Source organism: Pelodiscus sinensis, chromosome 28 (assembly GCF_052426305.1).
Source record: "Pelodiscus sinensis isolate ZL-2025 chromosome 28, ASM5242630v1, whole genome shotgun sequence".
NCBI lineage: Eukaryota > Metazoa > Chordata > Testudines > Trionychidae > Pelodiscus > Pelodiscus sinensis.
In genome coordinates, this window is record NC_143079.1 from 12738197 (window position 1) to 12850329 (window position 112133).

The window sequence follows — 112133 nt, forward strand, 5'->3', positions numbered from 1 at the left end:
GAGGGGGATATGTGACATAGAGGGGACGTGCGGCACGGGGGGACATGTGACACAGAGGGGACGTGCGACATGCGGGGGACGTGACATGGAGGGGACGTGCGACACGGCACCTTCATATTTGTGCACATAAGACAAGGCATGTGCTGCAGGCGGGGCGGAGGGGCTCTGAGTGTGTGAGGGGACTCAGGCCTGGGGAGAGGGTTTGGGTACAGGCTCTGGGGTGGGGTTGGGGGATGAGGGGGGTCCCAGGGCCAGGCCAGTGCATGGGGGCTCTGGGGCCAGGCCACTCCAGCTGCATCGGGGGAGGGGTTGTCCCAGGCTGCGCTGTCTGGGCTGTGGCTGCCTTGGGGCTGGGGAGAGGCGCCTGATTCAGGCTGGTCCCTTGGCTGGGGGCGGGACGACCTCCTCCCTGCCCTGCAGCGCAGACCACCTAGCCAGCTCCCCGGGGCTGCATGTGATTCCCCCTTCTCAGTCGGGTTCTGTGCACCCGGCTTTGGCGAATTGCACCTGGCCGGCTGCAGAGCCCGTCCCCGCTGTCCCGAGCAGTTGTGCAGGGCGAGGCCTCTTCCAAGATGCTCGCAAGCCCCCGCTTGGCCTCACGGGCACGTTACAGGCCCAGGCTGGGCGCCCGTGGGCGCGTCACTAATGGAACCGCCTAGTGCCGGGACTGGCCCCGGTGGGACGCCGCGGGGCTTAGGAGCGGGTTGCTGAACCTTTCCAGGGACAAAATGAGGCTGCCTGGTCTGTAATTGCTTGAGCCCTTTCAAGGCCGATGCTGTTTGCCCGTCCCCCACTCTGACACCTCCTTCCTCCTCCCGCAGCTCCCCACGGCCCTTGCGACGGCTCGGCAGCGGCTGCAGCCCGGGAGCCTTCTGAGCAGAATGGGTCTGGCTTGCCGGCACAGGGGGCGTGTGCACAGCGCCGCGGAGCTCGAAACGGGAGATTGCTTTTTGAATTTAAATGCAATCCAAGATCTACCCCCAACCCAAACACCCTGGCCCCGCCTCCTTCGTGCCTGAGGGGCAGCTCCAAGGCGAAGGGCAGGAGATGCACAGTAGCGGGGGGGGGGGGGGGGGGACCGGCACTTGACAGCCGCTTGGCCAAACCAGTCGGGATCCCCTGCCAGAGGCGCCGAGATCCACCAGCAGCTCCCGACCTCCAGCCTGGTGACCACGGGCCTGGCTTCTTTGGAGAGAGACGCTGTGCCGCCAGGCCCTGCATCCCTGCGGATTACCGAGGGTCGCCGGGACGTTGGACTAGCGAGCCCGTTACTCTGGATATACCTGGAAATAACGGGCTTGTTGCTAAGACGCGGAGAACGCTGTTTCGGGGTGCGGGGCGTATCCCCCGATAGCGCCGCTGTCTAGACGTACCCAGAGTCTTTGACCCGCTTCCCCCCCTTAGGGCTTGTGGTCCTTCCCCGTGTTAACGTGAGCGGGGCTGTGTCTGTTCTGTGACGCCCTAGAAAGTCGGCAGTCCCGCCTTTCGGACGTCCTCTGCTCCCAGCTCTCCTTCCCTGCCGAGCAGAGGGCCCGCGCGCTCCTCTGTCTTCCTCTTGCTGCCAGTGTCTTTCCAGAGGCTCCTGTCCCTTGCTGGGTGTGAGCCCTTCTGGGCCTTTCTCATTTCCTCCCTGCCTGCTTGCCCTGGGCTTTTGCGCCCCTCCCTGCTGGCACGTTCTGGGGGCCTCTCTTGGATTTCCAGGGATCAGAGCGCTCCTGCTGGAGCCATCCGGACCCCTTGCCAGCCTCCCTCGCAGCAGGCCTCTGCCCTAACCCGGGCTGTCGCTGCGACAAGCTCGGCCATCGTCTGCCGCCCCGACAGGCACCCCGGGCGGGTTTGCTATTGACTTTGCCGGGAGCCGGACTGAGCTGACCCCGGAGTTGGCAGATTTGCACCCGCTGCGGAGCACGGGGCAGGGAGCATTCGGAAGGAAGCTGGGGCGGGGATCCCCCGTGTAGACCCACCGAAGGGATTGCATCAGCGGGGCTCCATGAGGCTCCAAACACCCCCATTCGGACGGGCCCGAGAGGGGAGGGGAAAAGCGCATTTAACTGTGTCGGGACCCAGGCCCCCTTCAGCAAGGGGCCATGGGGCCTCCATCTCAGCAGAGGAAAGGGGCCTTGTGTCTCTCTGCCCGTCCATGTGCCAGGGTAGGGCAGATCCCCAGGCTCCGGGGGAGGTTGTAGCTGTGGTCACACACTGTGACTTCACTCGCAGAACAGGGAAGCGCTCGCCGGGCACAATGGCTTGTGGGTTTGCAGCTCGCCAGCGAGCTCAGGAAGCAGGCGGCTGGGGGAGTCTTTGCAGGAAGTGCTTGGTTTGGAACCTGAGCTGGGCCTGAGCCATGACGCATGGGAACCTGGGGGCCCGGTATCACTGGGGGCAGGATACGCGGGCATCCGAGGGTGAATGTAGCCCCAGCTCTCTGGACCCGCAAGCCACAGGTTGCACACTGGCCCGCAGCACGTCCTGCGTGACTCACCGACCGAAACCCACCGTGCAAGTGCCCCGAGCTAGAGAGCAAGAGCAACACCCGCGCCACCGGTCAAGCCGCTCCAGTGACCTACTTATCTCAAGCTCCGCGGGGAGCCGAGTGAGTCTGTAACGGGAAAAACTTCAAAACCAATGGCTGGTCCTGCCGCACCTTAGAGACTGGCACAACATGTGGGTGGGTCATGAGCTGCCTCTTCAGATGACTGGAGCATTAAAAGTCCAGACCCAAGAAGGAAGGGCGGGGGAAGGAAGGGAAGAAAGCGAATTAGAATGTTCAAGGTACAGGGAGCTGATAAGAACCATTTGCACCTTCTCTAAGTGCCCATTGTTTAGTTGGTTAAGTTATCTCAAGCAAAATGCAGGACAATGTAGCACTTTAAAGACTAACAAGATGGTTTATTAGATGATGAGCTTTCGTGGGGCCAGACCCACTTCCTCAGATCAAATAATGGAAGAAAACAGTCACAGCCATATATACCAAAGGATACAATTAAAAAAATGAACACACATGAAAAGGACAAATCACATTACAGAACAGAAGGGGGATGTGGGGGGGGGGGGGGGGGAAGGAAGGTGAATGCCAGTGAGTTAATGATATTAGAGGTGGGGAAGGGGAGATGTCTGTGAGTTAATAGTATTAGAGGTGATAATTGGGGAAGCTATCTTTGTAATGGGTTAGATAGTTGGGGTCTTTGTTAAGTCCGGTGCGGAGGGTGTCGAATTTTAGCATGAATGCCAGTTCAGAGGATTCCCTTTCAAGTGCAGATTTGAATGTCTTCTGAAGTAGGATGCAGGTTAGCAGGTCATTGAGACTGTGTCCTTTCTGGTTGAAATGACAAGAAACTGTTTTCTCTTTGTGATCTTGTCTGATATCTGTTTTGTGGGCATTGATCCTTTGGCGAAGTGTCTGAGATGTTTGTCCAATGTACATAGCAGACGGACATTTTCGGCACATGATAGCATAGATTATATTTCTGGATGCGCAGGAATATGTGTTCTTGATCTTATAACTCACTTGGTTAGGTCCATAGTCGCTCTAACCCCTAGGCATGCTGCCAGGCCTGTTCTGCTGGGGGATCTGCCCCCATCGCGCCCTCCTCATCCCTGCTCACCGCACGGGCCCTGCATCGGAGGCCACGTTCCCTGGCCGGCAACCCCTTCGCTCTGCCGGGAGGTTGCAAAGCTGCTGTAAGTTCGCCAGGCGCCCGGCTCGGTGCTGAAAAGTCCAGCTGGTGGAGCGACGCTGGGGGAGGGGGAAGGGGTTGTGCTGGCCCTGAGGCAGGGCTGGTTACACCACCGCAGCGCCTGGCCCTGCGTTCGAGGAGCTGGGATCAGCTGGATGGGCCCGAGGGCTTTGGGGCTGCTCCGAGCTGCATCCTCGCCTGGAGGATTTAGAGGCAAGAGCGGGGAGCACTGGACAGCTCTGCCCGGTTAATCCCGCCTGCGCGTCACAGCTCGCCTAGTGCCCTGTGTGGCCCTCCCTAGAGCCACTGCCTGCACGGGGCGCCCTTGGGCATGGCAGCCGCAGGGCAGGCCTGGCACCCTTGCGCAGCCTTTACTGCTGCTCCTTCACCCTGTTCCCGTCCTCCTGGAGCTCAGCCATGGAGGCTGGCGAGACCACGCGCCCCAGGCCACGGCCTCAGCCGCGGGAGGCTGCATGCTGAGCGCGGCTGCCCCAGGCTTGGGCACACCCAGGCTGGCTCTCGCTGGCGCCAGCAACTCAGCGCCCCCAGCCGTATACCAGCTCTGAACGAGCGCTCCCCTGCCAGCACGTACAGAACTGGGGAGGGGGAGGCTGCGGGAGCAGACTGCATTTGCATAGACACGCCTACTTTGCCTACCTGATCAGCCGCCCAACTTGCTGTGCCCAAGTGACCGGTTTGGGCGGGTTGTGCACGTGAGTCCTGGAGGCTGGGGAACAAAATGTTTTCTCGTTGTCTGACTGACAGGCGGTGGAGCTGCACTTAGCAGTAGGGGTTTTGCTCCCTTTGAGGACAGGTCACCCTAACTGCAAACAACCTGGCTAAGCTTCAGGTGGGGCTGTAAAAAGCCAGTAAATTGGGGGTGGGGTCTGGCCCTTGGTGTCTCCAGGCCTTAAAGCCAGAGCTGTTCAGATTCCACTGGAATCATCAGGGCTCTGACAGGCTAGGCCAGGGGCTGCGCCCTAGACCTGGTGTGGGGGGAAGTGCAGCCCTGAGGTTCCCCGTACCCAGTGGAATCACTAAGAACTGGGCTAGTGGGGGAACCTCAGAAGGCAGCAGCCACATTGTCTGAGCACACGGCTGGTGGCAAACCCACTGGAGTTGGGGGCGTTGCTGGCTGAAAGACATGCCCAAGATCACACTGGGACTAGAAGCCAAGTCTCCAAAGCCCTAGGCACACACCCTAACCATTAGGTAATCCTGCCACCCTAGTCACTGTGAGTCAATAGTGTTGCACCAAGTTCCGGGTGGATCGCAGGCCTGGCCCTTGTGAATAGATACTGGGCATGGGGGCATGGCAGGTTCGTTCCTTAGAGGCAATCGGAGGCTCCCTGCCCACTTTCCCGATGCCTGTGAATTCCCCGGGCAGAGAAATGCCTGCCTTGCTCCTTGGCTAGATTGCTCAAGGGACGGCGCTTCCGTCATGGCCTCACTTCCTTCCCGGTGGGGATTTTCACTCCCTTCCTTCCTGCGTGTGTGTCACGCCAGGGCAGCTCCAGGCTTTCCACACAAGGGGAGCAGAGGGCAAACAAGGGATGCTCCAGGGCAGGGGTTGTCGGAGGCCTGATGGGAGGGAAACCGAGGCAGCGACTGGGCTGCAAGTCAGCCCTGCTATGGGGTTTAAAGCAAGGGGGAGCGCGCGGTGTTGATCTGCGCGGGAGCCTGGGGGTGTAAGAAACTCCCCAATTCCTTGGCCGCCTCCCTGTGCCACAGGTGCTGGCTCACGGCGTGTGAAAGTTGGGGGAGCCAGCAGAACCCGTCGGATGCAGTTGCTGGGCAACGAAAGTCCCCCCCCCCCCCCCGCACAGTGACTCCCCTGTAGTCACTCGCCGGCGCGCGAGGAAAGGGGCAGGGTGGGAAGGCCAGCAAGGGCACCATTTCGGGGTGGGGACCTGTGCATGCTGCAACAGCAGGGGGGGGAGAGTGAAGCCAGGGATCTGGCAGTGTTACTGAGCATGCTCAATACAAGACAAGCAGCAAATCGGGGGGGGGGGCCTTTTCCACCCTCCCCCCCACACACATCACCTCTTCCCAAGGGCTACTAAGGCACTTGCCAAGCCTAGCTAGGAGCCCTGTGACCGCTCCCTACATAAAAGAAAGACAATTCCGTCAATATTCGAGCCATTGGTCTCTGCTCCTAACATGTTCTGACATCTCAGTCAAGGACGCTGGTCGGTCAGATTGCAAAGAACGGTTTGACTTTGTTACTAGCTCTGTGGGGAGAGAGACTGCGGGACTCCCGGGAGGCCGTGAGGTCTAGTGCGTTACCGCGGGGGGCAGCTGGGTTCTATCGAAGAGCATCAGACATGCCATACTGGGTCCCTCCAGCCCAGGGGCCAGTAGTGGCCACCGCTGGGTGTCCCAGAGGAGGTGAACAGAACAGGGAACCATCCCGTGTCGCCCAGTCCCCGACAGACAGAGCAAGGGACACCTCCCTGCCCAGACTGGCTCATAGCCATCCATGGTGTGACGTAGTGGGGGTACCTGGCTGGTTTCTATGCTGCTGGCTCTGGGGTAACCCCCACTGGCTGCAGTTGGTACCACGGCCCAGCAAAACAGGATGAGTCACTATGCAAAGGGACCTCTCAACCGGTATGGCCAGACACCCCCCATGGAGAGGAACAAAGGAAGGTGGATGCTGCTCTGGCTGGGGGGGCAGGGCTGGAAGAGGGTTGGATAGTGGCTGTCTGGGAGCATGGAGGAGACAACCTAGGGAAAGGGGCTGGAGTTTAGGGGCCCAGTCTCCCCCATCTCAAGGGGGCCTGAGGCATCCTAGCCCAGCTCTGTGACCAGATTACATCGGTGCTGTGCTGTATCCTGGAGAGGCAATAAACTTCCTCTACTCCACCGGCTGGTGCAGTCTGTTCGTGCCATTTCGGGGGTGCAGGAGACGGGGGACCCCCAACGCGCCGTCACACATGGACCTGTCCTCCTTGAACTTACTTCAGTCTTATTGGAACTCTCTTAGGCTACGTCTACACTGCAGGCTTCTTGTGCAAGAGTTCTTGTGCAAACGGTCTTGCACAAGAGAGCGTCCACACTGCCATGTGCTTTAATGCAAGAGCGTCCATGGCAGTGTGGACACTCTCTTGTGCAAGAAAGCTCTGATGGCCATTTTAGCCATCGGGGTTTCTTGCACGAGAAATTCATGTTGCCTGTCTACACTGCCTTCTTGTGGAAGAGCTCTTGTGCAAGAGGGCTTATTCCTCATGGGGAGAGGAATAACTCTTCTGGAAGAAGCCCTGTTTTGCGACACTGGACTGTAAATTTACTTGTGCAAAGTGTTGACACTCTGCAAGTTTTTGCACAAGGACAGCTGTTCCTGCGTAACAAGCCTGACGTGCAGACGTAGCCTTACAGTTTGGGCCTTTCCACCACCCCCTGGCAAAGAGTTCCACAGGTTGATGATGATGATGAATTAATTTCTTGTGTTTGTTTTAAATCTGCTGCCTATAAATGTCATTGGGTGACCTTGTGTTACATTAGTGATGGAGTAAATAACACTGGGAGAAAAATCGTTCTCCTTGGCCTCTGAGGATAGGACAAGAAGCAATGGGCTTGGATTGCAGCAAGAGAGAGTTGGGTTGGACATTAGGAAAAACTTCCAATCAGGGGGTTTAAACACTGGAATCAATTGCCTAGGAGGGTTGTGGAATCTCCAGCACTGGGGATATTTAAGAGCAGGTTAGACAGACACCTGTCAGGGATGGTCTAGATTGCACTTGCTCCTGCTGGGAGGGCGGGGGACTGGACTCGATGACTTCTCGAGGGCCCGTCCAGTTCTAGAGTTCTCTGATTTCCTTACTCTATTTTTCCACACCAGTCCTGATTTTCTAGACCTCTTACAACCCCCCCCCCCCCTAGCCATTTCTGTGCCAAGCTGGAAAGTCCCAGTCGTCTTAATCTCTCCTCCTAGGGAAGCTGTTCCTCACCCCTCCTGCCCTTTCTGTGCCTTTGCCAAACCCAAGATCGTTTTTAGACGGGGAGTCCAGCTCTGCGCGCAGTGTTCAAGACGTGGGCGAGCCCTGACTTTCCCTAGAGGCCCTGCGATCTCTTCTCTGTATCTGTTCCTTTCCTAAGGATCCCAGGATGCTGCTACGGCCGGGCGAGCAGATGTTCTCAGGGAACTATCCTCAGCGATTCCTTGATCTTTCTTGAGCGGAAACAGCTAATTCAGGCCCCGGCGGTTTGGGGGGATCCGGGGTTGTATTTCCCATGCGCCTGACTCTGCCTTTAGCAACGCTGAATCCCACCGGCCCTTGTGTTGCCCAGTCAGCCAGCGCGGTGAGACCCCTTTGCAACACTCTGCGGTCAGCTTGGGACATCGCGGGTTTGAATCGCTTCGTATCAGCTGCAGACGCTGCCACTCACTGGTCACCTCTTTTGCAAAGTCATTTATGAACCAGTTGCACGGCCCTGGTCTCAGTGCAGACGCTGGCGCGCCGCCGTTCCCTCCTGTGGAAGCGGAGGACCTGACCATGTTTTCGTGCTCATCAAAGGACCCTTCCGTCACCTGAACAACAAGCCTTTCGGTATCTCAGTGCGGCCTGGGGGGGGGGGGGGGCTGCCTGCTCTGTGACCCGGGTCCCCCTGCGCTGCGATGGGAGAGTCTCACTGACTCTCCCACATGTGGATTAACCAGACACCCAGGCTCAACCCCCAGGGAGACACAAAGGGAGGGGGGCGGAGACCAGCACCTGGCTGGGGGCAGGGCTGGAGGAGAGTTTTAGTTGCTGTCTGGGAGCATGGAGCAGGCAGCCTAAGCAAGGGGCTGGGATTTAGGGGCCCAGTCTCCCCCAGCTCAAGGGGGGCTGAGGCATCCTAGGCCTGCCTGGAACCAGATTCCATCTGTGCTCTGCTGCATCCTGGAGAAGCAATAAACTCCCTCTGTTCTACTGGCTGGTGGAGTCTGTTCGTGCCATTATGGGGGTGCAGGAGGTGGGGGAACCCCAACGCGCCGTCACACTTAGTCACCCGCTGCCCTCTGGTTATAAATAAACTGCAGATCTCAGCGTTGGTTCCCCCCACCCCCGCTCCCGCCCGGGGAGGAGACACGCCAGCCGCCCCTCCATCTGCACAGGGCTCCTTGCCCTGCACCCCGCAGGTGTCACTTACACCCGTCCTTGCTGCTCTCTGGGGCATGGACCGGCCCGGGGGAGGTCACCACCCTCACACCAATTGCCTCATCCTTAGGCAAGTTAGCAGTTCCAGGCACCTGGCGTCAGCACTTCCTCCTGGCCAGGGGACGTGGCTGGGCTATCACGGCTAGCAGAGTTCCTCTGCCGGGGTGTCACTGCCGGCAGCTGTTCAGCCCCCTCTGGAGAGCCTGCAAGGGGAAGCAGCCACCCCTTCAGCACTTTCGCAAGGTCAGCGGCTCCTGCTCGGCCCAGCCTCCTCCACAGCCAGAGAGCAGAAGATGGGGCAGACCGGGGCAGACCAAAGGTCCCAGCCCAGCATCCTGGCTTCCGACGGTGCCAATGCCAGGTCGTGCAGGGTGGGGCTTCCTCTGACACAGCAGCCAGGGGCTCGTGGCCTGTTGTTCCCCACAGTTCCTAGCCTCAGCGGGGGCCAGCACGGGCGTTCGGCTGAGCCGGTCTGTGCCTGGCTCTCACGATGGGGAGGGGGCCGGAGCTGCATCCAGCCCCTATCTGCTGGTTGAGTTGCAGTGGCTCTCCCAGACAGAGGCATCCCATCCGGAGGCAGAGGCTCCAAGTGATGGAGAATCCACCAAGGCCAGCTGCTTCCTGGTTACAACGGGTGCCTCTTTCCCAGTGTGTGTGTGTGGGGGGGTGTCCCGGAGAGAAGCCACCCCCCAGCGCAGCCTGTCAGTGGAGGAGGAGGCGGAAAGCAGGCCATGGAGCCACGGACACCCCCCTTTGCTGTCCCCTGCCTCTCCCCAGCAGAGGGGAGCCCAGGGTTGGCGCTGAGCTCTGCCTCCCCCCTTCAGCGCACTCACCCACATGCCTGCCGAGTGGCAGGGGGCATTGGTGTGCTCACCAGTGGGAGCTCACAGCCCAGAGCTGCAGCGGGGGGGCTGGCTTTCAGCTGTAGCTACAACTGGGGAGTGGAATACAGCCGAGTCTAGTGGTTAGAGCCAGGGCCTGGAGGCTGCTCCCTGCTCTGCCGTGGCGTGACGCTGCTGCCTCTTTCTGTGCCTCAGTTTCCCCATGCGTAGGGCAGAGGGAAGGAGCTGCGAGGCCCTGGTGGGGATGCTGGCGGAGCTGGGGAACGTTAGCGTCTAGCGCCCCCTAGTGGGGGAAGTGCGATGGCACCACCTCCATGGACGAACGAGTCCCATGTGGACCCACTATCGGTACCAGCATCCCTGCGGGATCCAGAGCTGTAGGGATTCAAGCTCTCTGCCGGGCCTGACACAGCCAGAGCCCCATCTGGCACATCCTGAACGAAGGCCAAGCTCCGTGGGGCGTGAACAATGCTGGGCCAGCTCCACCCCACTGCAGACAAGGGCATTGCCTGCTATGGGGTCAGTGGGGCAGTTGGTGACCCCACCCTGACTTTGTTCCCCCCGCCCCACACATGTTCCGTTGCATCTCCCAGGCTGCCCCTCGCCAGACACTGCAGGATATAATGGAAGTATCTTGGCTCCCTTGAATCTCCAGGAGGGCAGGGACAGTCAGGGGTGGGCCCCCAGTGCAGAACAGGGCGACCCCCTTGTGTCCCTGCTACAGCTTCTAGGGGCCATTGCGGGGCACAGGGTCTGCCCCAGCCATGACCGCTGCCCTGGCAAAGTGACCTGCCCCTTAGGGAAGGCCCAGAGGACTCTGAGACTGGCTCACCACCAGTAACCCTGGGCTGTTCCCTTCTCCTTGTCAACCTCCAATCCCTTGGCCTCCCTGAGCTCTTGTGGCAGTGAGTTCCACAGGTTCCTTATGAAGGCTAGGACTATAAGGGTATGTCTACACTACAAAGTTAGTTCGAACTAACAGACATTAGTTCGAACTAACTTTCATAGGCGCTACACTAGCGCTCCGTTAGTTCGAATTTAATTCGAACTAACGGAGCGCTTAGTTCGAACTAGGTAATCCTCATTCCACGAGGATTAAGCCTAGTTCGAACTTACTAGTTCGAATTAAGGGCTGTGTAGCCCCTTCATTCGAACTAGTGGGCTGTCTCTGTCCAGGCCCTGGCTGGTTCTCTGGGGCACAGACGACTCGTCTCTTGGGCTCGCCTCGTTGATGACTCTCTCCATCGCTCAGCCGAGATCCGGTCTCTGCGCGATTCCCTTTCTCTCCGGGACTCCCGTTCACACCCGGACCGGCTCTCCGTGAACTCATCCGCCAGTCTCCCGGCCTCCTGGGGGGTCTCTGGTCTTCGGTCCTTGAGCCACAGCCTCAGTTTGGGTGGGCATGCTTCATAGAACTGCTCCATCATGAACAGCCTGAGCAGCTCCTCTGCGGTCTGGGCTCTGACTCCAGACACCCACTTGCGGCAGTATTGCGCCAGGCGGGAGGCCAGGTCCACATAGGTCTCCCGTGGCTCCTTCTGTACCCCCCGGAACTTCTTCCTGTACATCTCGGGGGTCAGCCCGAACTTGTGCAGCAGGGCCTCCTTGACTCAGTTGTAGGTCCTCCAGCTGACTGAGCACTCCGGCCACCTCCTGGTTCAGCGCGGGGATGAGCTCCTGCAGCCAGTCAGCTGGGGGGACCCGTTGCAGTCCACAGGCCCTCTCAAAGGAGCTGAGGAACCCGTCTATGTTGCCCATGTCCTTCAATCGGGCCACCATGAGCCTCTCCAAGCGTCTGGCAGTCCCGGGACCCTGGGGCCCATCCACTCTTGGCACAGCCGGTGCCCCGCCGGTTCTCCGCTCTGCCATGGCCAACTCATGCTGTCGCTGCTTCTCTCGGTCCTCTACTTCCAATTCCTTCATCCGCAGCTGGATCTCCAGCCGCCACAGCTCCGCTGGGCTGGCTCCTGCCCTAGACGGCCTATGGCTTGCAGGCCTCCCGTGGGAAGCTGTCCCATCTCTCCGGCAGGCTCCAGTGCTCTGCCTCCTTTCAGAGCCTGACACGCTCCCAAGGGAGGTCTGGCTGCTTCCCCTGGGGACAGATTCCTGGCCCTGTGGCTGGTCATTCTCTTCCAGCTGGGCAATCAGCTGGGCCTTGGTTGCTTTCTGTGCAGGCAAGCCCCTCTCTCTGCACAACTTCCCCAGCTCTGCCTTCAAGAGTCGGGCATAGGCCATCTGCCCGCTAGTCCCCTCGGTGCAGACTCACCAGTCTAGTGCTGCAGCGCCCCACGATTTCCAGGAACCGCTTTGCTCTGTCCCCAGCATGCCTGGCTACCAGGCTCTTGCTTCTACTGCGCCTTGTCACTCGCCGTTGGAAGCTCCATCCACGGGGTGCAGTGCATCCCACCCCTAACACCAGTGTGACGGCGCGTTGGGGTCCCCCGCCTCCTGCACCCCCGAAATGGCACGAACAGACTGCACCAGCCGGTAGAACAGAGGGAGTTTAGTGCCTCTCCAGAGGGGCTGACTCCCACTCCCGCTCCCGCAGCGCAGAGAAACCCCTGCGCCCAACTCACCCCTCCGGCGCAGGAAAGCCTCCGCACTCCTCCTCTAGGGCCAACGGCCCCTCCCCCAGCACGCAACAGAGCTGTGGGAGGGGGAGCAGCCCACGCACTTCCGGAACCCCTGGAAGTGACGCGGGCTTCAGATAGGACTTCTGTCCACCCCGCGGGAAGCCAGCACTACACTAGAGGTAGGTTGTGGGGCTTCTCGGGGGTGGGGGGAAAATAGGGGGCGGGATTGCCCGAAAGCCTCACGATCGACTGGTCGAGGCCTCGCGATCGACCAGTCGATCGCGATTGACGGGTTGGTGACCACAGCCCTAGAGCCTCAGGGTTGGTTTGTCTGCTCTGGCTTGACAGCCGCGTTCTAACCCATTCACTCAGACCAAGACAATCCTCTGACCTGGCTCCACCCTCCTCACCATGTCCCAAAGCAGCATCTGATGCCCCAGCTGGGTCAGCAGCGTGCCACAGGAATGCTCCATCTGAGACGGGAGGGGCCGTCGGGCACCGATTCTCAGCAAATGAATGCAGACCCGGGGGGTGTGTGTATTTGATTCCTCCCACCCCCCAGCCCGGGTACCGTGGGGCAGGATGAGCCAAAGCAATGCGGACTGGAACAGGACCAAATCCGGGCTCTGCTGCACAGGAGGGGATTGTGGACAGGGCCAGTGATCTGGGTTGTGACACCTTTAGCTGTGGCTACGAGATTCAATCCAGCTTCCTGCCAGCGTCACATGGAAGGCCCAGAGACATTCCAGCCACAGGCAGCCGATAAAGCCCTAAGATAGATAGTGCTCTGGAGCCCAGGACCTGCCTTTGGAGTGACCAGGCCTCCTTGATGCACGATCCATCCTGCTCCTCGAGAGGAGTTTCAGACATGAGAGCTTTGATCTGATTTCTACAGGGTTTACACTAGCACAATCCCCCAGTACGCTGGGTGGCTGGTACATTTTGAACTAGCTGGTTGATAAAAAGCCAGCTGTGGCTGGAAAGGGCTCTCTCTCTCCTGGGAACGCACATGGACCAAGTGTCAGGCAGGCAAACAGCCCCTGGTATCCCTGGCCCCACTGGTCTGGCCCTGCCCACCCACGCAGATACCAGAGGAGTAATAGGCTGTGTCTACATTGGTAAGATTTTGCGCAAAAGCATGCTGTCTATACTGGCAGGGAGTTCTTGCACAAGAACACTGACGTTCTAATGTCTGAAATCAGTGCTTCTTGGGCAAGCACTATGACGCTCCCATTCATAAGCCCTCTTCTGTAACTATTCTTGCGCAAGAGGCCAGTGTAGACAGGCAACCTGAATTTCTTGTGCAAGAAAGCCCGATGGCTAAAATGGCCATTGGAGCTTTCTTGCGCAAAAGAGCATCTACCCTGGCACGGATGCTCTTGCACAAAAGCACATGCCAGTGTAGACGCTCTCTTGTGCAAATACTCTTTAACACAAGAACTCTTGCATTACAGAGTATTTGCACAAGGTCATGCCAATGTAGACATAGCCATAGAGATGCAGCCATGTTAGACCGGTTTGGCTGAAACAAAAGACTGGACTATGCAGCACTTTAAAGACTAACAAGATGTGATGAGTTTTCGTGGGCATTTAAAATAGACAAATCAGATTTTAGAAGAGAGGGGGATGAGGAGGGGAGGTTAATGTCTATGAGGTAATGATATTAGAGGTGATAATTGGGGAAGCTGTCTTTGTAATGGGTGAGATAATTAGCATCTTTGTTAAGGCCCATTCGTAAAGTGTCAAATTTAAGCATGAATGACAGTTCAGAGGCTTCTCTTTGAAGTCTTGTGTTAAAGCCTCTTTGAAGCAGGATGCAGGTAGTGAGGTCGTTGCGACAAGTCCCAGGCTGGTTGAAATGGCAAGAAACTTTTTTCTTTGTGAAATTGTCTGATGTCTGTTTTGTGGGCATTGATCCTTTGGCGAAGTGTCTGAGACGTTTGTCCAATGTACATAGCAGACGGACACCGTCAGCACACGGTGGCATAAATTCTATGCTGTCCAATGCGGTCCAATGGTGGTGTCAGCAGAGTAAATATGTGGACAAAGCTGGCAAGGGGGTTTGTTGCAAGGGAGATACTGGAAGGGCACTGACCTTCCCAGGGCCAGAGTCACTGAAATACCTGCAGGGTGTGAAGGAGGGTGTGAGGACAAGGTTTGCTGCAGGGTGGCTTTGGCAGCTGGGGGACTGGCTCAGGACCTTTCCTCTTATTTCTCCTTCCCTCCCCTTTCCAGGTGGCCAGCAACAAACTGGTAACATGCGGGAGAGGTGATTTATGTTCTCACCCTGGCGTCGGGCCTGCAGGCACCCCAGCCCCGGTCTCTGGGGCTGGCAACCACAGACGTGGCCAGGGGAAGCCGGGAGCGGGCACTCTGCCAGGCTCCCTTTGTGCACCCTTGTCCCCCACTTCTCAGGCTTCATGGCCCAGGGAAGGCCTAGCCTGTCTGCTCAAGCAGCGTGAGACAAACCGACAGCTGGTCAGGAGCCTTTCGATTTTTGCTGCTGCTGTTGCTGGGCCCTAGTGCAGAACTGCTGCTCTGGTGCACCCCACCAAGGCTCACTGTGTAGAAAGGAGCCAGCTCTTCCTCGGGGTGCCCAGCACACAAGGGGCTGCATGAGCAACAGGCTCATCCCCTGGCTGTCTTCAGCCTGTGCGGCTGGCAGGGTGGTAGCGGCTCCGCTCGTTTATCTTCATGGGTCGCTGCAGGTTAAACTAAGGTGAGTTCAGGCTCCAGGCCTCCTCCTCAGCCCATAAACTCCTTAATTAGCCCTTAGTGCTACACTGATCCACAATTACCCCCAAGCACATGCTAAACAGTAGCCAACCTGGGCACCCTGGGGCCATGGGTAATCATTACCTTCTCCATCCTCCAGCTGCATGGCTGAGCCAGCCACAGAGCCCAGGAGCTGGGATGCCTGCTTCGGAACTCTAACCGCTAGGCCATATGGCCTCCCACAGCCAAGTGCAGAACTCAGTTCAGGTTCCCAGTCCCATGGCAGCTGCCAGGGCTTTTCTCACGCAGCCCGCTCTGCGCAGGGTGGGACGGCATAGGAGTGGGCATGCTCAAACGCCCAGGTGAACCCCCACGTGGTCAGGGCAGCACTCCAGTCATCCCTGAGGGCTGGCAAGTGCTTTGGATCTGCCAGCAAGGCTGCTCCACAGCCTCCCTGCAGAACCTGTTGGCACACAGGTAGCAGTGCATGGAGCTGGTGTGGCCAGCCAAGGAGACCCCCCCGCAGTGGGTCAGCGGGCACAGGCAGAGCTGGCCCAATCCTCTGTGCCCAGCAGCATTTCTCAGGCTTGACCAATACCTACACCCCCTGTCCACCAGTGTCTGGCACCCCCCCTACTGCACCGCACGGTGCCTGACACCCCCCCACCTACTGAACCCCTCAGTGCCCGGCACCCCCCCCACCTACTGCACCTCACGGTGCCTGATACTACCCTCACCTACTGCACCCCACGGTGCCCAGCACCCCCCCACCTACTGCACCCCTCAGTGCCTGGCACCCCCCCACCTACTGCACTGCACGGTGCCTGACACCCCCCCACCTACTGAACCCCTCAGTGCCTGGCACCCCCCCACCTATTGCACCCCTCAGTGCCTGGCACCCCCCCCCCCACCTGGCCCCCCCACCCCCCCACCTATTGCACCCCTCAGTGCCTGGCACCCCCCCACCTGCCCGGCCCCCCCCCCCACCTACTTGCACCCCCCCCCCTCTGCACCCCTCAGTGCCTGGCACCCCCCCACCTACTGCACCCCTCAGTGCCTATTGCACCCCTCAGTGCCTGGCACCCCCCCACCTCCCTCCCCAGCCTGCACCCGCCTACCCGCACCCGCCCCGTCCTAAACCTGCCCCGCCCCTCTCCCCTACTCCAGCCCCGCCCCTTCCCAGCCCCGGCACCGCCCCGCAGCCGGGGCGGGGCGAAGTCCCAGCACGTGACCGGCGTGGGCGGGGCGCCGCGGTGACGCAGCGCGCTGGGCGGGGCGGCGCGCGGGGCGGTAGTTGGCGCGCGGAGCGGCGGCCGCTGTCAGTGCAGAGCCGCGAGCGGGCGGGACGGACGCGCCAGCAGGTACCGCGCGGCCGGGGGGGGGCGGGGTCTGGCCGGGCGGCGGCCCCGGCCGCGGGGACCCGAGACCCGCCTCGGCCCCCGCCGGCTCCGGAGTGTCCTTGGCGCCACCGCCCGGGCGCCTCAGCCGCGGGGAGGGCGGGGCCGGGGGGGAGTGACGGCGGCAGCGACCAATCAGGAGTCGGCGTGGTGCCATTCCCGCCGCTGATAGGCCGGGCTGTCGAAGGGGGCTGGTGCCGGGGCGGAGCCGCTCGCTGATTGGCCGGCGGGGGGCGGGGCCGCGGCCGCGAGCAACCCGGGACCCCAGCCGGGCGGGAGCGCGCGGCCTCGCGTGGCGGGAGATGGGGGGAAACTGAGGCACGGCGGGAGTTCGGGGCTCGTGGCGGGCCGCTCTCGCGGGGGCCCTGCCCCTCCCCCGGCGGGGTCGGTCCCGGGTCCCAAGCGCCTCGCGGGTCCAGCCCGTCTGGGTGCTGCCTGTAGCGGGGCCGGGGCCGCTCTGGCGGGGCGAGGGCTGTGCGTGCTGGGCCGGGGTGCGAGGTGTTCACGCTCCCGAGCCGCTTGGCTGGGCTGCAGTCTAGACCTGGCCTCAGTCATAGCCACAGTTTGCAGCGAGGGTTGGAAAAGGGGATTCGAATGGGGAAGATCCGATTTAATTGGCTCAGCTCGCTGAACTGTGGCGTTGGCGTGAGAAGTATTCATACTAGGGACGTGCAAATCCACTTCAGTAATCCATGTAACTGCTGAAAACTTCAGCCATTGCATGGTTATAGGCAGCTCCAGGAGGGCCGGTATGCTCAAGGAGCCAACTAAAAGCAGCCCCCACCACCCCTCTGAAAGAGCGCAGTGTAGTGGGCTGTGTGGAATGGGTTTAAGCGCCAAACTGTTGTCTTCAGACTCTCAGGTGAGAGTGCTTGTGTGGAAGCAGGGAATGGGTAGAAGACAGGAAAATGTACCTCTGAGAGAATTGTGGGTTGATATTGCTAGACTGTCAGCATTGGAGTTAAATAGGAGCATGGGTTAACTCAGTGGTCTCCAACCTTTTTACACCCAAGATCACTTTTTAAGTCTCAGAACAGGAGAAGCTCTACTGCCCCGCCCCTTCCTTGAAGCCCCGCCTCCATTACATGTGGAAATCTAATGTAAATGTGCTGCGCAGGTGCGCAGTTCAGAGAGGGCTCAAGAGCTACTCTTAGAGCCCCTGGGATCTACCAGTAGCTCGCGATCTACTGGTTGGTGACCACGGGGTTAACTTGTAGTGTGAAGGCATATCCGGAGGCAAGCCGTCAGAAATGCCTTCCACAAAGATGGACATGTGGGGATGGCGGGGAGAATGGAACTTCCAGTAGTGTAAACAGAATAGCATATGCTTGCTTTGCCTTTTAATAAAGTTGAATCTTGCACATGGGCTGTATTTTTGCCTACACCTGCTATAGGATACAAGTGATCAGGAACCTCATTTAGACAGAATGTTCCGTGGAAAATTTTTCAATATTTTGAAGGGGGCTGAAGATTTTTTTGCTCCATTTTTACGTTCTTAGTCCTATGTGTAAATCTTCATGCCAGGAATCTTTCTGTTTCAAATAGGCACTATTGAACAGTTTAAGGTTAAACAAACTGATAATGTGTTTTGTAGCTTTGTTGAGAAACTGCTGTCCCTTCACGTCTGGATCAGTTTGTTTAGTGGAGTTGGGCTGAATGTGTGCGTCAGGATTTCAGTTATTGGAAACATGAATTAACTGACTTATTGCAAAAAAGTAGTTCATAATCATCTGATTTTAACTTTTTTTTAAACTCCAAATGAATTTTCAGCCCTCACTGAGCGGATGGAGAACTCTTTCCATTTCCTGTATGTTTTGATAGTGCTAGTTGTTACAGCTTCTGGTGGAACAGTTACAGAGATTTATTTTGTTTGAGGTGACCTTGAATAAGCACACACCTTCTTTAAAAATAAAATAACACTCTACAGCAGTAATGTTAAACATACTCAGATATGCTAGGCCCCTGGCAGCAAAAAAGGGCAAATAATAGTTCTTAAGACTTAAAAAAACCAAAAAAAACCCCACTACTTTAATCATTTGGTCACCTAAAGTAAGGGACCTGTGTTGTTAGTATTAAAAACTACATTTAGCAGTCTAATAGCATTTAACAAAATTAGCTAAACTCAGATAGTTCAAGACTTGTTTAGTTTTTTATTACTTATGCTTATATGTGTAGGGTTCACTTCACCAGTTTAGCAGCCTAATTTTTCCTTTAATCAGACATTCATTCTCTTAATCCTCTGTTTGTTTGGCTTGGTCCTTGCTTAAGCAAAAAGTGATTCCCAGTCTGTCTTCTGTGACAAGTTTTATTGACTCTTCTGGCTGGTTTGAGGCCAAATTAAGTAGCTTAATCTACAGTGTTTAATGGTCTGTCTTTGTATAGTTTGAATACTGGGTTTATTCTGAATATTTGTAGTCACTGATCTTTCAGTGAAAACAACTAAAAACAGGGAATTGAGGAATTTCTGAGTTTGAGTCCAGCTTTAATGCTTCCTTGTCAACACAGCTGTACATGTGATCAATACATTTGAATACTGTTTTAGTTAAACTGGTTCAGCTTTGTATCTGAACTCTCATCGGTTTACTTTATATCGGCACATTTACAAGCATAGGCTAAATTAATGTATCTAAATATAAACCAATATGAGTCTCCCCAGACAGGCTGTAAGGTGTAACTAAACTGATTCATATTAAACCTGTGCAGCTTCTGAGTATAGACAAGCCAAAGCACTTTATTTGGAATTGGGCAGATCAGTTCTAAGCCAAAACTTTTAAAATATTTACCACTAATACTTTTTTGACACTTCATCTCTTAGGAGCCTAATAGTGGCTTGTGTACATTGGGTTATTCCTGAAAATCTCTACCCATCGACACTTACTTTGGAGCAAAAGTTCTCCGATCCCATTGAAAGTAGATTAAGCTAAACAGGAGCCAAGGCACTCTTGTTCCAAATAAAAGTGCCTATGCTTGGAGTTACTAAAAATAGCTATTGTTTTTCTGTCTCATTCAGGGAGACACTCAGAATCCCTATCAATCCTAAGATATGAAATCAACAGACTTGCATCCCAAAAGACTGAGTGTTTGTTTGCTTCTGTTTTGATGCAAAACCACTGGGAGTCTGTCGAGATCTGACAAGATGTTGGTTTACAGACTTAAGGAAAAGACTAACAGAAATAAGATCACTGGTATTTGTGATGGTAGCAGTAATTATACACAAGTCAGATGTTAATAAACACTTTTAACAATTGTATGCACAGCTGTAGCCCAAGAAGGAATCAATAAAAGATGCCCTATTTGTGAATTGTCTCTGTCACAGATCTGTTGGAAAGAGCTTTCTGATGTTCCTCTAGAAACTGGAGCAATAGCTTAGACTTCAAAAGAAATGAAGGTTGGAAAGACCAAATGAATTTTAACAAATGTTCTCTGAAACTTGAACACCTCTGTTCAGTGAGGCCATGGATGACCAAACTCTCCTACCTCCTCTAAGAGAATCTGTTCCTTCAGTTAGCCCTAAACCTGGGAAAGTCAATAGACTAATAGTTACTGGCCAGTTTTTTAGCCAGAGCATTTGCTATGGAATTGTGCAAAGGCCTCGCACACGCAACAAGCTTGTTACCCAGATGAGCGCTAATTAGAATGCTTAGACTCAACTTTTGCAGGTGTTGAGTTCTCAACAGTCATTGTTCTCAGCATCTTTGAAAGTCATGTCCCAAATGTCTCCAGTTGGACACCAGAATTAGATTACTCCATGAAAAGTTGGTCCATAAGCCTCTCTGAATGGTAACTACCAAGAGGTAGAATCCTAGTGATGACGAGGCAGTGGGTAGTTTTTTGTACAAGTTAGCAGGTTGATTTAAAGTGGGTAGTAGTGTACCGGAGGTTCCCTGTTTCCCACAGCTTCCATTGGCCAGGAGCAGCAAACCACAGCCCCTGGGAGCTGTGAGTAGCATGCCTGCAGACACTCAGTAAGCAAACTGCCTTGCAGCCCCCAGCAGCTAACCCTGACCAGCCCGAACCGGAGGCTCCCCACTCCTGATTTAAGGGCTATGTTTTCGCTGCCAAAAAGGGGGTGGAGCAGCAGGTTAGGGTATGTTATCTTGCTGAAGGTAAGACACAGCCATAGACTTGGAGGGACCTTAGGGCTTTTACCTTGATGTACAAAGTCATGTGGGAAACTGCAGCATAGTTATCTTCTCCAGGATTTTACCACCTGTTAAGAACGTACCTTTTCCCTTAGTGAAGTCACAGTGTAGTGCTGTGAAGGGCTTTGAGTGCACAGCAAGGAAGGCACTATACTTCTCTACTCCAGATTGTCCCTCCTTGGTCTGGCACCCTGGAGATCTGACGGGTCCTGGACCAGGGGCAGTCAGTGCCGGCCCCTCTGCTGCCCTGGCTGCAGGGATCTGCTTGATGGCAGCAGAGGGGCTGGCATTGACTGAGCAGGGACTGGGTGGAGGGTGCTCGGCAGAAGAGACGGGGTGGCAGTGTAGCCTTCTCCTGGGCGTCTTGCCTCCTGTCCCCACTTTTCCAGCTCCGGAAGCTTTTGGGAGGACGGGAGGAACAGCTGAGCATTGGGCCTCAGCTTTTCCTCATGAGGGTTCCAGCCCAGGAGCACCCATGGGGATGTCAGGCCAGAGATGGTCTCCGGGTGAGGGAAATCCAGACTAGAGGTGCAGCCTGTAGCACTCCATTGAATTCTGGCCCAAAAGCACCATGGCAGCTCGGTGAGCAATGCAATAAAATTGTAGCTGGAAGAAAAGTGCTGTCCTAGTTAACCAGTTGCAACTCCCAGCCAGCAACTCTCAGCCAGTGCCTATTAAATAGGAAAGGGGGTAATGGAAAATGTTTCCAAGCTGGGTTTATGTAACCAAAGTTGTTTTCTTGCGGTTTTTGCTTATGAAGGAGGGTTGTGCCATCTTCATATGAGGTTGCTGGAGAAAATGTAACATTGAACCCCGTGATCCAGCTGCCAAACAGACCCTGCCAGTTCTCAGCTGGGGATAGGGGCTTTTTATGTCCACTTAGTGGGCTCTCACTGAACAAACTTGTTTGTGTTTTTAAGTAAATGTTTTGTAAACGAAAGGCCGAAACCCTCTCCCCAGCCAGTGTACCAATTCTGGAAGTAGCCTCCAGCTCACATGCCACTGTCCTAGGGCTTTTAAAAGAGACAAACTGCTGGGTATTGTATGGCCTGGTGACGGCTGCTCTGCTGACAGACTGATCCGTAAGTATTCTGTGTGTTATGACGGCATGTAGCTGCACCAATAGCTTGTGCACTGTCACTGACATTTCTTTTTGTTTTTAAACGGGAGTCAGTGTTCATCTCAAGGACTAGATTTGAAATGTTAATAGGAATAGCTGGGAAGGGGAGCAGAGGTGTAAGGGCCAGATTTTCAGATGTTCCACTTCCATTGGAAAATTTTCCTTTTTTTAAATAGGAAAAAACAACTAAAAAGCACAGGAATTGGCAGAAGGACAAGAAATTATTTGAAGCTTTTTTTTAATTGACTCAATTACAGTACAGGCAGTCCCCGGGTTACGTACAAGATCGGGACTGTAGGTTTGCTCTTAAGTTGAATTTGTATGTAAGTTGGAACTGGTACATATTGTAGGGGAAACTCTAGCCAAACATTTCTCCAGAGCTCAGTTTTATTCTCCCACACCTCACTTCCCTCAGTCCTTTATTCTCAAGCTGAGGTGTCTGCTGAGAAAAGCCGCTCCGTGTCTCCCTGGTCTGCTGGGGGGGGGCGCTAGCTTCGCGTCTCCCTGGTCTGCTGGGGGGAAGCAGCTAGTGCGGGGTTGCCTCACCCCGTTTGTAAGTAGGGATCCGATGCAAGTCGGGTCCATGTAACCTGGGGACTGCCTGTACTGTCTCAGCCGAATAAACAGGCATTAGCCATAAGATAGCTTTAGGAGTCTGATTCACTAAGGCTAGGTCTTCACTGCAAAAACCTTGCATTAGTTTTGAGATAGTTGTCTTGCTGTAAGTTCTTAGTGGAGACAAGGTATGGGGAACTTTTACAGCAAGGTGGCTACTTGTGGTCTCCTTCATCTGTCTGCAGTAAGGTACTTTTGGTTTGTGTCCACAGGGATTTAGCATTGAGATGGTCAGATGTCACCTATTTTTTTTCCAGTGAAGACATAGCCTCGGAATCCCAGCCCTCCACTCTTTAAAGGGAAATAGGGCCTTTCCTGGAACCCGCGTCTCTCGCGTTTAGTTGGACAGCAAATCCAAGAAGATATGCTTCTTGTATGTTACGTTTTAATTTTGCATAATAGCTGATAATTTTACTCTGATGGCTTAATGACCTCTTCCTAGTGCACTAGGAGGAATGGCGCACATGTTGTAAAATGCCTGCATATGTTGCGCTGCACGCAAGGGCAACTCTTTCCCTGCCCCGCGTGTTTGGGAGTGAGCAATGTGGACACTAAGAGAACTGCAGGGAGGTGGGAATGGGAACAAAGTTCAGCAGAAGTGCTGCTGAGTGGCAGTCTCAGCATTTTGCCTCCACTGCTTCCAGTGAGTTGCAATTACGCTCTCTTGGGGTGCCTTCCCTGTCAGTAAATCCATTTTCCCAACATCCCCTTTGCTTTTAATCATTCCTACCTCTCCTCTAGCTTTGCTTCTGATGCTCTTTGTCCGCAGCCTACTGACCAGCTTTCTCTGATCACATTTACAGCCTAGTGTTCCCTCCTTTATTCCTGTGCCCCAAGAGGTATAAACGATCAGACCTTTCTCATTTTATCAGCGGTTGTCAGAAAAACGAACATCTGTTCACAATGGAGTACTGCTTGATAAATGTAAAGCTTACAAGTTGATATATTAAACTTCAGTTTTAGGTGATGTAAACTGAAAGCAAAATAGGGGAGAAAAAGTTGCTGTTAGGGTTGGATTTCACTTTCTGCTTTAGTTCCCTACTCCCCAGCCAATTGCAGCCAGTCCGTATGGGAAGGGATGTTAGTGTGTAATCATTTAAATGATTTGATTGATTGATAAGCCTGGTCTTATCTGTTAATTCTAATGACCAGGGCTCGACAAATAATACAATCTACTTGCCTGTGGCGAGTAGATGGTAACCCGGAAGAGCTGGGTTCGGGCGTTCTGCGCATGCGCAGATCGCTGGACAGCGCAGCTGGTGAGCTGGGCTCGCCGCGGTTTGGTGAGCCCTGCTGATGACTACATGCCCCTCGCCCCCAGGTTGCTGGTGGCTCCCCCCATGTATTGGCTCCCCCAGAACTGCCTGGGGTAGGCAGGAGAGAGTGCTTCTCCCCCCGTCTACCCCACATGTAAATGTGTAACAATTAAAAAAAATCCAGTGGTTACATGTTTACGCACGTGTTTGTTAACATCCCTATTGGGGAGTGGAGGGGATTAACCCAAAGGGATACTAGTCCATATCTTAATTCAGTAGTTGTGCAGTGCCAATACCCATACTAAGCTATTGGTTTCAAGTAGCCAAATGAGAAATCTGACTGGAGGAGGGGCAGCGTGGCCTCCTGGATGGAGCGTTGCTCTAGGACATGGGAAACCTGTTACTGGCTCCGCTCTGCTGAGTGACTCTGATTCCAGTCTCAATCTCCATTTTACAGATGGGGAAACAATGTTTGAGAAGGGCTTTGAGATCTGTGGATGAGAAATGCTAAGTAACAGCTAGATGGTTATTGGGTTGATTTCTCTTTGTAAATTGCAAAACAGTTCAATGTCTAAAATGCTTCTTATTCCTATACCAACAGGAGCTTGTGAGCGGCTACAGGACAAAAATGTTTCACTTAAGGACTTGTGCTGCTAAATTGAGGCCGTTGACGGCCTCACAGACTGTTAAGACAATTTCCCAACACAAGCCAGCAGCACCAAGGACGTTCCAGCAAATCAGGTGTTACAGTGCGCCTGTGGCTGCTGAGCCGTTTCTGAGTGGGACTAGTTCGAACTATGTGGAGGAAATGTACTATGCGTGGCTGGAAAATCCCAAAAGTGTACATAAGGTAAGGAGGAGCCATTCGTCCAGGATATTGTTCCTTCATCTCCTGCATGTGTGTGAGAGAGAGTCCAATGGCACAGTCAGGTAAGTGCAGATGTCCGGAAGGAATTCAGCGCAAAGAGCCTGGGAATCACGAATCATCAGTTCCACGTCCGCTTCTGTGGAAAGAACCAACAGTGTTTAATTGAGCAATAGCAAAACAATTCGATCCTGCTTCGTTCTGGATTGAATCCGAGAAGCTCAGAGCATTCAGTCAACTCGGCATGTTCTGCTTTGGGAATCAAAGGTGGATTCAAAGAGAAGAGCTGCCTTTCCTGGGAATCCCCCTCTTGCTGAGCTGCTGCTTTTCCTTTCTGATGGAGTGTTGGGAGAGCAGGGAGGAGGGAATTGGGTTCAAGTTCTGTGCATTCCACTATTAATGTGGGATGCAAATTGTGCTCAGCGCGGCAGTGTTTGATCTCCTGTGAGTAAGTATGCTGGCTCTGCTGCAGAGTCGTTCTTCCAACACCACTTGGGTGGCAGAAATGTGGGTATAAAATCCTCTGCTGTGGTTAGCAGAGCTCTTTCTACCAGCCATTCCTTAACTTTTCCTCAAGCTACTAACTTCAGAAGATAATTATTCTAAGGGTTACAAGTGTAAAATTCTAGTGATCTTTAGTCTATCCAGAGCTGGTATCCGATAGCATACCACCTTGAAATCTGTCACTAACATGCATGTGTTGGGTTAATGGCCATCACACACAATCACTTTGGCCATGGTCCGTGGTAGATTAAGTTTACAAGTTTCAGTACAGTATTCAACCCTATACAAACGCGTGCAGCTCTGTTTAGCATAATTGTCTCATAAATCCCTCTTAGCGGGGCTGAATTTGGACCACAGGAAGTAGTCTGTTGGCTAGTAATTGCCAGGAGCCATTACCAAGCAAAGTGTCACTGGAAGTCTGAGGAGTAACTGTATGAAGTTAATAATAGACATTGAACTAGCTCTGCTATTGCTGTACACTAGACAGTCTTACAGTTAGAGGGTGAAATTAAAAACCTCCACTAGGAAGGAATGCTTGGTGGGGCCAGGAGGTGATCTTCAGCCTCATGTCTAAGGGAAGCTTGTGGAATTGTAGACTTAGCTGCTTTCCCGTCTCATCTCTGGGCAAGCTTTGGAGAGGCTATGAACTGAGACCTTGCACTGTGTGTAGAGAACAGGATTTCTGAAAATGTCCTGCTTCGGACACCTGCAGAGAGAGTTCTACATAATTCAGATCCCCCAGTGCTATGGGAACTTGTATAGATTGCGCTGTGTGACCTGAGGTGCAAAGTAACAGAACAGGACTTCAATTCCTGGTCAGCATACTGTAACCCCAGAACAGACGTCCTGCAGACCAGAACTCACTCACTCTGTTCTCTTTTTCATAACTGTGCTTTTGATAGCACATCTGCCCTCCCCAGACATGCGTGTCATACTAAATACCTGTGACATTCTAGGAGTGGTCTCATGCAGCCAGACTACGTAGCACTATCTGTCTTTGAGATGATCCTTAGCAGAAGAGCTCTAGGATGGATGGAAAGTCAAATTTTGTAAATAAATAAAAGGGGGGGTTTGTGTGGTTTTTTGTTTTTTTTGTTTTCACAAGGGGTGTTTTTCCTAGTGTTGTGGGGGTGGGGCATCAAAATACACAACTGGTCCCCATCAAGGCCTTTTGTGTTTAATTATTGACATACAAAGCACTTCACTCAAAGAACAAAACTAGGTGAGTTTGATTTATGTGCATTTGGCACTAGAATCATAGAATACTAGGACTAGAAGGGACCTCGAGAGGTCATCGAGTCCAGTTCCCTGCCCTCATGGCAGGACCCAGTACTGTCTAGACCATCCCTGATGGACATTTATCTAACCTGCTCTTAAATATCTCCAGAGATGGAGATTCCGCAACCACCCCAGGCAATTTATTCCAATGCTTGATCACCCTGACAGGAACTTTTTCCTAATGTCCAACTGTGACGAGGCGGACAGGCCCCGCACTGATGGACAAGGGGTAGTCAAGGCCCAGCTGGTGGAGAAAGCCCCGCCCCTCCAGCCCTGCTGGGCATGTTTCCAGTAGAGGCTGGGTATAAAAGCAGAGGGAGCCCTGCAGCCAAGGACACCGCAGGATGAGGGAGTAGACCAGGCCGGGCCGGTGTTTCTGCAGCAGCTGAGACCAGAGGTGCTGCCCGTGCCTGACCCAGAGACAGAGCCAGCAGCTGCCATCACCAGGGAGGCAAGAGCATGCCCGCAACCCTGGCAGGTACTGACTCGGAGGCGAATGGGCCCCAGGAGAACCAGGGTGTGGTAGGAAGCAGCCCAGGGCAAAGGACTAAAAGCTTGGCTCGGCGTGTATCAGCCGGATTCCCCGCCAAGCTGGCAGGAGCCATAGGCCCTGCCTAAAGGGCCCTGAGCTGGGACCTGGTGGAGAGGGAGGGCCCAGGTCCCCCTACCACCCATTTTCCCTTCCCTGGAAATCAAACCCCGGGCCAGGAGAGGCTTCTCTGAGTGGCTAGGCCTTGAATACCATATTTACCCTGATAGAGGTACTTGATAGTGAGACTGGTAATGTCGTATTTACCCTGATAGAATCATAGAACCATAGAGCTGGAAGAGACCTCAGAAGGTCATCAATTCCAGCTCCCTGCTCTAGGCAGGACCAATCCCAACTAAATCAACCCGGCCAGGGCTTTGTCAAGCCGAGACTTAAACATCTCTAGGAATGAAGACTCCACTACTTCCCTAGGGAACCCATTCCAGTGCTTCGCTACCCTCCCAGTAAAATTTTTCCTAATATCCAACCTGGACCTCTCCCACCACAACTTGAGACCATTGCTCCTTGTTCTGCCATAACAGCCTCTCTCCATCCTCTTTGGAACCTCCCTTCAGGAAGTTGAAGGCTGCTATCAAATCCCCCCTCACTCTTCGCTTCTGCAGACTAAACAGACCCAACTCCTTCAGCCTCTCCTCATCGGTCATGTGCTCCAGACCCCTAATCATTTTGGTTTCCCTCTGCTGGACCCTCTCCAATGCCTCCACATCTTTTTTGTAGTGGGGGGCCCAGAACTGGACACACTATTCCAGATGTGGCCTCACCAAAGCCGAATAAAAGGAAATAATGACATCTCTGGATCTGCTGGCAATGCTCCTCTTAATGCAACCTAATATGCCATTGCAAAATGCAGGACAATGTAGCACTTTAAAGACTAACAAGATGGTTTATTAGATGATGAGCTTTCGTGGGCCAGACCCACTTCCTCAGATCAAAGGAAGTGGGTCTGGCCCATGAAAGCTCATCATCTAATAAACCATCTTGTTAGTCTTTAAAGTGCTACATTGTCCTGCATTTTGCTTCAGCTACCCCAGACTAACACGGCTACATTTCTATCACTATTCTAATATGCCATTAGCCTTCTTGGCTGCAAGGGCACACTGACTCATATCCAGCTTCTCATCCACTGTAACCCCCAGGTCCTTTTCTGCAGAACTACTACTTAATTGGTTGGTCCCCAGCTTGTAACAATGCTTGGGATTCTTCCGTCCCAAGTGCAGGACTCTGCACTTGTCCTTGTTGAACCTCATCAAATTTCTTGTGGCCCAATCCTCCAATTTGTCTACGTCACTCTGGACCCTATCCCTGCCCTCAAGCTTATCTACCTCTCCCCCTAGCTTAGTGTCATCCGCAAACTTGCTGAGGGTGCAATCCATCCCCTCATCCAGGTCATTAATAAAGATATTGAGCAAAACCGGTCCTAGAACCGAACCTTGGGACACTCTGCTAGAAACCGACCGCCATCCTGACATTGAGCCGTTGATCACTACCCACTGTGCCCGGCCTTCAACTGTCTTACTGTCCATTTATCCAATCCACATTCCCTTAACTTGCTGGCAAGAATATTGTGGGAGACCATATCAAAAGCCTTGCTAAAGTCAAGGTATATCACATCCACTGACTTTCCCACGTCCACAGAGCCAGTTACCTCATTATAGAAACTAATCAGATTGGTTAGACACGACTTTCCTTTTGTGAATCCTGACTATTCCTAATCACTTTCCTCTCTTCCGAGTGCTTCAAAATGGATTCCTTAAGGACACCTTCCATGATTTTTCCAGGAACCGAGGTAAGACTGACCGGCCTATAATTCCCTGGATCGTCCTTCTTCCCTTTTTTGAAGATGGGCACTACATTTGCCTTTTTCCAATCATCCGGGATTTCTCCCGATCTCCACGACTTTTCAGAGATAATGGCCGAAGGCTCCTCAAAGACATTTGCCAAACTCCGTCAGTACCCTCGGGTGCATTAAGTCTGGACCCATGGATTTGTGTATGTTTAGCTTTTATAAATAGTTCCTAACCTGTTCTTTACCCACCAAGGGCTGTCCATCTTCATCCCATCTTGCATCACTTAGCGCATTAGTCGAGGAGCCGACCTTGTCCGTGAATACAGAGGCAAAGAACGCATTGAGTACTTCAGCTTTCCCCACATCATCTGTCACTAGGTTACCTCCTTCATCCGGTAGGGTCCCCGCACTCTCTCTAATCACCTTCTTGTTGTTAACATGCCTGTAGAAACCTTTCTTGTATCCTTCACATCCTTAGCCAGTCTCAATTCCATTTGCGCTTTCACCTTCCTGATAACCCCCCGGCATTCTCGAGCTAGACATTCAAACCCCTCCCTGGTCATTTGTCCAAGTTTCCACTTCTTGTAAGCTTCCTTTTTGTGCTTAAGTTCACCAAGGATTTCCCCTGTAAGCCAATCCGGTCTCCTACCATGTTTGCCTCTCTTGCTACGCAGCGGGATGGTTTCTTTCTGTGCCTTCAATAAGGCTTCTTTAAAATACTGCCAGCTGTCCTGGACTCCTTTCCTCTTCATGTTAACATCCCAGGGGATTCTGCCCATCAGGTCTCTGAGGGAGTCAAAATCTGCTTTTTTTGAAGTCCAAGGTGTGTATTTTACTACTCTCTTTTCTTCCTTTGGTCAGGATCCTGAAATCTACCATCTCATGATCACTGCTTCCCAGGTTGTCACCCACCTCTACTTCCCCTATCAGTTCCTCCCTGTTTGTGAGCAGAAGATCAAGCTGCACACGGCCCCTGGTTGGATCCTTCAGCACTTGTCTCAAGAAGTTATCCCCAACATTCTCCAAAAACTTCCTGGATTGCCTGTGTACTGCTGTATTGGTTTCCCAACAGATGTTGGGAATAGAGAGGCATGGACTTTATAGTTTGAGACTGGTAATGTTGTATTTACCCTGATAGAGGGACATGGACTTGTATGTTGGGACTACTAGGGTTGTATTCACCCTGATAGAGCAGGCAATGGGCCCGTAAGAGAGGGGGCACACCCCACGCTGGGGCGTACCCCCTGACACCAACCTAAACCTCCCTTGCTGCAGTTTAAGCCCATTGCTTCTTGTTCTGTCTTCAGAGGCCAGGAAGAACAGGTTTTCTCCCTCCTCCTTGTGACACCCTTTTAGATACTTGAAAACCGCTATCATGTCCCCTCTGTCGTCTTTTCTAAACTAAACAAGCCCAGTTCTTTCAATCGTCCTTCGTAGGTCATGTTCTTTAGACCTTTAATCATTCTTGTTGCTCTTCTCTGGTCCTTCTCCACTTTCTCCACATCTTTCTTGAAATGTGGCACCCAGAACTGGACACACTACTCCAACTGAGGCCTAATCAGTACAGAGTCGAGCGGAAGAATGACTCCTTGTGTCTTGCTCACAACACACCTGTTAATGCATCCTAGAATCATGTTGGCTCTTTTTTTTTTTTTGGGGTGGGGGAGCAAACAGTATCACACTGATTTATTTAGCTTGTGGTCCACTATAACCCCTAGATCCGTTTCTGCCGTACTCCTTCCTACACAGTCGCTTCCCATTCTGTATGTTTGAAACTGATTGTTCCTTCCTAGGTGGAGCACTTTGCATTTGTCCTTATTAAACTTTATCCTGTTTACCTCGGACCATTTCTCCAGTTTGTCCAGATTATTTTGAATTATGATCCTATCCACCAAAGCAGTTGCAACCCCTCCAAGCTTGGTATCATCCGCAGACTTAATAACCGTACTCTGTATGCTGATATCTAAATTGTTGAAGATATTAAACAGAACTAGTCCCAAAACAGACTCCTGCAGAACTGCACTTGTTACTCCTTCCCAGCAGGATTGTGTATCATTAATAGCTACACTCTGGGAACGGTTATCCAGCCAGGTATGCACCCACCTTATAGTAGGATGTTAAAATGTGGCTCATTGACTAGTCTATAGGCACTTCCGCATTCCTCCTTTGAAATGTACAAGAGCCCCTTCTGGGGCTCTTGTACATTTCAAAGGAGGAATGTGGAACTCAGAGTACAATCCAGGGTGGGAAGTCCCGCTGACTCTGGGCTGCATTCAGGTGCCTGCTTTGAAATTCACAAGAGTCCCCAGCGGGAGCTGTTGTGCATTTCAAAACCGTGGATCCAGGAGTCAGCAGGGGACTCTTAGTAGAGTGTGTGTTGCTAGGTGGCATTTTAAAGGGGCTGCCTAGGATCAGCTGGGGTCTCCCCAGCTGACCCTAGCCTCCACTGCCTCTTTAAAATGGGGGGAGGCCGCACTTTCAAAGGGGAAGCTGCCACACAGCCCTCGGCCTCTTATGTTTAAAAAGTAGAGCCGCAGTGAACCTCCTTATCGACTAATTGAATAGTGGATGGACATTCCATCCACTATTCAATTAGCTTCCTTACTGCTATTTAACATCCCTAATAGAAATGCATTGCAATCTCCATTGGCTGGTCTCCATGTAAGCCAGAAATGCCATACACTATTGTTAGTGTAGCCACACAAACCATCGCCTCGAATATGCAGGTATCTGGCCCTAGATACCTCTTGGAAAACATTACTGGAATGTATTTGCAACTTGTAGGAATAGTAGAGGTTTGAAAAGGGAAACACTATTTCTGAACTCTAAGTCTCTTGCCTGTGAAACATCAAACAAAAGACAGTGAGAACAGAAGGCTTCTAAAATCAGCAGCTGATTTTTTTATTTATTTGTTTACTTAAATTAGCCCTCCTACAGCTCTGTAAGCAGCCAGCAGCTGAATGTACACAAGTTCCTGCTCTCTGTGGCTAGTGCCTGCTGGTCTCTTGTGATCTTGCTCAAGGAGCAAGGCTTGTGTTAAGGGTAGGGCTTTTGGGCAGTAATTAAAAACCTGGTACCTCTTTTCTACAGATCCAATTAGTTCTCTTCCAACTATTGTAAGTCAGCAGCTGAATGGTGCCTGCTGTTAGCCATGGAAACAGAGGCCAGGTCAGCAGAAATAACTTTCCTATCCTGCTATTTTTTTTAAGCAATTTCATATTTGTGCTTCTCTCTGGCCCTTGTTTCCAGGGCTAGGCTCCTGGTGACTGGCTCACAGCCATAGCTGAGAGAGAACTTGCTTGTAGCCATCAGCTGCTAACTCTTTGATTTAATCTCCTTATTGAGACTTCAGAAATCAACTCTGGATTTTAAGAGCTGGTTGGCAACATAACTGCCACTACATTTATGATAACTGCTGTCTAATGTCTGGAGGCGTGAGTGCAGGCCAAGGCTCTGATCCCAGGGCTGTAACTGACTTGCAGCGTGGTGTTGGATAAATCACTTTTCTCTTGGCTAAATGGGGTTAGCAGGGACGTTAGCAGTGATGTGAGGATTAGTTTGTAAAACACTTTGAATATTAATATTGGTTCTCAAGCATTTTTGAGAGCAGAGGAATAAGCAAGAGCATGCTGGTACAATGTGAGTAAAGACTCTAGTCCTCTGAAGAAGTAGGCTGTGCCCACAAACTCATGATACTATCTACGGTACATGTTTTGTTAGTCTCTGAAGGCATGTCTACACTTGCACCCTCTTTCGAGAGAGGGATACAAATGAAAACATTCAAAATTGCAAATGAAGCCAGGATTTAAAATCCCGTGCTTCATTTGCATATTCACGTTATGGCGCCATTTCGAAATATTGCCATAATTTCGAAATAACAGTTGCTGTTAAGATTCAGATATTTCAAGAGAAAACCCTTCTCTTGAAATAACGATAGAAATGTAGCCGTGTTAGTCTGGGGTAGTTGAAGCAAAATGCAGGACAATGTAGCACTTTAAAGACTAACAAGATGGTTTATTAGATGATGAGCTTTCGTGGGCCAGACCCACTTCCTCAGATCAAATAGTCATACTTGAAATAACGCTATTTGAAATAGCGCCATACCGCAAATATGCAAATGAAGCACGGGGTATTTAAATCCCAGCTTCATTTGCAATTTCGAATGTCTTCATTTGCATCCCTCTCTTGAAAGAGGGTGCAAGTGTAGACATACCCTAAGGTGCTGCAGGGCTGTTTGTTGTTTAAGGTTTTTTTCATGCATGTGGTGGTCAGAGCAGTGATTAGGTTCTATTTTGACTCAGCTAGCTGAACAATATCCCATGGTTAAGGATTAAACCTTGGAAACCCAAGATGAACCAGTTGCCTCTCAAACTCTGCTAAGCTGCAGCTGGGAGTTAGAAGTTTAACTCCTATTTATGAACTGACTGTCGGGGAGGTGCCTAATACTTGTGTTAATAGTGTGCAAGTGTTTGTGACCAGTGCCCTTAACTAAGAACAGATATTGCACAAAACAGAAACATTGTGTCTACTTCTCCCTGGGAAACCAACTTAATCTTTGGTGTGTTAAAAAGCAAATGTATGTTAAAGTGCTTCCATTACAAAATGCAAAACTTTACATGGATGGGATTGAAAATAGGTTCTTGCTCCAAGAATGGGGGGATCAGAGTTTATATTTCCTGCTTTCAAAACTTTTCTGGGCACAACTTTTTTCCCTGATCTTCCAAACTTTTGGAATAGAATTTTGTCTGTTGCCTTGGATTATTTTGGCTGGTGAAAAATCTGTTTCAGTTGGAAGCTTTATAATCTAGGTTACAAGGTCCATGTGTTAGCATTTCTTCTATTGAAGATGTCTGCAGTTTCTTAGCTGCAGGTTTAAGTGAGAGTCTCATGGCTTTCCTTGCCCTTGGTGCCAGAACTGGAAGTCTTTGTCCTGACAATTATGATGATGATGCAACACCATATATGTCATGCTAGTGGTTTTTAGAGATGTGACTGGGTAACTGCTTATCCAGTAAGCATCATCCTTACCGGGTACTGGTTAACTGGGAGCAGCACAGCGGCCTGCAGCTGGTGGGGGCTGCTCCAGTACCATCGGGGGGGGGAGCAGGAGCCACCTGCCCCCCACACTGTAGGGCTGACTGCTGCTGTCCATCACCACTGCACAGAGGGGGGCTGCAGTAGCAGCCCTGAGTGGGGGAGGGAGGGGAGTGAGAGTGGGATCCACCTTAATTGGCTAACTAGTTAACTGATTGATCGGGATTTTACTTCCCTAGTGGTTATTTAGTTGGGGACCAGATGGCCATAAATCTGCTGCCATTTATCAGTGGTTTAGAAATCCATCCCCAACCGACATCTAAAAAATATACAGACGCACAAATTACACTTGATCCAGCCTGAAGTGCTGCTGGTTGGTGGGTGTTGCGTTTACACTGTCAGCAGTTTCTTAAATTGGACCAAAAAGAAGCTGTGTAATTTTTCTCTTGTAGGTCAGCCATCAAATTCTTGCCTGCCTTGTGTGAGACTGTAATACAAAAATAATGGTATCTTTTCTGTGCTGAGTTAGCATACGTAACACTTGATGGCATGGATTTTTCACTAGCTGTCTTGCACTTTTCTTCCAAACATCTTGTTCAGCTCTGAGCCAGCACCTTTCCTCTGATCTCACGCTCACAAGTCTGACTGCAAGCTTCCTTTGACTCTAGCAGCAATGAGTTAGCTTCCTTATCTGGATTTCACGGCATGCCAACACACCCAGGCATTGCAGTAAGTAGTGTGGTGTACTTATTGCTGTACCACACAAGTACAGTTTTCTGCAAGGTTCTCAAAGAGCAAAGAAGCACATACAGGAACAGGGCCTGAAGTGCATTAGTTACACCCTCTGTCTGGGGAAACTGATCCAACTGAATAGCGTGGAATCTAGGTGCGGGAAGGAGGTGGTAAACAGTGGCTGAGCTGGCTCCAAACCTGTTCCTTGTGCAACAGCGGACAGCAGTGACTCCCCTCTCCCCCTCCCCCTCAGCCCCTCTAGAATTAGCATTGCTTGGGATTAGCGTTTTACCTTACTGAAAACAAGGCTGCCCTCGTCTCATAGTACTTTTGTCGCATGTTTCTTTAAGTAATCTAATGGGTCAGACAGGGCACTGGGACCCTGAAGACCTGGGTTTGACTCCTTGCTCTGCCCCAGCTGCCTAGATAACTTGGGCAGTTAAGTCATCTCAGCCTCAGTTTCCCCACCTGTAAAACCAAGATAATGACAGTGATCCATTCTGAGATCTCCTGATGCTCACAACTAGATAAGCCAGATCGCTGTCCATTTCAGGAGAGGCTGCCTTCTCCAGTAAGCAGCAGCAGACCAGAGACACCGGTTTCAGACTGGTGGGAATGTATCACTCTCCCTGGTTCATGATATTCTTTCTGCTTCTCAAGTGATTGATTGTGGCACTGATGTCAGAGGCTTTCACGCACTCTGCCCTTAGAGCCGCCTTTGATACCTGCTGCTTTTAGTGGGCATGCTTTGATGCCTCCCTTCCAAGAGCCTGTCATTCTCTCCTTCTCTTCTCTGGTCTAGAGAAATCCCGTCTCATATCCATTCATAATGCTGCTGTAAAAATCACTTCCTGGTCTGGCTCTTTGAGCCTGTCACCTCTCCAGTGGCTCCACCCCCTCCAACAGAAGCTCCTTATCTTCACTTTCAAGGCCCTTTACAGCCCACCCCATTCTGCCTGTCATCTCAGGCACTAGCAAGATGTTGACAGCTGCCTCTGCTCTGCCAGTCCTAGCAGCTTTCATCATCCCCTTGCTGCACTTTCTGGCCAGCTCCTTTCCCCCATTCTGCCCCTCGTGCATGGGAGGAGCCCCCCACAAACATTTGCAGAGTTGTCTCAGTGTCCCCTACAAGAAACTTGATAGGCGTGTGCTATACAAAGAGCCTTGCCGAAGGTTCAGTGTAATCCCCTCCTGCGGGCGTGTCTGAGGGGTCTTAGCAGCAGATATCAACTCGCTCTCAGTTGATGTTTTTGGAACTCTACCTGGGCTCTGTGTGGCCTGTGACTAAAGCGCTTTATTTTGCTGTCGTGTGAGCTTGCATCGTGCCGTTCAATTTGAAGGCTTCCAGAGTAATTTAGGGACTGAATTCAACAGTGGAGTACTTTGTCCTTTCTGTGGCTATGGTATCTTGGCACTTACGCCTCCTTATCAGCCGAATAGGTGAACTCTGTTGGCTTGGTCAGCATTGTACTGGTTTATGACCGGCCTTTACTTGGTCCTACATCTCCTGTACACACAGCACATAAGAGAGGGTGATTATCACCGAGCCATTATCTCACTTTAGTGCAAAGAACAAACTTTCACAGAATTTCCCCAGGAGTTATAACTTGAGTACGTTCTGTGGACCAGTTTACACTAGTCATTTTGCTGAACAAAGTTAATGCTGATTTGTTTTTTTTAATCACCCCCAATAAATACAATCCCTCTGACTCAGGTTAGAGTAATGCTGTAATTCAGGGGTGGGAAACCTAAGGCCCAGGGGCCAGATGCATCCCCCAGCTTGCCTGGATCTGCCCCCTGAGGCTCAGGGCTCCCACTGCCTCCCTGCAGCCTCTTCTAGGCTGTGCCCCCCGATGCTCTAAAGTGCGAGGGGAATGTGGGGAGTGTCTGCTTCTCAGTCGGGGTCATGTCAGTGAGGGGTCTCCTAGTTTTTTGCTTCTCATGTGTGTGGTCCCTGACAGATTTTTTTTTTTTTTTTTCCCCCCTGTGGACCAGCAGCCCCTGGCCTAAAAAAGTCCTATCATCCCCGCTCTAATTCATTTAACCACAAACTTGAAGCTAACCTTTGTGGAAGAGGGCAAGCTAGTGCAAGGATGGGCTCTTTTGAGGCCTTTTCTACATGGTTTTTGTATTGGGGTGTCAGGATTGGGCATCTTGCATGTGTGTACCTGCGCACTCTATCCCCAGCGCAGCTAAAGCAGCTTGCCCCCAGATGCGGAACCAGTTACACTTAGAGCTTATTCCCTTTCCCACATGAGGACAATTATACTCGTGTAAGCATCTACCACCAGTAGTCGCTCCTCCGGGCTCTGTGGGTTGTATGGTTCCGCTAGAAGACTGTACTGCTGTAAGATGGCTTTCATGCCAGGGAGTGATCGGAACCACCCCTCCTTCCATGTTGCTTGGAAAAGATGGCTTATCCTGGTGTGCAGCGCCTGCTGTCATACTCCTGGGGCACTAGTTTCATACTTATTCCCCAGACGCATGCTGTTTTACAACACTGCGGGTTTCCCATCAGTTCTGAGCTCGATTGACCCCCTAATAGCTTCCCATTAAACAAACCACAGCTGCAATGTAAGTAACTCTTAATATGTGAAAACGAAAGCAAACCTGTGACGTGGTCACAAATGCCATTGTAGGAAGAGTCCTGCAAGCCCTGTACAAATCCTGTTGCGTGTCTTGTGCTGTGACTGGTAGCACTCCAGGTCCTCTCTGCTCCCAGCAGAGCCTTGTTTTACTTACCATGTGGTCAGTGACGGAGCAAAAACCGTGCCTCGAATAGAATCTACAGGAGCCTTGTTTCTGTACTGGCTGAATTTCTTAAGGCTAAACGAGTGCAGTTATAGTGCAGCTGTAACCCTGAGACCACTGTGCGTAAGCTCGTACTCGTATCCCTGCCTTGGCCATTCCCCCTCTTGTGTCTAATGTAGAGTCACTGCAAGCCCTGAGTGAGGGGTGGCACGTAGACCAGCCACCGGGCCGAGAACTATCCCATAGCTTGGAATCCTTGCTCGAGGGAGAGCTAACCTGGGCAGTCCTATACCTCGTCCTGTTTACTTCCAGGCTGGCTTAGCTGCTTGGCTGGTGTGTTGTAGTGAGCAGAGACCACGGCCTAGCTCTCTGAGCAATCTGCATAGGGTGGGCAGGAAGGGCTTTTATGTGCATGGGTGTAGAGAGAGCTGGGGTACTTGGGTCTTCAGTCTTCACTGTTGGTTTCTGCCTTGAGGGCCCAGTCCTGTACCTGTAAGGGTCTAAAGATTTGTCTCCTACTGTGTAGTGTTTTGTATGAGGGTGGTGGTACCGTGCCTGAACAGTTAACAAGGTTAAATTAATGCTTTTTGGGTAGGGGGCTGGAGGTATTGGCTAGTGCTAGCTGGAGCAAACTACAACTCTCTCTGTGTGTGTTGCTATTAGTTGGGATATGTCCGTTCTGAGCCATTATTAGTAAGTTTCACTTTCACACTGAAATGAAATATCCCCATGATCATGTTTCCATCAGTCTGGAAACATGAGGGGGCAAGCACCACGACAGACCTGCATATTACTGCTAGTGGGGATCCCAGAGATCTGTGGGCACATCCTTGGTTGTAATTAGTTGCCTGGCATATTATTGCATAGTGAGTCCCTCAGGCCATTTGGAACGATGGACTGTGTTTACGGTACAGCAAGATGATAGTAACAGAGTCTTGCAAAATCGTATACCTCTGCAATCTATATTGGCCAAACTGGACAGTCTCTGACACAAAGGAGAAGCGGACAGACATCAGGCATGGTAACACACACAAACCTGTGGAGGAACATTTTAACCTATGTGGACACTTAATCATGGGTTTAAAAGTAGCATCCTTTTATAAGGAATTTTACTAACCAATTAGAGTCTGCTGAACTGGAATTCATTTAAAATTTGACACTGTCGTGGGGCTTCAATAAAGATATCAGCTGGTTGATGCACTACAAAGCTAACTTCCTCTGTCTTTGGCATTCACATTTTCATATCAAAAGCTATAAATGGGACACATCCAGCCCACTTAATTAGCTTAATTAACACAGGTCCTACAATTGACATATAACTGCATTTGCTGTTGTATGTATCTTGGATTCTGTAACTTCCACTCCAGCTCTTCTGAGGAAGTGGGTTTTACCTGCCAAAGCTCATGATCCTCTCCTTTGTTAGTCTCTAAGGTGCCACGGGACTACTTGTTTCAGAATAAACAGTTATTTCCAGTTCAGATTGTTCCCATTTGTGCTTGACTGTTCTAAGGACTCTTTTATGTCAGTAGAATTGTATCCACACTAGGCTGTCCCACTTCTAACTATCAGTGTAGTTAAAGCATTGCAACTCTTACGTGCAGACATTCCAGACAAGTCCTGAAGATGAATTTGCTGCAGCATGCACACCTCCTCTGGATCCTGCTCTGTTCCTATTAAGAACTGGTGTAATTACAAAAAACAGCCAATAGTCTGGCAGCATCTTAGAGACTAACAGAACATGTAGATGGGATCATGAGCTTAACACACTCGTTCATCACTAGAGACTTTTAAGAACAGATTAGACAAACACCTGTCAGATGGTCCAAGACCATCTAGACTTGCTGTGAATGCAGGAAACTGGACTTGATGACCTTCAAGGACCCTTCCAGTTCTAGAAATCGATGATTCTTTCTCATGATTTTGGGAAGCCCGCGTCAGGATTTTTGCATGCATGGGGGTTACTGGCTTCCTTTCCCGGAGTTGCAGGGGGAGCGAAAACGTCATTGATCATTTAGTAATAGATCCTGTTACTAACGGGCCTATTGAACAGAAAGTAAGAGTTTGTGGAAGAAACTGAGCTGGGTTAAGTTTTTTGTTTTGCAAAACCAAAATATGCAGTCTTTGGCCAGCCTGGAAACAGACCTCTCCTCTTTATTTCTAAGTGAATCATAGAATACTAGGACTGGAAGGGACCTCGAGAGGTCATGGAGTCCAGTCCCCTCTGCCCTCATGGCAGGACCAAATACTGTCTAGACCATCCCTGATAGACATTTATCTAACCTACTCTGAAATATCTCCAGAGATGGGGATTCCACAACCTCCCTGGGCAATTTATTCCAGTGTTTAACCACCCTGACAGTTAGGAACTTTTTCCTAATGTCTAACCTAAACCTCCCTTGCTGCAGTTTAAGCCCATTGCTGCTTGTTCTAACCTCAGAGGTCAAGATGAACAAGTTTTCTCCCTCCTCCTTATGACACCCTTTTAGATACCTGGAAAAAAAAGTGTTACTAAGAAAGTTGAATATTGCTTCTCTGTGCTCCCTGACTTTTAAAAGATGTGCCCGAACTGTCTGGTTATCTGTAACCCTTGTGTTTTACGCAGTCTGGCTGCTGCATGACGCAGCCTGATGCATCTGGCCTCTTGTTTGTCTTCTGAATGTAATGGGTCATATTTACTCTTCTCCCCTCACGCCCTCCCTGTTTACACCACAGATTTCACTGCAGTTCCCCTAGGGATAAATTTAGCCCAGTAAGTGACCTTTTAACTCGGGTATGTTCATTGCCCTGTCTGAGAGCACTGGAGTTGCCTTACCGCCATGCATGATGATTGGAAAAAGCAATTAGACTGCTGCAGGGTGAGAGCTATGGGGATAGTTACTATAACAGTAGAACAGGATTTTTTTTTCCTCTGGGGACAGCTGTGTTGGGATGGGTGGTTCTTCCAGGGAAATGCTTTTTAGTTATAGCACACATGGATTCGTCTTTGGCCTTCCCCTCTCCGACAGGAAACTTTCCATCTTCCTGGGAACCGATTGCAACAGTTCTGGCTCTCAGGCAGCATCTTTGCCTTTACTATGCAAAGGAGAGGACCCCAGGAATACAGCTGTCCCCTGGGCCATTTGGAACTATTGACTGTGTTTATGGCACAGCAAGATAATAGTAACTGAGTCTTGCAAAGTCATGTGGTATCTAATAAATATTTCCTAGCAATAGGACTTTTGAATCTGCAGAAAGATAAGAAGTGGGGCGGGAGGGGGAAGCCAGGTGCCCCTCTGCAATGTATATTGGCCACACTGGGCAGTCTGACACAAAGGGTAAGTGGACACACATCAGGCGTAGTAACACACACAAACCTGTGGGGGAACATTTTAACCTATGTGGACACTTAATCATGGGTTTAAAAGTAGCCATCCTTTTACAGAGGAATTTTACTAACCAATTAGTCTGCTGAACTGGAATTCATTTACAAATTTGACACTGTCGTGGGGCTTAAATATAGATATGAACAGATGGAAGATGGAAGATCTTATGACCTGTGGAGCTAGAAATGAATGTGGTGTGCTGTTTTGTATGTAAAGCCAGGCCATGAAAAGTCATCACAAGATCCAGCTTCTTAAACACAAGTTGCTTCCTTGTTAAAGCCTCAGTTTTTTTTACTCAATGATAGCTACTTGTCTGGGCCAAGGCAAACAGAAAATTCAGTGCCATCTCTCACCTGCTCACCCCTAAAAAACAGGAACAATTAGCTAAACTGTTTTAAGATTAGAAGCTAGTCTGTTTCCTTCACTAATCTTCTCTTGGGTAGCAAGTCTGAAGCTTAGCTATTTGTGGGTCCTGTTTGGAGCTAAGGGCCTTTTTATTCAATAGTGCCTAGCACTTATAATTGACAGTGAAATTTTTTTTTAGCTTAATTTGGAAGACGAGAGAGAATTCCAGTCTAGACCCCAGCTGTGTCCTAGCCTTCAATAGGATATCAAGCCTTCTGGATAAGAGAGAAGTGGTGGATGTGGTATATCTAGGCTTTAGTAAGACATTTGACACGGTCTCGTATGACCTTATCAGTAAGCTAGGGAAATATAACCTAGATGGGGCTACGATAGGGTGGGTGCATAACTGGCTGGACAACCGTTCTGAGTAGTTATTAATGATTCACAATCATGCTGGAAAGAGCATAACAAGTGGGGTTCCGCAGGGATCTGTTTTGGGACCGGTTCTGTTCAATATCTTCACCAGTGATTTAGATGATGGCATAGAATATGATGATTAAATTTGCAGGTGATACCAAGCTGAGAGAGGTTGCAAGTGCTTTGGAGGATAGGGTCAAAATTCAGCATGATCTGGACAAACTAGAGAAATGGTCTGAGGTAAACAGGCTGAAGTTTAATAAGGACAAATGCAAAGTGCTCCACTTAGGAAGGAACAATCTGTTTCACACATACAGAATGGGAAGTGACTGTCTAGGAAGGAGTCCGGCAGAAAGGGATCTAGGGGTCATAGTGGATGACAAGTTAAACATGAGTCAGTGTGATGCTGTTGCAAAAAAAGCAAACATGATTCTGGGCTGCATTAGCATGAGAGTTATGAGCCAGGCATGAGAAGTCATTCTTCTGCTCCACTCTGCACTGATTGGGCCTTAGTTGGAGTATTGTGTCCAGTTCTGGACACCGCATTTCAAAAAAGATGTGGAAAAATTGCAGAAAGTCCAGAGAAGAGCAACAAAAATGATGAAAGGCCTAGAAAACATGAGCCACGAGAGAATACTGAAAGAAATTGGGCTTTAGTTAAGAAAAGAGAAGACAGAGAGGGGCCATGATAGCAGTTTTCAAGTATCTGTAAGGGTGCTACAAGGATAGGACAAGAAGCAATGGGCTTAAATTGCAGCAAGGGAGGTTTGGGTTGGACATTAGGAAAAACTTCCTACCTGTCAGGGTGGTTAAACACTGGAATACATTGCCTAGGGGGTGTCATAAAATCTCCATCACTGGAGATAGTTAAGAACAGGTTGGATAGATGGGATGGTCTAGACCAGTGGTACAAGTACCCTTAGGGGAACTCAAGAGAAGTCTGGGGGGGGGGGGGGATATCAACACAACTGAAATTTGGAGAACTGAATTTTTGTTAGGTTTTACTGCGTTTTATTATTTTTCTACTTTTTATGCCCAAAAATTGAATCGCCACCCAGCTACAATTAAGTTGTTTAAACAAATGTGTTGCAACGATAAGGAAAAAACTGTCTGAAAACTGTAGGCATGTTGGGGTTCCCCTGACCCTGCAACCCTATAGCAGCAAAATAAGTCTCCACCAGCCAGTAAAATAGAGAGGGTTTATTGCTTCTCCAGGATACAGCACAGCACAGATGTGATGTGGGTATAAGGAGTTGGGCTGATGGCCCTAGACCTCTTGGGGCAGGGGTGCATAGCCCCCCAGAACTTGCAGCACTCTGCTTAGTCTCCTCTCTTCATGTCATCCCAGCCAAAAACTGCTCAGCACCCAGGCCCTGCCCCCCAGCCAGCTGGCTGTCTGTGCCTGCCTCCCTCCCTTTGTCTCTCCCCCGGGAAGAGACTTATCTGCTCAGGCTGGGACTAGGTGTCTGGGCCAATACACATGTGGGTGAGTCAGTGGAAATCACGCATCAGTGTAGAGGGACCCTGGGTTACAGAGCAGACAGCACCCCCACTTCGTGTCAGTAGGTACTGGGGGTACTTTTGGAAAAAGGGGGGTACGTTATTAAAAAAAGAAAAGGTTGAGAAATACTGGTCTAGATGGGACTGGACTTGATGACCTCTCGAGGGCTCTTCCAGTTCTGTGATCTACAGAGAACGAGACCTTGTAGCTATGGGAGAGTTCTAAAGCCTTTGGATTTGGAAGTCTGGTTTCTTTGACAGGAATGGGAATGTGGGTGTCAAGGCAAAAGACTTGAGGCTGCCAGCAATAAATGAAGTAGTGTTTCTGGGCTAGCATATGTGCTTCAAACTTGTCCAGCTGTTTGTAGTTCAAAGTACAGCGCTATCATTTAAGCTGAGGCAATAAAAGATTCCTTTCAAGGTTGTATTGAAGATAGGCTTTGTTGCAGTATGTTTTGCAGAGTTCATAAGACCTGCCAGTGTGCAAAGTCTCATCTCAAAAGTCTTTCTTGTGTGACTCAAACATGCTTTGTTTGGCTGACCTGTCCCTTAATAATCAAACAAAGTAGTGATGATAAAGCGAAGGATCCCAGCTTTCCAGTGTGCTGGACCATTTGACGCCTCATCTCCCTAAATGATCCGACCAAGACGCTAGATGGCCGTTGGTTCCTAGTGGTCCTTGGTTCTAAGGCTACCACTGCTTAGAGACAGCACTGGATCTGAGTAACTTGTATATCTTACCTGCATCTTGTCTCCCGGCTCCTCTTGAACACAATGTGAGTGACTAGCATGTGTTTCCTGACCGTGGTGATGATACGAGGCCTGTGTTTCTATGTAGACCGGGTATGAGTGCAGTCAGCCATAGGCAGCTGGGAATCAGATTGTTGAGGAGACCGACTGAAAGAACGTGGTTGGTAACAGTGGCCGTGCTGACTGGTAGGGAAAGATGCATTGTCTCTCCTTACACCCACGGCTCTTGGAGATGGAGCCCACTCCACTCGGTGTGCTTCAGCTGTTCCTAGTCACCAGGCCAGATTTTAATGCTGGGCCCCTGGTGGGGTATGTTGGCAAAGGGGATGATGCCTGGCCTGTTACAGTCCTGAGAGATCCTGCCCCGGGGCTAGCAGTGTCTCTCCTGAGCTTTAATAAACCCCTGTAGAGCACTCTGTGCTGCCAGCCTCTGCCTCATTCTCTCCTGGGATTTCAGTTCTCTCAGCAGCTGACTCTCCCACAGCTACCAAATGGCTCTGCCTGCTTGCTGGCCCCGAGGGGAAGGTACAACGCTTACACCAGCCTAGCAAAATCAGGAAAACTGCCTGGCTTACTGGAAACTGAAATCGCCTCGCCCCTCTTGCAGAAAGCCCTGCTGATCGCTTCTGGACTCTTGCCCCCACCTATGGAAATGGCGAGGCAGAACTCCGATTTGTTTCTGAGTTGTGCTCATACGATTGAGCCACGTCCATTGTTGCTTAGGCGTTCAGCATGATTAAACTAAGGCTGAAACCCGTACTCCACTGAGGCCAATGGGATGGGGGAGAGGATAGGGTTTATTCTGCGGTCTGAGTTAACTGAGACTAAACGAGACAGGACGATGCAGCACTTTAAAGACTAACAAGATGGTTTTATTAGGTGATGAGCTTTCGTGGGCCAGACCCACTTCCTCAGATCAAATTGTGGAAGAAAATTGGCACGACCATATATACTTTTTTGATTGAATCCCGTTGGTATATATGGTCATGCCAATTTTCTTCCACAATTTGATCTGAGGAAGTGGGTCTGGCCCACAAAAGCTCATCACCTAATAAACCATCTTGTTAGTCTTTAAAGTGCTGCATCGTCCTGTCCTTTGTTTCAGCTAGACCGGACTAACACAGCTACATCTCTATTAACTGAGACGAGAGAGAGTATCTCGTGCCCATGTTCTAATGGAGGTAATGTAAATGTGTATGTGAACTACAATAGAAATCCCAGGCTATATTTGGCTCCATGGAGGCAGAGATCAAACTTAGCCAGGCAAATTGGATTAGTTTTTCGGACTGAATCACAGAAGCAGTAGATGCATAACGAGTTCTAGCCTCGGCCGTTTGATACAACCCCTTACATAGTGCAATGCTAAATCAAATCAGAAGTGCCATGTGGCATCCAAACTGACCGAAGGACAATTTGAACAAAAGGGAACAAGCAGGAAAGCATTTGTGGATACTGAACTGGAGGGTGGCATGCAGAGGAATACAGGCACCTAGACAGAAAAGTGTATTTGTGTTTTCCCCTAGTAGTAGCATCTGAACGTTTGGTGCCAGTGGGAGGGAAGAACGGAAGCAGTAATAGCTGAAAGACTCCTGGAGCGATTGTATCCGTGCATGGTAGGAGCAATGAGAAGTGAACTAAGTTTTGGCCTGGGTATCTAGAGGCATTTTCACAAAGGTCATAGTCCCTTTCTGTGCTGCCCTGGTGTAACTGTGTGTGAAATACTGCACTGAGATTTGCAGAGGTCTTTAGTGGAAATCAGCCCTCACTTAAACTTGGACACTCTGAGGCTACTTGAGAAGCAGTTAGTGATCTGCGAACAAAAATGTTCACTTAACATTTCAACTGGTTACTATACTGAGACGCTGAATGGTAGGTAGTGTGGGCATGCTTTTTGAGTGACAGGCACACGAGTCCCTCTGGATCTTCAGTATTGGGTAAATGAACTGAAGCAATCTAAATTGGGCTGTCAAGTGACTAAAAGCACAAGTCATTCTATTTTTTAAACAATCGAATACTATATTTAAATATTGTTTTCCGCATTTGCAAATGGATTCAAATTACTATGCAGAATACAAGGTGTATAGTGCTCACTTGATAGATAATTAATTTGCACCATAAAAAACAAGAGATGGTATCTTTATTTACCTGATACAAGTACTGTAATGCAGTGTTTCTCAACCAGTGGTACGAGTACCCTTTGGGGTACTCGAAGTCTGGGGGGCATGTCAATACAACTGAAATTTGGCGAAAACTGAATTTTTGCATTAAGTTTTACTGTGTTTTATTATTTTTGTACTTTTTATACCAAAAATTTCATTACCCACCTGGCTACGATTAAGTTGTTTAAACAAATGTGTTGCAATGGTAGAAAAAAAATTTCTCTGAAAACTGTAGGTACTGGGGGGTACTTATAATTTTTTTAAAGGGATACTTTATAAAAAAAAAAGTTGAAAAGCACTGCTGTAGTGCAGTCCCTTTACCATGAAGTTAAACTTGCAAATGTAGAATTGTGGTGTTTAAAAAAAAAAAAAAAAAAAAACCCTACATTGAAAAACTAAGCTCTAAAGTTTGATGCTGTTTTTAGGTCCACTTGATCCTGCTTCTTGTTCCGCCAGTTGTTCAGACAAACAAGTTTGGTTACAATTTGCAGGAGAGAACTAGGGATGTCAACGAGTAGGCAGCAAAGTGTGGGAGGGAAGCAGGTTAAAAGTCGGTTCCCCCCCCAGCCGGTGCTGCCTGTCCCCTCTTTTTCCCCCCCCCCCCATCAAAGGCAGCAGCATGAAGCAGGCAGGGGAGGCTTCTGCAAAGCAGCCTCTGTCCACGGCAGGCCTGAATTCCCCACAGACAGAGGCTGCTGTACATCCTGTGGTCAGGCTCAGATCCCCACGGACAGGGGCTGTTGCCACCCTGTGCTGCCTTTGTATCAGACGCAGCAGCGCTGGGCGGCAGGCAAGCAGCCGGCCCCCACAAGGGGGACTGGTTATTTAAACTGATAGAGACGTAGCAGCGTGGGGTGTCAGGGTACTCTCTGGGAGTGAGGCCAGGAGCTCACTGGCTGCCAGCCGAGTCCCCAGGGACTATTGACTAGTCTCGTAACCACAAAGATTTCATGTGGTTGCACGACTGTTCAGTTTCCCAATATCTAGGGCGAACAGGTGTGCCAGATGCGCTAAATATTCATGTCCTTTCAGCCATGGTTCCAGAGGACACGCATCCATGTTGATGGTGGATTCTGCTCGAAAGCAATCTGCCAGACATTCATTTTCCTCACGAGTCGGATGCCACCGGCAGAACGTTGTTGATCTTTTGGTGGTTCAGGTTCTTTTGACATACAGGTTGAACCTTTAGTCCAGAGCTCTCTGGTCTGGGAACATCCATCACCCAGCATGATTTTAGTTAGCTGGATGTCCATTTTCATGGGTGACTCCAAGTTTCCTGCAGTCCCATAAAATTTGTTTAGTCACCGGTCCTAGCTCTCATTGTTCTGTGCTGTTGTTTAGCTCTAATTCACCCCCTAAACGCCCTCTACTTGTCCAGTAAGCAGTGGAAGTATTGGTAATGCTGCTAGACAATATTGACCTATGGTCCAGACAATTCTATGATTTGGATCCAGTTGGGTCCCAAGCGTGCCAGACTAGAGAGTTTCAACCTGTATTGCTCTTTTATGACTTCTGAAAGCCTGCTCCACACTCAGTCTCTCTGATTGTGGCTGGCACTTCAGATTCTAAAACCTGAGGTCAAGTACTGTAGCTATCTTTAGAAGTCTCACTGTACTCTTGAGTGATAGAAATGTAGCCGTGTTAGTCTGGTGTAGCTGAAACAAAAAAAGGACTATGTAATAAACCATCTTGTTAGTCTTTAAAGTGCTACATAGTCCTGTTTTTGTTTCAACTGTACACTGTTTCTTAAATCTGCTGTGAAGGCATTCTTGAAACAAACCTGTGCCGAGTCCTCATCCAAGACTGCTATAACATGACACACATGGCAGAGTGTGGGCAAGACCAAACAGGACACAGTTCTCCTCCAAGGAGGTCAGTCACAAATTTAATTCAAGGAACTTTTTTTTTCTTTAAACCATCAGCATGAAAATATGCCCTCTGGAATGGTGGCTGAAGCATGAAGGGGCATATGAACGTTTAGCATCTCTGGCAAGTAAATACCTTGCAACTCCAGCTACAGTGGTGCCATGTGAACCCCTGTTCTTATTTTCAGGTGACATTGCAAATAAGCAGACACCATTATTGCCCATAAATGGAAACAAACAATCAGATATATGCTAAGCCAATTTCAATGGGTTCTCTGTTCAACAGTGTGATTAATCACGATTAACTTTTAAAATTTTAATTAACTCATGATTAACTACAAAGAAGTGATCTGTGATGGATGGACAGACAGCCCTGTTAAAAACCACCTCAGCGGCACACACAATGGGGTCACGCCAGCCTGACTTTTGTAAAGGCGGATGATGCTTTTCCTCTCCATTGTCATGTTGTGGAGCTAGTAAAATAGTGGAATAAAGGCCACGCTTTGGGGAAAGCTTCTGCTAAAGACCCAATCCTGCTGATAGGTGCTATTCCCTGGGTCAAAGACTAAGCTCTGAAATGGCTTACAAACTGGATCAGAGAGGGGATCAGTTTTCAACATGCGAAAAGGTGGGTTGGCAGGTACATCATTGATGCATGGCAGGAACAGGGGTGTCAGTACAAAGGCAGAATTGCAGATGGTGCAGCTTTTTGCGTAGGTAAAACAGGAATAGCTTCAGGAGTGCAGAGCTGGAAAACTGGGCAACCATAGTAACTTGAGATTCAGAGCTGGCAACTGCGAAGTCATGAAACTACTCCTACCCACATGAGTCCAAACTAACTAACCTTCCAGGGGAAAGCCTTGCCCAGTGCTGTGCAAGGCTCGGTGGCAGCATCGGCTCAGTCATCACAAATGCTGAGTTGCCTTGGAGGTACAGAGAATAGACTACTTAAACCGGACCATGTTTGCCTACCTCATGATTTGTGATCACTCTCTCTAAAAATAGTAAAAACTGAAAACAACAAATAGTCTAGTAGCACTGTAAAGACTAACAAAACATCGTGTTCATTTTGGTCGCTTTCTCTCAAAGAATATCGCAGAACTACAAGAGGGTACAACTGGATATCTTCTCTCTGCCACGCCTTCCTTTGTAAATTCTGGTCAGGTAAATAGGATCACAAGAACAAAGGGATGGCCAGTGAAATTCAAAGGTAACAGCCTGCCTTTCTTGTCACACAATAGGTAACTAATGTATCAAATTCAGTCTTGGGAGCATTATAATCCAAGTGCTATTTATCAATAAATGTCTAACCATTGATTTCACTGTCCACACTCAAACTGACGATCAAAATTTAATGAGGTAGAATAAGAATTGCTATTTGAGAACTAATTAGTTTATTTTAAGGGTCTTTGTCTATTATGATAGGTGGTTCTAAACATTTGTGCATTTGTTAGAAACTTTAACTTTGAATCTCAATGTCTACTGTAGTTCAGTAATTAGTCTGACCCTTCCCCCCAAAAAACTTTTTTGCTCAGCTGAAAATTTTAAATTGATACAATTTTTAAAAAATACTTTAAAAAGAAATGAGACCCATTCAAATGATTAAATTCTGCCAAGCATATTTATAGATGTTTTAATCCCATGCAGCTTAGTTACTTGGCAGTTGAGGGTGGTAAGTGTGTGGCAGTTTGCCAGCTTTCCCCGCCAAAGGCATAGGGGCAGAAGAGGCTGCATTAGAACAGGTAGCTAGAATAGCTAGTGAGTGACTGGAGGCTAGACTGGGTGAGCCTTGTGGGCTGGGGTGATGGCCGTGTAATGCAGGGAAGTGCGTACCGTGAGGGTAGGGAAATACTCAAAGCTGTTCTGGCTGATCATAGAGGGCATGAGAGAAATGCAACGAGAATAGGTAAATGTTCATAGGGGTGGGAGGACACTCAAGCTCCTCTTCCTACCATGGCATGTTGAAAGTGGAGGTCTTGGTTCTCATCTGCAAAGCAGGAGGTGTATTTATAGGTCCCATGCTTAGTGAGAGGAATGTGTGCTGCTGATTGCTCGCATGGCGCCTTTCCTGCAACTCACCAGCAAGCACTTGCCAACTAACTTGTTTGGCAGGAGGCTGCCAGTTACCAGCGATGGATTCAGCATCCTGGCCCATCTCCAGCACTCCTGCTCACTGCGACCTTGCATGTCATGCCGACCTCTTGTTTGCACGCTGACGAGAGCTTTGTGGTCTGTGGACTATAAAAATGCTGATATAAATGCACAAACTACCATTTTAATTGTCCCTTTCCATTACTGCAGAAAGTGTCTGTATTATGGTTCTGTGATCACATAGCTGCACCATGGCTGTGTTGTAGGGTAAGCCTGGCTTTATGAAGACATGTACCCCAACAGAAATAATGCCAATACAACATTTTTAAGCCATGCTGTACAGTAGTGCTTTGAGGTCTCAATAAGGATTGAATCCCCATTTTGCATAGTGCTGTTGAAACAGTGTTTGTGTCCTGGCAAGAGTACATTCCAAACAGCGGTCTGGAATAATCGAATACAACTGCTTATACACTTGGCATGGAAATTTAAAACTGGCCACGGTAGGGTTCCATGGGTGACGTGCTTGCGGGATTCCATTCAGTGGGACCTTCCAGTGTCTAGCCTTGCTTTGTGGGCCTGTCCAAAGCAAATACAGAAGTTTTGTCCCCCTGTAGTTCTTCATAAGCATATTGGACAAGAGATCGGGGCCTGCTGAAGTCAGTTTTGCCACGGACCTCAATGGAGCAGGATTTCTCACACTCTCACACACACACACACACTCTCTCTCTCTCTCTCTCTCTCTCTCTCTCTCTCTCTCTCTCCCCCCCCCCTTCCCCCCCCAGATCTCCAAAACAGAATGGACTTTGAGGCTGTAGCTTGAAACAGTGCTGCTGCACAGCTGTGTAGATGCAATGGGAAGGTTTCCTTACTGGAATAGGTAGCGCTTCTCAAGAGACAGTAGTGAGGTCAACAGATGGATTCTTCCATTGGCCTAGTGGAGCAGATAGCTTGTTCTACACTGAAAGTTATGTTGACCTTGCTGCATTGCTCAGGGGTGTGAAAAATCCATACCTTCAAGTGACGTAATTGAAGCTGCCCCATCCCTGGTGTAGCTAGCCACTGCCTTTTGGAGAGGAGGATTAAGTACGGTATCTGGAGCACTGCCCTGAAGTCTACTGGAGCACCACAGCAATGCAGCTGCAGCATTTGTAGCAAAGACAAACATTTACCTATAGTGGCGCTTAGGTGGGCTTGCTTGTATCTCCAACATGTGAGAAGCAACTGGGCTAGGTTGACCGAAGGGCTCGTCTACCCGTGGGACAGCTGCACTGTTACAGCACTGCCAAGTGGGCGCTATCTGTTCTGAGCAGAGGCTTTCTCCAGTCGATGAAAGTAATCCACCTCCCCAAGAGGTAGTAGCTAGGTCAACAGAAGAATTTTTATTTGAATTAGAGCTGCCTATGCTGGGATTTAGGTTGACTTAATTTACTTGAGGTGTGAATTTATCAATATCAATGTCGCTGGGTCAGCCTAACATTTTAATTGTACAAGTTGTACGACAACTCGAAACAAACTTGTAATGGAGCAAGGGCAGCTATAGAAGGCTAACAAGAACTGGCAGCTTACTGATATGTGCTCCCCCGCCGCCCCCAACAAGCCAAAGGTCCTCTGTTGTAAATTGTCATTGCTGTGTTTCACTAATGAACAGTAGGAAGCCCGAAGCTCTGAACTTGCCTCTGTTCCCATGCAGAGCACAAAGCTGGCTTTTGTTAGGCTGTAAGCACTGCCTGGTTAGAAGTCTATAATGACACGTCTTGGGGGCCCTTGCATGCTCTTAGGAGTCAGTGTAACGATTAGCGTAATAGTTGCACAGGGTGGGAACAGCCACAACTAGTTAGTGCTGGGGGCCTTCAATTGAGCAGAGACAGTTTCCCTTTGTACAGATCCTAGCACAGCCGGGGCCCAATCCTGTTCAGCGTTTCTGGGCTCTGTTGTAATGATCACAACTCTGCCTTGCGAGACACATGGCCATGTAAGTGCAAAGGGCATTCCCAACCTCACTGATGGAGATCTGAGCTTTTGGGACTGAATGGCATGTCCTCCAGGGATGTAATAGTGGAGTCGATTCCTCAATAAGCAAAAGCTTATAGGTTAATGCTATAGACTACATGCATCCCCCTCCCCCTCGGGCCAGTACATTTTTTAGCAGGCTGGCCAGCTGCCCAGCTCAGTTCTGGCTCATGCTGGGTCTGGGACGTACCCCCACTGTGGCTCTGCATTTAAAATGTATTTGGAGGCAGGCAGCTCAGCTCAGTTCTGGCTCGTGCTGGGTCAGGGAGCCTAACCCCCCCCCCCCTTGCCCTGGATGGGCTGGCTCTTAAATTGGCTCCCCTTGCAGACCAGCTCCTGCCTGGCACCCCGTGCTGCTGCCTCAGATAGAGGCAGCAGCACAGAATGGCAGGGGCTCCTTGGGTGTGGGGCTGGAGCGCACAGGATCTGTAGAATAGTCGAGGAGCCAATAAGAATTCAGGTGGTTAATGAATTAACTGATATTTAACCCCCTCAATGTCCTCCCTAAAATGGAGATTAAGTGGGCAGGAGTCTAAGCCTCCCACTGACATGCCCCAAACTCCGATAGGCTAGTTATTGAAAGCGAAGGCCGGGATTCTGTGTGCACCCGAGAGTCTGTAATGACTCCCTAGAGGTGTTGGGTTGCGACTTGCTTTTAAAGCAGAACTAACACCCCTCTCACACAAATAGTTTTCAAGTGTGACACCATAATCCTGTGAGGACAGCTGAAACGTTCCATAATGGCTTGCCAAGATATTTGCATACAAAGGGCTTCCTAATACTGCTCTTCTCCTGGGAGCACAAACTCAGCAGTGCCTAGCCACGCTTAAGTGCTGGTGCAGGCACCTTGGTTGCCAGTGCACCACAGCCTTGATTCTCCTGACGTGACCATCAGCAGTGCCTATAGCTGCCTCTGCATTGGTGCCCTTAGGTACACTGACTTTGTGAGCCACGGAGTAGGGGCAGCAGTGTCCAGAGAGCCCTTTAAGTACAGGCTGTCCTCGCTGTAAGTCCAAGATGTTCAAAAAAACTCAGACTGATAGCGAAACAACTGAAAGTGGGGAGATTTTTTCTCGCAGCTGACTTCCATTTAAGCAAATTGGGGGGGATGTTTCTCATGACTTATAGCGGAGAATGGGAAGACTTAACGTATCAGTTCCTATAAACGTCAACAACTTTAGTGTGGAACTGATGTGTATCGGGGCAACTTAGTGGGGACGCCCTGAATGATGCAGAGAGACTGAGCTCTCCTGTATCCCCTGTCCACACCAAATCTCTCCTCTGCCCCCTCCCACCAAACAGCTGGTCACCCCATTTTCCCTAACGCTCCTGCTTACTACCACCCTGTCATGTTTCCACTGGCAGGCTACTCGGGCGCTCTCAAGAGTCAAGGCAGGGTGAGAAGCTGCATAGGCAGAGTGGGGTTTTGAGGGGAAATCTGGGAGGGGGGGCATTCTGCTGTGGGGGTGTGGGGGAGAGATGGAGGAGCAGGGCTGTGTAGGAAGAGCACTGCAAAAAGGTGGGACTTCAGCTGGAAGGAAAGAAGCTGAAGGGAGAGGAACTGTGTTTTATATGCTTAAGGGGCCCTCCAAGAGCTATAAGGAAGGCTTTTGAGGAGGTCTGTTTGTGAGCAGTTAGCTCTTCCCTGCCTCTAAAGCATGAGAAGCAAAAAGTGAAATTGACTAATTCAGGTAAAGTAATATCCAGACTTCCAACTGTTCAGATGTGTTAACTCTATAAAAGGCTCTTGACCTGTTGTAGCTACATCTAACTTCTTATTAAGGATTCCCGTGTTCTGAATAAACAATGGAGCGGGCAGCAGAAGAGGTATTTGGAGCACGTACCTCCCAAAAGTGCTTTGTCTGGAATTCCAGTGCAGCAAGTGGGCTCAGCCAAAACAAGGAGCAGGAGTGGGAGAACAAGATTTTGGCAATGATAACTAATGTGACCTCTTCCTCGGGTGCACAAATCTTTTTTGCTGGTGTCCCAAAAAGCCAAAGCGCAGCCTTGCTTGTAGAAGCAAGGTTTTTACGATTGTGCTTATCTTCATCAGCTTGAGCAATGCTTGGAAGGCAGTCATGAGGACAAAGGAAGGTCAAGAAGGAAACCTGATTAGGCTAATTACATGCTGTGATTGATCTTCAGCTTTGCTGAAGTAAAAGTCAAAGTACGTGGTCCTGTCATAGGCAAGTAGCACTTGGGCGGAGGCTGTTTAGTTATTTTCAGTTTGTATTTTCAATTTGTATTTGTTTTTCCAGACATGTATTAGTGTGTGACTGCAACAGCAAGAGCAGGGGTGAATCTGTGCAAAAAACTCTGAATTTTTCTGGGTAAATATCAGGGTTTGTTTTGGTGGACGAAAACACGAGGAACAGAATGCAGTAGATTCATACTTTCAATTCCATTCGTCAGTGTGGTTTGCTACAGAATAAAGCAGAGCTCAAAACCCAATGCCACCTCTGAGTTTAGAAAACAATCCCCAAATAAAACTTCATTTGAATAAGCAGTTGACTGTTGTAGACTTAGAACTGGTGGCCTCTAAATATTTACATTTAGTAAGTGGGCCATACCCTTTGCAGCCATGCATTCAGCTTCATCCTTTTCCCCATTTTTACTTTTTTAAACTTTTAAATGCTTTCTTATTCTGAAACGTATTTGGATACAGACGTTAAACCATTAGCTGCTATCAGCTTGAAACAGGGACATGGTGAGCGTGAGGTTCATCCGAACATTCAGATGCACACATGCACGCTTGAGCCTGCCTGCATACCGTCTCTGTCTTCTAGAATCTAGATCAGCGGTGCACAAGATGATCCGGTGCAGGCCACCCCGCTGCAGCCCCATGCCACTTGGACTGGCTGCGCTCTGGCACTCTGCTCCGAGCAGGGGGCTTTATGCACTGCCCCCTCCCCAGCACAATTTTTTAGCTCCCATTAGCCAGAAATCGGTTTAAATTGAAAACAAAGGGTTCTTGGCTACAGGGAAGGCTATGATTTTGTCAGATTGTGGAAATCGTGGAATCTGTGACTTCCAAAGGCCTCTGACTTCAGGCCACAGTGGCCTGCAGCTGATGGCCAGGTACCCTGCAGCTCTTGAGCCGCTGCTGGGCTTGGTGGGAGAGCCCAGCACCTCTGAGCTCTCACTGGTGGTAGGGACCCCCAGAGCGCCCAGCTGGTCCTCGCACCTCCCCATTTTGTCATGAATATTTTTAATAAGTAGGACCAGTCATGGGCTTCTGAGTGTTTCTGCTTAGCCCGTGGCCTGTCCAACTTTGACTAAAAATATGCATGGCACAATCTTAGCCTTTGCAATACATGTCCATTGGGGGACTCGCCAAGTGAAGCGAGCACTGGAGGAGAATCAGCTGGTGTGTCAGGCTGCAGACTGCCTCCAGCAGAGGATCGCGTAGCTTGTCTCCCCTGCCCAGCTCATGGGTGGCGCACTGCATTTTGTTGGGTGACACTGGTTTCCCCTTGTCAGCAGGTGCTAGGAGCTGGAGAAGGGCTGTTGGTCTGGAAGTAGCAGCATGGCAGTGTTGCTGGACTAGGTGGGTGCTAGGGATGGGAACGTACAACCATGTAAATGGTTAACCAGTAAGCCCGGGCTTATCGGTTAACGTTTACGGTTACAAGCAGGCTCCTGCCCCCCTCCGGGGAGCCAGCTGCCTCCCCGTGCTGCTGCCCCTAGAACAGAAATAGCAGCTGAGGCAGCAGCCGGCTCCCCAGGAACAGGGGTGGCAGGCAGGAGCTGGTACACAGCGGGAACTGGCTTAAAAGCTGGTTTCCAGTGCACACCAACTGCTATAGAGCCAGGTGCATGTAGCTATTTAACTGCTGAGTTTTTCAGCAGTTACACAACTACCAGCGTCCCTAGTGGTTGCCTTGATAGCACTGCTGGTTCATTCACTGTAGCCCATCAGAAACTTATGGCTTATGAGATTTGGTGGTGAACATAACGCCTTGATTCAGGATTTAATAGTCTTGCTAAAAGACTGTTTGGTGCTAAAAGACCCGTATGAGATGGAGAGCGATTCCGATCGCTGAACAAAGGATCCTTGTGCAGAGAACTGAGATGCAGTATGATCTCTGAAGGCTTTTCATTGTGTTGGGACACAGTACTGTGTAGTGCACTGTCACTGCACAGCTACTGCTTGTTTAGGTGAGGCGAGGGACAGGTGGCAGCACGGCTAGGCATTGGTCCTGCATGGAGAGCAAAGGTTACCTTCTGCATTTGCTGTGAGAAGATGCTACTGCTGTTGGGGTTTCAAAGGTTACAACCCTTGTTTAAGGGAGGCAGTATTGCCTAAGGAATACAGCAATGGAGTGAAACTTGGAGTTTTGCCCAAGGTGACCCGGCAGGAAATAAGTCATATGAACTGTGCCTCGGTTTCCCCTCGTAAAACAGCGATAATGATTGACCCCCTTGCTGTGCTTTGAGATCTATTATGACAAGGCAGTTCTTAAGAGCCAAGTGTTAAGCACTTCTCCTTCCCCCTCGCCCCCCAAGTCTGGCAATAATATTAACTTCTGTCCCCCTATCTGGTGGTTTTAACTAGGGATATTAAAATGTGTGCACTCAGGTAACCGTGTAGCTGCTGTCATTCAGCAGTTACACACACATTTGCACGGGGGGGGGGGCTCTGCAGGAGCCGGTACGTGTGGGAAGCGGGCTTAAAAGCCAGTTCCCCACCCATATGAGTTCCCATCATCCTTCCACCCACACTGATGCCTCTATCAGGCAGCAATGTTGGGGGGAGCAGCTGGCTCTCACCTGCTTCTCCTTCCTCCCTCCTTCAGACAGTGGGTCCCTGCTTTGGCTGGCTGCTTAGTGAGTGCTGTTCACATACAGAAAGGGCAGTTAGTGCTTATCCTTAGGTTCATTGGCACCAGGGCCAATAAGAGAATTTTTAAAAGCCACTTCTCATTTCCTTGCCTCCTGGCCTCTAACAGAATCAGCCTGTGGAGTCTTGTGACTGGCAGTGTGTGTAACTCTGTCTGGAAATAGCTCCTACTGCCATGTGATCAGGGCAGAGCTGCTGCAGCGCTGGCGGAACACCAGTCCTTGGAAAACACCTGCTAGCAGAGAAGAGCCTGTTCTGCTCTCCGCAGTGCCTGGATGCGTAGGTGCTGGCTTTCGGTGGCAGTCTCTCTGGCACCCCGTACGCTGGATTTTCTTCTGGCGCTTGAATGGCAAAGCTCTGAAATGGACCTGAGGGCCGTCCTGGGACTAGCCAATGTTATGCTCGACGCTCCAAGTGCTGCTGTGGACAAGCCATAGCCCTGGGAAAGCTGCTGCAAATTGTAGCAAGGGGGATGTGGTAACATTTGAAAGCTCCTTTGGAGCCTGACCTTTACCGGTGCCCTCTTCGCTCCGCTTTCATTGGCAGACGCATTTCATGGCTCTGCAACTTCTCAAAAGCCACGTGTGTGGAGAGACCTGAAATCTGAGAAGGGAAGGGGCTAGCCTGGTAGCACAGCGCATCAGTGTCATGTCGGCAAAGAGGCCGGAACTCATGACGCCCACACGGTAACCATGAGACTCTTCTAAGAATAGCAAGAGCTAACATTACGCAACGTGTTCTTAGCTCTTCATTTCTGTCCTACCAGAATTCCTTCCTCAGAGAGCTGCTCCCATTCGCTGCAGCAGTCCAAGGGTGCTCGGGGAATTTTCTAAACTTCCCAGCCAGAAGGAGCCATTCTGCACCTCTCGGCTGTTCAATCTTGCGCTCCCGGTGTCACTGCCGCCGGTCGTGGACAGACTGCTGCACATGGCTTTTAACATGTCCTGCCTAATCAGTAGGGCGCTCAGAACGCTGGGCGCGGCCTGTCTCAGGCCTGGGGTGAAGTGGGCTGGGTTGGCACTAAACAGGCTGTGTGCTGCTTGGGACCATTGCATGGTAGGAATTGGAGCTGCTTGTTTGCAAGCCAATGAAGAACCAAATGTTCAGACAGGCCTGTGGTCACTGTAAAATACAGCGACACGATCAGTGATGTGACGCTGCTGCCCTCAGCCATTGGCTTGGCTTTCTCTGACGCAGAGCGAGAGGCTGGCATGTGAATTCCAGCATAGAATCATAGAGCTGGGAGAGACCTCAGGAGTCAAGTCCAGCCCCCTGCCCAAGGCAGGGCCAATCCCAATTAAATCAACCTGGCCAGGGCTTTGTCAAGCCGAGACTTAAAAACCTCTAGGGATGGAGATTCCACCCCCTCCCTAGGGAACCCAGCCCAGTGCTTCACCACCCTCCTAGTGAAATAGTTTTTCCTAATATCCAACCTAGACCTCTCCCACTGTAACTTGAGACCATTGCTCCTTGTTCTGCCATCGTCACTACTGTGAACATCCTCTTGGAATCTCCCTTCAAATGGAATCTCCCTTCAGGAAGCTGAAGGCTGCTCTCAAATCCCCCCTCACTCTTCGCTTCTGCAGACTAAACAGACTCAACTCCCTCAGCCTCTCCTCATAGGTCATATGCTCCAGTCCCCTTATCATTTTTGTTGCTTTCTGCTGGGCCCTCTCCAGTGAATCCACATCCTTTCTATAGTGGGGGGCCCAGAACTGGACACACTACTCCAGATGTGGCCTCACCAGAGCTGAATAAAGGGGAATAATCACTTCTCTGGATCTGCTGGCAATGCTCCTCCTAATGCCCCTAATACGCCATTCCCCCCTCTTGGTTACAAGGGCGCCCCGCTGACTCTCATATCGAGCATTTCATCCACTGGAATCCCCAGGGCCTTTTCTGTTGAACTGCTTCGTAGCCAGTCGGTCCCCAGCCTGTAATAGTGCTTGGGATTCTTCTGTCCCAAGGGCAGGACTCTCCACTTGTCCCTGTTGAACCTCATCAGATTTCTTGTGGCCCAATCCTCTAATCTGTCCAGCTCGCCCTGGACCTGATCTCTGCCCTCCAGCATATCTACCTCTCTCCCTAGCTTAGTGTCACTTGCGAACTTGCTGAGGGTGCAATCCATCCCCTCGTCCAGGTCATTAATAAAGATGTTGAACAAAACCAGTCCTAGAACAGATCTTTGGGGCACTCCGCTAGAAACTGACTGACAGCCTGACATCGAGCCGTTGATCGCTACCCATTGGGCCTGACATTCTAGCCAGCTTTCTAGCCATCTTACAGTCCATTTATCCAATTCATATTCCCTTAACCTGCTGGCAAGAATATTGTGGGAGACCATATCAAAAGCTTTGCTAAAGTCAAGGTATATCACATCCACTGACTTTCCCATATCCATAGAGCCAGTTACCTCATCATAGAAGCTAATCAGATTGGTCAGGCACGACTTGCCCTTCGTGAATCCATGTTGACTATTCCTGATCACTTTCCCCTCTTCCAAGTGCTTCAAAATGGATTCCTTGAGATCCCCTCCATGATTTTTTTTCCGGGGACTAAGGTAAGGCTGACTGGTCTGTAGTTCCCTGGATCAACCTTCCCTTTTTTGCAGATGGGCACTACATTTGCCTTTTTCTAATCATCTAGGATCTCTCCTGTTCTCCACGAGTTTTCAAAGATAATGGCCAAAGGCTCCGCAATGACATTTGCCAACTCCCTCAGTACCCTCGGATACACAAATCCATGGGTCCAGATTTGTTGCACGTTTAAGCTTTTCTAAATAGTTCCTAATTTATTTCCCCACCGAGGGCTGCCCACCTCCTTCCCATACTGCGTTGCCTAGCGCATTTCTCTGAGAGCTGACCTTGTCCGTGAAGACAGAAGCAAAGAAAGCATTGGGTACTTCAACTTCCCCCCATCATCTGTCACTAGGTTACCTCCTTCAACCAGTAAGGGCCCCACACCTCTCAGGTCACCTTCTTCTTGCTAACATGCCAGTAGAAACCTTTCTTGTTACCCTTCACATCCCTTGCCAGCTGCAATTCAGTTGCACTTTTGCCTTCCTGATAACTCCCCTGCATTCTCGAGCAATATATTGATACTCCTCCCTAGTCATCTGTCCAAGTTTCCACTTCTTGTCAGCTTCCTTTCTGTGTTTAAGCTCATCAGGGATGTCCCCGGTAAACCAATCATGAATGGTGACACCACCGTTGGGCCAGAAATTTGACAGGGTGGGGCTGAGAGGGCAGAGCTGATGCTAGAGGATGGGATTGCCTCTGGGGGACAGGTTCAAAGTATCGTGCTAACCCAAGCCTTGGTGGCTGAATGAATGGCTGGACAGAGTCATGCAGGCCCACCTGTCTCATCCCTCCTAGCAGTGCCGGCCCGACGAAGCTGAATGGCTGCTGCTCCCAGCAAGCCAGGTAGCGTGGAGAGCTGTGAACGCCGGAATTCTTCTCCCATCCCGCCTCTGAATTGCGCTGTGGCCAGGGCCCTACTTTCCTGAGGTGCTCTGCCTCCTGCCCTCTGCCTCCATTCCCTAATGTAAAATGGGGGCCGTGCTTCTCTGCTTCCTTCACTGTCTGCAGTGCTGGTGTAGCAGGGTTAATTCCAAGAGAGGGGGCAAGGGGGGGGCGGGGTGAAGTAAAATTGTTTATTGGACCCACTTGGGCTGGTGAAAGACAGGCGTTGGGGTCACTTGGCACTTTTCTGGAAAACCTGTTGCTCAGAAACTTGTCTTTCACCAACAGAATTTGGCCCAATAAGATTTAATCTCACTGACCTGGTGATTAGGGCTGTTACTCCACCACACTCCCACATCCAGAGCTTTCAGGGGGTGGGGGAGCTGAAGTTGGTGGGGAGGGGGAGAGAAGAAATATAAATTCCTCCCTGCCTCCAGATCTGGAGCTTTAAATCCTCCACTAATTATATGTAGTAAACTTCATTCCAGTCTCCATCTCTTTCTGTGCTCCTCCAACTACTTTGGCTCTATCATTTGTTTTTCCTATACACCAGCTACTTCCATGGGGGGGGGGGGGAGGGGGTGCATATAGCTATTAGTGGTGGGCAGTCTGAGGCCCGAGGGTTCTGTGCATGTCCCGTGAGAGATCTTGTTTACGATTGGTCATGCATGGGGTTGCCAGACTCTGGTGTCCATCCGCGTGGGGTGTCTTCCTGCTGCTATTGCAAAAGCAACACGCACGTAAAGCCAGGGCCCGGGAAGAGAGGTGGGTGCTGCTTGCTCACGACACTGAGAGCCAGGCACTCCCTCTGCATCCAGTCACGACCTTGCTGCGGAGCAGTCGGCACCCCCCGCAAATTCCTGGTTCTCCAGGCCATGAGCAAAACCTCCCGATCCCGGGACACTGTCTTGGTTAGGGCAGTCCTGCGACCTATGGAGATGGAGGGCCACTCATGCGGCCTGCTCGCTAGTGTAGTAACTGTGTAACTCTGTTACGGTCGCTCTCCTCCTTCCTCGTGCTACTCCTCTCTGGTGTGCTGTGTGGCCCTAGATCTCAGGGTGTCGACACCGTCTGTTACCGTCTCTGCTCTTTGTGAGCTGGAGGGGAGGGGCTGGCTTGTCCCAGCTAGGCAAGGCGTGCCGTTCAGATGGAGTTTTGTTGGAACAATCTCCCAGCTCGCTAACTGGTAAATGTAGCAAGTCTGCATTGTCGCTAAATCTTAACTTGTGTGTTTGGCCTGCTAGGTGGGGCATGGTCATGAGGCAGCCTGGTCTCTTCCTACCCCAGTGCCCCAAAATTCCTTGTAATTGGCTGCCTGAGGGTAGCACAGTGTAGCCTAGCCTCCAGAGCTGGGGTGGGAACCCTGTTTTAGGTCAGGGGGCTGCTGACCCATAGAAAAACCAGTGGGAAGGGGCTCGTGCTAGTGAGAAGCAGGGGTGTGGCCCGACTAAGAGGCAGAAAAAAGGAAGCGCTCATCTCACTCATGCACCTTGGGGTGCCAGGGTTCCCCTTGCATTACAGCCCCACTGAGGGGAGCTTCCCCCAGGGCCAGATTAACTCTGCTGGGGACTTGGGGCTAGTAGATTTTGTGGGGCACCATAGGCTCAGGGGTGGGGCCGCAGTGAAGGGTTCAGTGTGTGGGAGGGGCTGTGGGGAGTGGGGTGGGAGAGCACGGGCTGGGCTGGAGGTGGGGTGCCGGTGCGGGGGCTGGGTGAGTGCAGGAGGGGTCTGCAGCTGTGGGATCTGGGCGGGAGTAGAGGTGCAGGAGCTGGCTGGGGTGGTGGTTGAGGGGATGCGGTTGTCTACATGGCACAGCTCAGGACTTGGGGTGCTGGCAGGTGGATTCCCAGCCAATGGGGCCGATGGGGTGGAGCCCTCCTCCCCCCCCCCCCCACACCACACACACCCCAGGCAGAGCCTGCAGGCCAGGTGCAGCAGTCAGTGGCTTGCCTGGATCCAGCCCACGAGACTCAGGGTTCCCCACCCCGCGGCAGGGGAGCTGGTGCTGGTGCTCCAGCCACGGGGTTGGGGGGGGACGCGCTGAACCTCAGTCAAGGCAAGCCCTGGGCTGGGTCATGGGTTCTCCACCGCTGCTCTTGAGCAAAGAGTTTGTTACCTCGGTGCTGGACTCCGGTGTGACTGGTGCTGGAGCACTGCTCAGTTCTGGTGTCACGCCAAGGACGTTCAACTGGCCAGGGTTTGGAGAAGAGCCACGAGTGATGAAAGGCTTGGAAAGCCTGCCTGAGACGGAGACCCGAAGAACTCCAGCTCGGTAGCCCGAGGGACAGTTAAGAGGTGCTGAGACTGCTCACGTCATCCCTGTGGCGAACAGGAATTTGATGATCGAAGGGAAAAATGTCTAACCGGGGCTGCTGAAGGGAAGCTGAAGCAAAGCAAATTCTAACTGAAGATAAGGCACGAATGTAAGTGGGAGATTCTAGGCTCTTGGGAGCTTGCCTGCCCTTGAAACGTGCCAGTGGCACAGATGCAGCGCGGCTTCAGAGCAGACGTTACCTGAGCTGCCAAGAGGGGTTCTCTGCTGACTGTAGGTAATGCCCCACCCATGGGGTAGCTGTAGCTTAGTTGACAGAAGAATTCACCTGAAAGCTCCTGAGCTGTGGCAGGTAGGCAACCTATCCCCCCCCCCCCCCCAGGCTTGTCTACAGTAGGGGCTAGGCCAGCTTGACAATGTCGTTAAGGCGTATGGATCTGTCACGCCCTGAGCGGTGAAGCTGGACTGTGGATCAGGCCTAGTGCTATTGCTGACGGGGCCGGGGGGCATTAATGCTTTTGACCTTGTTTGCAGTGGCTCACTCTGCCTTTCCCTTTTCTCTCCGCAGTCATGGGATATTTTCTTTCGCAATGCCAATGCTGGAGCTGTTCCAGGCACCGCTTACCAAAGCCCCCCTCCGCTGGGCACCAGCCTGTCCACACTGACGCAAGCCCAGTCCCTGGTCCACGCGCAGCCCAATGTAGATAAACTAGTGGAAGACCATCTTGCAGTGCAGTCTCTTATCAGGGCCTATCAGGTAAGAACCCGCGTGTGGCGGTGGCGAATGGATGCTGGGCCTCTGTTCAGGGTTTGCTCCTTCGTGATCTCTGCTACCCGTAGCTCACATGGGCGCTGCCATGCACCGGGTACTCGTGTCTGCGCCTCCCAGCTGCAGCGCAGCCTAGTGCAGGACCAGCCCTGCTGCTGCTCTACACGCGATTCCTGCATCAGCATGTATGCTGGTGACTGAGCCGCCTGCTTGCAGTGGCCCTGTAAACTGGGGGTGCCGGAAAAGGCCCCCGCCATCCCAGCTGTTGTGTGGCATTTTCATGGTGAGTTCAGCTAAGAGTGGTCCCTTGCTCGTCTGTGTAAAAGCCACCTAATTGCAACTGCAAAACCAGCAAGCCATACTTTTATCCACCCATGACTGTTTGGTACCCGGTATTTCGTCTCTGGAGAGGTTTCATCCCCCACTTCCACCCTAGCTTAAAACATGCTGCAGTGCAAGAGTGCTGTACTTCGAGGAGTAATCCCTGTTACAGCCTGCACTTTCATGTGGGGGTATTTCTCACCTGTAGCAAGGGAAAGGCCATGCTATTGCTGGCTACTTAAATATACTGAAATGTCCTGCTGGCCAAAACACTCAGATAATAGAAGGCTTGATGCCAAAAATGGGCCTGTCAGGAGCAGGCAGGCTCTTGGAGAGACCCTCTATAAGCTATGGAATCTACACTGCTTCTGATTTACTTGGAGAGGCTGGATTTTCTCAAGATGCTCTTTAATTTTACCTCCCCTCCCTCCTCCTGTGGTTTAGTAGTTCCCCTGCTGCCGCCACCGGCATTTTTAATTGTCCTCCGCTTTATCAAGCCTGTGATCTTTCTAATGGACAAGTCTCTCAGGACTTACACACTTTACAACAGCAGGTGATCTCCTCTGATCCCCTTTCAGTGCTACACACATTGGACCACTCCCTGGACCAGCAGCCTCTGTCGTGGGTTTGTAAAACTGCTGACTGTTGCTCCGAGCGCCTTATTCTGAACTCTTGTTTCTCATCGCCCAGCGGCTGCCTGGTGCTTCCGATGGGAGATTCCTTAGCAGAAGTTGGGCTCGCTTTAGGCATTGCAGGAGCCTGATCACATTTGGAACTGTTGCCTGGGAAACTGGCTGAAGCCAACACTTCCTAAGGGCTAGGCTTCTTTTCCCAGCCAGTTTGAGAATCCTCCTGTATGCAAATCTTTGTTACCTGGCCTGTCTCCCCGCTGGGGGAGCTGCATTGAGCTCAGCTAATACAGCTGTTGAGCTCCTGCTACAGAGCCATGTGTCTCCTCTGCAGGACTCTAGGCCTCGCGTGCTCATGGCGCAGGTCGTCAGGTCTTCAGTACTGGGCTCATGCCCTGCCTGCTAATGCATGGGCACTGGCGCTAGGGCCAACATCAAGCCACTGCTCAAGGTCAAGTTGAAATCTGCTGTAGAGCATTTTGGATCTGCCTGGCTGCCTGCATGGCAGCAGCCTCCCCTCCGGTCTGCTTCCAGTTCCATCCTAACTTGTTAGCAGCTGCACTCAGTGCCAGCCCCTTCCTAGTTTGAGAGAAGCAGGTGACTTGCATTTTAGTTGTTTACGCAATCCAGCCTGAGGTCGGGTCGCTTGTTTTTCTGTTCTTTAAATCCCATTTCTGGCAGCCAGTCCCCATCTCGCTCTCCCCGCCCCTGCCTTTGAAATGTCAGAATAAGAGGGTGAGTTCTGTTGCCATAACTATTCTAGGGAAAATGATCTGAGGAAGTGGGTCTGGCCCACGAAAAGTCATCACCTAATACACCATCTTGCTAGTCTTTAAAGTGCTGCATCGTCCTGTCTTTTATTTCAGCTAGACCAGACTCTCACGGCTACATCTGTTACTGTTCTAGGGAAGTCATGCCCGGCCATCTTTCCATGTAGGGAAGTGGCATAGCACGTGAATTTCCACCTTAACTGGATTGAAATGGAGCATCCCAGTTTAATTCTAGGGGAAAAGTCAGTAACCCTACTCTGCTGAGTTCTGGGGTGGCAGCGGTGATGGTTTACTTTCTAATCAGACCAGTAGTTAGCATCTAATTAATTTTTGTAATGGCTGGTAGAGGCGTGTTTTGAGGCAGGGAAAACAATCTGCCTTTGTATGATTTTAATGAGGGAGCTAGTCCTGCCACCCACTCAGGTGGAATTCTGTACCTTGCTGCTCTCATGCCTGCCTACACGGTTCAGCATGTCTGCAATGCAGAGCTGCTTTGTGCTCGATGGAGAGGATAAAGGAAACTTGCTGCCTCCTGGGAGACTAACCTCTCCCTGTTGGGCAGTTCCCACAGTCATTCGGGGGCTTAAGATTTACCTGTCGACTCAGATCAGAACTCAAACAGCCATCAAATCTGCCGCCCAGTGCTCTGAGTTGTGAGCTACTTGACAACCATAAGCAGCCGAACGGACCCTCCTCTGCTCAGTTTCCACTCTGTTCAGTTAAAGAATCAAAGTTTCGGCTGCTGAGCAAGCAGGTAGTGGGAATGACCCCAGTCGATTGTGAGGGAAGAACTCGTAACTCACCGGGAGGAACCTGTTTGGCATGAGACAGAAGAACAGCTCTGTTCCACTCCGGCGCTGCATCTCTTGTGGGAGGGTTAGGGAGCTGTCTCTGCGCGGGTGAGCAACACCCACATCACTTTCCTGACTTTGAGGGAGGTCTTCCCAAGCTCCTCTAAGATCAGAAGCAGCACTCCCGAAGATGTCGAACAGTTCACCGAAACGGAAGACTGCCCCACATCTGTAACAGCCCAGAGATGAACCAAGAAACAGCCTTTACCAGCCAATGTCTGCGCAGCCTGTAGTGTCTGCACATGCTCCTTGCTGTGGTATCTCTGCCCATGCTTGGCCTTAATGGCCTAAAGCTCTTGAGATGAGAACAAAACCTAATGTGAAGATTGGCCCTTGATGGGTAACTTCCTGCTTAGTCAGGAACACGGCGTCCGCGGGAAGGTGTGAGCTGCCCTCGGATGAAGATTAACCTGTTTGGGTTTCATCCTCTGTGCTGGGAGCACTTGCTGTTTCTGCCCCAAACCTGTTGAACAGTCTGTCCAAGTCCTGCTCCTTGGTTCAGTTGATCCTCTGTCACGTGGAACTGACGTAGCTGCCCCACTTCAGTCTTGGAGCATTGCCAGCTGCTCTTGTGCTTCCAGTCCAACCAGCAGCCCCTTCTCTTTGGCGTTCTCTGCACCCGCCAGCCGTTCACAGGAAGGCTCCCTGCCAGTGGGCACTGGTCTGATCGCTGCCTGGCAGCGGGCTCTTCACATGCTGTGGTGCTCACAGGACAGAGTCGTGGCAGTTCCTGAATTCCGAGAGGCTGTACGGTACCAGGTGCCTCTCCTGGACCGCTCCAGAGTGGGGGCAGGCCTGCGCTCGCTTTGGGATCGCTTCTCTGTGCTCCGAGACTCGCCTCTGCCTGTGTTGGATTGGCCCTGCGGTGTTGTCTGTTTCTCCACTGCGTCCGTAGCCACGGGAGCCCCCGGGCTGCTCTCTGGGGAGCTGAGGCTCCACGGTCAGGGTTTAAATATGAACCCAGGACTTCCTAGTGGTCAGAGCAGAAACCCAATAAGAGCCGCTTGCCAGCCCCCCATCTCCCTGCTGTGCTCGCTCCTGGGGCGTGAAGGTGAACCCTGCGCCCGACTGGGACCGGGAGGCTCTTCCCCGTGTGTGTCCATGCTTGTCAAAGTCTTGCCCCTGTTACTTCGCAGACACTATGGGAGTTTATCTGCCAAAGCCTACAAGTCCCTGTGCAGAGCTGCCGCCCGCCTCGGCTGCCCCCCTCCACAGCTCACTTGGAGCTGTAAGACGGAAGCGTTACCGGCTAACTCCGGGGTGGTGGAGGGGCATGCTGGATCCAAGCTAATAAACTCCGCATCCGGCCTATTGGCCGAGGGCGCTGCGTGTGGCCAACTCGGCTGTACGTCGTTCATTCCACGCATTGGCTCCCTCGTGGAGGGCGGCTTTGGAGCAAGGGTGGGATGTGAAATTGTGTAAATCTTCTTCAATGCACTTGCTTACTGACTAATCTGTGTTGTTGCTTCCAGGTCAGGGGTCATCACATTGCAAAGCTTGATCCTCTCGGCATTAGTTGTGTAAATTTTGATGATGCACCAGTAACTGTTTCTCCAAACGTCGGTGAGAATTACTCTGCAAATTAATTCGAATGTAATTTAACTTTTTTTATCCCTACCCTCTTTTTTTTTCTTTTCCTTTCTCCCTGTTTGGTGTCCACTTTCCTTTCCACTCCTGGCCCATTTCATAGATTCGAGGGCATCATGTAGCACAGCTCGACCCACTGGGGATCTTGGATGCAGATCTGGACTCGTGCGTGCCAACTGATATTATCACGTCCTCAGACAAACTGGGTGAGGGCTTGGAGAGCAGTTAGTGCCGCATTGCTTGGGCTCCTCTCACTTTCCCGGCTTGGGTGTAGCTAGAGCGCTTCACCGGTCAGAGGGGTCTTAAGTTTCCTTCGTAATGATCACGCTCTAAATTTGCAGCTGGTGAAACGTTGGCTTCACCTGTCTAACAGCAGTGCCCCAGTTCTGCCCCTCCTGCGTGGCAGATCTGCAGGCCAGGCCCTCTCCTGTCCCCTGTCAATGCTTGTTAGTGTCACATTGTGTCTGTAAGTGGACAGACTAGCTCAGTGACTCCCACTGGCACCTCTGTGGGAATGTAAAGTGGGAGGGGGAGAGGCTTCACAGAGAGAGGTGTTCATGCTTCCTTTCCTTAGCAGCTTTTGCTACTGGCATTCTCCAAAGAGCATTGCTGCTTTCTCGCCAACCGTGGCTGCTGCTGCTGTCTCTAGGGCCGTGACGACAGCCATCAGCTGGTTGGAGAAGACGGGGACTTTGCTGGTATTCTCCATGCGAGAATAGTACAGTCCAAAAGAAACCCCACTTGAAATACCCACAGCCATAAGTCATGGTGTGAATTTTGTGACCGGGCTGTTGCATTCCCTAGTTCTTTGGTTTGCTGTGGGACTTTCAAACAACTTGAATGACAGTTTCAACTCTGACAATAATATCTGCTAGTGATCATGGCAAGGAAGCTTTGGAATGCCTTCCCGTACTGAGGAGAGAGGTTGAAAGTTCAGCGCTTTGGGTTGGGAGATGCATGCATGTTGCACAGATGGCGGGGTGTGTTCAGTACTAGAAAGTCTGTCTGGAGTTTGTGCCTCAGAACACTCTGTGTTTGAGCTCCGTAGTACGCTGCCATTCTGCTAGTCTAGATTGTGATGCCTGAGCTCTGTCCACTTGCTGGTGCTTTCCAAGGGTTTAAACCTGATTCTGTACGCTCTCCTAAGCGGCATGCTTCTAACTTAGCCTAGAGCAAGAGTAATGACCACTAACCCTGTCATGGGTGAAATGCCTGAGCCAAATATATTGTGCATGTAAATGTGTCTGATTATGACTTGTCCAGCTACTAGTACAGGAATTTCTAGCGTGTTATGCTGCTGGAATTAATTCAGGAGAGGGCGAGGGGAAATGACAAAAATCAGCTGCTTTGGCATGGCCGAGGCATGTAGGATTATTGCAGCAGTAGTTGCCTTGTGGCCACAAAGAGCAGGTAATCCTGTCTATGATTGATCGTCGTTCCGAGAGCTCTGGGCCACTTGGGTTTGGTCCCTTATGGCCCAGTACAACTTCAAAGCAAGACCAAGTCTTAGCTGGTGCTGATGGTTAGGGAGCGTAACGAGGGACTCGCTTTCGCCTCTGGGAAGCCTTCCGCAGTCTCAGCACAATGCCCAGAAAACGTTGGTCTACGAAGAGGAGCCTGGGTGCTGTGCCGTGAGGGCCAGGGAGCCCTGGGTAGGGCGAGTTCCACGGCTGGGCTCCCGTCGTGGGATGGCCTTGCTGTTCCCAAGAGTCCAGATGTAGGAGAGAAGAGGAATGTTCAATCTGTTATTTGCTGGCAGTGTCACTGGGCAGCACTAGTGAGCAATGGAAATGCTTGGGTGGGTGTCTCACTCTCCTCTGCCCGCGTTTATGGGACAGAGTGGGAGGGCCAAGCTGGCTGGAAGCCCCATTTTGGGGGTTCCCTGGATTCTGAGACTGCGTAGCCCCTCGTGTACGTTAGAGCCGCCTCCTGCTGCTTTAATTGTAAGCGCTGGAGAGCAAAGCCGGGTGGGAGTGCGCTAAGGCCATAAATCCAGTGCATACCCTGCCGCTGAGAGGGCAGGATGGGCCTGCATGGACCTTACGCCAGCTGGGAGGCCTCTGTGCTCCCAGGAGGCTGTTTGTGCTCTCTGAGGCCCCTTTAGGCTGCTAGCGTAGCCTGAGGATGCCTTAGTGTGGGTGAGAATTGAGCCTTGTATCACAGCATGAAATGGAAGAGGCTTCTTGAGAACGCAAGTCAGTTTAACGCTGAGCAGAGAGGTGTTCTCGTCTGGGAAATGCCTTGTGTTCAGAGACCTAGCTGGTCTCTGCCGCACTGACTGAAGAAAATCGATTCACTTTTGCTGTTAAAAATGGGTTTCCTGTGGGGGTTGTGCTCTTGTTCTCTGCTCTCTGGCTTTGCAGAAAACGTTTAACTTGATGCATGAACTAGAGCAGAATCCAGCTAGTTCTCTTGGAGCCAAGCAGGCTCAAATCCTTGAAGGGAGGAATTGAAGACCGCGTAAAGCCTACTGATATGCAGCAGTTCAAGCCTACACACCACTTACAGCCCTGTCTGCTAATCCTAGGCCTTGCCTAGACTGGGGATGTATTAACGTGTTCCGAGCATCACTTCATCCCCCAAGTGGCCAGTTACTTTTAAATGTTGCTCTTAACACCGTTCCCCAGCTGTCCCTAAGGTCAATGTGTGAAGCTGCCGGGGGTGTTCGCGTTAGCAGGTTACCTTACCTTGCCCTCATCCTGTTGGGAACCTGAATTTGAAAGGCATCAGACACAAGATGGCTGTAAAGTTCAGCCATGTCCAAAGAATCCTGTTACAGGAAGGACATTGGAGCGTCCGGTTGTAAACCGGTTGTTCTGGTCTGGCACGCTCCTCGGGCTGGGTGTTTGTCCTTGAATAAAAAGGAGGGGTGGTATTTCCACCGGCACCCTTCAGAACTGGGTGTCTTCCCCCAATGGGCATTGCCAGGCGCAAGGCCAGGGCGAGGTGGCAGGGACACATGAGGGGTCGGCAGACGCTAGCACAGATGGTGGCTGAAGGGGCTCCTGCGCTCAGTCTGTGTCCAAAGTAAACCCCCATGCTGTCAAAGAACAGGACCGCACCGTGCCGCTGGAGCCGCCGGGAGCACACCGTGCAGCACTCAGCCGCATTTTAAAGGGCCCAGGCTCCCGCTGCTGCCATGGTGGCTGGGAGCCCAAGGCCCCCTGGAATCACTAGGGCACGGGGCGGCTGCCCCCTTTCCCCTCCCCCTGCCCTTGTGTGTGGAGCAGCCCAGGGAGACTCGTGAGGCTTCAGGAAACGCCCGTCAAAGCCGATGTCTAGGGCTGGACACAGGCTCCAGCCAGGGGGCTGTGGGTGGGAATAGACTCGGTCAGTGGGCTAGATGCTGCACCGAGATGGAAGCCCCTTGTCTCGGGCAGTGCAGAGCAGCTAGACACAGGCTGCACTTGGCCTGCAGAAATGTTCCGTGGTGCAGTGGGGGCCTCTGCTGGCTCAGCTGTGCTGCACCTGCCACCTGTCCCGCCAGCAGTGCAGCGAGGAGGGAGCCGGCGCTGGGTCTCTGGGCCGGCTGTGGGTTCCGCTAAGGACCCCACGTCCCTCGTGGAACTTAGAGCTGCTTGCCAAGTGGTGGTGGCGCTCGCGGGTCTGGGAGCTGCAACTGGTTCCCTGCTGCTCCCTCCATCCTCTGGTCCCGATGGTGTGGAGACGATGTCTGTGTGCTCTCTCCTGCTCCTGCCCCTGCCCCAGCCGATGCTGAGCACACGGCAGCAGTCACGCCAGCCTCTGTGCGAAGTCACGAATAGGAGGAGGAGCTGGGCGGGAGAAGGGACCTTGGCCTGGGGCGGGAGGGGGGGACATGGTGTGCTTTTGGTGGGGAGGTTTGAGATGAGCTGTAGAAATGTAGAGCAGGAAGGGATCTCCAGAGGCCATCTGGCCCATCCCAGCACGGGGTCAGGGCTAAGTATCCAGAGCACCCCTTCTACCCTGTGGGTTTGGTTTCAGTCTGGAGAGCACTGAGTCTCCAATGTGCTGTCTCAGAGCTGGGCTGTGCATGGTTCTTGCACTGATTTAACTTGTGACTAGGGCTGTGGTCTGCCTTCCCAGACAGACTCAGCATGGCAGGCTTCAGAGCGGCAGGCCTGGGGCCCGATGGAGGCCTCGTGTGGCAGATGTTTTAACAGAAAACAACTCAGCTGTCCTGGTCTGGAACACTCCCCCCCCTTGTGAATGAGAGGGCCCAGGAGGAAAGGCCAGAGCCAGGGATAGCAGAGGACCCGTCCAGGACAGATAGTCATGCTGCAGGTAGTGACCTGACTTTCTCTGGAGGGCTTAGCCCAATAGAAAGACCGGCGTGTAAGAGGAGGCGAGTACTAGCTTCAGATGCAGTGCAGCAAAGAAACCCTTGGGTGTGCGGACGACCCTGGCCGGTCCCGGCGTGCCAGCGAGAGAGCTCTCGCACACCAGGGGTTTTAAAAAGCAGTGGCTGACGTGAACGTCCAGCTCATCTCCCAGCTATGCAGGCTTAGCTTACTCACTGCTCCCTGCTTAGCCCCACCCCGCCCAAGGAAGTAAACAAAGTTGTACTGATTGGGCCACCTAAGAAGTAGGACCAAACTAGATGCTTTCCACAAGCTAGAGAGCATCGTCAGCCGGGCAGTGATTCCCCTGGGCCAGACCTCCCTGCTAGAGACGCAGTAGAGGTACTAAAGTGGAGTAACTCGGAGTTATTGCATCGAAAACAGACTTGTGTTGGGCAGGTGCAGGCCCGTGATACAGCTTAGGGACAAGTAAACCAGGCTCCTTGCTCTGCTGTTCCAGGACATCCGCAGCTGCCCACTTGAGAGCTAGGCTGGCCTCTTGCCACGAGCCCTAGGAGTATAGCGAAGTGGAACTGTGGGGCGTACAGGTCAGACCGTGTTGCACTGCTTGGATCAGGGCAGTCCAGCTCCTTACACAGCTGGGCCTGTGCCCTCCAGAATAAAATTGAGGTCAGCTGCTGAGCCCCATGGGCCACATGTGCCCCGGTAACCTGTTGGCTGCCCTCTGGCCACCTCTCCACTTTTACTGGAGTGTCTCCCTTCCCATCCTTTCTCCAAGGGATGAGACAGTGGCCTCGTTCTGATCCCACTTAGCGAGCTGAATCGCGCAGGTGGGGGAGTAGCCGTGGTGGAGACGGGTCTGTGTATCTCTAATGCTTTTCCCTCGGGGCCTCTTTCAGTACAGGAGAGTGGAGTGTAGTCTAAATGCAGGGCTGAGAGAGGAGTGTTCTTCTTAATCTAAACCCCAGTTCCAGCAGTGAAACCCCATAGACCTGAGCAAAGACCCTTCTGCCTCTGTGTGAGGGCTGCTGGGGGGTGGTATGCCAGTGGCAAAGCATTGGCGATCTAAGGAGATCCTGCACTGCGGCTCCTGCAGCTGGGGGTGGGTAGCAGGCCTCTGTGCCCATCTCTTCACGGGCTGGTCGCTCGCAGTCGTTGAGGCCGAGACCTTCTCTGCAAACTTGGTGCCACCAGCAAGACCCATACAGATATTCTGGCCACTGGCCTGAGACGGGTGGTAGCCTGTTCGTTGCATAGGAAGCTGATTTCTAAGCAAATCTTGCTTGGTTTTATGGTGACGTGGTTCCCTGACACGTGGGCTGCAGTTCACGTGGAGAGTGGGTCTTATGCCCTAGTGATGTGACCTGTTCTCAGCATCCAGGCAGTGAAACACATGAAGCCCCCCTCAGCATGGGCTCTGCTCTTCGAGCCTGGGGAAGACACTGCTGGGCGTGAGCAGCAATCGAGAGGGAGCCCCGGCCGGTTCTGAAACAGCTTTTGTTTTTCAAACAGCAATTGGCTGTTGCTGCTCCCCCAGAGTTGGCCAGCATGACCCCATTCACCCTGGGAAGCCTGTAGGCACTGCAGCCGGGGCGAGGAGACGGTTACGGCTGGGTCCGTGGCGGGTTAGTGGCACTGACCTTCCTTAGATTCCAGCCAAACTCCGTGCTGCCAGGAGTGAGCTGATGGATAGTGGTAGCAGGGAGCCACAGTGCATCTCGAGGCTTCACGGCCAGTCCCACCCTACGCCAGATGCTGAGGGGAGCGTATTGAAATCAAGGTGCAGCAAGGGAGCCAGCCAGCCCGTTTGTGCCCCTGCACGGGGGTTGTTGGGCACATTCCTCCATGGTGCTTGCGGCCCCGTTGCCCCTTCCTCTTCAAAATCCACCTCAAAAGGCTCAAGACTGCAGATTGGCTATCCGTGTGGCTGTGTGCTCACTGGGCAGCATACAGGGTGGTGTGACCAGAGGCTCCCAGACCCTCCTCCCCCTTCCAAACGCAGCCTGCTTTAGCGGGGTATTTGGCCACTGAGCCAGCTCCCCCCTCCCCGCCGTAACTGCTCGATCGCTCCCTACTCTCCGCTGTCACTCAGGTCGGGCTTCGCTGCTTAGCTGGGTACAAACAGCATCTTGTGCTGGTCGATGCCCCCCTTGGGGTTCTGCTATGGAGCCGCTCCTAGTCCCCAGCCAGCTCCAGGAAGTGCCCTCTGGCCGGATAAGCACATCCAAGCAAATCTGAATGGGCCTTCCTGGGCTGCTTCTCCCAGCAGGCTCGTCTCTCGTGGGGCGTGCTGCTGGGTTGGGGCTGACGTACAGGAAGGATGATGCATCTGCCCCCAGCTCAGAAATGGCCGGGCAGTCGCCCGAGGCGCTCTGCAAGCCCACCAGTGATTGGACGCGACTGGCTGGCTGAGGGGGGGAGTGGGCGTGGCTGGGTGAACGGGCCTGAAAGTCTCATTACCCGAGTCAGTCTCGCCCAGACCACGCTGCTGAGAACTGCCTGCTCCTCGTGCCGCAGCCTGCTAGGAACACGCTGCTACCCGCAGGCCTGGGGGAGCTGTGCGACTGCCGCAGGGAGGAGGGGGTCTCGTGATCCGTGCTATGAAAATGTTTGAGCCTCCCCGACCTTTCTAACCCACAAGTGGAGCGTTGGCCCCGCTAGCCAGCTGCAGCTCCCCACCGGCTGGTTGCTTGTGTCCACAGCATGCTCGCAGCCAGGGAGCACTTTGCATGCGTGGCTCTCCATGAAATGAGTGCCCAGGCAGAGACCCTGGTCAGAACCACATCGCCGTAAGGACGGGCGAGCAGGGAGCCTAGCCTGCTTTCTCTGTGCATCGCACTGTCGTCTGGGGCAGCTGCACTGCAGCTCGCCAGCCAGCTCGCTCTAGCAGAATGCTGTCGGCAGATCTCTCCTCTGTGGGGTGACCTTGAAAAGCCCCTCTCCCCCCAGCAGCAGGGATTGGAGCTGGGCCCTTCAAAACAGGTCCCAGCTTGACCAGCTAGCAGTGAAGAAAGGGCCGGGTATCCTGCTGGGGTCGGGCACTCCGTGGGGCCCTGGGAAAGGGCTTTATGCCGCCATGGCAGCTTGGACGTCTTTCCAGAGCTCGGTCTGCTCCTTGTCAACCTGCTGTAATCTCTTCCTGTGCATGTTCCGTGTAGGGGAGCGACGAGAGGAGATCTCAACCCATGCGGCTCGCTTGCTCCCTGGTGTCAGCGATGCCCCTCGCTCTCACCTGCACCCTCTTTGCGGCTGTGGATCTCTGCCCCAGTATAGTGCGGGGTTATCCTCCCCCTCCTCCCCCTAACCCTGCTCTCCTAAGGTGGTTTTGACCATGTTTAAATACTTAAACTTGTGCTTTCCATAACTTCTCTTCACAGTTCCGGTTTTACTAACTTTAACTGCATCTCTCTGTCTTCCCCTTCTGCATCCCACCTTCCTCCCCTCCCAGATCTTGCAGTGTTCAAGGAGCGGCTGAGCGTGCTAACAGTAGGAGGTATGCAAATCATGAGCCTTTAACCCTTGTGGCGCTCAGGACTCTCCGAATAGGTTATTCTGGGCATGGGCAGAGCGGGTGGTTTCCAGGGTTTGGTTTCCCTTTTGAATGTTTGTCTGAGCTAAAGGCTTGCCTAGTGCTGCTGCCAGCTTGCACAGACTCACTGTGATCCTGCGTTTTCAGGCACTTTCCATGTTGTCCGCTTGCCAGAAACCCTGCTTCATCGTGCTCAGTCCCTCCCGGGACCCCACCTCCTGCTTTGGAATTGGCACGATAGCTGGGTGGCGCCTTTGTTTGCTATTACTGGGTCCGCTTAGCTTTCCTCTGACTCACTCGTGTGTGTGGAGGCCAAGTTTCCCTGTCGGGCACCTAAGGCCAGACCCTTCTCTGTGGCAGCCTCTAAGCCACCAACCTTTCTGAGGTGCGGAGTGTCTGCCTTGCCCTTGACTCCCTGCGCTCAGCGCCTGACTCTGGGAAATGGGCCGGTGTCTGCGTGATGCAGTTCTCTGTCGGAGGACAGTAACCCCGGGAAAGGCCAGAGAGCCTGCCCATCTCCACGCGCTGTTCGACCGCTTGCATGCAGCAACGTGGCGAAGCGGGGACTGGGTAGCAAGGGACCAGCCACTCTGCCCTGCCCCATCCTGTTCCTCTTTCCTGCTGCCCTCAGAGCCTGTGATCTTGCCCTCCTGACTTGCGTCTGATCTAGATCTAAATGGCCTGAGTGCAGACTCTGCACCTAGCCCTCCCCCCGCAGCCAGTTCTGTGGCTTGGCCCCTGGGGGCTGGAAGCAGCTGCATGAATCCAAGCTGGAGCGTAGTGAGTGAGCCGAGGAACAAGGCTGAGACCAGCCCTGAGCATTGACCCTGGTTTTCACCTTGCACTAGAGAATGAAGCCAGAAGGCCCCTGGAGTCGGGAGCTGAGGCCTGAACCTTCACTGCAGCCCCACTGTCCTCAGGTGTCCTCAGGCCTGGCAGATCCCCGCCCGCCATGGTGGAAGGTGAAGCAGTGGGGGCAGAGCAAGAGGAGGCAACCAGTCTGCAGCTCCCGGCCCCTAAGCCGAGCTCACAGCTCTGACCTGCCTCCCTTGCCAGCGTGGCCAGCAGGCTGAGGGCCCCACCTAGTGCAGATTCCGAAGGGCAAGTGGCATTAAGCATCTGCTGCCTTCCTGAGACCACGCCTCAGCCCAGAGGTAGCGTGTCCATGGCTGTTATGGGCTGTGGCTGGAGCAGAGCTGCAGTCCCATATCCAGTGGGTAATGCAGTAGCTCTGCTGATCCTTCCGTTTGGGCTGAGCTGGCTCTAGGCTGCAGGAAATGGCTGATGCGCTAGTAACCAGCCCCGAGGCGCTCGGCGTTGTCTTTGGCATCCGAAAACCCCCAGCCTAGGGCTGCTCAGGGGCTGCCTGCTTGTCATGGGGATGGAACAAGGGGCTGTCACGTGGCCCCATGTCTACCAGTGGCCTGGCCACGCCCCCCACAGGGCCAGTGAGTGTCGTTTGTGCACATGTAGCAGCAGCTTTACCTAGTGGTGTGAGCAGCGAGCGGTGTGAGCAGCGAGCGCCAGTGGGGTGGGGGGGAGCAAGTCTTGCTGTGCTCTTGGAGCCCATCTGCCCTTGATGCCAATTGGAGGCGGTGGGCTCCGGGATACACTCCGGCCGCCTGCGGAGCCCAGGCCTAGCCAGCTTGGCCTGCACAGGCCAGAGCATCTGGAAGACCTGTGTCCGCAGCGTGTGCAGCAGGACTCTGGCGCTCCAGTGGGAGCGGCTGCCCCTTTGCCCCCCAAGGCTGACTGCAATGCTGCACTTCACTTGCCTTTCCCCAGAATCCCCCCTGCTCTGGTGCAGCAGCCCCGGGGGCAGGCCTGAGGGGCCAGCCCCACTGAGATCTGAGCATTGGAAGAGCAGAGCTCTCTCGCCAACCGGCCCCGGGCTCTTCGATGCGGGGGGTTGCCCCCTCCCCCGAGCGGGCTGTCCTAACCGTCCCGGGTCTGACGTGCCGTGTGGCCTCAGGTAGCACAGCATGTTCGGGGGGGCAGGGCTGCTGTGGCGGGAGACCCAGACGGACACACTCCTTCGGAGACAGGAGTGTTGAGCTGGCGCAAGAGGACTCCCATGTGGTTCGGCTTCGGACGCATTCTTCGTGGAAAGCGTCTGCTGCCGCGTGGGCCCTAACCGGCCCGTGGACATCGCTCTAGGTGCGGAGACACCCAGCAACCACCTCCCCAGTCCCTCCGGTGTCGTCCTGCAGCCTGTATGGGGCAGGCTTCCAGGGCTGGCCGTGTTCGGCCTGGGCCAGGTGAGACGCTGTTTCAGAGCTAGGCGGGTCTTTCCGCGCACCACAAATCCTGTTGGTTTTCAATTTGTTCACCACGCTGCCCGTTAATAAGTGCGTCCTAGTGGCTAGGACGGGCTGGGGGTCGGGATTCTGGGGCCTGGTCCCAGCTCTGCCCCAGCTTGCTGTTACCAAAGGAAAGGCCTCGCTGCCTCAGTTCCCCTGCTCCTGGAGGCTGAGCTCTCGCTCGTCCCTCCCTGGGGTGCAGTGACAGGCAAGAGGGCAGGACAGTAACCGCAGCAGGGAGGCTATCGGGGTGGATTTAGACGTGCCCCTTTCGCAGCCTGGAACGTTGACGTTCAAGCAGCACGTCCTCCCTCGCTGCTGCCCTGTGAATCCATGCGCACAAAGGGCCTTCCCCTTTCAGAGGTGGCGCTGCCAGGTCCTCGGGGGAGCCCTGGAGGGCCACTAGCATGGCATGCCCTTGCCCAGAGGGGAAGTGGCAGCTGAGAGGAGAGGCACACGGCTTGGACGCAGGACGGCTCCTGTTGGCCCGCCCCAGTTACTGCAGCTCAGGGACACTTGCCCTCTGCTCAGAGGAGGGGTTGCTAGTCTCAAAGCTACCGAATGCTTCCTACCCAAGAGCACGGAGCAGGGCCGAGTCCCATGGGGGGGGGGGTACTGACCAGACACTCCCCCTGCCTGATCTGCCCAGAGGGCAGGGATGGGGCTTCCTACTCCTAAGCCAGCGCTCCGCTCCGGTAACGTCAGGGCAGGCTGGTGGGAGAGAAGCCTCTGGGCTCACTTCTCTGCTGGTAGAGGCACATGCAGGGCTGAATCGGTAACCTCTCTGGACTGCCGTGCAGGTTAATCGGTAAGGGGCTACCTCGGGCTGGGCTGGTGCATCAGCATTGCGCTGTTCTGAGCCCCTCGGCTCCCCTTGCCTGGCCTTTGCCTCAGGCCCTGGGTTTGAGTCCCATGGAGATTCCCTGACACGGGGAATTTATTTTAAGCTGAAATTTCCCATCTACTATGCTGAAGGTTTCAGCATTTCCCCCCCCCCCTCCCCCCCCCCCCCCCCCCCGCGCGCTCTCAGGTGTGGTGGGTGCACAAGGGAGAACAGACTCCAAGGCTGGCTACGCTTAAGCCCTGTAGGCCTGAGCGGGCCCATCTCCCGGGACCAGTAGCTCCCGCCTGCCTGCGAGGAGGGTTGTGCTCAGAGTCCATGGGTCCTGTGTGTTGTAAAGTATTTCTCTCCCCGGGGTGAGCTATTCAGGAGAGTCCGCTGCAGAGCCCTGACACTGACGGCTTTCTCTGTCTTCCTTCCTTGTTCCTTTTTGGGGCTCGGTCCATCTAACCTCTCTGTTTCCTGCTTCAACTTTGTGCTGTTGATGCTGAACATGTGGTGAAATCTGTTTGCTCAATGACTCGGGCAATCCTCCTCCTCCTCCTCCTCTCCCCTACATTCTATTCCTAACGTGTATTTTGTGTCTGTGGGACTCAATCCATCTCAATTCAATTCGATTTAATTACCGATTTACATGCATATATATTGCTTTGAGTTTGCATCCTGGGGTTGCCTGTGTGCTTTTGTAATAACCTTTTTGTTCCGCGCTCGTGTGGCTGTTTAATTACTGCTTGGTTTTATCCACACAAACCTCCTTCATGCTTATTTTTGGTTTTTGTGCTGCTTTTTTGTCGTCCTCCCCACACCCCTGGTTCCTGTGCGACTGTGTCCGAAACCCCACCCCACCCCACCCCCTTCCTGCTTTGGCTTGTCCTACCCGTGAAAATCCTGCAGGGTTCTATGGCCTGGATGAATCGGACCTCGACAAGGTCTTCCACTTGCCCACGACCACTTTCATTGGCGGCAATGAGTCGGCACTTCCGCTCCGCGAGATCATCCGCCGCTTGGAGGTGAGACAAGTGCAGGGGCCTTGCATGGCCCCAGCAAAATGAGGCTCTTATGTTTGGCTCCCGCTTTGGGTGGCCTTCCAGGGGCTAGTCCTGGCAGACTGCCTCCGGCTTACTGCCCACCCCAGTCTAGGGGACGGCAGCTCTGGGGGTGGTGCTGTCGGGAGTGTGATGTGCCCCCGCCCCCGCCTTATCCCAGGAGCCACTATAGGGGGCATGAAAACCAGATGCTTGCTAGGGGGTGGCTGCTGAGCCCACTGGATGCCTGGGGATGGAGGAGTCAGCCTGCTGGTCTGGTGGGAGCTGGGCACTGCCCCCAGACAGGCTCCCTGAGGAGTTGAGATGGGGGACGAGCGGCCCTGGCAGTGACTGGAGCATGGGTAGGAAGGGAGCCGGAGCCACTGCCTGTTGGAGGAAGCAGGGCCAGGAGCCGGCTACTCGGGCGCTGCCAGATCTCTCTGCATCTGGTCACAACAGGCGCAACCATGCAACTGCCCTGCCCTCGGCAGCTCCCGCCCAGCCCTGCTCTGCCATCCCCGCCATGGTGCTCCCTTCCCCCAGGAGCTGTTGGCTTTCATGCTTCCCCCCCAGGCCAGGGAAGGACTCTGATCCCCGGGGTTCCCTCTAATTCGGCATGTTCCTGTGCGGAATGGACTTTGTGCACCAGTATGGAGATGAGACACGTGACCTCCACACTGGTGCATGTGAGAATTCATTCCACACGGGCTGTGCGGGAGGGGCTCAGGGCTGGGAAGATGAAGGCTCTGGGGATGAGGCTTTTGGGATGCAGGAGAGGGCTGGGGCCAAGGGGCTTGGAATGTGGGGGGGCTCAGGGCAGGAGGGCTGGGTGGGAATTAGGATGCGGGGGGGCTGGGGCTGAGGGGTTTGGAGTGGGGGGGGCTGAGGGCTAGGGGGGAGTTAGGGTACAGGAGGGGGCTGGGGCCGAGGGGTTTGGAGTGGGGGGGGCTGAGGGCTGGGTGGGAGTTAGGGTACGGAGGGGGCTGGGTGTTGGGGTGCAGGGAGCAGGTGGCTCCATGGGACCCGCGCTGCCCCACGCTCCCTGATTCCCAGACAATGGGCAAGAGCAGTGCTGGGACAGAGCTTCCCTGCGCTCGCAGTGCTGCCGCCCACGCACACTCCAGGAAGGGCTGGACCGGAGCACAGCGGCTTAATGGGCTGCAGCCCTGCGCTAAGGGGCCCCCTAAACCCGGGGTCCCAGACTGCAGCCCTGACAGCCCCTTTCTTAGTTCAGCCCTACTGCTGCAGCTGGAGAATCAGGCCTCTTCCCCCAGCGGAGGCAGCTTCCTCCTGGGCCTGGAGGAGCCGACCTGCTCTCTGGCCCCAGCAAGGAGCTGCCATGGCCGGGGGAGAGGCAGCCATGGCAGCTCAGTGTGTGGCGGTCCTGAGCCCCTGCATGGGGCTTATTAGGCAGCTGTGTGGCCGCACAGCTGAGAACCCTGGTGCTCACCCCCTTGCAGGCCTCCTTGGCCGCAACAGCACCCTGATGCAGCCCTCAGCTGATAGCACAGTGCATCTGCTAGGTTACCTAGGCGGCGAAAGGAGGGGCTGTGTGTGGTAACGGCTCTCCCCAGGGCTGGGCTGTCTCCAGTATGGCGCGTTTCTCAGGAAGCAGCTTCTAGTCTGAAGCCCTCAGGGCGGTTAGGCAGGCCAGCACCTGCCAAGCCGCGGGCCCTTCCTGCCACCAGCTCCGCCACCGCTGCAGGGTCCCCTTGGAGCTTGGCAATGTTGCAAGAAGGCCCGACAGCGCCCAGTGCGGGGACGGCAGAGTGGCGTGTCCTTGCAGCCCGGGTGCGTGGCCTGCGTGTCTCCCGGCGCGACACACGGCCTTTCCTGTCGCCACCTCCCTGACGAGCAAGCGGGCAAGGGGCAGCGATTGGTTGGAAGCGGGTGGGTGGGTGGTGGCGGTGGGGACGGAACCCACAGGTCCTGCCTGCTAGCCCGGATTCCCAAGGAAGCTACCCTGTCGCCACTGAGCTCTTAAGCCCCATGCTGGCTGTTGGGCAGCTGGCTCCCTAGCATGCACTGTGCTGCTGATGGCATCCCCCACCAACCCCTGGGGCTCTGCCTGCAGCATTCCTCTGTCCTGGGAGCGCGGACTCTGCAGCTCCCGGGCGACCCTTTGGGATCCCACCTCTGCGCGATGCTGGGGGCTAGCTCTGGAGAAGAGGCGGCCTCCCGGTGTCAGGGAATTCGGGAGCCATTCCAGTGCTCCTCTGAAGGTGAACAAGCCTGTGCCACAGGCCGGGACGGCGCGTGTTGTGTTTGCCCTCAGCTGGCGGAAGTGGCTTCATCTCCCCCTCCCTGTGCCGACAGATGGCGTACTGCCAGCACATCGGCGTGGAGTTCATGTTCATCAACGACCTGGAGCAATGTCAGTGGATCCGGCAGAAGTTTGAGACTCCGGGAGTCATGCAGTTCACCACTGACGAGAAGCGCACCCTGCTGGCGCGCCTGGTGCGCTCCACCAGGTATTCGGCCTCCCTCGGTGTCCCTCTGGGGCCGTCGGTAATGCACCGGGTGGGTCAGTGACGCCCCAGAGCTCTGTGCCACTGGGGTGCTGGGCCGTACCACAGAGCACCGTGTGTTGGCCTCTCCCTCGTTAATGGGTTTATTTCCCAACACCCTGTTACACATGTGGGGCAGGCGAGGCCAGGCAGGCTACAGGACTGGCCCAGGGTGTCTAGCAGAGCAAGTGTGGCCATCCCCCTCCCCCGGTGCAGTCTGGAACTGGGGTGCCACCGAGCCCCGACTCCTCAGCCTGGGCTCCCTCTCACTGCACTGCTGTAACAAACTGCAGGCATGGTCCTGTCCTGTATTCCCACCAGCTTTCATGCCAGCAGGGGCATGCCCAGCGGCAGTTGTATGGAGCCTCTGGCCAGCCACTGCATGAGCCACCGATAGGCTGTGGCCAGAATCCCCTCGGCCCGGGACCCCAGAGCTGTACAGTCCTGGCCTGGTCCAAACCCAACCAGCGTGACTCTCTTACTCCCTTTGCCCCTCCCTTGGGCAGAGGCCCAAGCACACTGGCCCTGGCTAACTGAGCAGAGCTGTTTCCAACCACCTCGCTCAAACACACTGGGTAAGTGAAGAGAAGACCCAAGACAAGTGGCTTAAGTACAGACCAGGAGCTTTTAAGTGACGGCACCGGGTCAGCTTAGTAAATAAACCAACACGCAGGCTAGGCCCAATCGCTAGGGCATGAACTGCAACAGCTGATAGCAGCCGCTCGCCCTGCCTGATGGTCCTGGCAGGCTTCGTCGCCTGACGCAAGTGGCCTCGCGGCTCGGCTCCCCTCCTCCCTTCCACGCCCTTTGTCTTCCAGAGGTTCCTTCCCGTGCTGGGCTGTGGGGGAGTGAAGCGAGTGACTCGAGCCCCTTGTTCCAGCCCCAGAACACAGGAGCTCAGTGTCATGTGCCCTCTCGTGCCTTGCTGGGTCTTAGCTGACGCCTTCCCAGGGTCCTGCCGTCGCTGATGGGCCATGAGCACAGTTGCTGCTTCGCTGTTGTACCTGAAAAGCCAGTTGTGGGCGTTTCCAGGGTCTCTGAGCCCCTGGCCACCCGTACAGGGCTAGCGCATGCACCCTGCAGGACACTGCTGCTGAGCAGGCCCAGGCTAAGGCGTGGAGGCCCACAAGGCATGTGCCGGGGTGTCGCTCTGGGGCGCGATGTCACAGTAGGGACTTGAATTCAGGGTTCCTGAGCCCCAGGCTCGAGGCCTAATCGCCGAACGCCCTTGGGGGGCTGTCGATGGCTCCACTTGCGTTCCCTCTGAAAGCACGGCCCAAGCCACTTGGACCCCCCACCCGCCCAGCGATGGCAGGGATTTCAGCACCCTCAGCCGCTGTCTGCATGTGCGACCTGTCTCTTTGCACACAGATTGCTGTCCTGCGTCCTGCGTCCGGCCTGTGCTTGGACTTGGAGGGGCATAACCCAGCCTGGTGGGGCTCTTCAGACTCCCTCCTTCCTTCTCCTGAAACATTGCATCTTAGGTGCTAGCGGAGTGGTGCGCTCGCACTCCCAGCACAGACTTGTGCATGCGCCCAACACCCAGCCTAAGGCCTCTGCAGAAACAAAGCTCCCGTAGACCCCCTGCCCTCTGGAGAGGTGCTGCCTGTCCTGCGAGCCTTGGGACTGTGCCTCAGTGTCCCCACAAGTGCAGGCTTTGTACTGTCTGGCCTCTAGCCACCTCCTCTGAGCTGCCTCCTGTCCCCGCTCCATTGCCTCCTTAGGACCTCGCCCTGGATTCATCCCCTGCCACCCCTCGGCCTCGTCAGAGCACAGCTCTCCCCAGCCTCCTGTGACCTGGCTCCTTTTCTCGGGCCACCGTCTCGTCTCCTTCAGCATCAGCGCTGGGCCCCTCCCTCCCTTATCTCTTTGTGGTCTCCTTCGGGGGCACCGTGTTCCCGGCCAGCTCCTCGGTTGATGTGCACCCTTGCCGTGCCACCGGCTTCCTGGGCGCCTGGCTGCCCCGCACCTCCCGTTTCACTTCATGGCTCTAGGCTGTTCTGGCTGCTTTGCCACCCGCTGCTGTTTATCCCCTCCCGCTGCTTCTGGCCTTCAGCGCCCTGCAGAAATGCCCCCGCCGGCACCTTTCTCCCTTCCCGCTCCAGGCTTCTCAGAACTGTCCTGAATCTTCTACCAGCCCCAGTGTCCCAGGCAGGGGGTCCCTGTCTTCGCCTCCCACCGTCTCCATTTACCGCACCCCGCAGCTCTGACTCCAGCCTGGATCCTCCCCACTTGGACTCTGCCTCATCCCAGTCTCCGCATCCTCTGCCCAGGTTCCCCACTGTCCGCCGCCTGCTGCCCCTCTGCTCCTCTTGACTGGAACTCTCCATTTAGCAATCGTGGCCCCTCTGGCTTGCACAGCTCCAGCTGCCTGTGAGGGCCAGCTCCTGGGACTCCTTGGGCTTGCTACGGGTGGGATTGAGTGTGTGCTCCCAACCTAGGAAGGAAAGGGCCGGGGAAGGGGGACTGCTCTGGTGGTGGCTAGTGCTTTGCGCCCAAGGCCGCCGATGGGGCAGAGGGGGATCGCGTGCACAAGGGGGCTGCCGGCGGCGACTCGGCCCACGCGCTAGGCTGCCGCCTCGCCAGCGCGCTCTGTCTGACTCCCTGCAGGTTCGAGGAGTTCCTCCATCGGAAGTGGTCGTCGGAGAAGCGCTTTGGCTTGGAAGGCTGCGAGGTGCTGATCCCGGCCCTGAAGACCATCATTGACAAGTCCAGCGCCAATGGCGTGGACTATGTCATCATGGGGATGCCGCACAGGTGAGGCTTCCTCCTCTCCGCCCTGGCCGGGCAGCTGGCAGGGCTGAGGCGTAAGTGACCCAGCGGGAGCTGCCTCCCGCGAAGATGAGGCTCAGTGGGATTGAAAGTGCCCTCCTGGGCACGGCTGCAGGAAATCTCTGGTGTGCCGGGGCCCAGAGGGGCCGCTGGGCTAGTCTAGCCTCAGCCAGGAGCCCCGTGGCACCTTGGAGACGAGGCTGAGAGATTTCTTAGGGTGTCGGCTTTCAGGGGTGTTTTACCCACGACCCCCGAAGCCTTTCGGTCTCTCTGGTGCCGCAGGACCCCCCGTTTTACGTGCCTTTGGGGTCGCCCTGAGCCTTTGGGGTCGCCCCGAGCCTTTGGGGTCGCCACACCCCGTGTGTGAGCCCTGCATGTGCGGATCTGCAGCATAATGGCCTTCGCCTGTGCACCCTTCCTCGCTGGGGGCGGGGCTCTCCTGCAAAGGCGGCGGGAGCTCCCTGTGGCTACGGGGCCCCGTTGCTCAGGCACACGGTGCGAGGCAGTCTGGACCCGCGTGTGAAGGCACGGCCTCGCCACCCAGTGGCTGGACCCAGTCTAAAGAACAGTTCTGCTGAGGCGGCTGCCAGCTGAGGGGCAGTCCCTGGGGCTGGTTCCCTGGAGGGGCACTAGTACACCAGGCTTGCACAGACTCCCACGGGATGGGAAGCTGCGGGTGACCCGTCGTGCTGTCCCCTGGAAGGAGAGCAGGGTGCTGCAGTCTCTTGGGGGAGTAAAACCTGGTCTGGGGGTGACACAGGCAGAGGAGCGGGCCCTTTGCTTGGAGCGCAGGGAGGGGGTGGGGAGGCTCTGGGGAGCGGCAGCAGAGCATGCCAGGCCAGCTGCCCACCCGTGGCATTGATTTCCCAGGGGGCGTCTGAACGTTCTCGCCAACGTGATCAGGAAGGAGCTGGAGCAGATCTTCTGCCAGTTCGACTCCAAGCTGGAGGCTGCAGATGAGGTGAGTGAGCGTGGAGCAGAGTCCAGGCCAGCAACCACGGGACCGTAGGTACGATACGCGGGGGTCTCCCCCAGCAGCAGGCCACACTCGGCAGCCCCGTCCCCAGAGGCCCCGCAGAAACCACCAGAACACCCCAGGAGGTGTAGCCGGAGGGGCCCGTCGAGCCTGGTATCCCAGCGCCAGCGGCGGCAGGAACGCGCAAGAGTCCCCTTAGCGGGCAGTTCTGGAACAACCTGGCCCTGCCCTCGCCACTCAGTGACTGGCTCCTCCCTCGAGTCGGGGAGGGCAGAGCTGTCAGCTTTCCTGGCGGGCGGCTTGCTGCTGTGTGCGGACTCTCCAGACCGATGCTGTTCGTGGTCCCAGTGACCCCTCGCACAGATGTGGTGGGACACGTGTCCCGTTTCTGAGCCAGCGCCGCTTTACCCTGCGACTGGCTGAGTTGCCCCTTGAGAGCATTTTGTGAGACTTGGAAGCATTTTCAAAGGAGTCTGGCGCCCCCATGAATTCTCGATCTTGGCTCTCCTGGAGCCGCTCCCTTGCTGTCAGAGCTGACGGATTAGAGGACGTGATTGCTGCTTGACAGAAGCTGGGCTGCTTTGCCCCTGTCCTATCATGAGCTTCTAGGTCGGGAGTCCCCCTGTCTGTCCCAGCGTGGTCCAGAGAGCTCGCCCCAAGGGCCATGTGATTTGTGGCCACGCGCCTTGCCACAGTAACGTCGTGTTTGGTGGGGGTAGGAGGAGAGCTTGAGTGTGTTTGTGCCACTCTTGCACTTACACAATTTCACTCCACCTGTCCCAGCCTCTTCCTCCCACGTAGCGAGTTTACTCCCCTTTCCAGACCCTGCTTCCTCCTCTCCTCTCCTCCTGGCTGCTCCCCCACACTCCAGCGCCCCGCGATTCTCCCTCTCTAGGTAGCTGGGTGTGTGGTGGTGCAGAGTACAGCTGGTAACTAGGCATCCCAACAAGGACCCTGACTTTGCTTCAGTGGATGTGGGACTGGGTCCGTAAACGTAAGCGGTTTTCACCTTTGTGCTCCATCTTTGGGGCACCTTTCTGCAGCTGTCCCTCGTGCTACCAGCCAGTGCACGTGCTCCGTGGGCTCGGTGGGGCTGGTTATTGCAGCTCGGGCCGGAGAGCTCCACGTTCTTGGCCCTCACGTGCTCAAGGCGGCATCCAAAATCTCCCCAAGCTCTGCCACCCACACTTCTCTCCCTGCCCGGCTCTCTCCCCAGGGCTCGGGAGACGTGAAGTACCACCTGGGGATGTACCACCGGAGGATCAACCGCGTCACCGAGAGGAACATCACCCTCTCCCTGGTGGCAAACCCCTCTCACTTGGAGGCTGCGGATCCAGTGGTTCAGGGCAAGACGAAGGCGGAACAGTTTTATTGTGGGGACACCGAAGGGAAGAAGGTAAATGGCACCGAATCTCCTGCCCAGGTCTGTTCCAAAGGATTTGACTGGATTTTGCCTGCCATCAGGGACCAGCCAAGAGGTTCTGCAGCTAGCTTGCCCCTCCCTGTTCCCTAGCTCTGGGATGCTGTCGGGCAGTGGAAGTCCTGCTCCGTCAGTAGCCAGCCACGTGCCTCTCCTGTCCTGCTCCGGCTTGGCTGGACCCTAGCAAGCCACAGCAGCAGTGAGCTCAGCCCCCTCTGATTGGCGGGTCTTGGAGGCCGGATTAAAGGCAAACGCACCAGTCTGCAGCTTGTCCCAGAAGGGGCGGGTGTTCCTCCCTCGGAAAATGGGGCTCAAGGGGTTGTAACTTGAGCACCTGGGACCTGAGGCATCCCAGATCAGCGGCCATTTAAACACAAAGCACCTTGTGCTGAGTAGCAGCTAGAGGCCTTGAACCGTTCCTCCCTCTGAGGACGCTGCCAGGGCCTGAGGTGGCAGAGGGCTGGAGGATCCCATAGTTCAGCTTCATGTGACTTGGCAGAAAGGGATCAGCACCCACTCCGCTTTGGTGTGGGTGGAGGCTCCCGTGTCTAGGCGAGGAGGGGGATGGACTGGGGAGGCTCCCGTGTCGAGGCGAGGAGGGGGATGGACTGGGGAGGCTCCCGTGTCGAGGCGAGGAGGGGATGGATTCAGGCTGACAGCCACTGGCCATGGGGGCAGCAGAAAGGGTTGGAGAAGAGGCCGGCTCCGTCCCTTTGCCATCTGCTCACCCGTGTGAGGGAGCAGGAGTGGTGAGGGCCGTCTCAGTTATCGCAGGCCCCTTCCCTTTGGTCGCTGACACGAGGAGGAAGAGGTCACCGAAGCCGGGGAGCTGCTTGTGTCAGCAGTTTGCTTGAGGGCCTCGTTGACTTCACGCCCTCGTGCAGCCGCTCTTCCGGCGCGTGTGAAATGCGGGAAGCCGTGCCCTCACGTGGGGAACGGAGCTGGCTGGAGCTGCTTGGAGTCTCTGCTACAGAAACTCTGAACAAGCTCCGGCTCCTCACCTAGACCCGAGCAGGCTGGAGAGCAGATGGGAGTCAGGCTCACTGGTGCGGAGAGGCCTTGGCTTGGAGAGGTGGGGAGGGAAGAGCCGTGTCCTGCCACACACCCTGCTGTGAAGACGGGCTGTCGTAGTCTGCTTCAGGGTTGGGCTCTAGCAAACGTGGGCCATGCCCCGTGCTCCCCGCCATCTGGTCCTTTGCAGGAGGATGGGGACTGCGCCGGGGGCCACCATCCCCTGGGCTAGGCCAGCGCCCCGCCTTGCCCCTCTCAGGTGCTAGGGGAATGCCCATTTGTGCTGGTCCCCGCTGACGGTTTGCAGCGGCGCACGGGGGCTGCGCACGATCGCTTGCAGCCAGAGCCTGGGAGGGAAGCAGCAACCACAGCCGCTGCCAGTCCCCACTTCAGCCTTTCCCCCGTCCAAAGCTGGAGATGGGCAGGGGCTGGTGCTTGTGAACTTCACACCCCCGCGTGCCAGGCTGGGCCCAAGGTAACGCGCAACCGTAGGTCAGTTACGTGGCCCACGGCACTGGTCACCTGAGCAGCCTTTAATTCCCAGCATCGGCTTAACCTGGCCCCCTAGAGCCTTGCAAGGAGAGGGCTTTGAACCCGCCCACTATCAGGGAATTGCCCCAGATCCAGCTCCCGAGTGCAGTTGCCTGGGGGCTGAGGCATCAGCTCTGGACAGACGCTGGAAGGGAGGCAGCTAAGTGCTGCCAGGAGAGGTGGGGAGCTGGAGGAGACGCGTTCTGGTGCCCATCTGAGCCCACTTGTAGCCGCTGCCCCGCCCAACCAGTAACTCGCCTTTGTGCGTGTCTGGGCACCTGTCCTGCTGCAAAGGAGCCAACAAGCCACCAGCCTTCAGCAGGGTCCTCTTGTCCCCACAGGTGATGTCCATTCTCTTGCACGGAGACGCGGCTTTCGCCGGGCAGGGGATCGTGTACGAGACGTTCCATCTGAGTGACTTGCCCTCCTACACTACGCACGGGACCGTTCACGTGGTTGTGAACAACCAGGTAAAAACGGCCCCCCGAACCTTTGAGAAGCTCACGTTCACTGCCCTGGGCGGGGAGAGCGGCTCGTGGCACGCTGGTGCGTTAGCAGTGGCAGGCGTGTTACCCTAGGGATGGGGCCCTGCGCCCAGGTCTCCTGCTGCTGTATCTCTGCTGTGAAACTCGTTATGGGGCAGACCCGCAGGCTGGACAGCGCCTCTGAGGCACGGCTCAGGAGCAGGAAGAACTGGTAGTAACTTGCTCTGGACTGATGAAAGCCCTAGGGTGGGGGAGGCAGGGGGAGACTTTCTGGGTCTGGGGCCACTGACCCACAGAGAGAAGTGGGGGGAAAACCCCTTCTTGTGGCCCCTGACTGAGAAGGACGCGTCCCACATCCCCTCCCACACCAGCGCCTCGGGGGACCAGCTTAGTAGATTCTGTGCACTCCAGCCCCCAGGGGAGCAGCAGGGAGGTGGAGCACCAGTGCGGGCTTCCCGATATCGGCCGTGAGCCTCGGGCTATATCCAGGCATGCTGAGGGCCACACCTGGCCCCTGGGCCTGAGGTTCCCCACCCCTGCCCTGGTGTCTAGGACCTGGTCTGCACTACAGTCAGGTTGACCGAAGTATGGCAGTGTACACGCTGCAGCCTGGCCTCCCCAGCTGTAGGTGCTGATGTGACTTCATCTGCGCGAGAGGCCTGGGCTGTTGGTGTAGTCGGGGCATCAGGCCCATGTGGACGCTGCCAGGGGGGAGGGATAGCTCAGTGGTTTGAGCATTGGCCTGCTAAACCCAGGGTTGAGATTTCAATCCTTGCAGAGGCCAATTAGGGATTTGGGGCAAAAATTTGTCAGGGATGGTACTTGGTCCTGCTGTGAAGGCAGGGGACTGGACTCAATGACCTTTCAAGGTCCCTTCCAGTTCTAGGAGATAGGCAATCTCCAATAATTTAATTTATAAAGGTTACTCAGCTGGGCTGTGGCTGGTGTTCCTGGGCATTCCTCCGCTCCCTGCTGGAGCCATGAAACTGAAAAGGAAGACGGCTGTCAGCCCTGGGATGTAGCAGGCCCCAGCTGCCTCCCGTCTGCCCTGGGCTCCCGAGCAGGGAGCCGCACGTGGAGGCGACTGCCTGCCCTCTGCAGTCAGCGGAAGCGCCCCGGGGAGCCGTGCCTGGCTGGCAGGAGGAGGCCGTGTGGACGTGAGCCACCGCAGTGTAGTGTAGACGTGCCCTGATGGCTGTCGTGGCTCCCCTGCTTGGTTTTGAGCTCAGGCAACTGTGTGCACAGCCTGCGCCCTGTGCCCTGGTGCTGGGTTGGCTGGTTCTGAGCAGGGCCCATGGGGAGACCCGGAGGGGGGGGGGCTTTGAACTTTGACATGGTCTCACTGGAAGAGCCTTTGCCTCTGGGCTCTCGCAAGCCCTGCCTCCCAGGTGGCCTGCGTTAGTGTCCTGCCCCGGGTGCCCTCTGCTGATGGGAAGTGCAGCAAAATCGGAGCCAAGCTCCTTCCAGGTTAACGGGATCATTCTCTACCCAGACCAAGCTAACGACCGGGGCGCCCCGACTGGCTGGGGTAGCGCTCCCAGGTGCCAGCGTGTCCCTGTCCTGTGCTGCGTGCTCTGGTCAGGGCTGTATTACCTGGCCGGTGTTGTAAAAACCTCTTGTCCTCAGTCGCGGCAGCACCTTGATCTAGTCCTAGCTTGATGTGGCAGTAGTGCGGCTTCATGGGGCTCGTGGGAAGCTGGGAGCCCGTAAATGTACTCCCAGCTCTGCCGGCAGCTCGTTAAACTCGGCCGTTTTCCATCTGTAAAGTGGAGGGAACTTCCCCCTATCCTCCCCCCCCACTCTGGGTGAAGCACTTGCAGAAGTTGAGGACGGGTGTGATCTGATTGGCAAGCCAAACCCTTTTCCAGGCCTGTCTGTGTCTGGCCTGTTTTCCATGCTGTCCCCGATTGCTGTGTCCCCAGATCGGATTCACTACAGACCCGCGTATGGCCCGTTCCTCTCCGTACCCAACCGACGTCGCGCGGGTGGTGAATGCGCCGATTTTCCACGTCAATGCGGATGACCCGGAGGCGGTAGTGTACGTGTGCAATGTCGCAGCGGAGTGGAGAAGCACTTTCCACAAGGACGTGGTGGTGGACTTGGTAGGTGCCTGGGCCGTGTTTGGGGCTTTGCTGAAACCTGGCTCTGTAACTGGGCAATTGAGACACAGCTCTTTGGATGGAGCATTGGCAGCATCGTAGGCCATCTCAGTGTTGTGTGTTTGCACAGTGCCTCGCACAATGAAGCCCGGGGGGGGGGGTGCGTGTTGTAATCCAAAAAATTAGGACCCTCTGCACCTTAACCCTTGGTTCTCTGAGTCTGGGGCAAAAGAAATAATTCATTGAAAACAAGGCACTGAAAACGAAACGGTGTTGTGCTTGGAAAGAGACGCTACCTTTCCTGTGACGTCACTCTGCAGGATCTGCCGCTTTTCTTTAAACCGAGATGAAACCGTTCTACGCAGTTGTTAGTTACTCTAGTTTTACACCAGTGCTGCTCCCTGGATGTCACTAGAACCTTCCTCTGACTCCCACCAGTCTAACCGAGATCAGAATCGGGCTGCGCACGAGTCCCCTTGTCCTGCGTGCATCCGACAGTCACAGATCAATGTGAACACGACTGCTTTTTTGGCTTCTGAAGTAGGGGTGGAAAGCTGGCTATTTCTAATGGCTTGTCCCCTTGCACGGACTAGGTGTGTTATAGGCGGAATGGCCACAACGAGATGGACGAGCCCATGTTCACCCAGCCACTGATGTACAAGCAGATCCGGAAGCAGAAACCTGTGCTGCAAAAATATGCGGAGATGTTGATTTCAGAGGGGGTGGTAAATCAGCCGGAGTACGAGGTACTGTCATGCGGGCTTTCAGGGACCAGTCCGCCCCTTCCATCTGGTTGGCAGATAAGAACGTTGAATGGGGGGGGGACGCAAATTAATATCACTCAAGAAATAGGTGCGGGGGGCCAGTGCAGCAGGCATAGGCTCCTGCCTGTTGACTACCGTACAGCATTGCTTGGGCCTGGGAGGGGCGGGACTGAAGAGATGCCCAAGATCTGCTGCTGGAGACAGGCATAGACCGGTGCCCCCAGGCCAGGCACTGGCATTCCTGGCCAGGTCCCCATCTAACTGTGCCGGAGCTGCACGAGAGCAGCGTGAGCCCATCCGTGCTGCTGGGTAGAGTCTGGCTCTTGGCTCCGCACTGGTCCTGGAAGCAGCCAGACTCCATTAAACCCGGTGGGTGCTGGTACCGTCCTGGCGCCAGTGTGCATGAGCCACTGCCAGTTTGGTCCCCCCCTTCCAATCCTGTTTCCCGGCGTCTTCTCCTTCTGGCGTATTTGGGCAGAGCCATCGCAACCTGTGTTGGAGCCGAGCTGCTGTCGGGGGTGCGACCCAGGCCCGCTGGCGTCCTTGGCTTCCCCCTTGGATTTTAGCAGGGGCACGGGGGCTTCTGGCTCAGCCTTGCCTGCACCTTAAGATCAGACCTGTCCTCGTGCAGTTGTTGGGCCTGAACTGAAGGGCTTAGTCCTGCCTCGTGAGCGTCCAGAGCGGCTGGCTGGCGGGGGCCTTTCCTGTGTCGGGGGGATTCGGGGCACCCTGCAGGAGTCGGTTCCTGTTGTTGCAGCAGCAGGGAAGGGCGTGAGCTGGGAGCTGGCACAGGCCAGCACTCGGCACTGTGACCTCGTCCCTAACGGGGTGGCCCAGCACCAGCATGGAGCCCTGTGGCAGTAGGCCAGACCCTGACTGGTGGGTGGGAGGCAGAGTTTAAAACGTCCCCCACCCCGGGATCCACATAGACTTGTGCAGAGATGGAGAGGCCTGGCCCTCCCTCTTCCCCTCCCCCCCCCCCCCCCCCCCCCCCCCCCCAAACGCGCTTGCCTGGGCCTCTCGTAACAGTGTGCCCTGTCGCTCTCAGGAGGAAATTTCCAAGTACGATCGGATCTGCGAAGAGGCCCATGCCAGATCCAAGGATGAGAAAATCCTGCACATCAAGCACTGGCTGGATTCCCCCTGGCCCGGTAAGGACCTAGCGGCTTCCCTGCCAAATGGCCCTAGTTCCGGAACCGTTCCGAACGTCGGCCCCCGGCTTAGTCTTGGGGCGTCTGGCGCAGATGGAGCGGTCTCTAAGTGCGCGTAATGCACACCGCCCCCGCCCAGCGAGCACCATGTGCCCCTCTGGGAGACGGGGGGCTGCCGCACTGCATGGACAGAGCTGTGCTCCGCGTCCGGAATCGCCTTCTGCAACAGCACAGACGGGCCTGGAGCAGCCCTCGACGGCACACAAGCCAAGGCCCTTGGGGTAGAGCCAGCCCGGCCGTCACCAGGTCACAGATGCTACCTCCCCTCCGCCAGGTTTCTTCACTCTGGACGGCCAGCCCCGGAGCATGACCTGTCCCTCGACCGGTCTGAATGAAGAAGACTTGACCCACATCGGGCAGGTGGCCAGCTCGGTGCCCGTGGAGGATTTCACTATCCATGGAGGTACGTGCCCTGCCACCCGGGCCCTGGGGTTTGTTCTGGCCAGAGCTGGCTGCTGCGGTGAGCGAGTCTCCAGGGAGCCCGCCGGTGGGAGCTGTGCCGGGGGTGCCCATTGGACGCACGACAGGAAACGGCAGGCGCTCCGGGGGTCGCCGGCTGAACCGGCTGCCTTTCTGGCGCTGCTCTGGTCACACACCAGCGCCGGCGAAGGGGTCCTGGCTGGGACTCCCTGGCCTGTGCTGTGCAGATGTCCCTGCTGGCCTTCACGCCTGGGCCGGAACAGGGCCTGCCATGTGGCTGGGCGGGGCCACCTGAGTGCTGATGAGATTCCTGGGGCGCTTATCCGGCCCCACGGCTAGTATCTGAGCTGCTCCCCGTCTTCAGGGTGTTTCTCTTCTCACCGCCTGTGGGGCAGGGCGGGCTTCTCTCCCCACTGGACAGGGAGGCTAGGGGGCTTGCTCAGGTCATACAGGCAGCCAGTGGCAGAGTAGGCACTGGAGCTCAGGTCTCCCATCTCCTAGCTTAGTGCCCTAACCACTGGGCCATGCTTCCTCTCCGAAAACCCCTTATGGCAATGCCCAAAGGCCCCATCTAGTACCTACAAACAGCGATTGCCAGACTGGGTCAGGCCCAAGGCCCGTCTCACCCACACCTCCGCCAGCAGGGACAGCGCCAGCTGCTTTGGGGAAAGAACCCCGCAGTAGGAGATGGGGCGGGCTGTGCGCCCCCTCTGCCCCACCACCGTCTGCTGGGCCGTCTCGAGGTCTGGCCAAGATGGGGCGGGCTGTGCGCCCCCTCTGCCCCACCACCGTCTGCTAGGCCGTCTCGAGGTCTGGCCGAGATGGGGCGGGCTGTGCGCCCCCTCTGCCCCACCACCGTCTGCTAGGCCGTCTCGAGGTCTGGCCGAGATGGGGCGGGCTGTGTGCCCCCTCTGCCCCACCACCGTCTGCTAGGCCGTCTCGAGGTCTGGCCGAGATGGGGCGGGCTGTGCGCCCCCTCTGCCCCACCACCGTCTGCTAGGCCGTCTCGAGGTCTGGCCGAGATGGGGCGGGCTGTGCGCCCCCTCTGCCCCACCACCGTCTGCTAGGCCGTCTCGAGGTCTGGCCGAGATGGGGCGGGCTGTGCGCCCCCTCTGCCCCACCACCGTCTGCTGGGCCGTCTCGAGGTCTGGCCGAGATGGGGCGGGCTGTGCGCCCCCTCTGCCCCACCACCGTCTGCTAGGCCGTCTCGAGGTCTGGCCGAGATGGGGGGGGCTGTGCGCCCCCTCTGCCCCACCACCGTCTGCTAGGCCGTCTCGAGGTCTGGCCGAGATGGGGCGGGCTGTGCGCCCCCTCTGCCCCACCACCGTCTGCTGGGCCGTCTCGAGGTCTGGCCGAGATGGGGCGGGCTGTGCGCCCCCTCTGCCCCACCACCGTCTGCTGGGCCGTCTCGAGGTCTGGCCGAGATGGGGCGGGCTGTGCGCCCCCTCTGCCCCACCACCGTCTGCTGGGCCGTCTCGAGGTCTGGCCGAGATGGGGCGGGCTGTGTGCCCCCTCTGCCCCACCACCGTCTGCTGGGCCGTCTCGAGGTCTGGCCGAGATGGGGCGGGCTGTGTGCCCCCTCTGCCCCACCACCGTCTGCTGGGCCGTCTCGAGGTCTGGCCGAGATGGGGCGGGCTGTGCGCCCCCTCTGCCCCACCACCGTCTGCTGGGCCGTCTCGAGGTCTGGCCGAGATGGGGCGGGCTGTGCGCCCCCTCTGCCCCACCACCGTCTGCTAGGCCGTCTCGAGGTCTGGCCGAGATGGGGCGGGCTGTGCGCCCCCTCTGCCCCACCACCGTCTGCTGGGCCGTCTCGAGGTCTGGCCGAGATGGGGCGGGCTGTGCGCCCCCTCTGCCCCACCACCGTCTGCTGGGCCGTCTCGAGGTCTGGCCGAGATGGGGCGGGCTGTGTGCCCCCTCTGCCCCACCACCGTCTGCTAGGCCGTCTCGAGGTCTGGCCGAGATGGGGCGGGCTGTGCGCCCCTTCTGCCCCACCACCGTCTGCTGGGCCGTCTCGAGGTCTGGCCGAGATGGGGCGGGCTGTGCGCCCCCTCTGCCCCACCACCGTCTGCTAGGCCGTCTCGAGGTCTGGCCGAGATGGGGCGGGCTGTGCGCCCCCTCTGCCCCACCACCGTCTGCTAGGCCGTCTCGAGGTCTGGCCGAGATGGGGCGGGCTGTGCGCCCCCTCTGCCCCACCACCGTCTGCTGGGCCGTCTCGAGGTCTGGCCGAGATGGGGCGGCTGAAGCGCTGGGGGAGGGTTAATGTCCCTGCCGCGTTTCATCCCTCCCTGTGACCTACCCAGACAAACGTAACGAATCTCGCTGAGCTCTTGATGTTGGGAGCTTCTTGTGGCAGAGTTCCCCAGTCTGGAGACGTCTCTTCCCCCGTAGCCAGTGCAAACACGCTGACCGTTCCTAGAGCCCCGGGGTGACTCCCCTTTCCTCTGTGCCTGCCTAGCCCCTTCTGGAGCCCCTCTGGCTGCAGGCTTGGCAGTGTCCGTGCACTCAGGCTGCTCTCCCCTGCCCCCTTGGACTTCTCTGAGGTTTGCTGGGTCTCGTCCCCCTTGGGGGATGGCGCGTTGGGTAGAGAGTCCAGACTGACCAGGCACGCCAGTTATCAGAGCTGGGTCCCTGAGGGACTTTGCGCTGTGCCAGCCTGGAACACTGCACCTCCCTTTGGGTCCCCATATGTCCGGCGGGGCATCCAGGAGGGCTTGACGCTGTGAGCCCAGAGCACGTCCCTGCAGGTGCTCCGGCAGCGGCTGCAAACCGTGTTGTCCCTCTGCAGGCTTGAGCCGCATTCTGAAAACCCGCGGAGAGATGGTGAAGAACAGGACCGTGGACTGGGCCTTAGCAGAGTATATGGCATTGGGCTCCCTCCTCAAAGAGGGGATCCACATCCGCATGAGCGGCCAGGATGTCGAGAGGGGAACGTTCAGGTAAAGCCGGCCGTGGCTTCCCCTGCCAAAGGTGATCCCAGCCCTCCTCGTGGGTGGGCGGGAGGCCGGGGCGCCAGGTCTCTTCCGTGGCACAGTGGTGTGAGCACGGGCAGCTCCTCGGCCTGGCTGTAACCTGCCGCCACCACGAGCCAAGCCCCGCAAAGCAGCGTGAGCCCGGCCGCTTGCTCCCAGCCCTTGGTGGGCTGATGGGTCACGTTACCGCGGGCCGTTGTCTCCCACAGCCACCGTCACCATGTCCTGCATGATCAGAATGTGGACAAGAGGACCTGTATCCCCATGAACCACCTCTGGCCGAACCAGGCTCCTTACACCGTCTGCAACAGCTCCCTGTCGGAGTACGGCGTCCTAGGTCAGTGGCGCTGGAGGCTGCCTGGCCGCGGGCCCGGCGCTCGCGGACGGGGCCCTCACGCTGCCTCTCTTCTCCGCAGGCTTCGAGCTGGGCTTTGCCATGGCCAGTCCCAATGCCCTGGTGCTGTGGGAGGCCCAGTTCGGTGATTTCCACAACACCGCCCAGTGCATCATCGACCAGTTCATCTGCCCCGGCCAGGCCAAGTGGGTGAGGCAGAACGGCATCGTGCTGCTGCTGCCCCACGGCATGGAGGGCATGGTAAGGGAGTCCTCACGTCCGCCCAGCCTGCGCCTGCCCAGCCCGCGGCGCTGCCTCCTGCCCGGCCAGCGTTCACAGCCACGGCAGCCGGCTGGACGGGTGGAGATTGGGAGCAATAGGGCTCCACCCGGGGGGGCACTAGGCTGGGGGTGGCTGCAGCTACCGGACTGTTTCTTAGGGAAAACCAAAACTTGCATGTTTCAACCAGAGTGAGCTGGGGCAGCAGCGCAGAGCAGCGGCCTCAAGCAGCGAGTGGCCCCGGCCGACCGCACTCGTAATGCGGGAATTCGCCCTTGCAGCTGGCCTCACCTCTGCTTGGCTTTCCCCGCAGGGTCCCGAGCACTCGTCGGCCAGGCCAGAGCGATTCTTGCAGATGTGCAACGACGACCCAGATGTCTTCCCAGTAAGCGCCCCCTTCGGCCCTTCCCGGCTCCCTGCCACCTCTCGGAGCCGGGCCCCGGGCCTGGCTGGGATCGCTGCGTGGCCTAGGCTCTGGGTACCACAGTGGGCTGGTCACTCCTGGGGCAGGGTTACAGAGCACTTGGGTTCTGGCAGCAGGCAGGGAGCAGTCCTGTCCTGGGGCACAAACTGGCCGTCCTGGGCTTCTGCCCCCGGGCTCAGGAGGCTGTGGTGGGTTGTGGGGGGCCCTGGGATGTGTGGTGCACAAGTGGGGGTGGCGGCCGTGCCACAGGCAGTGCCAGAGCCGGGGGCATGGAGAGGCTTGTCCAAGTGCCCACCACGCCCTGTGCAAACGTGGCGGCTCTCGCCTGCCCTTTGCCGTGGAGATCTCGGCGCGGCTGGGCCACGTGCGGCGGCGGGATGGGCTGAACCCCCCGAGGGGACAGTTACGCTGGGCCAGGATTGGCTGTGCGCCCCTAAAAGCCCTGCCAGGCGGCGTGAGCCTTGCACAGCACTGCCGCACTGCAGTGGTGTCAACTGCTACCGCGTAACTAGACCATTTCCCACTGCACCCGGGCGGGGCCACTGGGCCGGTGAGGAGCCAAGGACGCGCTTGGCCCATCGACTCGCCCTGCAGCCGCGTGCGGCGGGAAGGCGGGACCCTGGCAGCTTGGCTGAGCCGTGTTTCTCCTACGCTGCAGAAACTCGATGACTTCGACGTGCGCCAGCTGTACGACTGCAACTGGATCGTCGTGAACTGCTCCACTCCCGCCAACTTCTTCCACGTGCTGCGCAGGCAGATCCTCCTGCCCTTCCGCAAACCGGTCAGTGAGCCCGAGGCAGGGTCTCGCCTGCTGGGGCCCCCGGCCTGTGTCTGTGGACCAAGCCAGGGTGGGCGCCACGAGGGACAATTCCTGGGGGCCCCAGGCCAAGCTGCTCAGAGCCAAGTGGCAGGGCTCCGGGTCCTAGGCTTTGGCCCCATGCGAGGGGGCTTTGGCTCGGCCCTAGTGCCAGCCCCCAGCCAAGCGCCGCTGTTCTAGAGGCTGCCCTGGTGTGGACCGGGCCGCTCCCTGTTGTCTTGGTGTGGGCTGAGGACCCGGATTTGTAGCCGACTTCTCAAGCCGGCCGGGGGCTACTCGGGTTCCACAAACTCTTTTTCAGCAGGAAAAAAAATTGTTTTGCTTTTCGTCCAAAAGACCCCGAGCTGCAAAAAACTCCCATTCGGCTTCACGCCCTTTCCTGTGGTGGGTTCCCCAGCCAGAGCATTTCCCATGACGCATGGCGTCACGTGACAGCCATCGCCCCGCCTCCCCAAGAGCTGTGACTGATGCATCCTGGGCCGTGCAGTCCTGCCAGGGAGCCCAGCCTGTGGAAAAGAATGGGAGGGGGAGGACGATTCCCGTGGGGCATTTCAGGGTTGAAATACTTTCTCATGCCCCCTCTTTGGAAGAGGGGGACCCAGCTTTCTGCCAGCTGGGTGTTCTCCCCGGTACCTGGCAAAGGTCTGTCACCCCGGGAGCAGCCATTCCGAGCCGGGAGCAAATGGGGAAGCCCTGTTGAAGGCCAGGCAGCGAGCGCGAGCTGAGCTGTGCAGCCAGTCACGGGAGGTGGATGCTACTGAGCACGCTAGCTATGTCCGCCAGGGCTCGGGAGCTCTGGCCAGACCGGAGGTGCTGCTTCTATTTCGGTAGCGGCATGTGCAAGCGGCCTGCAGGCTGCCCCAAGGGCTAACGAGCTGGGCCGGAGAGCTGCCCGCCACTTCATGCTGCCCCCATCCAGTAGCAGCCTTTGGCTTCGGGCTACCCCGGCAGCCAGCGGGGGATAGAGACGTTTCTCTGGTCCCTGCCTGGACTCGGTGTCCCCCGTGCCAGAATTGGGGCAAGGTGGGAGGCAGTGGCGGGGGAGGAGGGGCTGGTTTGCAGCTCGTGCATCTAGCCCCCTCATGGGCCTTGCCTTGCTCTTCCAGCTGATAATCTTCACTCCAAAGTCACTGCTGCGCCACCCCGAAGCCCGGTCCAGCTTCGACGAGATGCTGCCAGGTAGGCAGGGGGTGTCGGTGCGCTGGAGGGGAGCAGAACCGGGCTCTGGCCACGAGAGGGCAGCGGAGGCCCCTGTCTCCCAGGCTCCTGCACAGAGTTGCCAGGCCAGCATGTGTCAGGGGGCTTGTCTCTGGGCCTGCCTGAGCCAGCTCGCTCCTTGTGTGGGCGTCGCCAGGCTGAGTCCAGGCCGGCAGCTGGCCCCACTAGCTTCCCTTCCCCGACGCGTCCCCCACCACTGTCTGCTCTGCCACAGGGACCAACTTCCTGCGTGTGATCCCCGAGAGCGGCCCGGCAGCCCAGGACCCCGCCGGCGTCAGGAGGGTGCTCTTCTGCACCGGCAAAGTGTACTACGAGCTGACCCGCGAGCGCAAGGCCCGGGACATGGAGCAGCACGTGGCCATCACCAGGGTGGAGCAGGTGAGGGTGTGGGGGCTGCATACCTGTCCCAGGGACTCCAGCATCCCAGTCCCGGCTCCTCCGCCTCCCCGGGAGTATGGTCCATGATACCTGGGCCCCACGCAGGCCTGTCTCCAGCCGGAGGTGTGTGCAGGGCAGAGCCCCTTTGTGGGGGGGGGCGGGTGACCCACGGTGCCGTGCGATCTGGGCGAGGATAACTGCGGCACCGGGGCTGCTGCTCCCCAGCCAGCGTGGGCCCTTGGAGGACGCGCTGCCTGCACACGCGCCCCCTCCGCTGCAGGTAGCCCCCTGGAGCTGAGCCCTCGCTGTGTCTCTGCAGCTGTCTCCGTTCCCCTTCGACCTCCTCCAGCGGGAAGCACTGAAGTACCCCAACGCCGAGCTGGTCTGGTGCCAGGAGGAGCACAAGAATCAGGGCTACTACGACTACGTGAAACCCCGGCTCCGCACGACCATCGACCGCGCCAAGCCCGTGTGGTGAGGGCTGGGGCCCAGCGTGGCGTGGTGCCCGGGGGCTGGGCCACGTGGAGCTCTCCCGTGGCACTGGGCGGGGCTCGTGGATGCCCGTGTGCAACGTGGTGGCTGGGCATGAGGCCTGGGGGCTTGCTCCAGGGCAGCAACGTGGCCCAGAGGCAGGTGCAGGCGGGAGGGGTCTGCGCGGGTTCCACCATTCTTCCCACACCAGCCGCTAGGTCTTGGCCGCCCACCCTGAGCTGCTGTCCCCTCCTTGCTGCAGGTACGCCGGCCGTGACCCCGCCGCTGCCCCCGCCACCGGCAACAAGAAGACCCACCTGACAGAGCTCCAGCGCTTTCTGGACACCGCCTTCAACCTGGATGCCTACAGGGGCCTGTCCTAGAGCCCGCACGGCCCTGCTCTGTCGCTCACCTGCCTCCGCCCCTAACTACAGACCTTGTCACTGACCCCGCCTGGCCTCCTTGTTCCGTCCGGGTGCGCCGCCTTTCCCCCAGCACCCCTGCAGCCACTTGGGGCTTCGCACCCTGCCGCCCTGGCCCCCAGGGGCTGCATCGTCTGCTCGCCTGGCCCTGCCATCTGCCTCTCCCCGGCCGCAGCCCTGGGAGCCGCTGTGAGGGCCAGACACTACCTTGGAGCGCCCCTCTCCCCCGGGTGGGGGGGCAGCAAGGTCCCTCCAGGGCGTTTTCCTTTTTCCTTCTGCCTCTGGCTCTGCCCCTCTGGCTAACGCCCTCCTGCCCGCCTGGGCTCGGCTCGTAGCCCCGGCCGGGGGCCTAGGCGGATGCTGGTTTACTGGTGCACAAAGCCCTTCGGCAACCCAGCAGCTCCCTCCCATGGTGCCTGCTCTGGCCAGATGCTAGTGCCAGCCTGTGAGACAAGCTGCTCAGGGAGCCGTGGGCTCACTGTCTGTTCTTTAGCCTAGTCCCATGCAGCTGGAGTGGCCAGGGCCCCTCCCTGCAGGCTAGGCTCCCTAGTGGGCTCCTACCCTAGCCTGGTGTGATTGCTGTTCTGGTCAGGATGGTCCCTTTCCATGCCCTGCACCAGCCAGACACTTGGAAACCTGAGAGTCAGCTGGCAGGAGCCAACAGACCAAGGGACTCGGCTAGGGGGGAGGGGTGGCCTCGGCCGGGGTCTCCTGGACCCCTGTGTTACTCTGCCACTGAGTCCACGCCAAGCTCCATACCCCCAGATCCCTGCCACTGTGCTCAGTCATCTCATCCCCATACGCCTGCCCCGCAGGACCTGTCCTTGTTGGTCTTTCAGCGCCCCCAGTGCTGCGGGCGGCCTTGGCTGAGCGGGGGTGTGCTGTGGTGGGGGACAGGGCTTTGGGGCACGCTCGGCGGGAGGCCGGGGCTAGTGACGCTGCGCCTCTGGGACGTGCACCCTGCCCTACCCCTGGCTGCGCTGTCGCTCGCGGGGCTGCCCTGCGCCAGCCCTGCAGCTCCAGGCTGGCTGGGAGTTCAGGCCCCTTTTCCTAAAGGCTGCGGCATCGGGCTCTGGGCTGGTGTCCGGGCTTCCCGGGAAGTCCACTGGCGGCTTTGCTGGAGCCCCAGGGTAGCCTCTGTCTCGCGTGCCTGAGCCAAACCCCCTACCGCCCCGGCCCCTCCTGCAGCAGAGCTACTGGCCTGGGGCCTTCCCCGGCTGTGCCGTTTTCCCTCCGCCCGGGGGCCAGCCCTGCCAGCGCCTGCCCCACGTGGGTCCTGTCTCCCCGACGCGCCCTGGCCCGCGCTGCGCACACTGCTCGCGTGTCCTGGGCCGGAGCCCTTCCCCCCCACCCCCACTGCTTCGCCAGCTGCCTCCGTGCCCCACGCTGGGTCGCAGTGAGGCAGTGTCAAGTCTGTGCCTGCTGCCGGCCGCTGGGAGCCTGGCCACGAGTCAGGGGTCTCTCCCAGCTGCATGGGCCCAGCCTGGCTTCGTGTGGGGCACTGACCCACAGGCCCACCCAGAGTGCTGCTCTTCCTGGGCCAGGCCAGGCAGCTGGAGCAGCAAGGCCTTGTTGCCCCAGGCACTGTTGTGCATGTGGCTGAGAGCGGCCCAGCATGCAAGCCTCCCTCCCAGCAGCTGAGCTTCCGCCTTGTGGCCTTGCTGTGGGGCCCTTCGCCCTCTGGGCCGCTTCTGGCTCCAGGCCTGGGCAGTGTCCAGGGCACGTGGCTGCTGCCTTCCGGGAGCAGCTCAGACCCTGCTCCCAGCTTACAGGAGCCAGCCCGGCGCTTGGTGGCATAGGCCATGGCCTAGGCTGGACTCGCTGCCCCTCGACATGCAGCTGGGCCTGCAATTTGGATGTGGGGGCATCAGCAGGGTCGGGGGTGGGAAGGGCACTGGCCTGGGAGCGCTGGGGCTACAGGGCAGGCCTGAGGGGCAGGGCAGGGCAGTGTGACTCAGTTGCAGGCTGGTGGCAGAGCAGAGCGCAGGGCTGGAGGAGCAGGCGGCTGCCCCGGCAGAGCTGGGCCGGGAGGGAAGCCCAGGAATTTCTCTAGCAGGTTCTATCTGGCAGGATCGATTTTTTTTCACAGCATTTTGCTTGGGCTGCAGAGGCTGGGCGCGCTCATGGCAGTGGGGCCAGGGCTGGTGGCCCCTTCCCAGCCTGGGAGCTGGCCCAGAACCCTTTCCCCCCTTAGAGTTCATCCCTGGCCTCTCAGTCCAAAGCAGCAGGGCCCGGCCTGCCCCCGCTGCGCGCCAGGTGCCAGCCTTATCCCGAGGATCACCCCGCGGGCGGACGAGCCACCTGAGGCTCACGAAGCATCCGAACGGGGTTTGCCCAAGACCCCCCCAGCAGCTGGACAAGGAAGCGAGGGCGGGATTGCAGCAGGAAGGGGCGTAGCAGGAACGCACGGTACGGCCCCGTGCTCCCTGAGAGCAAATGCACGGGCAGGAGCCGCTCGGAGCTGGACTGAAGGGCGGAGGCTGCTCAGCGCGCTACCTCCCTTGGCACCGAGCAGCAGCTAGCCTGGCGCGCCGCTGGGGGGGCTCTGCTGGGGGCCTGGCAGGGCAAAGGAAAGCCGAACGAGGGAGTTTTGAAAATCCATGGCTAGCCAGGGCAGAGACGTGTCGAGCTCGCGCCTGCTGTGGCAGGTGGATGAGGAGGGGCAAGAAGAGTTTAGCAGAGAGGCCGGTGCACTGGCAAGTCGAGGGGCCGTTCTCAGAGCAAAGCAAGACCCTGAGCTCCCTTGGGAAAAGGGGCAGCAGCCTGGGGGAACAGCAACGCTGGTGCGGCTCAGCCACAGGGCCCAGCTGATGAGCGTTTATTAATTAACCCCTGCCCCTTGTGAAGTGATGGAAGAAATCAGACGCCCCCAGCCTCCGCAGGCGCACTGGGAACCAGCCGCAAGGCTGCTTGCAGCCAATAGCCCCGTAAACCAGGGAGCGGCTGGGGCAAATGTCATGGACTGAGGCCGGAGTTGGGGTGGGTGTGGCAGGAAAGGGTCGCCCAGCTGTGCTGCCTTGGGGTGCAGGTGTTTGGTGAGGGGCCCCGCCTCCTGCCTCACTCTAGAAGGGCCGACAGCATGTTCGTTAATTGCAGGGGCTAGATGGGCCCTTGAGGACAGGAGTAACTGAAGGAGTAACATGAAATCAAGCCCACAGCAGAGGAAGGAGTGCCCAATGGTTAGGGAGCTAGCCTAGGGCATGAGAAGTGCACTGAGGTTCCAGGCAGGCTCAGACCCTCACGGGCAGTGAGAACCCCACTCCTATAGAGCTTCTACCACTTAGGATCTGTGCCTCAGTTTCCCATCTCTACGGTGGAGACAGTAGCACAGCCCTGCTGCACAGAAGTGTCGTGGATAAATGCTGCTGTGAGGGGGGGTAAGAACATAAGAGCGGCCCCACTGGGTCAGACCAAAGGTCCCTCCAGTACAGTGTCCCGGTTGCCCATAGGGGCCAATGCCGGGTGCCCCAGAGGGAGGGAACAAAAGAACCATCCAGTGATTCCCTCCCAGTCCCAGGCCCTGACAGCCAGGCTGGGCAGGGAGGGTGGCCCTAGCCTCTGTTTAACGGCCATTGATGGACCCAAGCTCCATGAACTTATCTAGCACTTTCCTGAACCTTGTTAAAGTCCTGGTGTTCACAACATCCTCTGGCAAGGAGTTCCACGGGTTGACTGGCCATGGGCTAGAAAAAAACTCCCATTTGCCTGTTTTAAACCTGCTCCCTATTAATGTTATTGAACCTAGGTGTCTGGCTGCAGCTCCTCCGTTCCCAGCGTGGTACAAAGCACAGGAGTTGCCTTTACCCCAAATGCTGCACCGGTGGGTCTGCTCCGGGCTGGAGGGCAAAGGGGTTTGCTTGGCGGGAGCGTGTGCCGGGTGGGAGACAGAAGCAGCCAGCAAGCCACGCAGCTGGCCCCAGCGGAGCTGGCTTGTGTGTGATCAGAGCCACGGCCCGCTGGCTAAACCGGGTCCGCTCCAGGAAGGCCTTTGGTTTCAGCCTCGGTGCTGCCAGACGTGGCCTGCTGCGACTTTGGACACGGGGCTGGGAAGCAAACCCAGCAAGGGCCTGGGGGTCCCCGGAGCAGCCTGGGGGGAGGGGGAGGCGCCTTCTGCCTGCTCCAGCAGCTGGGCCCTCCGTGATGCTGCGGTGGGGGAGGCCAGCTGGCTGCCGGGGCCGGGAGCGGGAGCACTCGCGTCCTGCCGGGCCCAGCCCTGTGGTTACCGCGGGCTGAGGTGTCGCTCGCCAGCCTGGGGGCTGCTGCTTCCTGGTAGCGCGGCGTGAGGCCAAAGCCGGATTCGCCCCCCTCCGTCCCGCCGCCAGCCTGCCTGCTCCAACCCCCACTCCCTGGTCTCGGGGCGCTGAGTCCCAGCCGGGGGGCCTGGCGGCTTCGGGCCCAGCTGCTTCCTGCGCATGCCGGGGCCCACGGGCAGCGGCCAGCCCGGCCCCTCCGGAAAGGAAAAGCGGCTGCTCCCGGCTGAGTCATTTCCCAGCCTCCTGTGCCCGCCCGCGGCTTCCTTCCTCCCCTGCGGCCCCCAGGGGCTGGGCCGAGGGGCTGAACCAGGCCCCTTGGGCCTGGCCCCGAGGCAGGGGAGGGGTAGGCACCATGGCCCATCCCCCGGCATCTCAACGGGGGCTGCTCCCCCCTCCCGCTGCGGCTGCCTGGGGGGCAGGAGCCAGGGACGCCGCGCCCCCCTAAGGCCGCCCGCCTAATGGGAGCATGGCTGCTGTCGCCATGGCAACAGCTGTGGGCCCGGCCTGGCAGCGAGAGCTGGGGGGCCAGGCGGTGGGGGGGCAGGGAGAGCAGCTCTCCCCCCAGGGCTGGGGGCTGCGAGGGGCCGGCTGGCTGGTCCCGACCCCTCTGAGCCGGCCCCGGGCAGCGAGAGGCTGGAGGCGCCAGGGCCGCAGCAGCTTGGCCGGGTGCCCGGGGCTCCAGCCGGCCCACGGGGTCAGCGCTGGGAAAGGGGCCCTGGCCGGGGGGCGCAGAGCCCCAGACAGGCGCCTGGAGGGAGCCAGGAGAGAACAGGGGCCTGACTCTGGGGCCAGGGCCCCTGAGCAGCTGGGAAAGATGCAGCTGATCCCCTCTGGCGCTCCCCAGGGCTGCACCCCCCGCCTGCGAGGGGTCTGCCTGGGCCAGCTGGGGGTCAGCTCCCGCACAGCCAGCCGCTGGCCCCTCCTGCTCCCTCCGGGCGACGCCAGCCCAGAGCCTGTCTCCAGAGGCCTCTGCCCTCACGACACACACCCCGCACGCTGTGCGAGCACACGCACACCACGCACGCACACCACGAGCACCTGTGCTCACAGGCGCATGCACGCTGTGCTAGCTCACAGACACCCTTCGTGCACTCCCCACGTGCGCTGTGCTAGCTCACAGACACCCCTCGTGCACTCCCCACGTGCGCTGTGCTAGCTCACAGACACCCCTCGTGCACTCCCCACGCGTGCTGAGCTAGCTCACAGACACCCCTCGTGCACACCCCACGCGCGCTGTGCTAGCTCTCAGACACCCCTCGTGCACTCCCCACGCGTGCTGTGCTAGCTCACAGACACCCCTCGTGCACTCCCCACGCGCGCTGTGCTAGCTCAGACACCCCTCGTGCACACCCCACGTGCAATGTACTAGCTCACACACACCACACACATGCTGTGCTCACGCACATGCACATCCCATGCACACACCCTGCATGTGCTGTGCTAGTGCTCACACCCCAACACGCATATGCACACACTGTGCTAGCTCATGCATACCCATGCACGCTGTGCTAGTGCTCACAGGTGCACGCACACCCCATGCACACACTCCATATGTGCTGTGCTAGAGCTCATACCCCAACATGCACACATTGCGCTAGCTCACACACACACACACACACTGCTAGTGCTCACAGTTGCATGCACACCCCATGCGTGCTGTGCTAACTCACACAGACCCCGCACGCGCTGTGCTAGCTTGCACGCGCACACACACCACACGTGCGTTGTGCTCACAGGCGCATGCACACCTCATGTGCACACCCCACATGCACTGTGCTAGCTCACGCACACCCCTGGCGCACACCCCATGTGCACTGTGCTAGTGCTCACACCCCAACATGTACGTGCACACACTGTGCTAGTGCTCACAGGTGCATGCACACCCCATGCGTGTTGTGCTAGCTCACGCACACCCCACACACGTGCTAGTGCTCACACCCCAGTGCACACATGTGCATGCACACGCTGTGCTAGCCCTCTCACAGGCGCACCCCACACTGTTAGCTCGCACACCCGTATCCCCACATACACGTGCTGTGCTCGCTGTCTGCCCCACGCGCAATTCATGGGCTGCTTCTGCTGGTGCCCCCACCTCCTGCCTCGGTGCAAAGGTGCCCAGTTGAGCAATATCTTACGTCAAGGGCACGTCAGGGGCTGGGCCCTGTCACGCGAGGAGCTCGGCAGCTGCCTCTTGCCAAGGGGAGGTGTCTGGCGCCAGCTTCCACAGCTGGGTGCCCTGTGCCAGGCTCTGCCTGCAGCCCCCACCTCGGGGCAGGGCCGTGCCCCTGCAGTGCCTGGCCTGAGCACTGGCGTGGCACCCCCAGGGGCGTGGGGCAGCTGCCTCGACTGGGAGAGTCAAACTCTCCTCCACCCTCCCCTTCCGCCCGGGGCCAGAGGAGCCCCCCTCTCCCAAGCAGGCCCCACACGGGACTTGCTGCTCCCATTGCACTGGCACGGCAGAGCCCTGAGTGCGCGAGGAAACCCCCCGCTCGGCCGTGCCCCGGGCCTGGTGCCAGGCTGGCAGTGGGGGGCTGGCCAGAGCCTCTCCCCCTGTGATTCCTGGCGGGGGAGCCTGGCGCAGTCACTGGCTGCGGGGCCCACCTGCTGAGGCTGAGTGAAGGCAACACCTGGAGGGGCCTGTGGCTTGTCCCTGGCCTGGCTCTGGGAGGGGCCCAGGCTGGGGGGCAGAGGGTCCCACCCCAGGGGCGCAGGGCGGCTGGGGGCAGCGAGGGTGTTGGGGGGGGGGGGCCTGGGACCCTCTGGGAACGGTTCGTCCTTTGTTCCTTTCTCTGCTTCCCACGAGAGCGGGAGCCAGGGGTTGAAAGGCCCCAGGAGCGGCAGGAGCGGCAGGGTGAGGGCCACGCCGACCGCGGGAGCAGAAAGGGAGAGAGCGCCAAGGAAGGCAGGAGCCGCAGACACAGGCAGGCCAAAGCGGCAGCCGGGCCCAAGGAGCCTGGCGCTGGAAGGGCCGTGCCTAGAGCCTGGGAGCAAGCCAAGGAGCCAGCGGGGTCTGGAGCCGGGAGAGGGGGCGGCCGGCCCCAGCGCTGCGAGCCCAGGAAGAGCGGACACACCACTTGGGCCTGCTAGAAAAGCAGAACCGGAGCAGCCCCCCCCGCGCCCCGTCGCTCCCGTGCAGAGTGTGCAAAGGGCGGGGGGGCCGGGCTCTCCCGTCCTGCTCCGGGGCGTCCCCCAGGCATGGAGCAAACCGCAGCCGCTGCGACCCCAGGCCCTACTGTAACCGTTTAAACGGTTAGCCAATGAGCATGGGCTTACTGGTTACGGTCACGATTACAGGCCGGCTCCCGGCCCTGCTCCCGGGCGCTATGAGCTGTATAGTGCCACGGCAACCACCTTTAACACCCTGGGTCCCAGCTGGGGCAGGACCGTGGGTGCACCCAGTGAGGGAGGCAACCCCAGTCCCCTTCCACACCCAGCCGCCCCCCGCCCCTGTGGCCATTGCCTCCTGCTTCCCAGCCCCGGAGCCCAGGATTGCTGGGCAGTGTGGCCCCAAGCCTGGGACCCCAGAGGGCCAGGGCAGGCCCAGCCCCAGGGCGTAGCCGTCGAGCAGAGGCTGGAGGGGCAGCGCCTGCCCTGCCCTGTGCTGCCTGCAGCCCGGGTGGGTGGGAACGGAGATTGACTGGAGCCTGGGCACTTGCCCCCCTCGTCCCCCCCCCCCCCAGAACCTTCCTCTGCTCCCGCCCCAAGCTCCTGTGTGAAGAGACGCGGCTGCCCTGGGCGGAGGGAGCAGACCCCGAGCGCTGGGGCCGTGGGCCTGGCAGGAGCCTCTCGCGGGTGTAGAAAGGGAGGGACCCTCGGGTGGGGGTCACGGGGGAGCAGAGGAATTCAGGAATGTCTCCTCGCTGGCCCCAGGCTTGTGGGGGGGATAGGGAATGGGACGGCCCTGCGGGGGGGGGGGGGGATAGGGAATGGGACGGCCCTCCAGCAGGGAGCGGGGGGGGAGTAGGGGATAGGACGGCCCTGCGGGGGGGGGGGGGGATAGGGAATGGGACGGCCCTGCAGCGGGGGGGGGGGGGATAGGGAATGGGACGGCCCTGCAGCGGGGGGGGGGATAGGGAATGGGACGGCCCTCCAGCAGGGAGCGGGGGGGGGGGAGTAGGGGATGGGATGGCCAGGAGCGGTCCCACCACTGGCCCCCCCCGGGGCAGAGCAGGGCCCAGGGCGGGAACCAGGCAGCACCTGCCCTGCGACAGGGCAGCGACCGTGCGCCTTGGAGCCCGGGCACAGCTCCCCTGTGGCAGCCTGGCCGAGAAGCGGGGCCCGGATGCTGCCCGGCAGCTTTGCCTGGGGGCATGAGAACCTGGCTGGCAGCAGGAGAAGCTGCCTCTGCCCCGGGAGCAGGACCGGGCCCGGCGCTGGGAGCCGAGCACAGGGACCCGAGGGGGAGGCGGGTGATTTGCAGGTGGCCGGGTCAGCTCCCGGCCAAGGTGCAGAATCCCCCACGTCCTCCCCACCCGAGTTCCCCAGAGCAAGGGGGGGCTGAGACCCTGCCCTGGAGGGAGGGAAACCCAGGCCCTGAGTCCAGGCCCCGGCCAGGGGGTATTGACCAGACCAGGCTGCTGAGCCAGCCAGGATAGCGGGCTCGGTGCTGCTGGGAACCCCCGTGGCACAAGAGCTCTTGCACAAGAGGGCAGTGTGGACGCGTGGCAGGGGATTCTTGTGCAAAAAACCTCTCTGGCTAAAATGGCCATCAGAGCTTCCTTGCACAAGAGAATCCCCGCTGCCATGGACGCTCTTGTGCAAAAGCACCAGGCGGTGTGGACGTGTCCTTGTGCAGACACAGCCGTTGAGAGCCAAGGCGCCTGCCCACGACCCCCCCAGCTTGCCACTCAGTTCCCCCCCAGCCGCCAACCCCCCATCTCCGCCCTGCGCCCGCCATCGCTCCGCCCCGGGGCAGAGGCCGCAAATTCCCTTTTCCAGACCCTCTCCCGCAGCCTTGCAGGCAGCCTGGGCCAGGCAGCGAGGGTGGGACGGGCTCTCGCCCAGGGAGCTGCCTGTGGGGATCCGCTTTATGGCCGCGGTGCCTGCGGCTCGGTTGTGCTTGTACCCACAAGGGCTCCGCCCGTGTCACTTGATGTCTCTGGGCAGCGGCGGGCCCCTGGCCTGGGCTGCAGGGCTATGAGCTCGGAAGGGACTTGGCAGTTTGGCTCTGTGTAGCTCCATGGGCCCTCCAGGAGGACCGGCCTGGGCGGCACAGTCATGGGGGGACCGGCAGTCCTCACACGGGCTTGGCAGAGTTTGCCGGCAGGTCCGAGTGGGCCCCATCCTTTTGGTTTTACAGATGGGAAACTGAGGCAGGGGCTGGCCATGGGATGGCCTTTGGGGCTCTGGACCTGGGCTCTGGCGGCTCAAGCCAGTGGCCTGTCCCCAGCCCTACAGCCCTCGGTCCAGCACTCCAAGCTGTCTGAGTCCAGCCCCCCTTGCCGCCTGGCCAGAGACATGGCGTGGCCCCTGTGTGCCCTCCAGGCGCTCCCCTTGCTGGGGGCAGGAGTTGGCAAGCTGCCTGGGTTCTAGTCCCACCTCTGTGAGAGGAATGTGGTCTAGTGGTTAGAGCTGGAAGGACCAGGGGTCACACAGGTCACGTCCCTCTCTCTTCGCCTCAGCTTTTCCCTCTGTGAAATGGGCCCCTGGGTCTCCCCTGCCTGCTAACGCTTGTCAGACCCGTCAGGGTTTGCCAGAGTCGGTCACCTCCAGGCCCCTGTCCAGTCCCGGCTCCCACGTGCCCCAGAGGCGGTGAGGGGTGGGGCACTGCCTGGGCAGGGTGATCGGGGGGGGCAGTGCTGGCGAGGCGCATGGAAAATGCCGCCAGTTATCTCCCCGGGATCAGGAAAGGGAAGAGGAATTCCTGGCCCGCGTAAGGGACGCGTCCTGCCTGCTGGAGCCGGGGGCGGGCGGGAGCGGGCTCGGGGTGACCTGCCGCCGCACTGCAGGGGCTGGCAACGGCGCCAGCAAACCCTTCGGGGGAGGAATAAAGGGGGCCGCAGCCGGGGAATGTAGCATCTCGCTAGGCAGCGCTGCCTACTGGGCACAGCATCCGACTCGCTCCTGGTGGAGGGCGCTCAGGGGACACCTGCGTTCTCTGCCCCATCCTGCCGCTGGATGAGCACCCCCTCCCGGGCCTCAGTTTCCCTTCTATAAAATGGGGGCTCAGGGCCCGGAGAACAGGGGCTTCTTGTAATTGTTTGGCTGCCCCTTGTGTCACCCGCAGGCTGCGGGTCCTTTCCCAGCCGGGGATCGGGCCCCGCACGGGCTCCAAGAGCAAGTGAGGCCCGTGGGGACCCAGCTCTGCCCCCACAGCCGGAGGTGCTGGGGGGGGCTCTGGGGACGGCCCCGCCCTGGCAGCAGAAAGGGGGCTGGCGCCCGCGCCTCGGGCAGTGACGGGGGAGGAGCCACAGGCTCAGGCAGGGCAGGGCAGCTGGACCAGGGAGCCCCCCAGGGATTCCGGGTGCTGCTGGGGTCCTGGCTCCACCCCCCGACTCGCTGTTGAGTCCAGTGCCCCAGAGGCTGGAGGGGCACTGGGCTGCCCCATGTGCCAGTGCGGTGCAGGGGACTGGGCTCCAGGACGGGGTTCAGAGGGGGGCTGGGCTCCAGGATGGGGTTCAGAGGGGGACTGGGCTGCAGGACGGGGTTCGGCGGGGGACTGGGCTGCAGGACGGGGTTCGGCGGGGGGCTGGGCTGCAGGACGGGGTTCGGCAGGGGGTGCTGGGCTGCAGGACGGGGTTTGGAGGGGCGCTGGGCTGCAGGATGGGGTTCGGCCGGGGCGGCTGGGCTGCAGGACGGGGTTCGGAGGGGGGCTGGGCTGCAGGATGGGGTTCGGCCGGGGGGGCTGGGCTGCAGGATGGGGTTCGGCAGGAGGTGCTGGGCTGCAGGATGGGGTTCGGCCGGGGGGGCTGGGCTGCAGGATGGGGTTCGGCGGGGGCACTGGGCTGCAGGACGGGGTTCGGAGGGGGGCTGGGCTGCAGGATTGGGTTCGGCAGGGGGTGCTGGGCTGCAGGATGGGGTTCGGCCGGGGGGGCTGGGCTGCAGGACGGGCTTCGGCACGGGGGGGGGGCGCTGGGCTGCAGGACGGGGTTCGGCGGGGGGCTGGGCTGCAGGACGGGGTTCGGCGGGGGCGCTGGGCTGCAGGATGGGGTTCGGCGGGGGGCTGGGCTGCAGGACGGGGTTCGGCGGGGGGCTGGGCTGCAGGATGGGGATCGGCGGGGGGCTGGGCTGCAGGACGGGGTTCGGCGGGGGCTGGGCTGCAGGATGGGGTTCAGCAGGGGCGCTGGGCTGCAGGACGGGGTTCGGCGGGGGGCTGGGCTGCAGGATGGGGTTCGGCAGGGGGTGCTCCCCTTCCGGGGTGGTGCTGACCCCCTGGAGGGGGGGCGGTACCATTGGGGGCTGATCTTTCAGAACAAAGGCC

General features: G+C 55.8%; 1 protein-coding gene across 5 annotated transcripts; it reads left to right on the forward strand.

Moving 5' to 3' along the window:
• Nucleotides 1-16176: 16176 nt before the first annotated feature.
• On the forward strand, nt 16177-100485 carry OGDH (oxoglutarate dehydrogenase). 5 transcript variants are annotated; one of them, XM_075910807.2, is made up of 24 exons: nt 16177-16309; nt 24080-24328; nt 62619-62807; nt 67081-67183; nt 74706-74750; nt 78822-78937; nt 81269-81423; nt 84070-84216; nt 85102-85192; nt 86424-86603; nt 88511-88639; nt 90577-90756; nt 91347-91499; nt 92566-92668; nt 93003-93131; nt 95934-96084; nt 96327-96454; nt 96534-96712; nt 97044-97115; nt 97813-97935; nt 99078-99150; nt 99404-99567; nt 99887-100041; nt 100301-100485. In XM_075910807.2, the coding sequence occupies exons 2-24, from the start codon at nt 24107-24109 to the stop codon at nt 100419-100421; spliced, it is 3108 nt and encodes a 1035-aa protein (XP_075766922.1). In that variant the 5' UTR covers nt 16177-16309; nt 24080-24106; the 3' UTR covers nt 100422-100485. The 5 variants fall into 5 exon arrangements, with proteins under 5 accessions (XP_075766922.1, XP_014427340.2, XP_075766921.1 ...); XM_014571854.4 differs by lacking the exons at nt 16177-16309; nt 67081-67183 and adding exons at nt 22468-22595; nt 66863-66953; XM_075910806.2 differs by lacking the exon at nt 16177-16309 and adding an exon at nt 22468-22595.
• Nucleotides 100486-112133: the final 11648 nt, after the last annotated feature.

What these genes read in the sequence shown, in the direction of transcription:
- OGDH (XM_075910806.2), top strand. An exon ending in ACGACCCAGATGTCTTCCCA is followed by an intron (nt 97,116 to 97,812) that starts GTAAGCGCCCCC and finishes CCTACGCTGCAG; the next exon opens with AAACTCGATGACTTCGACGT. An exon ending in TCCTGCCCTTCCGCAAACCG is followed by an intron (nt 97,936 to 99,077) that starts GTCAGTGAGCCC and finishes TTGCTCTTCCAG; the next exon opens with CTGATAATCTTCACTCCAAA.